The 144,179-nt window shown below is 39.4% G+C and overlaps 3 protein-coding genes across 4 annotated transcripts in view; all 3 read left to right on the top strand.

Moving 5' to 3' along the window:
• LVRN (laeverin) overlaps positions 1 to 25,045 on the top strand; it is a 34,146-nt gene extending 9,101 nt beyond the window's left edge. The window contains 19 exon segments of the mRNA XM_042829473.1: positions 1 to 150; positions 2,047 to 2,160; positions 4,277 to 4,420; positions 4,723 to 4,788; positions 4,923 to 4,988; positions 5,989 to 6,158; positions 7,584 to 7,660; positions 10,336 to 10,475; positions 11,827 to 11,882; positions 13,120 to 13,273; positions 14,038 to 14,132; positions 14,812 to 14,919; positions 19,217 to 19,387; positions 21,286 to 21,426; positions 23,484 to 23,579; positions 24,700 to 24,748; positions 24,751 to 24,798; positions 24,801 to 24,865; positions 25,018 to 25,045. The exon segment at positions 1 to 150 is cut by the window's left edge and continues 5 nt beyond it. Of these exon segments, the coding sequence (XP_042685407.1) occupies positions 1 to 150; positions 2,047 to 2,160; positions 4,277 to 4,420; positions 4,723 to 4,788; positions 4,923 to 4,988; positions 5,989 to 6,158; positions 7,584 to 7,660; positions 10,336 to 10,475; positions 11,827 to 11,882; positions 13,120 to 13,273; positions 14,038 to 14,132; positions 14,812 to 14,919; positions 19,217 to 19,387; positions 21,286 to 21,426; positions 23,484 to 23,579; positions 24,700 to 24,748; positions 24,751 to 24,798; positions 24,801 to 24,865; positions 25,018 to 25,045 (1,938 nt within the window).
• Positions 25,046 to 36,214: 11,169 nt separating this feature from the next.
• On the top strand, positions 36,215 to 38,073 carry ARL14EPL (ADP ribosylation factor like GTPase 14 effector protein like). The gene is made up of 3 exons (XM_042829396.1): positions 36,215 to 36,322; positions 37,368 to 37,507; positions 37,851 to 38,073. Exons 1-3 carry the CDS (start codon positions 36,215 to 36,217, stop codon positions 38,071 to 38,073), a joined length of 471 nt encoding a protein of 156 aa, XP_042685330.1.
• A 2,025-nt stretch (positions 38,074 to 40,098) lies between these two features.
• COMMD10 (COMM domain containing 10) lies at positions 40,099 to 138,007 on the top strand. Of its 2 annotated transcripts, XM_042829492.1 has the most exons (7): positions 40,099 to 40,157; positions 40,293 to 40,383; positions 41,916 to 42,026; positions 44,874 to 45,029; positions 56,097 to 56,207; positions 136,764 to 136,823; positions 137,457 to 138,007. In XM_042829492.1, the coding sequence occupies exons 1-7, from the start codon at positions 40,126 to 40,128 to the stop codon at positions 137,493 to 137,495; spliced, it is 600 nt and encodes a 199-aa protein (XP_042685426.1). In that variant the 5' UTR covers positions 40,099 to 40,125; the 3' UTR covers positions 137,496 to 138,007. The 2 variants fall into 2 exon arrangements, with proteins under 2 accessions (XP_042685426.1, XP_042685427.1); XM_042829493.1 differs by lacking the exons at positions 136,764 to 136,823; positions 137,457 to 138,007 and adding an exon at positions 68,956 to 69,022.
• The last annotated feature ends 6,172 nt before the right edge of the window (positions 138,008 to 144,179 follow it).

Genomic DNA, 144,179 nt, shown 5'->3' with positions numbered 1-144,179 from the left:
GTTGCACTGCCTGATTTTGGAGCAGGCGCTATGGAAAACTGGGGACTAATGACTTTTGAAGAAGCAGCATTGCTGTACCTCCCGAGTGATAAATTCACAGGCAGAAGGACGATTATTGCCTTAATTGTGTCACATGAACTTGCACACCAGGCACGTGGTAAAAAATTCTGTACATCTGTTTGCCTGTAATGTTATTTCCTTCCAGTTGGTGATGATGCAGGCGCTGATTTCTGAAGAGAAATAGTGAATAACTGTATGGGATGTGAGCACTAGAGAGCTGAAAGAGTGTTCATATGATCATATGCTAATTGATAAATTAACACTGAAAGCAGATTTTGTCTTATTCTATCATATGACAGACTGCATACCATCTGCATATGAGTTGATATAAAACTTCTAATGGACTACTTCTGTTCTGTTGTTTTTTAATGCAATAACTGAATGCTACACTAGAAAACACTGTAGGGATGTGGGGATGGCAGTACTGTCTATGTGCTGTGTACTTAGTACTGCAGTGGGAGAGTTACTGGACTTTGTGTTCATAGTGGGAGTGCACATACAGGTTGCAAAAGGGGTGTTTTTCTCTAAGAAACCTTGTGATATCATGGAACAAATGCAGTGTTAATACATTTCGTACTTTCATGCAGATTTACAGAGTTTTTCGTGTTTGGTTTGGAATTACAATGCAACTTCACAATTTTTTTGACTACATCTAATTTACTGCTGCTTGTAAAGAAGAAGACACCTAGTCAACAAAGTTAGCAGAGGATTTTAACGTTATGAAAGTACTTGGACGTCCTTCTGGCATGGTCTATAACTTTTCAGGTCTTCAGATGAGTATACTGTCTTTATTGCAGGCCAATAAATTACAAGGACTGCTTGAAAGTAATGCCTCCTGTTTTACTGTGTTGGCCCTTGACATCAGAGGCACATGTTGGTGAATGGCAGTAGAGGTTGAAACTTCTCACCAGTACCTGTTGCTGTGTGACAGATGGCAACAGAGGGGCAGTCTGACAGAATGGCATTGACAAGCAAGTGCCTATGGAGCAACTGTGTGCCATGGAATTCCTCTATGCAGTAAAGGCTGCACCCTTTCATCGATGCTTACTGAATGTTGCTGGAGGATGTGAGCACAGTGAGGTGGTGGGTGGAGTGTTTCACCCATGGTGGCAACAAAAGTGGGTCAGCCCTGATGGCGCACAGTTTTATGACTGCAGCATGAAGGCTCTTGTTTGTTGCTGGTGAAAATGCACGGCTATTGGTGTTGCAAGTTAGTGAGATGTAGCTTACAATGTGCTCTGTCAAGTAGTGTTACTGTGCTCTCTGTATCTGCTGTAGTTTCCGTGGAGATAAATGGTAGGCATTACTTTCAGAGTGACCTACCTAAATGTCAGCAGCTAATGAAGCTTTATGTTTTAAAAAAGCTGCAGTCCAAATTTTTAAGATTGAACAGATAAAGTGCAGATCCTCAAATGATCAGGTGTTGTTTTTTTTTTTTTTTTTTTTTTTTTTTAATTAAATTGCAGCTGAGTACACATCTTTTGTGCAAGTTTTATTGCTCACGATGATAGGGATTTGCTGATTTTGGAAAAGATCATTTCCCTGGTTCTGTTTATCATCCCCTTGACAATTTCCTTTTGGTAAGAACATAGAAAAACAAAATTTATTGTCTTATTTATCAGTGATTCTTTGGAAAAATGTGATTTTTTTTTTAGATTTTTTTTTTAGAAACATCCCACTTCTAATTGTAGCCTGATGTTATCTTTACTTTTTTACTAGGGAATATCTAAATAGAACAAGAAACTGGCACCATGCGCTGATGTGCACATGGTATGAAATTGTAGATCAAGCATTTAAAAAATAACTGACTTCTGACTTTCACCAAGAGGCACCTTCTTTTCCACTAAATTCTCAATATTTGCAGGAATATCCGTCGTTTTATTCAGCTGACAAACACACATCAAAGTCCTTCAGTGGGGATACGTGTGTTTAACCTACAAGAATGGAATAAGGCCATGTTGAGACTTTTTTTTCTATCTATTTAAGTGGTTTGGAAATCTGGTTACCATGACCTGGTGGAACGATCTCTGGCTTAAGGAGGGCCTGGCATCTTACCTTGAGAACCTGGGAGCTACTTTTGTCGAACCCAAGCTTTCATTGGTAAGTAGCAGTGGCTACTCAGTAAGGACTCAGTAAGACAAGGCACCGAAGTTCCAGTACTGGAGGAGGAAAAGGAAGATGCAGGAGATGTGATTTAATTTAATCGTGGTGTTAGCAACTTCATTCTCCTGGAAATGCCCAGGTCTCAGTTCTTCCCTTGAGGGTTCTCTTCTGTTGAAGGCTGTATCATGCCATTCTTTTACAGCTGAGCAGCTGTGATTCTGCATTGAGAATGAGCTGAAGAACTGGATTGATTTTTTTGCCCCAGGTTCTTTCATTTAATAAACCCATCTGTTTCTTCCTGGATGGTTTCCCTTCCTATGTTTCCAGGCTCTTTGTGTGAAGCTGGACATGTCTAATGGGCAGTGGCTAAGTTGGGACATTTTACTCCATGGGGTCCATGGATGTTTGGTTGTGGATAAGGCACATGTGGTACACATAGTGCACTAAGTTGACAATATGATGAAAGCTCCTTCCTATTGTGACCAAATGGAAATAGGGGCAAATCCCACAGTTTACTGCAAAACTCCATCCATTGTTAATCTGTGCAGCTGGGGGATAAATGCTGCTGACAGTAGCCATCATCTGAGGTGCACTTGGAGGCATAATCAGAGATGTATCTGCATGAGGCCCTCAAATTCTGAAGGAAGGAAAAGCCCTTGGGCTGGTGAGGCCTGAGACTGCAGTTTTTGAAGATGTCCAAGAAGGAAACTCCACTGAGACTATCTGAGCAGCCTGTGTCAGCTCTCCATCACCCTCAAAGTAAAGAAGTACTGCCTGGTGTTCAGATGGAGCCTCCTGTGCTCCAGGTCTTGCCCGTTTCCTCTTGCCCTGGTGCTAAGCAGACAGCTCTGTCCTCTCTGCATCCTCCCTTCAGGTAAATACATTATTGAGCCTGTTCATCTCCAGGCTGAAGAGGAACTCTAAGCATCCCTCTTAAGAGAGGTTATCCAGACCCTTTGTCATCTCCATGGCCCTTCATCACTCCCTCCAGCAGCTCCATTTCTCTCTGGTACTGGGTAACCCAGATGTGGGCCCCATGCTCCCTATGTGTGCCTCAACAGTGCTGAGCAGAGGGGAAGGATTGTCTACCTGCTGGCCAGACTTTGCCTAATACAGCCCAGGACACCACTGGCCTTCTTTTTAGCAAGGACATGTTCTGTGTCATGTTCAATTCGATATCCACCCAGGATCCTTTTCTGCAAATGTGCTTTTCAGCTGCATGGCCCCTGGTATTTGCTAGGGTTGAAGGTGAGCTCTGTTCCATCATTCAAACTGTTAATGAAGATATAAAGCAGGACTGAACCCCCGAGACATACCACTACATGCTGTCTTTCCACTGGATCTTGGGCTACCGATCACCCAGTTACAAAATGACTCTGGAACATTAAATGTACCAGCTGCAAGCAGAGAGAAAAAATGGTCAACAAATTCAGTCCCATTAATAAAAGCTTTTTGTCCTTCTTCTTGATGAGTGGATATGCCAGAAGTGACCTGCAGTATCTTAAAAATGCATTGATTTTCTTCACCTGTCCCATACGTCGAATGACATCCAGTCATAGGACAGCTGGGAGAAACTAAATCAGCTTTTGATGAAAGGAGAGCTTCACTGCTTTATGAAGAGGAGTGATTTTTCTTGCCCATATTTCTTATGGGTGAGAGCCAAAATGCTGTGCAGTTAAGCTTCTCTATACTCATCCAGATTTTAGTTTATTGTTTAGTGGTGCAGCAGGAGAAATATAGAATTTAGGAGGGAAACGTGGATTGCTAATGATGTAGAAATGCACATGACATACATGTTTTCAGTTTTCAGTGTTTGTTCATTTGGTGTTTAATGTAATTGACTTTTTCCCTGGAGTTTACAGTGCAGTTGTCTTTGTCAGGTCCAAGCCCGCTGTCAGCTCAGATTGACAATTTTCACTGCCAGAAGTAGGTAGTGACGCATGTAGAAGATGTTAGGATTTGTTGTGAGACCCTTTTACCTCAAGGGAGTGGCAGGGAGGGGGAAAAGGACAATTCCTTGTTTGTTGACAGGCTATTCCTGTTAGTGCTATCTACATAATGCATCTTCTCTAACTGATGATTTTCAGTTCAGCTGCGTTTTTTCTTCTTGCAGCATGAAATCTTTTATGATCACATCGTACAACCTGTCTTAAGTCAAGAAAATGACTTAGAAGTTCGATCACTGTCAGAAAGTGAAGACAAGGTCAACGGATCATTTTCATTAGTTTCTCTGTTTGACAGCATCACATACAACAAGGTGAAAACATATGGAATAATTCCTGTTCCATCTTATTCTGAACTAATGTGATACACATTATATTTGAGAAAGACAGAGAATATCCTGCTGAACTGCAATGCTTCATTGTTTTGTCATGCAAAATTTATTTCTGCCGCACACACAAATTTATTGGATGTTGCAAATTTCTCTATGAAAGAAACTGTGAATGTTTTTTACCTCATAGGAATAAACTGACTTTTCTGAAATGTAATTTGAAGAAATATTGCATGAATAATTGCAACTATAACTCATGTTTTCTCATAGCTTTTTTTGTACTTTAGGGGGCTTCTATTACATGGATGCTTTCTGGTTTTCTGACTGAGAAGTTGTTTACCAGAGCTTTAAATGTAAGTTTGGAAAGAGGACATCTTCATCTTGATTTATAAGCTTGAAAATGATGAGAGTACGAATCACTGTCTGCCTTGCTGATGTTTTTCATTGAACCTTTGTGAATTCTGAGGCATCTGTTTGTTTCCTGCAGTCGTATCTGAGAGAATTTGCCTTTTCAAATGCCAACCAGGATGATCTGTGGATCCACATACAGTTGGTACTCAATTTATTTCTAGTATTTAAATCTATGTCACTAAGTATTTGTAGAGTGCTGTAGTGGAATTTGGCTATCCCTTTCACAGTGTTTCCTTTGCATAAAATTTACTTTGCCAGCTTTCTTGCCTTATGTCTTCACAAGTGTTTATTTGGGTATTCAACTGTACTTGTGGTCAGTGCAGCCGAGTACAAGGAACAGAGAAATGAGATGCAAAGTAGGTTTCTGGGTGCATGGATCACCTTTGTTTAAATGAAATTGCATAGCCTGTGTTTTTCTGGAGCTTAAGTTCTGCCAGATCGAAGTGTGTGATGCTCTAGACTTGGTGATCAGCAGTGTTGATGCATCACAGATCCTGCAAGTTCTGTAGGGCGGTAGATCAGCATTTCTCCCTTTGCTGGTTTTGTCAGAAATCTGAATAAGAAGACAGGTGCTAACAAAAAAAAAATTCTCATTTCCCTGCCCATCTAAGGAAGTTTTCTGCTGTGTTACCAAAAAAAAGCCTTAGGTTAAGAACAAGAGTCTCACAACTTTAGGTATGCAAAACTGTCACATGTTCTAAACCAACAAAGACTATTAATTCACACTGGCTGGGATTCCAGCTTGGTATCTTTTTCAGAGAGTCTTTGATGTTCAATTTGCTCATCACACTGTCATTTAAAATTGTGTTGTTTGCTGGTATGTTCATTTGAGTAAAACAAACAAATTAAGTCTGTCGTAGTCATGTAGGCTTGTAAGCATATTCATGATAAAAAGAGAAATGTTGGCAGTCAAGTTATCTTATCAAGTTATCAAGCACCAGTTCCTGTGTGCTGTCATGATAATAATGTCAATAATGTTCTTTACACTTTTTTACATTGATTTTGTGCATGACTCAAAAATCAGCAAACTGCTAAGCAATTACTTTCTGTAACACACTAGATTAATTCCTAGAGTGTTGCTGAAACAGAATCAGTAAGTGACTGCTTGTTATAAATCTTTCTAATTTCCCTTTCTGTTGAAGGTAGTAGATGCGCAAGATGAAGTTCAGTTGCCAGCATCTGTAAAAAAAATAATGGATTCCTGGACATGTCAAAATGGATTTCCAGTTTTAACATTCAATATAAGCACCGGCACAATCAGTCAGGAAAAATTTCATAATAAAAACCATGAAAACAGTACAGATTTTTACAAGTATGTTTCATTTGCATTCTTATCAGATACCCATGTTTTGTTTTTCTATTTGCAGGAAACTCTTCACAATGTTTTGACTGTTTTCTAAATTTTTTGCTTTGCGGCATGAAATAAATTCTGTTTAAGATTGGAGTTTGCTGTAGTTTCTCTGAGGGTTGCCTTCCTGTGCAGTAGTGACTTTTCCAGCCACAAAACAGCTTTGTAAGGACAGGCATGGGCCGTGAATGGATTGCAAGGCAGAAGTTTTGCCTGGCATTTCTTCATTCTTCATCTTTCAATCATTCAGGCTGAGGACCGGGCTGAACCATGCAGCAACTTCTTTCCTGTCAACATTTTCAGTCTCATTGTCATAGCAAAGACAATGGGGTTGCATGAAGGTCTTATCTAGATTACTCCTTTCTCAGAAAGCCTTGAAACTGTCATGTCATACTTGCCATGAAACTGTCAGTGAGAATCACAGAGTGCCTGCAGCCGTGCTGCATATTTAGATGCCTAAAAACATGGTGGAAGGAGCTGATTCTGGTCACCCGCTTGGGAGCCTCATGGCCAGAGTCTGAACTTCGGTAAAATTCAGCTCTTTCTGTAAGCACTGGGATGTATGAACAAAGCTTGCAGGGTGTGTTCTTACCCAGGGAGATATAAGAGAAAAGTAACTCAAGGCAATCTTTCCTACCTGTGGTTCTGTTCTTGCAGACAATGAAAGGATGGGGATTTCGATAGCTTCATTTGCTTCCAAGCACCAGGGAAGGAAGAAAACTGTAGATTAAATTAGTTTCTAAATAAAGCCAGATAACACAGATAAGGAGTTCCAAGTTAGAAATGTTGCATCCATTACTCTAGTTACAGCAATACTTAATGCCACATGAAGTTAAGCAAATCCAGGACAAACATTTCAGAATTTTTCATTTTCTTGAACAACTTCAGGCTGTCAAAACTTTCATCTCCTTTCTATGGGAGATTTTGATTACCTGTGACATGAAATGGAAGTTATTAGTATTACAGTTGTTTTGTTTGCCTGGAGCCATTTTTACCAAATGCACTTTTAAAAAGGAGCTTTATAGTCTCCAGAAATCAGATGAAGTGAGGAAATTAAAAAATAACTGGGGAAAATTGAATTATCTCCCAGAGAAACAAAGCAAGAGCATAGAGATAAAGTGGTACTTCTGCAGATCTAGCAAAATCTAGCTAGATCTAGAACTGTCTGAGTGCTTATTTAAATCCAAGCTAAAACTCCATTCCAATCAATGAACCTATGTGCTGATCCAGCGTAAGTACAACCATCCGAAGACGTTTTGTGAATCAGAGAGGAGAGAGGGAAGATGAGTAAGAAACTGATTTGCAATCTAATTTAGTGTCAGCAGTGAGGGTTTCTGTAAGAGTAAGAATTAATGATATTGCTTTTTTTGTTGTGGTTTTTTCCTTAAGCAATACTTGGATTGTTCCTATTTCTTGGATGAGAAATGGATCATCACAGCCCTTAATGTGGCTTGACAACAGCAGCAGTAAGTAATGTGTTTTTTTTAAACGTGCTAAAACCAAGATGATAAAAAGCCACCGAATACATCTATGAACAAATCACTGTGTTAATTTTACATTATAATAGAGAAAAAAATCAGATTAATAATTATTTTTCTCTGTGTACAAATGCCTGTCATGAATAGATATTTCGTTTATACACAAATCCAAACTCCAAGCTGCTCATGCTTCTGTATTACTTTTGCTTCAGTAGATTCCATTGACGCTAGTGAGAGTCCATGAGTACGGGTGGGATCTCTGGGTTTGGCTGTGATACCTCAAAGTATGATCAAGCTCAACTGGTAGATATGAGGACTGAAAAAGATCAGAATGAGTTATGTGAAATGGCCCATATTTATTGAACGTGGATATCTCTAAAAAGTATTTTCTGTGTAATTTTACTTGTTGGTGCAAATCAAGTGCAAACATAGTCTTACTAACAGAGTAGAACCCCAAAAGGTTTTAAAGGCTTATAATAAAGAAGTGAGCTTATAGGCGTCTCCAATCAAATAAAAAATTCAGTTATTATTTCTCACAATTCTTCCCCATATTGCTTTCCAATAGGCAGCTGTATTTTTTGATGGAAAGTAGAGGAAATCATTAGAATAAGTTAATAATTTTTCTTTGGTAAGTCAGCCTTGAACTGCATCAGATCTTGAATCATTTAGACGTAGATGCGTAGTGATGTGTTTGTTAAATGCTTAAAAAACTACAATACATTGTGTGCATTTTTTAATCTCTCTGCCCTTTGTTTGCAATTGTCAAGAGCTACTTGCCTTATCTTTCCAGCAAAAGATAACTTGAATGACTATTTCACAGTATGTGGACAAATTAAAGAGCAATTAGTGGATGTTCCAGTGAGGTGAAAAATCAGAAAATTTGCAGGAAAGAAGTATTAAGCAGTGCTTGCTTGGAAGGACTAGTGTTACATGGTAGGCTTCTATCATTGAAATAATAGCAATTCCATTTCCTCGCACATCATCTGCATTAATTAAATAAACATCATGTTGCCATCTGCCTGAAAGAACTAAAAAAAAGTGAAAATTCAGTCATTAAAACACCTTGTACTTGTATTTGAAAGCCACGCGTGAAACTTCCCAGAGCCTAGACTAGTAGCTTGCTTCCAAGTAAAGATGAAAAAATAACAGCAATTTTGATTTCAGTCTTGACTTTTTGATGTAAAGATAAACCAAATGGTTTCTTATATGCGTAGGGGTGTTGAGGGTATTTTTCACTTCACTAACCTTTTTGCCTCAAATTTTAGAATAGCTTCTGCAGTGGCATGGAAATACATCACAATGAAGCATCTAAAAAGTGCTGTTATGTATGTGTATTTTTGCTGAAAAGAGCTCTGTGGGAGTTATGCTTCTTACTTCTGAGCAAGTGAAATTAGGCGGCAAGCCCCAAGCAGGGCTGCTAATGGTAGCCAAGCATGCTCTTGCACGTCACTGCTATGCAGTGCTAAAAGCCTGTTCTGTTGGTTTAGGACTTCTCTGGCAATCTCTAAATGCTTACCTTATGCTCATGTTAGTGTGTTGGTCACTGGCAGGAAAAGACATGATCCCTAAGTGATGCATGTCAGTGTAGAAAAGATACCAAATGCTGGCAAAACTGTGCTACTGTGGTAGAACGTGTTTTCATTTGGCCTGGTGGTGGAGGCTAGGAATGAGCTGGATCTCTCAGAGCATGGTTTTGCTATTTTAGATGCATCTGAAAATGATAGTAATGATTAGCAGAACATTGAACTAGTATATGGAAAATACTACTAGCACCATATCCTAGCTACTCAGTCTTTTTAAATGTGTTAACTAGTCTCTGACATTTGTTGTGTTTTCCTCTTGTTGAATGTGTGAAAATGACAAAATACGAATCCAGCTCGGTCAAAACATATTGGAGTTTGAACCTTCAGTTCAGAGAGTTGTCTGGACTACTCACCAGTATTGATACACTGTCTTAAGAGAGTTTGCTGTCTTCTTAAACCAGGCCAATCGTGCCCAGTTAAAGCAGCACGTTAGTCCTCTTCAGGCAGCTTAGAGCCTTCAGGAGGCCCTTATTGGAGCTTAGAGCCTCTGGTCCCCTGCAACATCCTGTGGTCTTCCAGGGGCAAATAATCAAACAAGCACCTAATGTAGGCAGTAGTGAGATGAAATGGGAATGTGAGAAGCAGCCTCTAGTAAGTAATGTAACTCAAGAGGGCTGTAGGACTTTCATTTATAGTATTTATTTTCAGTTGTTTGCCTGTTGCATGAATTTAGCTGTTTTGCTTTCCTTATACTAACGCTGGTAGACAGTCAGTTCTCCTGCTGGGAGCCGAGCGCTGAGTTTTGGAGCAACACTGGAAGTGGCAAGGCATGCTGAGCGTGGATGCCTAGGCACTCAGGGGTGCTGTTCCCCATCCAGACTGGTGGTTTCTATATAGCCTTTCTGAGCTCTCCCAGCTGCCTGCTAGTCAAAAGGTTGGAGCTGCACATGTCTTCAGCCACCCCTTTGCCATCTTCAGGGTGCTCAGCTCCTCAGGGATCAGGTGCTTGTTGAAGTCATTCTGCTACACAGATTCTGTGGGAGTCTGGGTACAACCTCAAACTTGCATCCTGGGGAGCACAAATGCAAGAGAATTTAGCAGCGTGCAGAAAATGAAATGCTTTCTCATGTCACTTTACAGAAGTGTTCCCTGAAATGCAAGTGTCAGACTCAGAATATGACTGGATCCTACTAAATGTAAATTTAAGTGGATACTACAGAGTGAACTACGATCAGTTAAACTTGAAAAGATTAGTACACTTGCTTGAAAATGATCCAAAGGTAAGATCATGTATATAATTTTTTTTTTTCAAGCTTGTAAACAGACTTCTTTCTGTGTATATCTCCCTGCATTTTTTACCAGTAATCACACTGATGAAAACCTGGAACAACAAGAACTCGTATTTGTCATGTAAGAATAAATGATCTAGTATTGCACAACTACAGTTAATGGCAGTCTTCCATAGTGGAATAGGAACAGGCCCAAATAGTTTCACACAGGCATGAAGTTGAAAAATAACATACAAGAGATGGCATTCTGTCTGCCAAATTATCTTAATAAATCTCTTAAATTTCACTCAAAGAATTGTCAGGATGGATGCGCGACCCAGATTTATCTGCTACGAGGTAACCATGGGGAGGAAAAACAGAAGAAAGTTTTTATTTCCACCAAAGAACAATATTTCTGTGAATGAAATGTTAACAAAAGCATCGATTTGAGGTGCATTTTGTGATTCTTCTAATGTTCCAGTCAGTTCTATAACACAGAGAAGATCTTATGTCACCGTGTAGGCTTGCAGTAAATGACACATGGAGCAGCCTGCTCAAATGGCCTTCTGTGCTCAAATGGCCTTCTGTGGTGCTGCATAGCATTTAATGTTTCCTAGCCCAAGCCTGGTTTCTGGTAATCACACTGATTCACTGGATTTGACAACAAAGCTGTGCGAATTTAAGCATGGTCTGTGCCTCTGAGAACACACGTGATCAGATGACTTCTCTGGAAGGTCTAAACCCAAGGCTGATGAGAGCACAAAGGGGTGACCAGACCTCTATAAGGTCCATCAGCTTTGTTTCATCTGAGTTTTTCTTCACAGCAAATCTAATCAGGACAGACTTACACTGTGCAGCTCAGGGCCATGCTTAATGGCTGGTGGGAAGGTTGGCTAGAGCAGAAGCTGAGCCACGCCAGAATGGAAACAGGGAGGAGAGGAGAAGTGACCAGGAAGAGCTGTAGGCAGAGGCTCACCCACAGTCTTTTCTTGGTCATGTAATCTGTGATTCAGATACTCTGCTGTGGACTAACCTGAAACTTCAAAAGGAAAAAAACATACCAGAATGAAATAACAAAGTGTATATTAGGAAATGTACAACTTCCAGACTTTACTTTTAATTCTAATATGTAATAAGAGGGATCCTCATGTTCTGCACTTTTTATATGTAAGTGCTCCTAAAAGCACATAAACAATCTCAGCTTAAAATACGAGATCAATTTTAGCATGTTTTGCAGAAGATTTTGGCTTATAAAAGATGTTAGTGACTTTGCCTTACACTTTTTATTACTTTGTCATACACCTTTTTATTGCTCTTAATGATGTGTCTAGGTCTATTAACACCACATTGATGCCTTCTGCAGGCTATTCCTGCTGTCAGCAGGTTCCAGCTGCTAGATGACATTTTTGCACTGACAAGGTAAGTATGTTTTGCACATGTCATGGAAAATGATTAAACTACATGATCTAATTCAACATTTGTACTTCTGCTTCATTCACCCCTAACCATACGTACCTCTTATAAACAACAGGCGTTCAACAAAATGGTGGAGGACTACCAGTGTTGGGTGATTTCTTTTGAAATTACTTTTAGTTTGTACCTTCTCTTAGCAAATACTTTAAGTAGTGGAACTGTCATGAACGCTATGAAGACTAACCGAAATTTGTTGTAAGGGAACTTCTAAATGAAGATAATTCTCCTACGTTTACTCAGGAGAGCCTCAGCTATGCTCTCCTGCATGACTCATAACACCTCTTTCATCTCCCCTGTGGATGGATTGGTTGGTCATTCACCTCTTGGCAGAAGAAGACCACAAGACACTTTTGCAGTTCAGTAGAAAATGACTTGGTTAAAAATAACCCAGCGTTCTGTTAGTTTTCCTGTCACGCTCCCTTCCTTCTGAAAGCAAGGCAGTTCTCAGAGGAGGTTCATGTGTAGAAGCTGTGGGACTGTGCTGCTGGTGAGCTCAGCAGTGCTGTGGGGTGCTAGAGATGAAATAAATAGATCTGTGTCATAGTCACAACAGAGATGTCCAAAGCATCAGGCAGCTGGGATGTGGGAGCTCAGGAAGTAGGTGGCTGAAGCACACTCCAAAGCCTGCAGAGGTGGTTCTGAGAGCAGGGGGTCAAAATGCTAGCAGTGTTTCTATTCTGGAGTTTTCTGTTCTGAAGGAGTGAGGAGTGAATTGGCTTTTCTGGGGAAGGAATGCATTCCACGCTAGCTCCATGGTGAGGCATGGAAGTGCCATGCTGAAATTGCTAATCTCTAGGGTAGCGTGCATGTGGTTTAAACCGTTTCATTTTATAGTAACGTTTATTCCATAAATATTGAAAATCTCTTCTTTGCCAATAAAAAGACAAGTGTATTATAAATGAAAACACTCTTCGAGTGAGGCTGATGCATGCTGCAGACACTGCCAGAATACGTACTGCCATGATTACCCCATTACTAGGCACTATGCTCTTCAATGTATGCATTAAAAAGTTCAGCTTTTCAATGACACACCATAGTTTGACATTTATTTCAACATAACAGTGCCTTTTCAAGGTGATTTCCCACCGTGTATCTGTATGTTTTATCATCATAAATAAATCCATGGTAGATAGTTAATGTGAATAAGCATGTTCAAATACGAGTGGTTTTTGTCTTCAAATAGGTCTGGATATATTGAGATTGAAGCTGCACTTGAACTAACAAAGTACCTTGGCGGAGAAGATAAACTCTTTGTATGGAATGTGGTATTGGTAAATCTAGTGCCTGACAATGTGGAAAGTACTCTGAAAAACTATGAAGTATACCCACTTTTGAAGGTATCAACTTCTTTTACTAGTTAGGAAAGATACTAGTCCATTTAAATAAAGTGACTAAAAGCTTTCTAGATTCTCACGAAAGAACGAATGTGATGGGTAATATTGTATGAATGCATTTGCATGATTTGCCATCATCTTTAAATAGGAGGTACTTGTTCACATGTGCTAGTCAGTGATAAATATCATTGCTTTGTGAGTTCTTACTGTAAAGCAGAAATTTGTTTGCATTCTTAGTATTAACCCTTGCTTTGGTTCTTTTTGTAAAAGTAGTTCAGAAAAAGCTATATGAAGAGAAAGAAGGAGCTGTCTTAGATACTGTATGAGATTATTTTATTCTGTATTTAAGATACTTGAGATTATATATATATATATTACTTCTATTTCATGCTACTTTTTTTTATAGTAGCAATCTCAAAGTAGTAATTCTCTTATGTTCTCAGGATAAGTATGTTCAAAATATGTGGGAAACATATTTTTTCTTTTGGGAACTTGTTTTTTTCTGTCTTTTCTCTGAGAAGGAGCATTTATTATCTTTTGCAAGCTCAGATGTGTTAGCAAAGTGAAACAAGTAATTTCCCCATTTTAATAGCACAGGTGCATCAAATCCCATGTTATTTATTTTATGTGCTTCATTTTAATGTTCTTTATTGTCAAGAAAGCAATAGAGGTGAATTTTTAGGATAAATGAGTAAGTAAAGAAAAACACAGCATAATAAAAGCATGCATTTGAATGAAAATAATTTTTCTTTCCCTTCTTTTAAAAGAAATACCTTTTAAAGAGAATGTTGCCAATATACCATTATTATGCAGGTTTTATTCGTCAAAATGTTGATGCTTTGGAAGATGACTATTTTGCTCAGTAAGTATTCTGCTCTTCTCAGAACTTTGATAACTGACACACTGTAGTAGTTTGTCTTTGCAAATTCAAATGCAAGATATAGGAAAATGGTGTACTTAATTTGGGTGTGAAAGAACTGTTGTTCTCACTGATCTATGAACGTGTTACTTATTTGTGATGATACCTGCAATGAAAATGCAGTATGTTGGGATCGTTTGGGATATTGTCAGCATATTTAGTGAGGGTAAGAGATGATCCTTTAATAACAGGAGTGGTAGCTCTTGTGTTTTGGAGAGTAGGTTTAACAAGTTGCTGCTCTTTGGGGGAAAACCTATAGCAATGGTTCAGATGAGCTTTATGCATCAATCACTAGAGCTTTAAAATGATTCATTTTGTAAAACCACAGCCTACTACAATGACTGATACTAGGTGCATCCAAAGCAACAGCACTATAAAAAATGCAGAAACCTAATAAAAATTAAGGTGTGTAGGTAGCCTCGCTGACATCCAGGAATACTGAAGTCAGGAGCCCATTTTTTGGCAACTTAATTTTTTAACTTTTATTAAAACTCAATTGCTTCTGGTAAAGGTTCTCCCCAGTTAACAGCATGATGTGCAGAAACTGGGGTCAAGCACAGTTTGAGCATTTCAAATGTGGAATACACATCTTTTACACTTGCTATTTTGGCTTTTCTTCAAGAGTGTATTTGGAAAAATTTTTTGCAACAGCATGCTGGCTGGGTCTCCAAGACTGTTTGGATCTGTCATCTGAACTGTATACTAAGTGGATGGACAACCCTGAGTACAAGTAAGAACTATAATGTGCTCTGAGAGATGTGCATGTGCAGGGGATGTGGGTGGTTGAGGGGCTTTTACAGGGGCAGGCAGGATAAGAAAGGGCTCTACACACTGCTCATTCTCCCCAGATCTACAGAATTTAAGCAAAGCAAAAACAAAATCTCAAAAGGAAAATAATAAATGCAAAGTTCCACATCCTCTGCAAATTTCAGCTTTGTGTTGATTTCATAATTACTGCTGAAGGATTTTTCCATGAATACCAAGATCTGCTTAACCACACAGCAGATGAAACTAAGTTAAGACTGATGCAACCATGTTGTCTGATCCCTTTGCCATACCTCAGCCTTGGGGGCATCACACATGCTGACTCAAGTTCTAGGCTTCCCTAAGGAGAACAGAGTGAAGCAATGCCAGTATGGCAATGACATGAACATCTGTCCATGGTGAATGTCATCCACGTTCCGCATTTGCATGAACAGGGGCTGGGAAGGGCTGTCAGTTCTCATGATGATCCTGGAGCCCAGTGGCTAGGTTTCTGGTCTGTAAGAATGAAGTTGAGCTTTACTAGAATCAGATATTCTGTGTTAGTGTATTGCATTGTTAAAAGGAATCTTACACTGTATTGAAATTCTTATTCCTTTCCTCCCTCTCTCTTCTGATGTTCTTTTTTTTTTTTTTCCCCTGTGCAATAGTCATATAATATTGGCCCTGGTGAGTGAATATTTAAAGTTTATTTATTATTTTTCTTTATTATAGTTGCAAAGAGGCTAATATTTTGTCTTACTCCTATGTTTGCTGCTATGTGATTGCCTAAGTGCTTGTGTTTGTATTCTGGTAGTAGTGATTTAGTAATCACCTCATTTTAAAGAAGATTTGAAGGGCTGTACTTTGGTGATAAAGCAAAAAACTTAGTTAGACTAAACACATCCTGGTATGTTTCAGAGAGGATTTTCCTACTATCCTACAATAAAGGAAGCAATGCTATGTGGAAATCTGAGACCAATGCAAAATACTTCCTTCATTAAGAGTATTCAAAAACTTTTTCCTTGTGGAATTCTATGCACCTTATCTGAGTTCAGGAGCTGAAGAGTCTGTGAAATATTAGCTCATCTACTTTTAAATTAAATGGAGAAGATTAATTTTGCCATCCCTCATGACACTGAGATAAATTTGAAGATGCTTCACAGTATTGAACTCTACATGTTTGTAAGTATGGAGGAAAAAAACAGCAGTAGTTTTATGAAGTGAAAGAAAAAAAACACATTTTAATGGAAAAAAAACGCATGAAGTAGACAACTTATTAGGTTTCAAATGAAAAAAAAACCAGTTCCTTTTCAGTTAAGGAGGAGGTTTTTAAGTACAGCAGGTAGGAAAACGACATAGACAGAAAGATCGCTTTAGCTGGTCTTATGTTCTCCATTTTGAAATCAGAACTCCTAACAGAATATGATAGTTGCTTCATCACAGGTGAGCACCCAATGTGTTACCATACCCACTAGGACTCTCACATATGTAGAAGGCAGTGGTGCTTCTTCCTTTCAGATAAGGTGACCATCTTTCATCTGAGCGTTTCCAGCCAGTTTCTGACTTCCCAGAACTCACTGGAGTTGTTGTGCTGCATTATTTTCACTTTTGTGAAAATTGTTTCTCAAGAACCATCCAGTCTCTCAGTTTAGCTCTCTCTTTGCTTATAGAAGTGAAATGGAGCTGTTTAAGTGGTTTGGGGTTGCTGGCTCATCTTTCTCTTTTGAAAGAAAGAAATGAGTCTGGAGGAAGGGATAGTGTTCCTGTACATTTCAGTTACATCCTAAAGCTAAATGCTGTTGCCATCAAAGGTTACAAAATCATTATGACACATCTGCACTGACTCCAGGAAAATAGTATAGGCTAATGCACCATTCTTTTCAGGAGGATTTTTTTTTTTTTTTTTTTTGCATCTTCCTGAAGGTTCACATAACAGAATCCTGGTAGAATGCTCAAACCACATGAGTACTTCCAAGTAAAAAAAAAAAACCTATGAAATTAATAAGCTCAGTATTTCAATTAACAAAACCCCAAGCTCTGTATGGACTTTCTCTCTGAACAGTACAACACAGACCACTTCAGGTCCACCATAGTTGTCACCAGCCAGTAGACCAGTATCCCATAGTATGCTGCCTGTACAGCCTGCCTTCACTGCTCAACATCAGAGCTGCAGCCAAAAGACATGTAGACTTCTACACTCAGTAACCAATGTCTTCTTGAAACTATTAAGACTATATAAAAAAGCCACATTTTTAGGCAAGGCTGTTTTCATAAGGCATCTTGAAAGGATGAGTTATACTAACTGCATACCCTACATATCACACATGTGCCTACTGAGGCTTCTTCCTTCAAGATTATGAAATAGTTCTTAAAAAATCTGCTTGCCTCTGTAACTCAAATAAGATCTGTCCTAGAAGATTTCCTTGCAGAAATATCCCTCACCTCAATGTAAACACTCAGTTTCAGCCAACATCATTGTTGGTGGGAAACTCCTTATACTTCAGAACATACCCAAATAAATAAATCCAAATTATTTCTTTGTAATTTGATATTTGTAAATTTTATATCTATACCAAGCATTCTAATGCTTTCTGTTACGGCAGTGAAATCAGGACGGAAATCGACTTTTTACGTGGGTAGATATTAATAGGACAAGGGGGAATGGTTTTGACCAAGAAGAAAGGAATTTCAGATTAAATGTTGGGGAAATGTTCACTGAGAGGTGGTGAGGCACGGCACCGCTGCCTGGAGAAATTGTGAATGCCGCATACCTGAAAGAGTTCACAGCCAGGTTGGATGAGCCTCTGGGCAGCCTGATTTAGGGGGGAGCAATCAGGCTGCCCATAGCACAGGGGTTGGAACTACATGATCTCCGAGGTCCCTTGCAACCCAAGCCATCCTGTGAGTCTGTGAAATCTTCAACACCCACCAGGACAGCTGAAGCACCTGCTGCTTACTTTTACAGTTCTTAAATGTGATGTCTGCATCAGTCTTCAGAAGGAGTGAAATTGCTTCTGATAAATTCTTTGAATACCAGACAAAGCATCATTGGGAACAGCAGTAATCATAGATAGGAAAAAGTTAACTCACCCAATTGGCAATAGAGCCTTTAGCTACAAAACAGTCATCACCAGAAAGCAGCTCTCATCCAAGAAGCATTCTCCTACCAGAGGCTTGCCCTTAAATGAGCCCATGGAGATGTGGGCCCAGTAAATTGCTTGCACCTGTGCTTCCTTTGCTAGCCACACCTTCACCAGTTCAAGCTGTGACATAAGAGTTCCCTTTCCATCTGTTATCCAAAATTCCTCCTACACTATTGTAGTCCATTCCCCTTTGGATGTTTCTGTCCTCTAGTCTTTCATCTGACTAGTATATTTACTTCAATACTGATCCCATTTCTGCAGGTATTGACCTCATTCTTTCTAGAATAGCCTAGTGAAACTAGGAATTTTTCTCATATTATTTTTAAATTTGAAGAAAGATTTCTATGGCCAGAAAGTTGACTGCTTTTCTGTCTTCTGGTGTGAGATAACTTTTACACCCTTACCATCTCATTCTTACTTAAGTAATTCTATGCAGATTAACAGCATGCTGTGGAGAAGTAAAGTGCTTTTTTTGTTGCATTCAGATCCATCCCACTGCCAGGGGGAATTTGTCCAACATACCATTAATTTGAACTATTTTCAGATAGCTTGCAGTACAGACTAGTAGGTAAATTGCTAATACTAGAAATTGCTGAGCTGTTTTAATGTTAGTGGCATGTCATTGCCACAGGAGAAGCTTTCTGTTCAGCCTTTGCACATGAAGTGTTGTATTACATGGACAGTGATTGCATTTATTTTCTGTTACAAAATGCACTGCTGTGTTAGGGAAAGTAACAGAAGGTGCTTGTTGCATGGAAAAATGTCACTTCAGCTTTTGTTTCTGTTTCCCATGTCTTTCTTACTGGATGTATTCACTGAAGAAAATCTTGTCTGGGATGATGTCTATATGCAGTTGCACCCTCTTTAATGGTGTGATTGCTATACCGTGCTGCGATGTACAAGAGTGGCATTGATTGCCTGTACACAAACTGGCTTGACCTCACTGTTTTTACAAAAAGTGGTTTTTTTGCCTGAAAGCTGCATGTTTTGTTAAAGTTTAGACTGTAATCAAAATTAGCAGTTTTATTTGGGTTGCTATTTTGTATTTTTCTTACTACGCATCCTTCAGCTGAAAATAAAAATTTTCTTGTTATCACTTTATAGCAATGCAGTACCTTCTAACTTTATTTTGCTTCACAGAATTCCATTTTTAATTAGAAGAACCGTCTGTTGCTATGGTGTTGCAGTGGGAAGTGATAAAGAATGGGATTTTGCATGGAAAATGTATAAACACAATGACTCCACAACAGAAGATAAAGACATCCTCCTCTCTGCCATGAGCTGTGCCAAAGAATCGTGGTTACTTCACAGGTGCCCTTGATTGAAGCATGTCTCTGGGGGTACTGCGCCATACAAACCTGTCAGAAGTGTGCCTCCCACAGAACCACACATCTGATATTCCAGTGGTAGAACCTTATGAATTTTCTTATGGGGAAAATATGATAACCAGTACAAACATACGTGATCCTTTTGCTGACATCACAACTTACATGCCCTTGTTGACTGAGGAAGAGAATTCTTGAGCTGGTAACTAGCATGTCGTGTCTAACACCACCAGTGGACCTGTCAATATAATTCCCTTTCTGAAGTGAAAGTGTACCTTCAGGTGTTATAGCAGACTGGTAACTAATCCCATAACTGCATGTTGTATGGAACCTTGTTCCCTTTAGGTTTGTTTCCTTTTTTTTTTTCGACTTTGAATCCACTGGCTGCCTGTACGCTCTGCATTGTAAGAAACAGCACTTATCATAATTCTCCCTGATAGTTTTCCCCACCACTTATGATTTTATGCTGTCTTCCCATATCTCTGATTGCCTTCCTAGGCTAAAATCTCATAGCCTATTTAGCCCTCTGTAGAAGTCAGATCACCCATAGGTGAAGGACAAACATGAAAATAGACTAACTAGCAAGCTGTTCACTCTGAAGTATAGACAAGGAGAAATCATATTTAAATTTCCAGTTTGGAATATCATATTCATTATCCTTCACTGACATCTTCACAAGATCTTTTCACTTTATCAGCAGAAAGATATTGAAGATGAGTTTTATATTTTGTCATGCCCACATTACCCGAAGAGTATCTCTGAGGACAAAAGTTTGCCAGTGACAGTTCTAAAGAATGATGATCCAACCACTGGCATAAATACGATGAGTCCAATGCTCTGAAAGTAGTTGAGTTTTTTCTCCTGCCAGCCACCTTGTGATGGTTGAGTAGGAAGAACAGATGTGGCTCAAAATACAGCCAGTTGGATTGAGAAGACATGTCTGAGCAGAGCTATGCTGATTTTCCACCTAACCTGTGGTCCTTTGGTGATTTTGTTATAGACACAGGCTAGAACTGGTCCTTGTAAAGCTGTAAGTTATATCAGAAGAAGACAGCAGCTCAGGAAGTTGTGACAATCTTCTTCCTCTGTATGCAGCAGTTGTTGACAAAACAATCTCTTTTTCTAAACTTCAACCTGAAAGTCTTTTAGGCTGAGGAATCTTAAATCTGTGTTGTCCTCAGTATAGTTTGTCCATTTGGTTAAGCATATTTGTGGCATGCAAATGGGAGAAACCCAGCTCATCTGCTCTACCAACAAAGTGGCTGCTTGTAATACTCTGACAAATATTTTTTTCAGCGGTGCTATAGAAAGCAGGAGACTGTAAAGTTACACAACAAAAAGAGAATTATTTATTTACTTTTTCAAGATATCCAGGCACCCACTCTCATTGATGTTAGTGTCAGGTAGTTAAATGTTTATGAAATCATGACTTAGCCTACTTGAGAGCACCTTGGGTACCTTATTGAAACAGAATCCCTCTGTGTAACAGCGTGTCTTACTTCTAGCTCATTCTCCAGAATCTGTTTGGAGTTTTCTCCAGAATCTTGGGAGCAGTTTCCCTTACCATGAGGTTATCTGATTAGAGGGGTTATTCTGAGTCTTTCTGTAAGATATACAAAAAATCAAATATCTCCTGTTTTGCTACACACTCATTTTACTGAGAAGTGGAAAGCAAGTGTGCAAGAACAGGGAATTTCACCGACAAAAGAACAAAATGCAACCAGAATACAACCATAATACCAGAATACAACTCTGAATGACCCCAACTTTGGTGTAACTGTCAACATTCCAGAATTTGGGTGGACAGAAATCCTCCTGAACTAATATGTAATTCCAGATTATGACTCTTAAACAGAAAGTAATATTAACTTTTTTTTCCAACAGATCCTTGCGGTATTGGCTCAGTGATACACAATTTTCTTCCAACTGTACAGCCAACATCCTTGAATATGTAGTGTCTAAGGACAATGGGCATCGTATAGCCTGGGAATTTGTTACAGAAAATTGGTCACTTTTAAGTGAAAGGTATGGTAACCAACCTGTTATGATTTCTCTTTACTTCTGTGTTTCTTTTGCTCCAACTGCAAATTTTCCTTCCAGACACAACATAGTTTGTCATGATTGATGCAGTTTTCTTAAGTACAGAGACCACAGTTATCATCAGAGCCTAATGTCAAAGAAGAGCTCATGTCAATTACAGAATGCTTTGAAATTAGTCTGCTCATGACTGTCCCTGTGTTAAACTTTCTGGAAAGTCTGGCCCTTATTTACCTATTTAAATGGGGAGCTTTCCCAAAAATCCCAGTTGTGAGAAAGAAAGATAAAAATCTGGCTCCTGGAGTACACTTTAAGATGTGCTTTGTGACAAGTGGTGTGGGAGACTACTAATCATGATGTAAGAGAAGGCATTACTGAAGTACCTCTATGACAACTACCATATAATATATAGTTTCCCACTTTTTGCTGTCCAGGCAGCATTTCACATCAGACAAAACAAACATCAGAACAAACTTTGGAATAGAAATAAACTCGTCCTTTTACTGATCTGGAAAAGGAGAAGAGTGCATGGCTGTGATGGTTGGCTGTCACAGCACAAGTGTTCTTTTGATATTGAATGATAGAATGGTAGCAGTCCATAGACTGCATTCAGTAGATGTTAGTGTAATTATATACACTTGCAATCAATATAATTAAGCTTGAGCAGAACATGAGCAACCTAAGCATAAGCAAAAGGAAAAGGGAAAAGCCACTTGCTGTGTAGGCAAAGTACAATAATATTAGCAATTACTCTTACCTGCACATAAGCAACAATTTCTTTTTCTCTGTCTCAACACTGAGCGTCAGGACTAGCAAGTGACAACTATCACTAGATGGTGTTGGGGCATTCTGCTTATGGGATTGAGACTCCATGCCAATTGTGTGATTAAAAGGATGATAGAAGATAAGTCTTCAACATGAGAGCCTAGGAAAAAAGGTAGAGTAGTTGGGGTAGCTGACGATCTGTAATCACTATATCCTGTCAGTGTTCTTGAGGAGAACATTGTTTAGACTATTGTGTATTCATTTACATATTCCTTTGTATAAGGTAGGCATGTGAACACTTTATGCAAGTGCTCCTAATGGCCCATCCTGTTCTGTGGTCAGCAGCATCTTGCCCTGTGCACTGGCGCTGTAGACAAATACTTTCAGGAATAGTAAGAACAGCAAAGTGATGTGGGAAAACTGGAAGTCAGAAGGGCGACCAAGAGTTTTAAAAGTGAACAGACTTGAAAGAAAGTGCTAGAACAGAACCATTACCTCCATGCCATGAGCACATCTTTGATCTTCACAGATGAAGCCATCACTGACGTGAGTTTCTTCCATGTTTTTCATCCAGGTTGCCTGTAATACAGTGTGAAGTAGTATACGCTTCCTGTGGGCAACGGGTGAATCTTTTTAGTTCTTGTTTGATGTTCAGCCAGACAGTTCCACAAACAAGAGAAAAACACATGGCTTGGAAACCCCCTGAAAATGGAAAACCCATATAGTCTTGTAGTGTTTCATAAGCACAGGTGTAAAATGCAAAATAAGGTCCTAACCTCTTTTCCAAAGAGAACTCATACTCTCTTCACAGAGATGGTGGATTGACACATACAGATTTTGAAGACCACTGATACTATTCATCTCTATTTAAAGTCCTAATCCATCCAGTTTGGATGTTAGCTTTATACATTGTCCTCAGGACACTAACAGAAACGCCAAGATTTTAGAATTGATGGTACTTATCATTTCTATATGGATTTTAACTTCATAAAAGTTATCTTTTTAAGTCAGTTATTCATTATAGCAGAGAAAAAAGTGCAGATCATATCAGGAATGAAAATGAGGGGCAATTGGTCTGTTTAATTCTGCTCAAATGTCTAAACTGAACTTTAATGGTACTCCCCTTTTAAGCGGCAGGGATTACACAATTGAAAACTTCCACCTAATTGGTACCTCCAATGTGATACATGATTAATAAATAGCTGGAGTATTATTAAATGAGATGGAATCTAGTATTTTTCTAGCATGCTGATGGAAGGACCCTTATCTCAATTTTACAGGTATGGGAAGGAATTATTACATGCCGTATTAAGAATCATGGGAAGATTTGTCAGTACAGATATACAGATCCAAGAGGTAAATGAGAGAAGAGATTAGTCCCAATTTTACTACCAGTTTCTACATACAGCTTTTAAAATATTTTGTTTTTTATTTTTTTGTTCCCCCTTAAAGAAATTCAGGTAATGTATTGCATAGTATTATTAAACTAAAAAAAAAAAAATAATATCTCCTCATCTGAGAAATAAGTGTACAAATGGGCACCCACAGCTCTGCAGTCTGTGGGTGCAGTTATTAAGCATGGCATTAAAGTGCTGCTTTGTGCAGGATGGATATTGTCCTGCTCTGTGTGGTTGCAGCATAGGAGGTTGGTTGCCTGCCTACATGCTAAACAGAAGGCCTGCACATGTGGGGTGCTCTCCTTTCTCTTTGGCCTCATGGCAGCCCAGATAATCTATGGACAATAGATTCTATGTGGGCTCCTGCTCGTCTGGAAAAACCGAGCGTATTGGTCTGGGGATTCCTGCTGAAGGGTGGAAGTCTGTGGCAGGTGGTTATAACCTCTCTTTAGTTTATTCACCACAGTAAGACTTCCAAATGTTAGTGCCTGTGACAAATGCATAACTATCACTGCTTGTTCCACAGTTTTCTTGTTTCTTCCAGTTCAAGTCTCCCTAGATTATTTCAAAAAATATTCCTTGTCTTCTCTCTGAGCTGCTGCTCAGCTTTTGTGCTGTTCCTATATCACATAAATCTCTAAGTAGTATCTGCCCAGTATCTGTCATTGTAAGAAAGAAATTGTTCCCCTTTTTTTGACAGATGCATCAGCAAATAACAGAGAATGGATGGTTAATGAAGAAAGCTATTCAGAGATCTAGCTCCTAAAATAAAATAAATCTCTCTTGGTTAGAAAGTAGAAGCTTTTCATCTTTTATTCTTCAGGAAAAAATTTTTGCTTCCTGTGATGGCAAAAGCAGTAGTCCAGTGTCAGCCTTCCAGTTGGCTTTCAGATTGTAACAGAGTCCCAATATTATCATTTCTGTTTCATTTTGCTCTTTGAAATCTATCATCTGTAGAGATGACCTTCCTCATTCTGCCCACAGGAAAGTTAATAAAAGGTTGCTGGACATCTGTCTCTTTTCTCATGTACATTCCTCCACACCATCTACGTATGTTTCTTTGCTGTTCTTCAGTCCTCTCTTGTCTTCTGCTCTTTAGATTGATGGGAGAAAACTTCTTGCTCTGTAACTGTAGAGGAGGCAGCACCCAAGAGGATTCTGCTACCCAACTAGTCCTAGACACTGTGTGGTACCACTAGTACTAATGAAGCTGGCTGCAATTTGAAGCATTTTTACAGAGATGATGGCAAAAGGGCATATTCCTGGTGTGTAAGGATCTTTCCTGTCCAGCATAAATCAATATGCTTGCTACCATCCACTTTTTTTTATGTAATTCTGTGTAAAACACCTGTCAGATATACAGCTGTTTCCTCAAAGTGAAAATGCATTGACTAACCTCATGCATTTATTTATTCAGTTGCAGGTTTTCTATAATAATACACTAGAAGAAGATGAGAGAGAAACTGCTACTCTACTACTGGAGACTGCAAAAGCTGAAAACGTGGAAAGGAAAGAACTTCTAAGTAGAGTTGCTGATTGGCTAGATAAAAATATAGACAACTGACTGGGGAAAATAATTTCCAGTATATTTTAGAGTTTGATTCAGTAGCACACTGATATTTTAAGACGTAATTAAAGATAGAACAAATCTTTATGGTGCCTGAGATTATCTTCCCAACTGGAAATTCAGGCTAAACCAATTTTAAAAAAAAAATTAAAAATTCTGATTTCATATCAGAAATAAGATATATGTAGGTTGTGCCAAAAGTAATTCCTCATATTTAGTACAATGGAAACTACAGTAAATACAAAGAGAACCTTAACACCATTTGATAGAGCAAATTCTCAGCTACCAAACATTAACTTTCAACCTTGTCACTACATTAGCTGTGCATTCTTCCCAATGACAAAGAAAAGCAAGCATTCATAAAAATCTGTACTGGCAGAGAAGACCAACTATTTCACAGCTGCTATTATGGTGTCATTGCTAGGAAAAAGTTGCCCACACAGTCTGTCTTTCATCAGCCCAAATGGATGAAGTCAGAAGTGGGTGCAGTAGGACAATCCAGTCAAGACTGGCAATGTGCTCTGTGATCTTCAAACTGGTATGGGGTTGGCATTATTGTATTGTCTTCTTCCCTGGCTTCCCTCTGTAAGTTCAAGCCTTCAGCTTAGTTGGCACTGCAGTGTAGAGGTCAAAGTTTGATGGTTTGTGTGGGTTCCAGGAAATTCAGAAGGATCACGTTTTCCTACCCCACTAGACAGTTCATATCACTTTGCCTACTGAGGACTGCATATTGAACTTTCTCTTAGATTGCAAATTCACACTTCCCCACTCCATGGACTGCTGTTTTGACTCCAGCTTGTAGCAGTCACAGTACATCTTGTAAATGGTAATGATGCGATTCAGAAAACTGTCACCTTCAGCTTCATTTTGAAGTGTTCCAACATTACCACCATGATTTCCAAAGCATTGGAGCCAATATTAAGCCTTGTTCACAGTTCCCTGGTCACAATCTGCTCATTGTGTGGATGCGCTGGCTGAAAAGCTCTTCATTTTTTGTGGTGTGACAGTTCTGCATGCCCATGTGGAACATGGCTTGTCCTTCACATCACTGTCAACACTGCTGGCATGTGCCATCCAGCACCTCTCTGTGCTGACATACACTGTTTGATCTCTGTAAGTGTTCAGCATCAATGAATGTCAGTGGGTGCAATTTTTTCCTCACGTTTTCCTGTGAATTCATTGACACACCCTTCATATACACTCTCCTGTCAGACGCCATTCTGTCAGGCTGCCCCTCTGCTGCCATCTGTCACCGGGAGCAGCATGGAATGGGATAATGAAGCAAAGGGTCAGCCTCTACTGCCATGCCACCAACATCTCTGACATTGTGGGCCAACATAATAAAACAAGAGGTGTTATTTTCAGAGCAGTCCTCATGCATTTTCATGTTACATCTAAATTTACTTCCTACTGAATAAGTGGTCCACAGGGATATGTTGCTAATAATAACCCAATGCACAGATGCAGTCAGTCCTAAATTCTTTTCTGTGTTTTTCCCTGAATCTCTGAAGAAAGGGTGTGGTTCAAGTTTTTGGCAAAAACCATGATAAAGTGGGAAAAGTTTTATCTTGTTTTGCTTATGATCTACACTGCGGCCTTGGGCAGGTCATTTAATCTGTAACTCCATTTCTACATTTGTAAAGTGGATGGGGGATAATAAATACAGTGAAACATAAGCTTGTGAATGAATTCAGATCTGTGGAGAGGGATGAACTAAAGAAATACCAAATTTTAATTACAATAAAAAATGCTTCATTATTAAAACTTTATTTTTCCTTCTGTAAAGGCTTGTACTTAGTATGTCTAGATTTACATGTATGTTTTATTAGGAATGTGCTTTTGAAGAGACCCTCTTGGCTGTCTCTATTACCATTCATTAATCCCCAGGACAGTCTTGGAGGATCTGTGAACTGGATTATTTTTAAAGGAATTAAACCAGGAGATTATGAGCTCTTGGGATTCTGCTAATAGACTCAATAATCTGGTGGTCATTTTGCCCATGCCACTATAGTGCAACTAGCCTAACTAAACTCAGAAACATCACCAAGCATTTCCATTCTTATTGCAAAAATCTGCCAGCTAATATAGACACGTTTAATCATCTTGCTTACACAGTGCTTTGGGGGGGGATGGACAGACAAAATTTAGGCCTCCAGAGAATCAGGGTCAGCAAAATATATTTGCTTTTTTTTTTTTTTTTTTTTTTTTTTTTGTTGTTGTTGTTGTTGTTGTTGTTTAATATGGGGTCCTCAGTTCATGCGATTTATTTATTTGTATGGTAATAATATCATGACAAAGCTATCTGTACTGCTGCTCGCTGCTCTGGTTAACATAGAAAACACGGTTGTGTGGGAATGTAAGAGACCCAGTATTTCAATACCATACTGAGGAGAAAGGAATGAAAAAACAGCCTTGCTATCACAAAGAGATTTCCTCTGTTTACAGGCTAACTACATGCAAGGTAAACACTGCCATATTAGCTCCAGTGAATCTTCTGTTCTCTCCGCTGGTGCAAAAAAACCCCACAACCTGTAGGTACTGTAAGGATACTTGAGGATCCCTGGGAGAATTAACTGGTACAGCCAGGTTTGTGCTGAAACCTTTTTCTCTCTTAAACAAGCTGAGTGCAGTTTTGAGGGTTTTTGTCAAGCTGATTCAGACAGCAGAGCTAGGCTATGAGGAGCTAGAGGAGTTTTACCTGTGTTTCCCTCTAGTCAATCGACAGCTTTGCATTATTAGTCAGCAAAGGGGCTATACAAAACATGAGAAAGTTGTTGCTGCAGGATTAATGGACTAAAGCTTCTATTAAAAAAAAATATTATCCTGTAAAGCTTTTATGTTCAAAGCTTTTCTTTTCAACCAGGAGTAAACTCATCCTTTCTAACCATTCTTCCATTGCCTTAATATTCTTCTCGGGTCTTTTTCTTCTTTCTACTGAACAGAAATATAAATTTAAAAAGCTGATGTGTAAAGAAGGATTAAATAATTTTAAATAATTATACACAAAGAGTGGTCAATGGCTGGACATCACTGACAAGTGGTGTCTTCCAGAGGTCAGTACTGGGACCAGTGCTCCTCAGAATCTTCATCAATGACACTGACAACAGGATTCAGTGCTGTCATGGTTTTGTCACTGTTGGTTTTCGGTATTCCACATCATAACATCATGTGGGGCACTGGGAGTCGAACTGTTAATGCTGTTAAAGTTATGGGTACCTGTCCAGAAGAGAAGGACTACATTCCCCAGGGGACTTTGTGGTCACAGAGAGGAGATAGAACTCCTGGCAAGGTCACCTCATGGGCTCTTTTTTGTCTGCTCTTCTTCGTCAGCTCTCCTCTCGTCATGAAGTTCTCTGGGGGAAAGACCTGAGAGAATACAGTGGGCTGAACTTGTACAGCTGTCATATGCCTACCTTGATACAGTCTCACTGCCTCTGCTCAATGGGACTGGGGAAGAAAACGAAGTGACAAATCTCACAGGTTGTGACAAAGGCAGGGATACAACCGATAGTTACAGTCACGAGCAAAACAGGAAGCTGAGTATAATTCACTGCCAACTAAAACCGGAGGAAAAGGTAGAGAACCTATACCATAAACTATAACTGAAGCAACCCCCTGTCCCCTCCCAGGCTGAACTCCTCCTCAGACAGGACGGGGCCCTGGGGAACAGAGGCTGAGATCAGTCTGTGCAGGTTTCCTTCCACTGCACCTTCCTCACGCTCCCACGGTGCGTCACACCAGCCTTTCACAACCTCTTCTTGATGACACATAATTGTCTCCTGGGCCTTTATATGCATCCTTTCTGTCATGTGTTCTACCTCCTCAGTGACTGTTGCTAATTTGGGCCTTCAGAAACGAGAAAAGAGACAGAAATCCCTGCCGAGGGGTGTGGGTGGTGCAGCTGGAGAGAAGAAACAACGTTTTCCAGTCATAAAAATGAGCCCACGGTGATCTTTCCCCCCCCCTTTTCCACCGAACACCATCACCTGCCTTACATTTTAACAACAGAACCACGAAGCGCCAAGGAAACTATTTATCAATGGATTAGGTCCTCACAGCCTCATTTTTAAGACAGAGAAATTTGATTTCTTCTTCTCAGCTGCCCCTTTTGTGTTAGCTGCAGGATGCAGATGTGCGCCGGTGCATGAGGAGTACTGCCCCAAGAAGGATCCAGCCTAATCTGCTGCTGCTCTCCAAAAAAACTGCCAGCAGATATGTGTTTCCAATTGGTTGCAACTCTTTTATGTACTTATTGGAATTCAGTGGCGGAGGAAATTTGCGCTAGGGGAAGCTCACTGAAATTATTAGTTCAATATGCCTGCAGAATGAACATCAGTCTGGAGATGCTTGAATAATGCTCCTGTATTTTGAGAGATGAAACAGAACTCTGGACTTATGTCAGGCATGAAGTTTATACTGCAGATCTCACTGAAGCATAGAAAGAAGCTGCGCAGGTTTTAACAGAGATAGAGACTTTTTTTTTTTTTTTTTTTTTTTTTTTTTAGATTTGTGGCCAAAACAGTGCTGGCAATATGATGATGCTTCATTTGCTGCTAAGCAGTTCTAGCTCACAGTCACAAACTTCTCTGTTTATCATGCTTCCATACCAGCAAGAAGGCTGCTAGAGCACCAGAGGCTGGGAAGGAACACAGTTGGCCCTGGATAACCAAAGAGATGTCCCCTACCATATAGGTTGTGCTCAGCAATAAAAGCCTTGGGGCAAAGGAGGAAATCGGTTGTTCAGAGCGATACCATGTAATGAGCCCTGTTTTCCTGGAAGTACCTGGCCATTTGCCTTCTGATGGGAAAAAGTGAATAAATTCCTTGTTTTACTTTGCTTGCACGCATGGCTTTTGGTTTGCCTAGTAACCTGTTTTTATCTCAACTCATGACTTTTCTCATTTTTGCCTTACAGATTCTGTCCCCCATCCTACTATGAACAGAGTGAGTGAGTGGCTGTATGGTGCTGAGCTGCCAGCCACAGCTAAAACAAAACAGTAAGCTTTGAAGTAGATGCCTGTGTATGCTGTCGCTGATATAGCCCTGACCATCTTGCACTGGTCACGGGTCCTCAGTGAAATGAGCTGAGCAAGTGACAGCATTTAGAGAAGATCTTGTAGCACATAAGATTAGTGTCATCCACTGGCTGCAGGGAACGGCTGGAGGGCCGTGCTCAGCGGGTGGTGGTCAATGGAGTGAAGTCTAGCTGGAGACCTGTTTCAAGTGGTGTCCCCCAGGAGTCGGTGCTGGGGTCCAAACTGTTTAATATCTTCATTGACGACTTAGATGAAGGGATTGAGTGCACCCTGAGTAAGTTTGCAGATTACACCAAGCTGGGAGGTGGTGTGGATCTGCCTGAGGGCAGGGACGCCCTGCAGATGGATCTGATAAGCTGGATCACTGGGCTGAGATGAATGGGATGAGGTTTAACAAGGCCAAGTGTCGGGTCCTGCACTTTGGCCACAACAACCCCATGCAGCGCTACAGGCTTGGGGATGAGTGGTTGGATGACTGTGAAGAGGAAAGGGAGCTGGGGGTGTTGGTTGATGTTTGGCTGAACATGAGCCGACAGTGTGCCCAGGTGGCCAAGAGGGCCAACAGCATCTTGGCCTGCATTAGGAATGGTGTGGCCAGCAGGAGCAGGGAGGTGAGCATCCCCTGTACTCAGCACTGGTGAGGCTGCACCTCGAGTGCTGTGTCCAGTTTTGGGATCCTCACTGCAAGAAAGACACTGGAACGTGTTAAAAGGAGGGCAACGAAATGGTGAGGGGTCTGGAGCACAAACCGTATGAGGAGCGGCTGAGGGAGCTGGGATTGTTCAGTGTGGAGAAGAGGAGGCTCAGGGGAGACCTCATTGCACTGTACAACTGCATGAAGGGAGGCTGTGGTGCAAAAGGGTCTGGTCACTTCTCCCAGGCAAATAGTAGGACCCGAGGAAACGGCCAGAAGTTGTACCAGAGGAGGTTTAGGTTGGATATTAGCAGAAACTTTTTCTCTCAGAGGGTGGTCAGGCACTGCAATGGCTGCCCAGGGAGGTGGTGGAGTCGCCGTCCCTGGCAGTGTTCAAGAGGCGCCTGGATGAGGAGCTGCGAGATGTGGGTTAGTGCTTGTGGTACTGATAGGAATGAGAGGGGGGTTGGACTAGATGATCTTGCAGATTGTTTCCAACCTTGTGATTCTGTGATACACAGAACAAATATGTTGCAAAGCAAACAACTGGATATTGGATAATGGCCAGGAAGCTTATAAGAAGTTGCATATATCCTGATGTTTCTAACATTGTCTACTTTTCTTCTCTAACTTTCTCTCCTAATATTCCTTTCCTCCAATTTCTTTCTTCCTATCTTTGTTTTTCTCCCTTTCTCTCTTTCTCTCCTTCTTCCTTTCCTTCTTTCTCTCTTTCTCTCACCATTGGGAGATTTTCCACCAGCATCAATCTTTTAAAATGTCACCAACAGTTTGAATTTATGTACATAACATCTTGGCCTGACACACAGTATAAACTACTCTGACGAGATTTCAGGCTGATAGTTAATAGTTAAAACAGGAATCATATTTAATTCATAAAGTTCAGCAAAAGTTCAGGAATTGGTACATAAGTATTAATAAAGGCAAAGAGGCCAAATTGAAGAAAAAGAGATATTAACTATCAGGTCATTTAATAATGGTTTTGTTGGTTGTTTTTTTTTGTGTGTGGTTTTGTTGTTGTTGTTGTTGTTGTTGTTGTTTTTGTTTTTTTTTTTGGTTAGGAGGTCATTAATACCTTTTTCCTGCATTATATAAGGTATAGAAAAATCTGAATACTGGAAAATGTGTAGGAAAATAAAACAAGTTAGAGTTCTTTGTTTGTTTCTTGCTGTTATAGGAATACCTTGGAGAGTTTATCTTTTCTCCCTGAGGGATTTCTATTTTATTTTTCATGATAAGGAAAACAGCATGTAAACAAAACAAATTTATGTTAGCAGACTTTAAATCACCTAGCTAAGATCTGTTGCTAGAATGTTACACAAAATTTTGGTTTTAACAGTATTTGGAGTGAAAGAAAATAAAACAGCAAATAAATAATAACTTCACTTGCCCTTAGACTGGTTTGTGAAATGATCAGAGAAAGAATGGATATAGCTAATGTAGTTAAAAAGACGTTCTGAACTATTTGCCTAAGCAGAACAGGAGAGTTTATGGGACTTGACAGCTTGTATGCTCTTCAGGGTTTCACTGTGTTATAGGAAGAGTAATGGTAATCAGCAAAGCATGTACCACGCTGAGAGTTGGCATCTGGAGGGAACAGGTGGAGCCTCAATTGTCTCCCCTGGTGAAACAAACAATACTGAAAGATAGCAAGCTGAACTGGGAGGCTGTGATGTCAGTGTAGCTATTAGGCAACATATTTATTTGCTGACTTTTGCCTGTTGGAGATGACTATCAAAACCCCAAATATTTTGTCTAAATGGTAAGTGGTACAAAAGAACACTTCCTCTTTGCTCTAGAAAAATCTTAATTTTTGTAAAATGCTATAGTAGCTACAATCTTTGTCATTCACTTATCCTTTTTTTTTTTTTTTTAAAAAAAAAAAAGCTTATTCTTTTACTCACATATAACTAATGGAAGGTAATGCATGAGGACTCTCGTCCTGATTGACTTCTAGGTTGTCCATTTCCACTTTTTTTGACAAGTACTGTTTCAAAGATAGTTACCTGGCACAGTCTTCAACCTGCTTCTCTGGGGAGAGTAATTTTGATTATTTGTCTTCTGTTTCAGTCACTGTGGGACTAACGTCATACTCTCACAATCAGAGGAACTGTACATTAAGAAACCCACGCTGTGCCAGCCTCTTTCTCTGGTAAGTACAACATAAAATTCTTAGTATCCCCATTTCTCTTTCGCTCTCTGCTCTGATCTGAACGTATCCCCTTCAGAACTCCAGATATTTGGAAGGTGATTCCAGCAGATCTGTTCTGCCTATGCAGGACAATCAGATGATCGTCTCTTAGAGTTCAGCTACAGGATTCCTCACTTCAAGGGAGGCAGAAAGACTCCTGGATCGAAAGGGAAAACTCACGAGGATTTGACTTATTTTATTGGGAAAGGGTGAGATGTGCTCTGGACTCTGCTCACAGGATGGACCATTACTCTCTCACCACACTTATGAGTTTTTCAGGAAGCTTGCTGATCTGGAAGAGATGAGGCCTATTTCTTTATCTTGTCTGTGTTTTCTTGCTCAACCAAAGGCCATCTTCTGAACATAGAACATCTTCTGAACACATATGGGGCTATAAAAGCAGGCAGGCACCAGTTAATTAATGGCATTTCCACATCTTGACAGAACAGCCCATAATTAATTCTGAGGAATATGAATCTATTCACATTCTTAATTAAGCTGTCACCAGATTTTTTACAGAGGTTTCAACATGCATGTGTGAATGCACAACATCTGTGCAGAACTATGTTGTGAGAAAGATGTGACAACTGAAATGTCTTGGTCTAATCCAGGAGTGAACATATGCAGCTTGAAAACAATGTGCAATCACTCTGGCAAACTCTGCAGGGGTATGTACAAGCTTAAGCTGTTGAGATCAAGCAGCCTGGAGTGTCTGAACGACGGTCACCACATTTTACTAGCTGAAATATTTGGACAGTGTGAGGATCATAAATAGGAATATTGAATTCTTGAAAGAGCAATACAGGAAAATATTTCTCTTATGAAAATCCTAAACAGACCCAGTTTCTTCCAAATCCCAACATCTTCTGAAACTATTCCCTGAATAAAAACATCTGTCACTTGGATAAGACCAAGTCTCTTTTAATATAATGCAGACTCTGATTTTCCTCTTCCCCTAATTTGCTTTTAAAAGCTTTGCTTTTAGCTGTGCCAAGGGTCTATGCTACAATTGCTGTGCCTTAGCCATATGCTTCAGTCACAGCAGTGCTTTGAAATATGGATGGTCACTTTCAGGAAGATTTAGCTACATTTAAAAGGTGTAGAGGAGTAGAGATTCTGTGGGAGGAAGATTGCAGCTGATGTCTGTCCTCTAAAGACATATTAATATGAAATATTAATGGTAATTACTAGTTTTTAATGCATTGCCCCTGGATTATCTTTACAGCTAGACGCAGTAGAACAAACGCTCACTTATATTAGATGGATAAACACTGTATCAGGTAAAACCATCCTTTCCTTTTGATAATTAAACTGTGCAGACTTTAAAGTGGATGTCTCATGGTTTCCCTCTTCTCCTCATCCCCTTCTGGACATGATCTGGAAGAAAAATCAGTCTACAAGTATATGAATCTTACAGAGTTTCCTAGTCCCACTCTACTTCATCTTTTAATATCTTTCCTGGAGGTTAAATTTTAAAACTTTCCATTTATAACATATACAGTGACAGAAATGTACTACACTTTCTATGCAGAACATTTTCACTGAGGAGATGCAAGAGTATTTGAAATATGTTGTTTGGCTTTTTCCTTTTCTGTCAAGATTTTAAATATGCTTCTGATATTGGACGTTTGGCTGCAGATAACTGCCAGGACTGCTTCCAAAGAGGTCGAATATTTATGACACGAAAGGACACTGTGAATTCTGTGTGCTTACATTGGTATGTGCTGATGGCTATACTTCTCCTGATCCCTGCACACTGTAATTTAACAGGCAAAGATGACGTTCATACATACTGATAAAGCATTGGATGGATGACTGGACACAAGAGGAGATGCAGGAAGCAAATCTGTATTGGGAGTCCAAGCTGAGTGCATTCGGAAAGCAGTATTAACCTCCTGTGAATATTCTTTCTTGTTTTATTCGTGGATCTCTAGCAAAAAATAATAGAGAAGCAGGTTCCCCCAGATAGAAAATGATGACCCCCCATTAATGGCTTCACTTGTCTAATCCTAAAACAATGTCTCTGTCACAGGGCTAAGCCTTGTTCCAGAGCATTCTGTTGTGAAGTGTCATTCTTCACATCACTGAAGAAGAGAAAGGGAAACCCTCTCTGGAACTAAGGGCAGGTGCTTTGCTTATTAAAAAAAATTAAAAAAACTTCCCTCCTGCAACTACAGTGTCACTTCCTTCTCAGTGCTAACCTTGCTTTTGTTGCAGAGAGGAACTAAATGCCTGAACTCTTCTCTTGCTTCTCTCAGAGATGGACTGGCCCTTCAGCAATGGTGAGATAAAGCTCTTCTCTGAGACAGAGCTTGGGCAACAATCTTAATGCAAAAGGTAACCAGGCAGAAATTACTGCAGTACTTTTCAGAGACAGTGGGAGTGACTGGTTAACATCTAAGGAAGGCTTTCAAGAACACCAAAACGAAGCTGATGCCATTTGGCATTAATGTTAAAGGCACTGGAGCTGCTTATGTTGTATTACATTTTAAATGAGAGTCTTCACAAACGGAGTAAAAAGAAGTAGTTATCATCTATCCTGAACAGCTGCCACCACCATTTCTTTGCAAGAGACAGGAGCTGGCCTGACAGGAGCTTGAAAAAAAAAAAAAAAGCTTGGAAAAAAGATTCACAGAACCCACAGTCCTCATGAGTGCTTTGATAGCAGAGCGAGGCACTTTATTTCATCTACAAACTGCACATTGTATTTCTGAGCAACATCTTCCACAAAGCTAAGGGCTGAGAATAAAGGCCAAGAAGCTTTCTTCCAGAAATTTGCTGTAAGCTGAAAACCACCTGTTTTCCTGCGCTGCAACCTGCCGGCCTGCTCGCTTTGGGAGCCTAACAGGAGGAACTGCTGCTAGCACAACAGTGTCACCTGCTGGCAAGCGAAGTGGCATGCGTCTGCTGTCTTCCCTGAACGCCACAGACTGCTCGTTTGCTTCACGTGAGATTAATGCTCTTTACATTTACGTGAATGATTAAAAACAAAGCAGCTTGGGTGCTTCAGCCTTTGTTTTTTGTATGAGGCATTTGTTATGCATTTGATATTGGCGAAGAACACACGAAAGTCTACTGTGGGTATTACTGCCCTCAAATACTTCACCTACAGGCCAGTGAATCTCACACTTCTGTGCATCTAACACACGTGTATTTCATACAGGTGACATGAATGACCACGTGGAAGAAAATGAAGAGAAAAGCAGCACTGCCCAGAAAACATCTGCAGAAGAATCTGTCTGTCCTGCTGCAGACAGAATGACAGCAGAACAACTGGTACGACTTCTCCAGTACTGTTTCAATGCCAAATTCCTTACCATTTGCCTTCAATTTGTTCAAAAATTATAAAAGCTAAAAGCTAGAGTCAATAGGAAAATACCACTAAAACAACTGTAAAATAGTTGAGTTTGCAGGGCAGTAATTTAGAGGGCTAAGCACATGCAAGCTCTAATGAAATAGAGAGGAAATAAAGAAGTATTCTTAGATCTATCTTCATAGAGTCTATCTAGTCTTAGAGGCTATCTCCACAGTGTTTTATATTTCCAACTTGAAATTGCATTACTTATGATCACAGACAGCAATGATGCTGACGTATATTTTCTGCACCAAAAGTCTACCCCAACTCCAAAGGAGAAATGGTTGAATACTACAGGAGACAGCCCAATACATTTTTATGAGAATTCAACAGAAAATACACAGCATCAGTGACACCTTTCTCTTGCTTCTCAGAAGCTGTGTGTCTCTATTAAAGATGTTTAGTTTAGCTTCTTCAATTTTATCCATGCTTTTCTCTTAGACCTCACTTGCCTAGTGCTCCCTTCCTGCACTAGCTGATCCTCCAAATATTTCCCTTGCCCTCAGCCTGCTAAGACAAAGCATGTCTAAATGAACCTCAGGGAAGAGTGAAGATAAGGGCTAATCTAGTCAATATGTTTATAATTATACATATTTTTTAATATTATGGATAAACTGAAGAAAAAAGTACAAGATTTCTGTCTCCCCAAGACAACTTTCAAACCATGCCACTGTATCAGAATAAGAATCTATACCCAGAATCCTATTAGGTTCCACATTCTATCAAGGCAATAGTCAGTTAACAGCTACACAAACAAATAGTCCTAAAACCATGATCTTAGTTTTATGTAGAGCTTTGCCTTATCTTCCTACCTGTGTTAAGTTAGCAAAGATACTAATTTTAATGCCATTTGGAAGCCAGTGAAGGCATTTGGTGGCTAATAAGTGCCCTCTCTAGTTACAAAAATTATAACCTTGCTCTTCTTTCTTTTTTTGTTTTTCTTTTTGTTTGTTTGTTTGTTTTTAGCAAAAAGTTAAGAAGGAACTAAAACACTTAATTTTTCAAAATCCAGGACCTCAGGTAGCTAACTTCAATCCTGAAACTAGAAAGCAGAGAAAAAAAGCACACAAGTCACAGATGAAACAAGACTGTTTTAATAAACCCAAGTAAGATGTATTAATTTATTACAACTTTTGCTTTTAAAAATGGTTTTCATGCTGTTTACTGAATATAAATGGAGGGAATAAGAGCATTAATATTTTTCAGAGATTTCTTATTACATATGAAAGATACATAGGGAAAATAAACTTTTTCTGTGCGACTCAGATTTTAACTTTTTCAGCACACACAATGCCTATTTCAATTAGGATCTAACACGTATTTTGACTGAGCTGCAAGTGTTGAAAAGGAAATATTTGTTCTTGGGCAGATGGTCTCCACATTTGCTGGGTTTAGGCTTTAAAAATGTCAAAGCACTTTCCAAGAATCACTGTTTCTTTGCTTTTGTAGAACTCTGAGTAAGTATGACAGTCACGGCCGGCTGCTTGGGAGTAACGCTGATTTGTGTGACTGCCTGGACGAGAACTGCCTGGGTTGCTTCTACCCTTGCCCCAAATGCAACTCAAATAAGTGTGGGCCAGAATGTCGCTGCCATAGGAAGTGGGCTTATGATACAATTGAGCTTGAAGATGGGAATGTGATCAATGCTTTCCCATTTCCTACTGATCCCTGATTTTGTTCCGATATGTTTGTACCTCAGTGAAGCTCTCCCTTCTTCATGTTTTATCATAATGGATCTCAGCTTTACAAATTATGAAATGTCTGTCACTGTTGCTTGCACTTCTTTATTGATGTCTCATCAGCACGCTTAAACATTTCATATTAAGTAAAATTGTACCAAGGCTCTTAGCTCTGACTCAGGCACATTTTGCAGTGGAGGGGTGATGTCACTGCACAGGAGGCTTCCTGTACCAGGGTAGAGCAAAGAGCAAATCCCCTCCCTGCCTACCTCCACTGCCCAAGTGCCTGTAGAAGTGTTGATGCCATAGGTGACTCCCCTCTGTGGGCAACTGAGGGCCCAATTTGACGGCCAAACCTCGCACATAAGGAAGTCCGCTCCCTCGCTGGGGCCCAGCCTAGTGAAGATATCATCTGTTAGCCTCTTGCCTAAAAACTGATTAAATTTATCTTCCTGTTTTTTTCTCCTGCCTGGTGTTTTTGCCTAAAGTTTTCATGAAGGTAAAGATGTTTTTTCCTCTACTAACTTCCTATATGGTTGGGGGTCCTTTTGATTTGAAATCCTTTTGATTCCAAAGACTCCACTGAGTATGTTCTGCTAGGTACAAACTTGAAAACTCAGATAATTAAAGATAGCTAAGTGCAAAACCTTGTTATTTGTCTTCATTTCACTCTACCAGACTTTAAGCTAGTCAGTCAGATGCTGAAGCACTACTGAACAATTTGTCTATAGTTTAAGTGAAGAAGTTTTCACTGCTAAAAAAGGATTTAAAAAATACAAAATAAATAATCCCCCTAAAATCAGCAGGTCTCCTTGCATCTATACAGCTCAAACTGGCCCCCCAAAAGCCAAGCCATTCAATGCCGAGACTTTTAGGATATGACAGTGACGTGAAAGAACGTCTAAGGCTTTACCAAATGAGTCAGGAGACGGGAGTTTTGAAGAAGGCAGACCAAGTCTATCTGAAATCAAATGTCAAAATCACCACAGCATGCTGGGACACCTGTATGTTCGGGCTGTGCAGGTGACCACCTAGACGACTGGTCCCATGTGAGCCTGTTTCTGTACTGAGAAAATGGCAAAATGATGCTGATTTTTCTTTTATCCACTGTTTGCAAATCCCTCTTTTAAATCAAAACCAACATTTGTTTATAAAACTCCTTTTATTTATGGACTCCATAAGTGTCAACCTGCAATTATATATGTATACTAATATCTCTGAAATGGACACTAGCAATACAACAGATTTTTATCACCATAGACCAACAGGCAGAAAATGAAGATTATTTGTCCCAAACATTGCAATGAAGCATTAGAAGATTCCTGCCCACATGAAAACCTGACAGTATGTTCAGCACCACTCAATCCTATTGCATCAGTTAAAGAAAAATGACTCTTGCACCAGCACTGAACTTATTTCAGTACACGCCAGCATTTGTTGAGATAAGAATGCTGCAATTTGCCAGCTTCTGAACTATGCAAGCACAGAAAACAGTTAAAATCAAAAAACAAACACCCAACCAGCTTTGAACTCTTTTCCAGATAATTTTCTCTGGGCTTTTAATATCTCCCATAAAGGCACAACAGAACTCTATATGCATCAAAAGGAGAACAGCGTACAGATTTGATTAACTTCTGTGGGAAAAGCATTAGAGCCTGGCTGAAGAAATACAGACTGATAATTCCTCACCTGATAAATATTTGTACCAGCACCATTGCAGTCCCTCCCTACAGCTCCACACTTCTTGCTTAGTACCGCCTGCTGTAGCTTCTCCTTCAACACGTTACTCATAACCCTAAGACACTTTAAGATAAATTACTCGGGAAACGTACGTTACAGTCATCAGACCAAATGCCCACAGGCGTAGGCTGCGCAACCTCGATTTCTTCCCTTCGCGTGACCAGATGCAAGCATTTAAGCATTAAAAAACCAGCATGACAAAATACAGCACATCAACCCCAGCTGCCCGTCACAAGAGGCTGCAAGCCGCCTTCCGGCACGCCCTGCCGCGCTGCTGACGTTGGGGCGGGGCGGCAGCGGCAGCCATGGCGGCGGCCGTGCTTCCGCAGACGGACAGGTAGGCGCGTGGAGGCGGCGGTGGGGACAGCGCGTCTCCCCGCTCCCAGCCCGCCCCGGCCTGAGCGCCGCTGCGGGGTGAGGGCGGCTCGGCGGGGCGTGCTGCAGCCTGACCTCTTCCTCTGCTTCCGCACAGTATTCGCAGGGCCGTTCTGCTGCTCAACGCCGTGGATTCGGGTCGGTTCCCGCGCCTGCTGTCCCGTCTGCTGCAGAGATTGCATCTGAAGGTGGGTGGCGCGGCTCGGAACCGTTCTGCCGATGTGTTTGTCACCTTTGCCGATCATTTATGTGCTTGTTTGCTTGTTTTTCATTGTGCGTTAGGCATGAAATCAGCAGTTTGGTATCGCTGCGTCGTCCCGAAACATCAAAGGGAATTTAAATGTGGAACTGTAAGAGAAATGATTAAACACAAGTGCTTTTGTTGAGGATTTCTTTCAGCTGTAGTCTTGAGATCGCGTTGCATATCCCTTTGTTCTGTGTTTGCTGAAACACGAAGTTTGCATTATGCTCACGCGCAGGCTGGCACTGGGGCAGTGCAGGGTGGGAGCAGCGTAGGTAGGAGTAAAAGCTTGTTTGTGGCTGCAGCTCAGGGACTGCGAGGGTTCTTTCTTGACTTAATTCTGTTTCTCTGTCCACAATTGCTGGCTTGGATGCTGCTGTTACTGTGGAGAGCTGGCTCAGATATTCTGAGTGGATGCTAGCTCGTTAAGAAAGCATCACTAAGTTTTTCGGTGCTCAGTACCAGATTAATAGCTTTTAACAGGAGCAAGGTTTGACACGAGTAGGCTGACTTAATGAGCCCCATCTCGTGGATCTTCCCATTGCCTTCCCAAAGTACCTGGCCTGGGGATGAAGGCCTTGGAGCCCTTCACTTAATTTACTTTCCTAACAGGGCACATGCCTGGAGCTCTGCATCTGCTTCTAAAAGCTGATCGTTCAAGTAACACTTATGTTTTGATACTGTTCCTGCAGACACTGTGATTGTTGATGTTTTGGTGTGATTGCCTTATCTTGTTTATTCTGTCAGCTCAATTGCCTTTTTTTGGTGAACTCTCCTTTTTTGGGCTATTAACTTGTCGAGATGGTGCATTCTTATGTTTGCAGCATAGTAATTGCATTTTAAAGGATGACTATATGTGCGTTTAAAGTACTGTTTAATTTATTACAGTAATCATGACTGCTGTATTTAAAAGTACAGCACATTCACAGTAATTTTCAGTAAAGTGGTGTAGAATAGGCTATATTTAAATCCAACTTTCAAAGCAACGTGCTTTGACTCAAGGCTTTATTTTCTTTACCACAGAACAGTCATTTTTCAAAAGAAGAATCTGCAGTGGAGGAAGCCTACAGAATTAACTACACAGCAGCTTTTGCTTCCTGTTTTCTTTGGAGTCTGATTCAAGCAGTGTGCTTCTTATTTATGGAAGTTTGTTGCACATGATGATCTGACGCAGTTTTTTAACATTTTGAGAAATGTTTTCTTAGCAGCTCTCAAGCATAAAGAGAAAGCTTTTTTTTTTTGTGGTGTATTTCGAGTGATCCTGATAGAAGCTGCAGTATCTCATAAGAAGTTAAACCTGAATTTCAGTGAGATAAATTAGTTTTCTTTTTTCCTGATGGAAAGGGCTTTATTTTATTTCCAATTAAGAAAACTAGAGAAATGTAGTGTTTATAAAAATGATGAGAAAGCCTTTTTTTTGGCAGATACATGGTGGCTGAACAGAATCAGCAGTCAGCAGTAACCATTCTTGTGTTTCAGGCTGAAACCAGCTTCAGTGAAGAGGAGGAAGAAAAACTCCAGATAGCTTTTTCACTGGAAAAGCAAGATCTTCATCTAGTTCTTGAAGCCATATCATTTATTTTGGAGCAAGTACGTTGTTTTTAGCACTATGAATTGATAAATGCTTTTCTTTTATCAGACTGTAGATTTAAAAATACAGATGTCAAGGTAGAAAATATTTTGTGGGAAAGTGTCTGTGGTATATTACATATGTTTTGGGGGGCATGATTTTCCACTTGTATACTGATTTATATGGAACTCATTGCATTTATGGCGTAATTTCCAGTCAAGGTAAATACAGGCAATGGAAATTAGCTCTGCGTGACTGTCGGGAGTGTTGCTGCACTTGAGGAAGTGTTGTTAATTGTGAGGTATAGCTTTTCCTCTTACTTGCAGGTGAACAGGCACACCTGCTATAGCTCTGGTATCTGAGTGAGTGGGTGACTGCATGTTGTACAGCTGAGTGCCTTGTACGAGGAGGATGTTTTCTGCTTCTGCCCTGGGTTGACACTCAACCACCACTGAGGTGGGAAATGATGGTAAACAAGGTAGCTCAGCAGCTCTGACAGTTGCAGTGTTGCTGCTGCTGCATTTCTGTGCAGGTGCGATAAGTTTTTGTGCATAGGAAGCACACTCTGGTGTTAATCAGATATGCTGTGCTGGGTGACTTGTGTCTTTCTTGCACCTGTCAATTTAATGTTAATTAACCTAGTATATTCCACAGTATCAAAAAGAACACATAGTCCTGCCTGCATTTCCTATCCACCGAACAGTTAAAAACTGTGGCCAGATCCAAACTGGAATTTTGAATTTTCATCTCACCTGGAAACAACCTCTCTGTTTTAATTCACTTGACTGCTTAATTTGTGTAGCAGTTACTGGAGATGAGTAGAAAAATTAGAAAAGCATGTCTTAGGACTTACTTTCTAAATAAAAATATAACCTCAAAACAAATTAATTAGTCCAAAGAAGTTTTCTATATGGAATGCATATTGTTTAAAGGCTCTTCTGCGTTTCCACTGATAGCTACTCTTTTTAGAATTGCTGCTTGTTCTTTCAAAGCATGGCCTTGATAATAGACTTGTGATCTACTGGTGTGTTATAAAAATAAGATTACTGTGTGGTCTTTGCTGTATGTGGTTTAGTTTTTTTTTTTTTAAGGCGTGGAAGAATGATGGAGTCGTGGTGTTTGTTTGTTTTTTTTTTTTTGAGTGGTGGGCACCATATGATAGAGAGTGTTTATCAATGAAATCAGTGCTGTGGCCGCAGTAGCAAACTCACCTTTTCTGCAAAGTACTGTCCCTTCAGAATATTATGTGATTCAGAATATGTGATAGCTTAGCTTTGCTAATAATTTGACAGTATCAAGTGGGAGAAGTTGTTCTTTTTTCATGGTCACAACAGACTTTAAAATGCTTGGGCGCTACCCACAGTGGAAGCATAAGGAGGTATGCTGACTATATGAGGTGCAGTTTGGCCTGGTTCCATGACTAAATGGGTTTGGAGGGCCCATGTCCTGGGAGATGGGGAAGGGTGAAAAGGTAAAAGGTGGTGAGATGGGCCTAAAAAGCCATTGGCAGTTAACTAAGGGAGAAAACTAATTTACAAATCTGATAGTGTAATGCAAGATAACACAATATAATATGGTTGAAATTGAGGTTAAGGAGTCAAATAAAATGAAAGCGTGTGTCCAAAACAAAAGGCCTTACTCTAATGCTGTAGGTGAGATGGTTAGGGAGCACGCTGCAGTGAGAAGCAAGAAGGGCACAGTCTCATGACTCTGGAGCAGTTGTAGCTCTCCCTCTGAATGGAAAACAGAAATGGAACAGTGAAAGTCTGCTGGGGGTTGGACCAGATGACCTCTGGAGGCCTCTTCCAGCCCCTACAATTCTGTGATTCTGTGAGATGTAGTTCTCTTCTCTGAGAGGTACCCTGGAGCTATTGACAGTCTACAGAACTGGACCATTAACTTGTTAACTCCCAGTGCACTGCATGATGTTATGATGTGAAACATCAGTAACAGAAATCGTACAGCCATGATATTCCATACCCTATTCCATATCACCGTGTCATGCTTAATATGTATACAAACAGTAACTGAACTGCACTGAACACACATGCACACACACACATAAATATATGGAATTACTGATTGCACTCCCCAGTATCAAATTCCCTTATGGTGAACATTGAACATCCCCATTTTTCTCCATCACCCACCAAGTGGACCCAGGTCTCTGAACAAAACAGTTCCATGGAGAAGTTTGCCCTTTCCAGAAGCTGGAAGGATCCAAACTGTTTTTCCCAACATGCTTTTTACATGTACCACAGAGACCTTATCTCCCTCTGCAGTATGTAGGGGGCTGGCTTGGGCAGGACTGTGTCCATTGATTGGTCCTCCAGTGTTGACCGAACAGGTGGCTTCTGCTAAATGCTTTTCCCAGTGCTTAAAAGTTCTGCCACTCATTGCTTTCAGCATGGTTTTTAACAATCCATTGTGCATTTACCAGAAGCTGGTACATAATAGGGGATGTGATAAATCCACTCAGTGCTGTGATCTTTGGCCCAAGTCTTTACAGGGGGATTTTTGAAATGAGTCCTATTATGTGACTCAGTTCCTTCTGGAGTGCCATGTCACCACAGGATCTATTTCTTGGTACCTAGTATGGTGTTGAGTTTGGTTTGCATGTGTAACTTTTCATGGTTTATCTTGAATCATCTGTATTATTGCATTTTGAGTTGTGATTGGGAAGGTTACACTCTTCCATTTCCTCTGTGAAATGGTTAGGATGAACATAGTGCTTGCAGTCCCGTTGTAGAGCTGCTAGTAAAAAAATCTTGTGTGCACGTGGAGGCCATCTGTAGTATTGTAGAATTGGTTTGGCACAACTTGTGAAACAGTGCTTTGATGACAGTGGTTATTTTTCCTTTAAACAGGCTGTTTATCACAATTTGAAGCCTGCTTCACTGCAACAACAGCTGCAGAGCATCCACCTGGACCAAGACAAAGCTGAGGCATTCGCTAGTGCATGGGCAGCTGCGGGTCAAGAGACAATTGAGAAGTTCAGACAGAGGATTTTGACCCCTCAGAAGGTAATTCTTACTGTTTAAGAGATTAAAGCTATATAGTTGTGTTTTAATGCAAGGTGTCTAACATAAAGAATCTATGACAGCACAGGGTACTGAAAACAAAAAGGGTACATGTCATCAGTGTAATGATGTTGTGTTGCCTCAAAGAGGTGTTTATGTGTTAGTTTAGCTGCTATAACTGCTTGAACTATGCAGTGTAATGTGCCGTACGTGTCATTTGTGATATGCTTTACACTATATGAACATGCTTTACACTTGGTCATAGGTGTCCAGCTTCTTGGCTTGCCTGTGCCACGTGGGGTGAATACGTATTGTCTTGGGCCACAAGTGAAATATGTGGATAATGTGTTTATAACTACCAAAACTTATTTTTAATATACTTGAATTAAAATACAAAAAGCAGAGAGCAAGAAAACCATAAAACTTGTGGAGTATTAGGATTTGTGAAACTTGTGCATCAGTTCAGTGGAAGTGGTTGCCATTCCTAGTGAGTTCTCAAGGAGGTCAACTGAGATTCTTGATGAAATATGTCTCTTGCCATGCTGCATCATGGAAAATAGTTGTTCACAAGTGTGTGTACTGACAAAAAAAGAGTGATGACATGAGCAAGGTGTGACTGTTGAGTGATGGATGTTTTCCTCAGCTAAGAAAGCGTAGTAAAAATACATGATCAAATTTTAATTTGAGATGAATGTTTGATTGCAACTCTGTACATTCCATTTGAAAATTTGCAGGTAACGTGGTTGTGTTGTCTGAAAGTAGAGTTGCAAATATACCAAAAAATTCTTGATTTTTTTGGGGGGGAATCTTGATTGCTTTTCTCAAATTCCTGTATCAAAACTGCTGATTTTGAAAAAACAAAGCTGCATACTATATGCCAATACATCAAAGTGTGTGAAATTATAACTATAACTTGAGTTTGCCCTAATTTGTTTCATTTTGAGTGCAGTTACTTTTTGAAATGTAGTACAGATAAGGTGATTTTCACCTTGAGGACACATTAAACTCATTTGAAGGAGAGATAAAATCCACCAAAAATGCTAAATCTGTGAGCCATTTTTAATCTTCATGTTCTGGCACAATTTTTCTCTTTGATTCCATAAAGGACTTGATTTTGCTTCACGAATCCAAAAAAGTCTATTTGGCATTTCACTCTGACTTTAGCCCCCTTCCTTCAGAAAAGCAAATGATGTCTTCGTAATCAGCATCCAGACTTTTAAGTACTTTATGCTTTATTCATGGGCTAGCTGATGATTTGCATGACATTATCTGTTTTTAAAGCTTTTGCACCTGATTTTCCTGGATGTACGATGCTGAGGTATTTTATCAAATGTGAGTTGTCAGTGGCAATTGCATAATTTTCTACTAATCTTACAGGTCCATCTTTTTTTTACAGACCATCACCAGGGTGTCTTCAATAGCTGTATAGCTGATGAAGGTTAAAGAAAATTGTTTAAATTTATCTTTCGCTGTTCTAAGTGCATCAGGATATCTAGTTGTCTTTAAATGGCACAGTAGAAGCCATTTGTTCAGTGACATTATACTAACAGTACCTGTAATGAAAGTGGCAGGTTGAGCTGTATTTGTAGCATCAGTGTTTTCATTTATTGCCAAAGCCTTACTTTCCAGATTTCTTGCATTGTGTTTTCCTGTTTCTTTGATTTGCCTGGTTCCAGTCTGGCGAGGCAAACTGATTTTAGAAAAATCCATTATTTTATCAGGACAAATTACATGTGCCATGCTTTCCAAACACTGCTTAGTAAACTAGTGTTCATGAAATTATTTTGATTATTATTAATAATTTTTTTTTCCAATTAGATTTACTACCTCTTAAGTAGTTTTTATAATGGAGTCTGATTTTTAACATTTTTTTTTTTAAATACACAGCCAACAAGCTGCACACGCTCATGCCATGAGTAATTCGCACGGGTTTTGGTGCAGCTGAGTGCATGTAGTGGGTGCAAGAAAGAGAATCAGCACTGCAGTGGGCCCTCCCTGTGTCCTGGTTTCAGCCCAGGCAGTGTTGATCACCCAGTACTGTTTGTACTGAGTGATGGGTGCGTGTCTGGGGCTGGGCCAGGCCTCTTGATGGAGAGTTGTCCATGGCATGAGGCCGGGTATGAGCTGTATTGTGAGTTGTGCCAGGCCATGTGCAGGCTGTGCTTTGGACGTGTGGACCTGCTGTAAAGGTAAAGTGGGCTCGTGAGCACTGGTAGTGGCCTGGCTTGTCTCATTTCTCTGTCATTAGTGTGTTTCAGAGCATCTGCTGCTTTCGATTTTTCTAATCTGGATAATTAAGGAAAGCTTTCATACTTCAGGTGTGTCTGTTGCCAGTTAAAACTAGGGCACGTGCTGTTGAAGTCTGATCCACTGTATCTTTAGACATAAATGAGCAGGTATAAAATCCTGTTGTTTGCTTGTGATGAGCCTTCAGGGAGTGTAAATGGAACCTGTGTCAGTGTCAGACATGATCAAATGATTCAACAGAACTGTTGAACATTGACTTAGTTGTTTTTCATTTTTATCTTTTTTTATCTTACTGGGCTAAGATTTGCTTTTTGTTAATCCTTTCTGTTACCCAATTGGTTAGTGAAATGTACATCGAAAATAAATCTGGTAAGGAATATATGGTACTGACAAATAAGAGCATAGTACAAGCAGCTTTTGTTTTTTTAGAAGTATAGGCACATTTTAAGAAGACAAAATCTGTCAGTTGCAGAGGCTAAAGATATTTGTAATTAGGTTACAGCTGATTTTTTCCAAAGTGTTTGAACTTGATCATGTGGAAAGCTGGGTAATTTTAGGCACGTGTAGAATCAGAAACCGTGGATTCTTGATGTGCAAAGTTCTATTCATTCAGGAAACATAGCAAGTAAATGGCGTACAATGTAAGTATGCAAAAAAAAATTACCTGCACATATTTTTGCCTTGTTTTTTTGAAATAATACTTGTCGATGTCAAGCACATAAGTCCCAGAGTTTGAACTGTCTGAGGTGCAGTGTGACAAGCATAACTTTCTGTTGAGAGAGGTGAGCAATTTGAAAACCAAGTGAAATCATGGAAGATTATAAGGTGAACTTTTCAGAACACAACATGTGTGGGCAGATCAGGAGGTGATTCTGAAGATGCTCTGCCAAGCAAATGTCTCAACAGACTTCTCAGACATACTGTTAGGTGATCTTTTTTTTGCTGTTGAGTTTTCTACTTATAAGAAACCAGTACAAAAACCCTTGATAATCATTTATTTGTAATTCTAGCTGTGTTACAACTTTGTGCCTTTTTTACGTTCTGTGACCTTATTGGGAAAAAATCGCTGTTTCTCTACTATGTCATATAATGGAATGACATTTTGGTAGCATGTTACAATTCATACTAAGTTTAAAACTGTCATTTGTAATTATTTGCATACTATAAAAGTAACTGCAAAATTCTGTCAATTCCTTTTTTAAAATGTTTGTACTTTTAAAATGAAATTTAAGTATGGGCATCTGCCTCTAGAAATGCTTCAAAGAAAAGTTGAAAATCTTTTTTTTTTTTTTTTTTTTTGCTATTCTGGATGGCAAATTGAGTTGCAGCTTGAGGGTGAATGTAGGACTTAAAGTATTGTTTGAGGTTTCAACAGCTTGAATTTACTTCCTCAGTCGGTTTTATAAAACCTTTTAAAATCATAATCCTTTGGACTTCAGTTTAGTGAAAAACTCTGAAGTTCATGAAAGCTTTTCCTTAGGCGAAGGATTAAATCAGTTATTTTTTTCTACTAATAAGGCATATATAGAAAAATATTTAAAAATGGCATGGGAAAGTGAAGGAACTCATGATCTCACTACATGGAATTCATAAGATTACGAGTGTAATAGATGGCTGCACGATCCCCTCATTTATTTCAATCTGTCTTCTATAAGTAATAGTGAATTAACACGTATTTGCTGTGTTGTCTTTAAGAAATTGGGGAAAATATTGTATTAAGATACATTGTTCTAGTAGCTAACTTTCTCTAAATTGTCATAATTAGCACTTGACTTTTTAAAAGAAGTTGATACACTGAAAAACACCTGGTAAGAGATAGGTTTTAGATGAAATTTGTAACTTGGACTTCAAAATTGATTTTTAGAAATTATATTAGATATAATTCTCCTTAAGGAACCTAATTATTCATACTCTGCAGTGTGTTTATGGTTAAAACATTATTTTTAGGAGTTGATCCCATAAATGTGCCCCCCATATACGTACTTCGAGTGTGCTTGTTTACATGGCCCTGTGCAAGTTCCTGGTTTGCTCACTTGTCTCACAAAAGGAATATTTTACATGTGAAAATAAGGTGGTTCATTTGTCCTAACAGTTAGCAATGTGATTGCAAGATAGCTGAGGTTTGAAGGGATGTCTGTAGATCATCTGGTCCATTCCTCATGCTCAGGCATGGCTGCCTGGGGTGGATTGCCTAGGATAGTGTCCAGGCAGCCTTTGAAAATCTGCAAGGAGGGATGCAGGTAGGTTCACTACCTATCTGGGGGAAATGATGCCTTACAGACAATTTCCTTGTGTTTGTATTTTGTTTTTCTTAAACCAGATAGCATTCAGATTCTGTCCTCGTGCAGCATGTGTAGGTGGTAATGCACTGGCTGATAGCTTCATTAAGATTACAGGCCAAATTCAGTTTATTATTAAAACAGAATAAATATTTCTCAGGTGTGGAATATTAATCTCCTCTGTGACATACTGAAAACTGCTCTTAATTGTTAGAAAAAAATGTTCCTTTTTGGGCTGAGGTCTTTGAGTGTTTTTTTTAGTGCAGTCTGCTTGGTTGATAGGAGCCTATTGTCCTGAAAGGTGAATAAAAAGCGTACAGTTAAAGCTTTATCACCTAATATTATTTATTCTTTTACTTCATCCTTTCATTTTCTTTCACTAATCTGTTTATAGTCAGCCTTCAGCTGCCCAGTATTATTAATTATGTATAGTCTACTGTTGCATTAATTAGTTCTTTGAGTCTTTCCTACTATAGTAGTCCCTTTACTACATTCTTTCTGCTGGGTGATACATTCCTTATCAGTTGGAATGATGATATTTGTATCAGGGTTTGTGTTTTTTTTGTTGGTTAAAGGTATTCTTACTTTGACCTTTAAAATGATAGGAAAGCGATAAGTCTGATCCAGTTTTTAAGGTAACATGTCAGTTCAGACATTAGGACACATTGTTTGGATTAAAATGTATTTATTTGTTTCTCCAAGGAGAAGCAAGCTTTTTGGTGAAGTTCATTCTGAATTCTCATGGCAGTTTTTCATTGATTTCTTTACTTTTCTCTGCTGTTACCCCTCCAAAAAAACAAAGCCAGCCAAAATAAAAACCCCATCCTTACTATGTTCTGTATACATTTGTTTTTTGTTGGGTTTTTTTTTTTTTTTTTTTTTTCTGCTATGTAAGTCTGTCTATTCTAACAAGCATGTTGAGCTGTATTCCTCATAGGCTTCTTGTTTTGGAGAACTGTTTGCAGTATCTCTAAAATATACATAATAAAAAAGGAGTCTTGTGTTTCCAAGCGAGGGGAAGTTTTTTAAGGCATTGAGATAGCCTTACTTAATATAATGGTGTGTGGGAATGCAACTGGTGTAATTACATACCTATAACTCTTCACAGAGCTGTCAGTTCTGTATGTTGATGTCTGTTCGAGGCCTTACGGGAAATATTCTGAAAGGAATTTTCTCTAAAACTGGTCTTCTTAAGGGGTTTATTTGTAGCATGAATGTACTCAGCTCCCTCTGTTAGATGCTGGCTGGTCTGTAGAAATAACATTCTGAATGACGTGCATCCTAGGGCGGTTATGACAGAGCAGAAATTTGGGGCTGTGTGTATTTTGGGGGAAAAAAACTCATTCTGATATTGGTAAAAAAGCAAAATAAACAGGAATACAGTTTAAGCAGAAATAAGGCATCTATCAGGTTCTGGTTAGTTTTTGCTCCTCTAATTCTTACAGTGACAAGCAGAGGTCACAAGACAGTTTAGTCCCTATGGGTATTGTCACAGTGAATTGTGAGGCAACTTGCATGATACAATGCCATCATAGATAGTGGCAGAAAGAAATCAACTGATGAAAGATGAAATAAAGGCTTGGTTTTATGCCTTCTGAGATTTATTTTGAAAGCCTGCTACTGCACGGCTGAGTTCCTTTAATCTTGTGCTCATTGTTACTGTTACTGTGTACTTTAATAATGTACAGTTTCTTAGCTGCTGTTACTTGAGGATTTTTTTAATGAGATTTTTTCCTATCTTTCTTACCCTCTTCTTTTTCTCTACAAAGTCGGTGCAAATGATAAGGGACAGGAGATAACATTTTGAGAACATTTAGAAACATCTGAAACAATTGCTCTATTTCTGTGCACAATATAGCCATTTTAAGTTGGAATGAAATGCTGTGCTGATCGCATTTAGCATCTTGTGTAATGCAGGCTATAATTTTTTCCATTAGTATGTAAAAATTCTTGAAAAAGATGGTCTGGTTATGATTTCCGGGCATGAAATGACAGGTAATTTCTGGTGTATCTTTGTCGCTAATAAAAATGGGCCTTATAACTGTTTAAAAGCTGCCTGACTTCATTTTACCACCAGAAGTTTTTGCTATATATTCTTCTGCTAGGCAGAAGAGTCAGTCAGCTATTTTTTTCCATTTGGATACTTCTGGTGTGTACTTTTACTGCTCCTCTGAACTTGGAGGGGGGGTTTTCTCTTTAGATTGCTTATGTCTGAGCTATAAATCACCCACTTTCAAATAGTATTGGTTACTTATTCCTAACAATATAGCAGTTGAAGGTTGGAGTTTGCAATCTTAAATTATCTGTATTTACTTTAGACTTTATTACAATAGACTTTAAATTAATAGAGTTCCAGCATTGATGTAGTGAAGCTGCTGTGTGTAAACTGATGTAATGCTGTTATGGATGTACTACATTTGGTAGAAATAGATGAGTAGAGTGTAACTCTGAAAAATACTAATATTACCTGTGTATAAATTTGACTTTGAATGGAAAAAGCTGTATAAAAACAAGCAAGAGCACCTTCTCTTTCAGGATACAAAAGGCATAATCTCCTGTTCAGTAATACCTAAGGTGTCAAATATTATTATATCACTTGGAACAGACAGACTTCTCAAAGTAAGGATTATGGTATTTGAAAATCAGACAGGTGGAGCTATCTACCAGCAGAGCATGAAACTAATTTCTGTATTACTTCAGCCATCCTATTTTTTTTTTTTTACAGTAGCTTGTGTTCCATAGAAGATTGGCATTTTCTGTGATACCTGTGAGGAATGAGTCAATAAGATGTTTTTATGGCATTCTGTGATGTGGTTTAAAGCAAAGCAAAACAAAAAGCACCACCTCCCTCATCCCCAGACAAGTCAAACAAACCATCAAAAACTCGTGGAAACGAAGCCAATTGCACTGCTTTAGGCTGTCCTCAAATTAATCAGCTTGTCTGTGGGGAAAAAAATAATGATAGGTGCGTGTGAACTACGATGAATGGGCTGAGTGTTGACTCAGTGTAAGGAGACATGAATGTTTTCATCTGTGCAATTTGAAAGCTGTATTCTGTGCCACGTGAAGCTGCATGTAACCACAGATCTCCTTCTTAATCAAATCCTTTAGCATTGCTAAGGCTACAGAAGAAACAGTACTGTTGGAAGTGCTCAGATCTCTGCCAAGACTTGGGTTTTCAGAAAGAAAGTCAAGATTTGTTTTTGTAACCTGAGCAAGATTTGTGCTCAGGTTAGAAGCCAATTGGACTGTAGTGGTTGGTGCCTTATGAACTGGATGAACAATAATAGCATCACACCACAGTTTTGTTAGTAAACCTTTCTTCTCAATCTCAGCAGTGTGATCAGTTACTTTCAAGATTGCTCTTACTGGCTCTTGATGCTGCAGACAGCAAGAACAGTTTGTTTTAAAATTCTCGTCAATACAAATCACTCAGGTTTTGAGAGGCCCTTGACAGCTCTAGGCTAATGAAAATTGTTTGCTGTCTTGAAAAGGCACATGTTACTGGGACTTTTGGTTGTTCTTTTAAAAAAAAATCAAACAGAAAAACTAAAAGCCAACAGACAATTAAAATCTTCCTTTCGTATAGCAGTGGAGAGCAGTGTTCAGTATGATTCTTCAAATATCACAGCACCAAAATTACTGAACAATCACGTAGTTGATTAGTAAACCTCACCAGGAGTAATGTGAGGAACCTTTGGGCAGTAGTGCCAAGAAGTGAAATGTTTGTGCCACATCAGTGAGTTCTGATGGTAGCATTGCTGATTTTTTTTTTTTTTTTTTGTCATTTCCATAATTATTTGTTGTGCTATTGTGTGGCCTTCTGAAAGCTTCACCCTCTAGAAGCAAGTAATTTATATAAAAATTTAGGTTTCCCATTTAAAATTAGAAGTCTCTGTGGGTGCAGGGAAAGGCAGGAGAAGTTATTTCAGGATATCTCAAAAGCTCAAAATTGAAAAGTATCCTCTTCCTGAAATACGGGTATTCAAACAGCTTTACACACTCTGTCCTTAAAGATACTGGCTCTACTCCACAAGTTTAAAATGGCAGAAATTGGAAGTACAGGGATGATCTTCAGATCATTGTGTTCTCTGTAATTCTGCTTCCACTTAAAGTTCTCCCTTCTTTTTCCCTCATTACTTCCACTTACCTTCCTTTCCCCAATTAAAGTCCTTAACAATGTTCTACTTTCATAGTGAGGTTGTTTCTCAGTCTCCTTTTTTTCAGTTCTGAAGTTGTTGCCCTACAGTGTGCCTGTTTTGAATATTGCTTTCTCACTCTAAAGGCATTGATTCTCATAGACTATTTTTTTGCAAAGTGGTTTGTTTTCTCCTTGATATCCTTAGCCTGAAATCTTTTGCCAGTGAACATCCATTTGATTTATCATTAAATAGTTGAAGATACGTATCCATATATAATAGAGAAAGGAGAAGTATTTTCATTTTAAACAGCCAATGTAGAAACTCGTTATGCTGATCAGATCGCTTGAATTTCTTCTTTGTTTCAGTTTTCATTCGTAGTGATGTGTGTGGGCAGTCAGCAATGAAAGATGAAGGGTCAGATGCTCTCACATTCAGTAGCTGTCAGCTAGCTGTTGTGGATCAGTCCCTGGCACAGGCGTAGGTGGCCATAGAGAAGCAGTGTGTTTGTGAGGAGTGCACTGCTTGTTGAGCTTTTTCTGTGGCTCATACTAACCACTGGAGGGGAGGGTGTTGTTGCTAAGTTCTTCTGTACCCATTAGTCTTGTCTGTTATGATATCTTCAGAAGCCCAGACGGAAAAGAAATACAAGTGGGAAGCGTTGTCCTATCTTTGTTGCTCTGAATCTTTTGCGGTGGTGTTCATGGGGCAGATCTGGAGGATTTTCATTTGTGCTTGCTCATCTTTTTATTTACTATCTAGCTTTTTTTCCCTTCCTTTCTTTCCAGCCTGCACCTGTTATTTTTTGTTTCCTGAATACAACCTTCTTATTAAATAATTGTCAGAGATACCAAATGAGAGCTTATAGAGCAAAAAAGTGCATTTTCAACAGTGTTTAATGTTGCAGTGACAAGGTAGCTTGCATATTTCTAAACTGCTGCTTAGAAATTATGAAAAGAAAAAGCTAAAAACATGGTTTTAATTCCCTGCTAGTTCTGAAGAAATTCTTCTCCCCTAGCACATACTTTTTGCATAATATAAGTGTCAGTGTTATCTAAGATGCTGGCACTTCATTGTCTCTCCCGATATTTGTTTTATGTAGTTTTCTATTAGAAGTGAAAATAAATTTAAGTTCCTTTCATCTTTTGATAAAATTGCCCTTAAAATATGTACTTTGTGGCATCCAAATACTGTGCCTTGACATAAATATCATGCAGCAACATGTCCCTGCTCTCAGAAGATTAATTGACATTTCAGAATGCTGAATGTCTGCGTAAACGTGACCACAGTCAAATACACATTACATTCATATTTCAAGAAAGCATATAGGCAGGCCATTTTGAATTTTAGGCACCATATTATCTGTTAATCAAAACCTGTTCTCCTGCAACTGTTTTTAAAACAGAAATAAAAATGGCTGTGGGAAGCAAAGTGATGGTAAAGTAAGCAGTAACAGAAAGGGAGTTACGGCTGCTGTTCAGCTGTGAACTCAGACCACTGTGCTGCCTTTCATTTTCTGTCCTGTCTTTCGTCTAGAGATTACTGTCACTGCAGGAGAACAGGGCACGTACTGAATATTGAGCTGGAAAGGGGTTAACAAAAGTGGCTGTCTTAGGAACAATAAAAGTGAGCTGCAGTATTTACGAGCAGAAAGGAGAGAGTAGACTAAAAAACTTGTATGTCGATTAACTTGCCAGGTGGTAAGACTTTGTATTTCTACTTTTGAGGATTCAAGAAGGCTAGGTAGATTATTTCCTGTTAGGCTTGTAGTTCTGTTCATATATGCTTTGTGTGTGCTGTAACTCAGTAATTTGTGAGTGTCACTTTCATTTAAAGATTAAATAGTATTTTGGAATGTGTTTTTGAGGAGCTTTCTATTCCAGTGCTAATGTGTACTTACTCAACTTAGCTTTTTGGTAGAAACATATTAAGAAGCAGCCCAGAAATAATTTTTTTGTTGTAAACTTCCATATGTGGTAGGACATGCAGTAGATCTGTTGGTTAAAAGATTACCATTTTTAGATGGCTTACAAGTTACTGGGAATTTATTAATTTTCTGTAAGATAAAAGAAAATATGAAACTGAATGTTCTACTTAGATCAACTTTGCAAGGAAGAAGAATGCATCTTAGTTTGGGTACTTCATTTTGTTTTATGGATTTTTTTAGTTCCAGCACATCTGAGGTATTTGAAGTTACTTTTATTTGTGAAGGCCACAGGCAGTTTTAACTGTAAGTTTGGACTCCACTGCTTGGAGTCCTGGAGAATTTGTAGGATGTGTATTCTGCAAGAGTGCTTAATACTTGTCGAGCATGACTTTCACTGACAAACCATTGAATAATGCTGTAAGTTGACCTCCCAGTGCTTCTGTACTGTATGATTCTAATCTACGTTTGTGTTTTATAGCTTGAAACAGTTGGTTGGCAGCTTAATCTTCAAATGTCTGCATCCACGCAAGCGAAGCTGAAATCTCCTCGAGCTGTGCTGGAGCTGGGTGTGAGCAATGAAGACTCAAAGGTAGGACAAATGCGTTTGACAAAGTTGGAATGAACTGTGATGACGACTTTATGTTAGAAGTTTTGAGGCATCAGTTGGCTCTCTTGTTAATAATTAGTCTCTCTTCAGTGTTCTCATATTTTGTGAAATAACACTCTTTAATGATTAAGCATTTGGAATTGTGAAGTGCTGATGTAACAGCATATAGATTAAGTAGATTGTGGGGCTTACAGCTGTGTTAGCAACTGTGGGCTGTGGCATCATGGAAAAATGCTATTAAATATGGCTATACGGGATCTGTAAAATATATTATTAGATACCTAGATTCAACTTGTGATTGATACTCCTTGAAATTACTGCTCAGCTTCTTGCTGTACTGTACCATGACTAGTCAGTTAAGATTCCAGTTGTCACTCCTAGCCTTTTTTTGCTAATAATGTATTTATATGAATGATGACGGAGGTAAAAGCCACAGAAAGCCATGTTTGGAGATTGTAAAGTAAAGCCTTATATTCAGAATTTTTAGTGATTGATGGTGTTTCAGTGTCAAAAACAACTAGTGAAGTTTTATTTATAAAGCTGTGTCATATATTACTTAGCACATAAACATTTATTTATCTTATCTTGCTAAGATTGGAGCCTTCTGTGGTGTCTCTCAGACTGTTAAGCAATGGAACAGTCAGTACAAAAGAGAAGAATCAGAAATTCAGCTTTTGTGTTGCATTTAAATTGAGGTAATTTTACTAATGCCAGTGGAATTCCTGATGTGTAGTAGAATACAAGAGAATACACTGCTTGTAGTTGTGCTTTTTGTCAGGGCTTTCAGTAGAGTTCACTGCAGTCAATTTGTTTGAGAAGTACATCCAGGAACCAAACAATATTTTATGCCCAGGCTGCTCTGAGGAGCGCTGCATAGAGGTTCCAGTCTGTGACTGTAATTATAACAACATGAGAAAGATGTGGCTTCCATTCCAAGATGTGGCAGAGATAGTTCACTTATTTCCTTTATGAACAGAATTTGGCAAGTGGATTTTTTAATTTGATTTTGTGAGTGTAGCTATTTACTTATGTCAGAATTAATTTTCAATGATTACAAGCCTAAAGTAGTCTTGTACCTGGCTTCTAGACAGAACAGTGCAACATGAAGAGCATCTTGTTGATGAAGTATGTTTCAACACTGAAATTCTAGTGTATCTGTTACGAAGGTAACTGTTGATTTGTTTTGGGTGATTGATGACATTCAGGAAGAGAGCAAGTTTAAAATTGGATAATATGTACCCATAAGCAGAAGAGTTGAAGGTGATTGATTTTTGTGCAGTGTTTGGTATCACTGTGATGCTTTTGTGCATGGAGCATTAAATTATCTGGAAATCTAGGTACTTATTTTCATTTTTCTCCCTAAACTTATGTATGTGCCTTTTGAACAAAAAATTTGCATGAGCTTAGTGTACAGGTTCATAATGATTGTCTTCATTTTGCACAAACCTTTTGCATAAAATTACTCATGGTTAGAATAATGTCATTTTTTTTTTTTTTTTTTTTTTTCAAATGTAAAGGAAAACGATGTTGTAGAAGTGCTTTTGTGGGGTTGGCTCATTAGGGGGCAGTACTGCTCTTTGTCACAGATTTCCAGCTCTGAATGTTTTCGGATAATACTCACAATCAGTTCTGAAGGTAGTGGCTGTGGAAGGCACTAAGGGTTGACGTTTCTGATCTATGTATAATAGTAGAAGTTTGTCCTGTCAACTTACGTAATTAGAACCTGTTTAAAAAAAAACTGAGCAAAGTAAATGAAATTTGCCACTATTTCTACTAATTGAAAGTAATTTATACTAATGTGTTAATGTTTACTGCAAGTAACTACAGTTAAAGACCATTTAAACTATTTTTTCTCAGAACCTGACATTTGAAATAGGTGTTAAATTATTTTTCCAGTAGTGTTGATCAGAAAATGTGTGGATATACTGATGATATTTGAGCTTCATGTAACGAGTCAGAGGATCCAGTACATGAGATGGGTATCTCATGTATACAGAAATACAGAAGAGTTACAGGTATTATAATTTCGGAATTCATAATAAAATTGGGCTTTGTTTCTTTCAGGTGATTTAAGCTGCTGGTTACATTTGCATTGCCCAGTAAATACTCTTGCTTGTGGTTAGTGGTAATTGCCATAGATCATGTGATCTTTTCTGAAGACATTCTTGATTGTAAAAATTTGCTGTTTGTTTGTGCTTGGATGTTGAATTCCTTTTCTTCTGGATCTAATGTACATTTTACATAGGTGATGCAGAGCTTGCCATCGTAAGGGTCTTTAAGCAGTGGAATGAGAGGCTGCATAGCTGGAGTTGCGGGATGATGACAGTCTGATCCAGGCGTGCATCCAGCCCTGCTGCAGGGGGAGTTGGATCAGGGGAGCTGCCAAACCCTGCGTCCCAAACCAAGTTGTTCTGTGATTATAAACTGCTGCACAGCTTGGTTGTTGATGAAATCATAGAATGGCCTGGGTTGAAAAGTGCCACAGTGCTCATCCAGTTTCAACCCCCTTTTATGTGCAGGGTCACCAACCACCAGAGACCAGGCTGCCCAGAAATTTGGCATGAGAGGAGAAAAAAAGCAAGCTGTGATTAAAAATGCAATTAACATCGCTTAACTGCAATGATTCAGAATTTATAATGTTTAATAGCATTTCTAAATCTGACAGAATGGAAACAGGCTAGTATGATAGGGAAGTTGCTTTTGTTTCCATTCTTATATTTAAGCAAATGAAGAGAACGTTTAGAAAATAGCCAGTTGCAAACTGATGTATTTGCTTTTGGATGTGTATGATGGTTCTCTTTGACTGTGTAATTAGGTTTCAAGTTTGCTGTTGAGCTGCAGCACTAGCGGGATCATTTTTTGGCTGTAAGATGAAGTAGCCAGTAGAGGGCGTAGAAATTAATCTTGGTAACGTGTACCAATTATGATGTAGATTTGCAAACAAAGACTGATCCAGAAAAGTAAGTGCTGTGTAGATTAGCATCTCTGTTTGTCCGAAGGGTTTAATAATGATCTGTGTAGGCACACAGTTGTATGTTCTTTCCCACTGTTCATACAGCAGTTCCCTTGGCCATCTAGGAAAAGAGTTTGCTGAGCAGCTAGAGCAATTCCCCACAGCCACAGAAGCCGTATGCAAAAACTGTGCTAGAGCTTGTACGAAAGGTCTGTGGGCTTCAGAAAAGTCACGTTATCTGTGCAGAATAACTTCCCAGAGAAATGTGACAAGTAAGAGAGTGTTCTGCTGTACTTGTTCATTAGGAATATGAAGTAAGATACTTTATCATGTAAGATATTCACTATTGTGCATTTTTACAAATGATGTATAGCTTGCATTTATGCTTGAAAGTTGCTAGGATAAATTAACTATTGTTGCCTAATGTTGTCTCTCAGGTCTTTTTTGTAAACTGGCTTCATTAAATACTCAAATTTAATCACAGTTTTTCCTATGGAAAGGTATTGCTCTTCTTTTTTCCCTCTTCTTTATTTTTGTGTACAGTTTCCTTTTTAACCATTAAGGACTTCCTGGTAGCCTGTCTTTGAGGGAGTTATTTTTCCTTTGAGTGGGAATGCTATGAATAGATTCCTTCTGAGAGTTCATTACTGTTTATTGTATTTCTTCTTTATTCTGACATCTGAAGAATGTTGTGATGTTTTGTGTGCCAGTGCAAGACAAAAATTATAAAAGTGCTGCTTTATTAAATCTGCCAATGCAATACTACTGACACAAGGCACATGATATTAAAATATTACTGGAATCATTTGAATTTATTTCATTTTAATTTCTCTTGAATCTCTGGATGCTCTAAAAGGAGAGAATGACTGTAGAAATCTTTGAAACTGTTTCTTTTTCCTTTGCAACTGTTTATTGAAAATCAAAATGAGGTTTGCAGTTGAAACTGAAATTATAACAGATATTTGTTCAACAGAGGATATGGAAGTCTGGACATCTTAAATTATTTTTTTACTTTCTGAAGTGAGGGGCCCCGACTTTCTCTTCTTCTATCCCCTTGTAATTTTAACAGACTTTCTGTGTGGTCAGGACTGTGAACAACTCTGGGCCTTAGATGTATAGCTCTGTTGACTTCAGTAAGTGTGCTGCTTATCTTTCTAAGCTTGTCATTGTGAGTGTTTTCCTCATCTTTAACAGCAGAGCAGAGTCAATGAGAAGCGAAGCTTTTCTTCCAGTTGAGCTGGGTCTATCCATCAGCCCAGGCAGCAGATTCAGTGCAGCCTGTATAGCATACAGGCAGGACCTGCACTTTTGATGGATGCTTAAGGAAGCACGATGGTGCTTCCACTTCCCCCTCAATTTAACCCTCATCATTCTGACAGGGAGCAGTGTTGGTAGAGTGGCACATTCCCACTCGACAGGCAGGAGGAGCAGCACTGGGCATCTGTACATTGATGCATTCCCAGCATTTGTCCTTCTCAGGCCTCTGCTTTCAGTATGAATGCATTTAGATAATCATTTTTTTTCTGCGAAATAGAGAAGTAATTTGTCAAGTCTTGGGGGGGAAAAAAAAGGGCACGGTGCAATTAAAAGACTCGGTGGTGTTGGAGGCACTATGATGAATTGCAAACACTAAGTTGTAACTTGCTTCTTGTGTTCATCAGCCGTTTTCTGTTCTGATTAAGGTATTACCCCTTTCTTTCTCAGCAAACAAGGAAGCTTGCATGTACATACTTGACTTGAATTCAGTGTTCACGTAATGCAGATTTGCAAGTCTCTAGCAATTGCCAAAAAAATAAGTAGGACAGGTTACTGTCTGAATGCAAAAACGTTTGAGAGTGAGATTCGAGAGTTTTTTTTTTCATTCCAGTTGAGATAAGTGAAGGCCTAGATGGCTTCAGATAGCATGGTCCTGGTCACAGTCTTTCTGAACTTCCATATACAAGTGAGATTGCTGCTTTTGGCAAGGAAGATTATGAAACCAATTTCATTCTGAGAACTAAAATCTAATGAATGCTCCTGCTGATAAGAAAGCAGAAGCTTCCTTAAGACAAGGTTTCAGAATACTGGGAGGCTGTTCATATTTCTAGGAGCTGTGGTGATAACGGTTGTAAAATCCTGGGCATGTGGAACAGCTCAGAAAAATGAGCTTGAAATTTATAATTTCCTTCCAGGCTGTCAAGTCACTACGGAAAGCTGTCAGAAGTGTCTTTGCTCAATCTTTAAAGCCTGAAATTCCAAACTTGCAATGCACAGCGATTCTTGCAGTGGACCGTTTCTCATTTATCTGTTATCCTTGATCAAATTCTCTTAATTAGAGGAAAAACTGAAAACTTCTGAATTTTCAAGCTGCTGAAAGAGCTTTTGTTTTCTTACCAGCACAAAATGGAAGGCTGAATAACCTGTATCCTGTAAGCTGTGGGTAGTATGGCATTTTACCTAGAAGCCATCTATGAGGTGGTGTGACTCCTGGAATACGTGCTTACCTCTGGCAATTGTAGTGCAGCATGTAGTTAATTATTGAGCTCCATTTTCGATCTTAAATGGTTGAATTATGCAGCTTATAGTGAAGATTCTTTCACAGGCATTTCTACAGTGTCCTTATGTTTTGCCTGGCCATAGAAAAATTTTATGAATAAAATCCATAACACGTGAATTTACAAACCCTGTAGTTGATAACAGCCTCCGCAAATGCTCCGTTTCCACTAAAATACTCTTACAACTCTGTCCATACATGTTTTTTATCACGGGGTTGAAGAAAAACTTGGTCACTGTTGACAGTGTCATGAAACAACGTCCGTTCATAGTTAATAGTGGTACTCTAATTCTTTTGTACAGGAGTATACTAAATTGTGTATAAATGGGTAGCTTTACCGTTGTCAGTCCAACTGGGGAGCTGAGAAGTAGCATAAATATCGACCCACTGCATTGTCAGACAGAGTTTAAATTTAAGGTGGAAAATAACCATATTTTGCCCGTAGTTCTGCAGTGCTTTTGCAGTACCTTCAGTACTGATCCCTCGCTCCCTCAGAATGCCCATAGGCTGTGTCTTCACTTTCTCAAATCTGCTAAAATGTGGCACCTGCCCTTGCCTGGTTCTTCTGACAATAAGGTAGGAAGATAAGGTAATGTAAAAGTTGACCTTTCTCTAACAGCACGGCTCTCTTTTATGAAAATAGCTGTTCTGCTTATGTCCTCTGTGACAGCGGTGTTTACTGTTGCCTACTTCAAATGGAGGTGAGGCGGGGAAGAAAACATGTAATCTCCATGTCACCAGCTTTCTAATGCAGATATTTACAGAGAATTCATCTGTTTTCAGATGTAGAAGAATCAACGTTTTGCTGAAGTTTAAAAAGGCAGTAATTTCAGGGGTCATAAAGCATTTAAATATTAGTAAATCAAATGAGCAAAATTTTGTGCCATTAAAGTAAGTTGGATAGTAGTTGTCTTTTACACTACTTAGCAATTAGTCAAGCTGAGGAGAAGTGGAATAGGTTCTTTCTAAAAGTTGGAGTTTTTTGTGTTTTGTTTGTTTTTTAAGTATAATGCAGCATTGGGAAGCTCTGCAGACCTCTAAATGTGATGGTGTCTTTTCTGGGTGAGACTGAAAATGCAGTTCTCTGTATTCAGTTTCTCAGTTCTTCCATATTTAAAATGATGAACTTTTTACTGTTCAGCAGTGGCAACTTGGACAGACTTGTATAAAGTATTACTGTTTGTTAATCCTTTATTTTTCCTTTGAGGGGTTCTAAAGAAGATAAGTCGTGAGAGACATGGGAGTATTTTTATTTAATCAAAAAAAAAAAAAGAAAGAGGAAAAAAAGGATTGTCATGCGTGTTTTCTCAGCGCACTTATGCTTCAAAATACTTCAAATCATCTAGAGCCAGCAGTGTTTTATTTCCTTGTATCTGGCTCCCCTGTGAGGTGGATGCCTTCAGAGCTTGTTGGAAGTATTGTTTTCTGCAATTGCCATTATCTCTTGTTTTTGTCGGGGTTTTTTGTGGTGTTTTTTTTTTTTTTTTTTACTGCACAAGTACTCAGTATACAACCAGTTTCTTTGCTTGGTGTTAATGTAGTGGGAGTTTGGAAGTAGTCCTTCCCAGATGGAAACAGAGGAGGCACTCTCATATTGACTCCTCTTCTGGTAGGTCTTCCGTGTTTGCGGTACCCTCAGGAATTAGAAGGCCTTTACTTAAAGAAGAGCAACACATAAAATGAAGGTGTTAAAAGTAATTTCTGTGTTTATGCAGATTGTTTTATTTGGAGTTGTGTACTGTAACTTGACTACACCTCCAACTTCTGTAGCTGTGACACAGAAGTGTGTTTCTGGGGGAATGCTCCAACAAAATGTAAGTTAGTGACTTTAGTAAATTAGACATGAACTGCTAAACAAAACTGACAAGAGTTTATTTTCTTGTTTTCTGGAGTATTTCATCTGCCTCTTTGACTGGCGCACCAAAAAAGCATACCTGCATGAGCTTCTTTGTTGTCTTACAGCATCCCATGTGTAACGTCTTGACTTTTGTGAGATCTTTTTTGTTATACTTCACAGTTGTGTTCTGAGTTGTATATATATTTTTTTCCACTCCTGAGCATTAAACACATGGATTAGATTTGAAATTGTGAGAATTTTGTTTTTATGTGATAGATTTTTTTTCAGCCTATCAAGCAGTGAAGGGTGATAATGTACAGGAAGGCACAACAGGCATGAAGCAGTCACTCAGCCTGTGAGTGTCTATCTGATGTTGTTTGTGCAGCTTCTGAAAAGCCTAGCTGCAGTCTGACGTTTTAACTAATATCTTAAACAAATAAACATTTATTTAAGTTCCTTAGTACTTCGGGCACTTGTTTTCTTGCTGAGTGTCATGCCAACTAGGGATTAACTTTTGCTTTGGAAAAAAAAAAAAAAAAGCCAGCAACCCTAACTCACATCAAATGGGTCATTTTAATCAGTCACCAGTTGTTTTCTTTTAATTCCTCCTGACAATATCAGATAAATTCCTTGATCTTTTGTAGTAGTTGTCCTAGTTGCTCTGTTTGTTTCATTTTGTAAAGCTTTTTCTTTTGCCTGTTGAGTCTGAGTATTAATTGATTTTCCTAGAAAGCGCTTGACTGTGTGTCCTGACAAAATAGCCAGTTTCAACATCAAATGCAGTTAAGGAAGTCCTCGCGCTGACGTTACGTGTGATGTCAGCTTTGTACAGGCCAGAGTTGACATTTGGAATTATAGATCTCCATTGCATATTTTCTGGCAGTCCTCTGTAGGACTGACTAATGACATGCCTTTGAAATCTTTCTGACTGTTCTTAGCTGCTATAGGATGTCTGTTGTAACTGACAGAAGTCATAAATAAGTGAAGTTATGAAATAAACGATGTTACACATCTTGCTTTTACAGTTTCAAAAGCATAAAAGTAAAGTTGGGCTGAAAGGATTAAAACTTGGTGAATAATTCAGTTTTAAGTAAGTTGTGAAATCTGAGAATGCTTAGCAAAGTTGATTTCACTTGCTCCTCAACTTTCTTACATGTTAAACGTAGGAGGTTTTGGTATTTTTTTTCCAATTTGCTTTCTGTCTTCTCCAGCAAACTCTTAACTCCCAGTCAGAGAATGAGCACTGGAACAGAGCTTCATTTTAATTAACAATTTTGCATGCAGAAAAACCACTATCAGCTTGAGGGTCTGCAGTGTGTTGCTGGAGTGTGGACTATCAGGTGAGCCGTGTGCTGCACCTGGGACTTGTGTGACCTGTGGTAGAGACAGTGGGGAACTCCTTGTCTGGGGGCCAGTGACTTCAACTGGGAGCAGCTTCTGCACTTCAAGTGCAGAATTGGTGTTGCTGAATTAACAGGCTTGGACTTTAATTGTGCAGAGCCTTGAGTGCTTTTGTCAGTATGAAACTAAATAATTGAGATTCTGCTTCAAAATGAGTACTTGGCCATATTTTCCTTTTTGGAATTTTTCTTCCATCCTTTCCAATCACAGTGCTAGCTACAGAAACCAAAAGTCTGCTGTTTGAAGCATTTCAACAAAGTGTCTGTACATTATGATGAAGTGAGGACATTGTGCATGAAACTTCAATTCAGGTTGGGAAATTATGAATTACATTCAAGTATTTTTACAATGCAGCTCCAAGAAGATAGCAGATTCGTGCCAGAACATTTTGCCAGGTTCGCACACACACTTCTGCACACTGCAAAGCTGTGCAGATCCTGCATCTGGTTGCTTTTCCTTTATCTTTGCTGTCCCTCTCGTGTTCTTGGATAACACACATGCATGTATTTTCTTCTTAACTGTATTAACATCAGGATTTGAAAGGACTTTTGGGAGTGAAAGCATGGCACGGGTAGCTACCAGGCAAATGCACATCATTTCTTTTCTTGGCTCAGTTGCTTTCCCGTTATTTTAGCTAGTTTTTTGTCAGTGTGCAAACTTCTCAAATTGCCAGATTGGGTTTCCTAGAGAAGTAACGTGCATATTCTTGAAAGATTACAGAATGAGCATCTCCTGTGTTGCTAACATCTGTCCTGCTTAAGGGAATAAACACACAGTATATGCTGTCAAACAGGATCAACACTATGAATTTGACATTACACAGGTGTCTGTAACAAGGCTGTGACTCCCTTTCCAGTCATGCTTTGGGTGGGAGAGGGCAGGTCATCACCTCTATCATACACAAGGGCAGCAATTTTCACTCTCCTTTTTTTTTTTTCCTGTTGTTTGTAAATGAGCAGAGTCTGGTATCTGGAATGATGTGGCATCTAAACTTCTGTCTTTTGGCTTTATGCAAGCGTTTAGCTAATTTCAAAAGCTGCTATGACAAGTGACCTTTTTCTCTAGATAATATACATGAAATATGACCGCTTTTACAGGAAAACCACAGCCCACAGTGTGGCCTACAGCTCCTGAGAAAATCTTGTTCACTGTGATTTTTATGAAATCACTACTAATGAAATAACATATTTCTAGGAATGCACACTTGCTAGCAAAGCAGTAATAGAAAGAGATTTCAAGGGGAAAAGGGAAATAATTTTTTTCCATAAGGAGACAGATATACTAAGAATACATTTTGAAGCCTTGTAGTAATGTAATTACAATAAAAAAATATACAAAAAAAAATAATAAACATGCTTGTCTAGCTTGAAATTTATGTATGAGATGAAACTGCTGTTTTTTCCTAAACCACTAAAAGCCACGTTTCTGAACTAGTAAATAGGTAGTCAGAGTAACTAAGCTGTTCAGTCACCTCATGAAACAGAACCGTAGTGGTTGGTCAAATGGGAAAGTAAATTGTATTCTGATGCTTTCTAAGTTACAGAGTTCTCAGTATAAGGGCATGAATCTTTCAGCTCTCTACGTAATGAAAATTTTTTGAGAATTGCTTTATAGACGTGTTTCTAAATGCTTTCTTTCCTTAAGAGTATCAGGATTAGTCACTGAGTTTTTCAGTAACAGCTGATTGAAGGCTTTTTGGATAACTACTTGTGCATAAATACAGGGAGAAGAGTTTTAAAGAAGGTTGAAGAAAGTGAATTATTTTTGTGTCCTCTTTCCCAGCATCAACAGAAAGAGAGTTGGGAAATGCTTGTACTTGAGGGTAAGTCATGAGATTCAGAGTCTGGCAGCAAAGCAAGTTTGCAGAGACCGGATCTGTAGGCAGCTCTGGTCTGTGAATCTATTTTTTATTAGGCAGGTACTTTGCTAAGGGACATGGTTTAGTGGGAGAATATTGGTGGTAGGTGGATGATCTTAGAGGTCTTTTCTGACCTTGGTAATTCTGCGATGCATGATTCAGCACTTATGGGTGCACTTGCTTCCTTCATGAGATGCAGAAAGATATTGCTCTCTGTGTTGGCATAAGAAGATCCCAAGCTCAGGCTTTCTGGAGGAGCACTGATGCATATGATAGGGGTCTGCCCGCTGGTGAGTTAGGTATGCCTTCATACCTAGCAGTCTTACACCTTTTCAGTGTGGCACTGAGTACAGAATACATTAGCTGCACAGAGGAGTTCACCTGCATGTTGTCTTCCTCTTCCCAATGAGTCTTAAATAAAGGAGTTTCAAAATCTGACTGCATGCCCTTCAAAATAAATACCTATCTTTGTCCACAAACAAGGGCATAAACCTAAAAATATTTAATGCAGACATCTGAAATGGCTGCTGGAAAGAAAAAAGTTCACTGGAAGATTTAGAGCATGTAAGAGAAAGCTGATTTGATGTTTACATTTTAAGACTGAAAGAAATGTATCTGTAGACCAAGAGAAATGCCTATTACAGCAGGCAAAAAAAATCCTGAGCTGTTTTCCCTTATTTCTAGATCATTCTGCCTCTTTACTTTTCCTTTTCCCTTCCTCTTTTCTATTGTACCATCTTCACAGAAACAAACACTTAATGTTCCTGTCAAAGACTTCTTATAGATTCCAGAGGCTCTAATACATTTTCAAATACACTTTTCATATAACTGGTGTCACTTTTTCATTATCTCTTATTTTTTGAATCATGATTGAATAATATATTGTTACAATTATTTATTTTCCTTTGTTTTTCAGACCTTCTTGTACTATAGCTTATCTTCTTCTGCTAAAGATAAAAATAGTGTGCTATGGTATTACTGCAAGGCAGATGTTTAGACAATGTTTTGACAGCTTCATAGCTCCTGGATGGCAGCATATTCCTATCAGTTGTACTTTTGGAGGCTAACATCCAGCATGTTTCTTACTGAGCCTTTCAGCTTACTGTTTCTAAACACGTTTCAGGTTCAGAAAAAAAGACTGTTGGATGAAAACTAAGCTGGCTTGCAGATAGTGTGATAAATCTTGGAATCATAGAGTGGTTCAGATCCCATCATGATGGGATCCCCTGCTTCCAGCCTGCTGCCATGGGCAGCGTGGCCACCCACCAGATCAAGCTGCATAGGGCTCTGCCCAACCTGGCCTTGAACGCCTCCAGGAATGGGGCATGCAGAATGTCTTTAAGCAGCCTGTTCCAGCACCTCACCACCCTCAGAATACAGTTTTCCTCTAACATTTAACCCAGATCTCTCCTCTATAAGTTCATTTCCCCCGTGCTATCGCTATTAGACTGTCACTCTCATGGTTGTAGACTTTCTTTAAGTATGGGAGAGTGCTGTGAGGTCACCCTGAATGAAAACTTCTTTTCTCCAAGCTAAGCAATCCCAAGTCCCTCACTGTTTTTTCATAGAAGTACTCCAGCCCTGTGAGCATCTCTGCAGCCCTGCAGGAATAGCCAGTTCTTGGTACTGAAGTTGGTACTATTTATTTCCAAATACACTTGTGTTTCAGACACTGTACAGACAAACATTTAATGCTAAACATTTTCAGAACTGCTTTGCTGCCACGGCTGTGGCCAGGGGAGATTTCCTGCTAAAATGCACTGACTTTGTAAAAGTCCTGTAGCCAGGCAAACTGATTTAGTCTGGTACAGATATGTCTGATGGAGAGTGGTATAACAAAGAACCAAAGTGCGTGGAACAAATATGGGGTGGCTGAAGCAGCAAGGGAAATTAACACCAAGAGAGGAGCAGTAAACTGTTATGAACTGAAGTTAAGCCAGTAGTCTTTCTGGTGCAGCTGAGGATGGTTGGCATGCTGGCAGCAGTGCTCTACGAGAAGTATTACGATGCATGACCAAGTGTTTTCTTCTCAACCTACTATCAGAGAAGTCATTTTGAAGAGCTCTTAAATTCCCATATAGTGTAATTTGATTTGATTATTATTACTTTTTTTTTATTTTAAAATTCATGTTACTGTTTCAACTGCAGTTATGCTCTCCTGTGGCCTGGAGCGAATCAGGACGATCTTGGAGCCACCCTTGACTTTAAGACTGAGGTGTGTCATGTTTATCTAGTACACTTATTTTTACTGCTTCTTGGAGAGAAAACCCAGACACATTTAACTGAGGGAATGTCATTTAGCATATCTGTGCTGTAATAAGGCATTGGGTTGTAAATGAAGGTGCATCCTCATTCATTCTAAGCCTAAACGCTTGTTTCCCTCCCTTGAAAAACAAACAAACAAAAAAAACCAAGCAAGTAAACAAACTTGAGTGTTTTTGTTAATGTGACTATCTTTAAGATCGTCAGAATTCTTGCGGGCTACAGGGGCTGCTGGCTCTCTATGCCATCATATTTTCAGATAATTGAAAAAAAAAAAAAAATCAATGTTCAGTTTTTCCTGCGGTTCTGAAGCACTTTGATAATATGCTTTCAGCAAATAGCTTTTTTAACTGATGTAAAAAATAAAAATTGTAGGCTAGACAAAAGTTAGTCTGCGAAAATACAAAAACACACAAAAACTGCAAAACTTTGCAGCACGGAAACAAAATACTGTTACTGTAGTATATGCCTTTAAATAAAAAAATAAGCGTTTCACATTTATGTGGGAAGGAAATGCGTTAAATTTATAGAACCATAGAATGGCCAGGGTTGGAAGGGACCTCAAGGATCACGAAGCTCCAACCCCCTGCCACATGCAGGGCCACCAACCTCCACATTTAATGTTAGACCAGGCTGCCCAGGGCCCCATCCAACCTGGCCTTGAACACCTCCAGGGATGGACGGGGCATCACAGCCTCTCTGAGCAGTTGTTTCACCACTCTCATAGTAAAGAACTTGCTCCTAACATCCAACCTCAATCTTCCCTCCTTCAACTTGAAACCGTTTCCCCTTGTCCTGCCTGTGTAAAGAGTTGAGTATATGAATTCTGTCCCAAAAGGGAGGGGAAAGGAGAGTTTGAATGCTATGGAATCTGCAGGCTGGTATTGCTAATGGAAGCAATACACAGTACTGTGCTGATCTACCAACAGGTCTAATGCAGGTGCAGGAATAATCTTTTGCCTTTGTATGTGTACAAACAATTTTAATACATTTGTATTTCCTCACAGCCTGAGAAAATTAAGTTATTTTTTGGCTTTTTGGAAATAAAAGTTTATAAAAGGTTTGTAATTGTATGGTCTCCCTCTTTCTCTGTGATAGGCATTTAATTCTTATTCTTGCATTAAAATACTCTTTGTAAGTTTTCTTAAAATATTTCTGACATCTTTACTGAGTGTCAAGTACTGGGTTTGGAATTTGTCAAGGGGAAAGTCGTTGCCTAGAGAAATGTGATGCACTTTGTTCCACAAAATTGCTTTCATGTTTAATTGACTTAAAGTATTTTAGAAATTACTGATTGATTTTTGCTGATTGTTACTAACAGAAGTGCTGCATTTTTGCACAAACACTGCTTATGAACATTATTATTTAAGGTCAGGCCCTTGCTGTCATTAAACAATGAAGCAAGGAGGAAATGGTGCTTTTGGGAGCTGTGGGGAGCTGATCTAACTGCTGAAATAATGCATCTGAGAGGTGGAAAGCGGTTGGGTTTCTGTGTACCCCTGAGTCTGGTATGAGGAGCCAGCTGTGTAGTGCTCTGAAGGTGGGATATCAAATAATGGAGAAAGTGGTGGCTGATTCTCATCCCATCTGTCTTCACCTCTCCCACTCCACCCAGGAAGAGGTATTGTGTACAGAAAACCATTAGCAGAGCGTATAAGCTAGAATATAGTAACCTACTAGCAGAAAGGTGAGATGGCCAAAAGGATTTTTTTTTCCCTGATTGTAACAAAATCCCTGTCTATTCATTTAACTTACAAGTTGTGTGATGTGTGAGCAATAATAAAATGTTTTGCTTGTTTGTTTGTTTGTTTGTTTGTTTTGCTTTGTTACTCTGGCTGCTGTCTGTGTGGACCATAGGAATGAGTTTGGAAAGGAACAGGAAAAACTTAACCAGAAAAGTGAGCATGAGAAGGGTGAAAACTGGCATTTGGAACAGGCTCCGCTGATACAGAGCACAGCACAGCATGGGGTTGAATTTCTTTGGCTTTTCTTGTTATAATTCTTATCAGAATGTTTGAGATTACTTTATCCTGAAGTTACTGATACAGGCTCTATACCTTAATACTGTGTAACTGTGATATATTTAGATGAAAAAAGTCCAGAACATTTATGTCACTTGTCGGGTGTCCTTTGAAGCCAGCACAAAAGCATTAAACTGATTGTATAGATAAGCAGATATGATAAAAACATTAAAAAGAAAACAAAACACCTCCAACCACCCAAAAAAAAAAAAAAAAAAAAAAGAAAATCACTCTCAAATCCTTTTTTCTTCTAGCTGTTAAGAAATGTATTTATTCTTCATTTAGATCCATAGAAACCCCAAACATTTAATTTTCATCTGATTTAGGTCGCTTGAGCAAGGAGGATGGACCTTTAGGAGATGGCCTTTAGGGGTGCCTTCTAACCTTAACCATTTTGTCATTCTGCAGTAGGTGGCAGAAAGACTGCAGAATAGAATTCCCTGCTCCTTCAATTCTGCCAGTATAATGTTCATGAAGTGACAGAGCAAACCAGAGTAAGAAAATGAAGTAAATCCATTGTACATGAAGATTTACCAGAAATTGTGATTGCTTCAGTTTCGAGTGGAGGGAACCCAATAAAAAATGCACTTACCTGCATACCGCAGTGCACTTCCTTCTGTACTTGCAAATTGGAATGCTGTGATGCACTAAAGAAAGTACAGCTTTAAACTCTGTCCTTTTCTTAACTGTTGTTAACTTCTTGACTTCCCTTTCATAATCACCGGACTCGTGCTTTCCAAAAGGAATGTCCTGTCCCAGATCTTGCAGTCAATTTAAGGCTAGCATTTTGGTTCACAGCTGTGCATGAATGCACTCCCTCATTTAAGAAGGGCTTGTGGTTGTCATGCAAAGACCAGGAAGACTGTTGGTGAGGTCTAAAACATACACTGTTTGTTGGAAGGAACGATTAATATGGAATTTATCTAGGTTGATAAATTTGCGTTTCTCATTATTAAACCAGTGAGATGAGGGGAATTATGTATTTCAAGAATTTGTAATTTAAAAACCAGGAAATTGCTGAACTTTTTTTTTAATCAGTCTTGTTTGTACATGTTTGTCTGAAGTGAATTTGATTAGATTCTTCTTGTGTTATTAGTTGTGTCGCTCATATACTCAGTCTTTAAATAATATAATCTCTACCCCAAACAGTTCAGAGTCAGGAAGAGTTTTTGTATAAAGTATGCTTTTAAAGCTGGTGAGCTTATCTCTTGGTTCTGTAGCTGTTTTTAAAATCTTTTTAGTTGTTGTCTGGTCATGAGGTGAAGAATACAGTACAAAGAGTTTGATTCGTAAGTGATGTATATAAAAGTAAAATTTACCAGGTATAACAAAAGGGTAAAAAATTGAGAGGGGGAAAAATAGGATAAGGAGGAGAAATTGTAAACATTGCAGAAATATCAATATGGAACAAATTTAGAGTAGATATTATACATATTAGTAATGAATAAGATAAAATTGTCAAAATAGTTTTGATTAAAGGATCAAGAGTGACAGGGAATGCATGGAACTGACTGAGACAGGAAATGAAAGGCTGAGGAGCATAACCTGACTTGAGCTGCAGGAATTAGCTTACCACTTTGTTTTCTCAACTAATAATTTATGGGAATCAAGCTAAGGAAATGATAACAATGAAAGATGTTGCTTATGATGTATAGGAAGAGGATACGAGAAAGTTGCAAAAAGGTAAAAAGTAATACAACCACAGCTGAAACACAGAGATTCTGGTGGGAGATGGGACTTACTGTTATCAAAAGGGCTTCGGCACATGCAACTAACATTTTAAATTAGGTTTTCAAGTTGCAGGGAAGAAAACCAAAAACATCACTGAAAATGGTTAAGTTAAATTTGGAAGGAACAGCTTTTGTGGTTCTGTGGTTGGAATGTTTAAAAAAAAGATGTGAGTTTTCATAGGGAGCTGCTGTTAAATAAGATATTAGAAGCAGATGCGTTCTGGGAAGCTGTTAGGGCTTGAACGAGGGTTGGAGATGGTTGGGCCAGATAACCTGGGTCCCATTTTAGCCCTTTCTGGAAAACAGAATTCTGAGGCGGTTTGTTAAATTTTCCATTTTGGTTAATGTGTTAAATTGTTCGACTGAACTTTCATTAGGAATGCTACTTACCTGGAGTTGTACAGAAGTGCTGTAGGATTGCAGATCGGACTTTGAGTGAAATTGATTTCCGTTAAAATTATTCAGTCCCTACTGGGAAGTGGAAAAAATAATGAGTTGTTCATAGCCTGACAGACTTGGGCCCTGTGTCAGGCATTAATTAGTACTGCTGTAGTTAGTGTAACCTGGCATAATCTTAATTACGTGAAACATGAACAATGAGGAGCTATTTGATGAGATTGAAAGTAATAAAATAGAATAAAAGCAGTGAATGAAATAAAGAATGAAAAGTAGCACTGTGTCTGGAGTCTAAGTTTTGTGGTGTTCTTTGTTTAATACTACATAAAAATGGCACATGTGCAAATATTTGTGATTGCAGTTGCTCTGCATAGAACTTCTAGGGCAGAAAATGTTTTTGGTCTTGCATTCACACCTCTTGTCATTTTTATGATTATTGTCTTGGTTTATTTTAAGAGCAATAATACAGTTCTTACTCCCATTTACAAGAAAGGGAGCAAGGAGGACCCTGGGAATTGCAGGCTGGTGAGTCTGACTTCTGTGCCTGGGAAGATCATGGAACAGATCATGCTTGATCACATGAGGAATGGGTGTGTGATCCTTATCTCCAAATTGTAGGGATGTGGATTTGATGGGTGGGCCACTTGATGGATAAGGAATTGGTTGAAAGGCCCGCAGACAGAGGGTGGTCATCAATGGCTCTGTGTCCAGTAACGAGCGGTGTCCCCAGGGGTCTGTCTTGGAACCGGTGCTTCTTAACATCGATGACATCAATCGAATGCACCCTCAGCAATTTGCTGATGACACCAAGCTGAGTGGTGCAGTTGACACGGTGGAAAGAAGGGATGCCATTCAGAGGGACCTCGACAGGCTGGAAAGGTGGGCCTGGGTGAACCTGATGAGATTCAATGCAGCACAGTGCAGAGTTTTGCACTTGGGCTGGAGGAATCCCAGGCATCCGTACAGACTGGAAGGAGTGGTGCTTGAGAGCAGCCCTGCAGAGAAGGACCTGGGGGTCCTGATGGATGAAAAACTTAATACGAGCCAGCAGCGTGCTCTTGCAGCTTGGAAAGCAAGTGGTGTCCTGGGCTCATCAGCAGAGGGGTGGCCAGCAGGGACAGGGAGGTGATTGTCCCCTACTCTGCTTTTGTGAGGCCCCATCTGGAGTGCTGTGTCTGGGTCTGGAGCCCGGAGAGGGTTCAGAGGAGAGCCAGGAAGATGATCAGGGGGCTGGAGCACCTCCCCTACGAAGACATGCTGAGGGAGCTGGGCTTGTTCAGCCTGGGGAAAAGAAGGCTGCGGGCTGACCTCATTGCAGCCTAAAGGGAGCCTACAAACAAAAGGGGAATCAACTCTTTCAAAGGGTTGATAACTGCAGGGAAAGGGGAAATGGTTTGAATTTGAAGGAGGGAAGATTGAGGTTGGATGTCAAGGGGAAGTTCTTGAGAGAGAGTGGTGAGGTGCTGGAACAGCTGCCCAGAGAGGCTGTGATGCCCCGTCCATCCCTGGAGGTGTTCAAGGCCAGGTTGGATGGGGCCCTGGGCAGCCTGGGCTGGTATTAAACATGGAGGATGTTGGCCCTGCGTGTGGCAGGGGGGTAGGAGCTTCAAGATCCTTGAGGTCCCTTCTGACTCAGGCCGTTCTGTGATTCTGTGATTCATTTTCTTTTGTAAGCAGAGCGCTATTTCAAAGCAAATGTTTTTTTCTTTGAATCTATAATCTGTCTTCACATTCTGCAATTTAATATGTCATCAGTCAGACATGGAGATTATATCTTAAAATCAATTAGCAGCGCAAAAATGATTAAGAGTAACATTTTACATGTTGTCTTCAACTTCCTGCAAACTTGTTTCTAAAATCTGCGTTGCTCTGCATTCAGAAAATATATTACCATGATAGGTAACTTACACGAGTAATTTTCCTGAGAAGGTGTGAAAGCCACGATTTTTTAAAAACTTGTTGCTTTGTGTCAAATGGTGACTGAGAACAAAGAGGCTGGGCTGCCTGCTAGAAGAGGTTTGACAGTGTACAGGCTGCAGTCTTGTGCATGGTTGTTTTTGATACCAACAGCAGTATGAAGATTTGTAAAACCAGACTGCACAAGCCAACTGCTAAACAGAATTCACATCTAGATTTCATAAGGTGGAAGGAACAAAAAGAAGATTATAAAATGTTGTGCTGATAAATGTAGTAAGTTTAAAAGGCTTGTAAAAAGCTTGTTTTAAAATACAGCTTTGGTATTAATTATTTTTAGGCTAAGTCTGGAAACAGGGTTTTGCTGGGATGCTTTTTCTTATTTTACTAGTGGTGCTCTCCCAGTGCAAATTGCTGCTTGGTTTCACATAAAACTGTGTCCTAGCTTGCAGTGTGCACTCCTGGTAAAATATCTTGTGGTTATTGTAGAACATAGCAGGAATAATAGCACAGTTGATTTCCCTAATTTCATATAAGAATTATGATTTATTTAAAAGAAAATATCATGCTGTGGAACATCTTACCAGTTGCTTCTAATATGTGCCCCTGACCCTCTGAGATCCTGTCTATTTTATTGATCCACTTCTTAAATTAGACTTCTGAAAGGTATTCGAAATACAAAATTAACCCTTTGTTTGTTGAAATGCAGTCTTTGCAGTGAAGCAGGGATCTGGACATCCTTTTTATCTCTAACAGTGCTCTCAAAGGCAAGACAGGTTTTCTAGGTCTAACCTATTCAGTAGCAGGCAACTGTGAGTTAGTGGTAGAATTATGTTTTTAATAGAATGCTTTTTTGAATAAAGCGTGGAATTCTCATGTTCTGTTTTTAGTATGAAATTTCTACTACTAAATTGCTTTACAACAAAAGAGAAATATTTGAATTCTTTAACCTGAACCAGACTCGTGTGTGTGGAGGTAGAACATTAGCCTAAGGTTCTGCAGCAGTTTGATGGTGAATTCAGGAAGACAGTCCAAGCACTGTCTACCAGGCTGCAGCAGTTCTTAATTCTGGCTCTTCTCAGCAGAGGGGAGCAAGGGTATTTATATGTGTTATATACATTGAAATCTGAACTATTTAATGCTATCAGATACTCACTCTGAAATAGAAAAGAAGTATGTCTGAGACACTGTCAAGAGCTCAAAGGAAGAGACCCAGGCATTCTTTTATTCTCCTCTAGTTTTGTGCTGTAACCACTCTGCACGTCTGGACTGCATTATTGCAGCTTACATCTTTGTGTTTTATTTGGCAAAACAAACGTAGTGCTCACAGCACACTGGTAGGTGAGTGTGTTTTGACAATTACGGTAGTAACGGCACAGTTAGAAAGAGAAACTTCAGATTTGCATCTCAGTGCGGCTGTATTATGTAAAAACAGGTTGTATAGAAAAGTGAAGGAAGAGGTCGATAAAGGATTGAACTGTCCTAGTCTTGAAATTACCACGATGCATTCCTTTCCCAGTTTCGTACTACCCATTGGTGGCTACAGCAGCACAACAAACATACGGGCTTTGTTTGAGCTTCGTGTGGTGTAGAGGTTCTGGTACCTTCTGACATAAATGAGCAAATGGGCATAATTTTTAGTCTGGAGTCAACCTAATGTGTAATCCTGTCTTTGTATTCCAGGCATGGTTCACTTCAGTCATTTATTTATGCTCTCATAGGGTTATCAAAGCAATAGAAAATATTTCACAAGGTCGAGGATTCCCTACATGATGGGAATCTTTGTGCATTACTGTTCATCTTACAGTTGATTTGTTTCCATGTTTGCTAAGGCCTTGTTGCCAGATCCCGTACTTACCCGTACTCTAGGTACTCTATTACCACTGTGATCAGTTTTCTCTGTTTCTGCTGCCAATTTCTTTCAACACGGTCATCTGAAAACATCTTACTTGCTGAAAGCAAAAGGCTTGTGTATTTTATTTACGTATGTATTTTTTTAATGATCAAGGGATTAATTAATTCCTTGTGTTCCATTGTCCCAGCACTGGCCTGATTTATTTCATCATGTCTGTGACACCCATGGCTTTGGAAAAGCCATAAAAATTTCACGTGCCCTCTGCTCTTCACCCATGTCATTTTGAAGGACTGTCCTGATCAGGCAAATGACAGGGAGCAGAAAGAAATACGCTTCATGGATAATTAAAACTGTGTTGGTTTGGTGGTTTTTTTGTTTGTTTGTTTTGTTTTTTCCTTCTTGGTGTTATGTTTAGTTCAGAGTAATTCATTTGCATTTTGGGAAGCTAGGTTTTGTAATTCAGATTACCTGAGTAACCTGAAGTCTGTGTTTGGAACATTGGTTTTAATAATTGACATTTATATTCATTCCCAGAATACATTTTGGCCCTTTTGCAGAAATGAAACAGGGAAATAAAGCTTCTTCAGTGCAGCAGTTATTATGAGCACAGTATGAAATCCACATGTGTTTGTGGAGGCGATGTAATGGCTGTCTGTAGGAATACTGTTTCACTACCAGGAGGTAGTATTAATTGGAATAGGGGAGGTAAACCCCTGTGTTTCATGAAGTATTAGTGTTCAAAAAAAGAATACGTGCTTAAGGGAAGTTTCAAATGATGTGCAGAATGTTAGGTTGAAATTAACCATTTTTCTGAGTGAACAGCTACTTTTTAATACGCTTTCACTATCAGGGAGCCAAACACCAGAAGGAAGTCGCAGCAACAGTTGCGTGTGCAGTGGAGATACCCAAATACAACTTTACTTCCCTGCAAAATCATATGCATGGTGCATCGAGTGGAATAATTGCATGCAGTACCGCCTCAAGAAAAGCAGTTCTCTCTTGTTTACCCCCTTTTTGTGTCCTCCTCAGCTTCGGTTACGTAACTTGTTAAGATCTCCTGAAGTGCATTGCTGGAGGACGCCTGCAGAGACTTTCTTTCCGTAATGAAGTACTACAGCTGAACAACAGAAGCTGCACAAAAGATTTTAGCGTGACATTGTTTCAGATGTAATATTTTAGTTTTTTTCCTGGTGTTCAAGCATCTATCTTCGCACACCGTGTGTTTTTTTAAAGAGTGGTAATGTGAAAGGTTAAGGAACAATTTCACCTAGAACTGTGTGTTTCTGATGAACTCCCATTTTCCCATAGCAATTTCAGAAACCACACGCTGTTTTACAGGAAGAGTGACTTGAGGATATTGCCTGATCTCTCTACCTCCCATGGTAAACCTTCTGTTTGTTTTGTGAATTTAGTAGTCAGAGGTGCATGATAAAACTTGCTGTCTCTTACTTAATGACACTTCACAGCCAGTAAGGCTGCCAGACTGCTGTACAACTTTCCTTTCTACCACAGTAAGCAATGTGGGGGAACAGATCACAAGTTATTTTCTTTCCTAATCCCTTATATTGACTGTAACACTTAAGTCTATAAATAGATAAGCACAATAAAATAAAAGGAGTAAATGGAAGATCTTCACAGCTCCAAATGGTCTAAAGAGAAGAAGCAGCTGTGGGAAAAGTGCAGGAAGAACCAAGTCAAGAAAATGGAGTTTTCAGATGAGTGAAGCATGAATTACAGAGTTGGGAGAACATGTTGAGCTGCATTTATCATAGTAAGTTTTATTGGGAATATCCTCCAGAAAATAATATATATTATATATATAAATATATATGTATAATTTATATATGTATAAAATCACACCAGAGGAGCAAACTGAAACCAAATGTTTCAGCTTTCTCTGGTGGCACTAGTGAACAGAGTATTTAGAATAATGTGTGCTGTTCTGTAGAGAACAGTACTGAATCAAAGTCCTTTAATAAGTCCTTTAATAAGCACAAGTAGTTTTGCTCACAAACCGAAATGACCTACAGTATCAGTTGTTTTCTTCTGATTATGGAGTTTTTTATTTCCCCTATGTGTTTTTAGTTTTTGAGTATAGAAATTCTCTTTCAAATATGAAATATCCTGCTCCCTGAAGAATAGCCAAACATTGAGGACTATTGTAATACTTACTTCTGTCACCTCTTACTTCCGAAAACTTTTACAAGAAAACCCTATCATTGTTATCAGAGAATCCAGGAATGTGCCCTAATTTGAGGTTTGTGCACAGATGCTATATACCTCACCACGAGAGCAGTATATGACTCAGTGTTGGAGGAGCAAAAGCAGATGTACTCTTGGAGGAGATAATTGCAACAGATGTGTAAAGTGCTCATAGTGCTGCAGGCTTCAGTATTTTTAATGTGAAATTTTCAATTTGATTTTTTCTCCCAGGGTTTCTGGTGAGAATCTGAGTTTTCATTTCTTTCAAAGAGGAGTGAGCTCTCTGTGAACTGGGACCTGAGTCCCTCTTCCCGTTGTCCAGAAGGACAACCTTCACCATGGTTACCAGATGGAAATAGAACCTGCACGCTTGTTTGCAGTGCGTCTTTTGAGGGCAGATAAACCCGCGTTGCTCTTCTTAGATTACTCATAGAAATCCAGCAGGATTAATTCTCTGCTGGAAAAGAGTGAACCTTTTCTTGAATGTAGAAAATGGTTGGTAAAATAAAAATATGGAATTTCAGTCATTCTGACTTCTAAAAATTGAGATTTCAGTTTTGAGATTCTAGCTGCATGTTATTGCTGATTTGCTTCAAATAAGAAAAAAAGAGCATTAGAATGCATTTATAAAGTATATTAAAAAATATATGAAGATTTGAGCATCGTGACATCCTGAAGAAGACTACTTAAACCTAGCTGGATGGTATTTACATGTTGTCCAGTCCAGTGTTGTTTTATGTAGCTGTCTGTTTTACTTTCATTTCCAATCCAAAATGGTCATAAGACTTTTAAGTGTAAGCAATCAGTGCATGAATATCTATTCCACTGGCAAATATCTTCATTGTAATGTGTCAAAATGATATTGGAAAAATAACTCCCTGGCCCTCTTACACCATGACTGAAAAATACAGTATTAGTACTTCTAGACGAGTGAGAGTAAGCTATGTGTTAGATGTAAGGGACTAAGATACTACAAGTTTGAGCTGCTCACTGAAAGTAACAAGAGGGCTGCTCTGAAAGCATTGCTTCCTATTTTATTATGTTGGCTGATGACATCAGGGGCAGATGTTGGTGATATGGCAGCAGAGGCTGAACTTTCACATCAGTATTCTGTTCCCCATTGTTGCTGTGTGACAGATGGCAGCAAAGGGGCAGTCTGACAGAATGGTGTCTGACATGGATGTGCAGATGAAGCAGTGGTGTGTCATGGAATTGCTCCGTGTGGAAAAAAATGACACCCATGGACTTTCGTTGATGCTTGCTGAGCATTTATGGAGACCAGCTAGTGGATGTGTGAGCACAGCGTGGTGATGGGTGCTGTGTTCCAGCAGTGGTGACTGCGATGTGAAAGACAAGACACGCACTGGATGGCTGTGCAGATTTTTATGACTTTCACATGCAAGCTCTTGTTCATCCCTGACAAAAGTGAACAGCTAATGGTGATGACTGTGTTGAAAAATAGTGTTTCGTAGCTGAGAATTTGCCCTATCAAGTGGTGTTATTGTGCTCTTTTTGTAGTTTCCATGGAAACAAGTAGGAGGTATTACTTTTGGAGTGACCCACGTACATGTAAAGAAAACTGCATTTAAAATCCGTTCATCTCAGTGCAGCTTCTTTGCAGTTTTGGGAGCAGTTTTGTTCTGAAGAACTCGTATTCATGCTTGCACGTTTGGGAAGCAGATAATGCTTTTCCATATTCTGAATGCCTGCTTCAGACGTTTCTTCCTTGTTTGAGCCACTGCTTTCCCTGTCCTACAGGTGGTAAAGTGTTAGAAAATTAACTTTATCATCCAGCACCACTAGAAACATGAAAGAGACAATAGTGCATTTAAAATGCTCCTGTTCAAAATATTTTCAGCACAATTAAAAGTCAGTTTCTAATCAAAGTATAACAGAAAGTTAAACTGACTCCTGAAAAAAGCAATGCATGAAGCAGAGCTGCCTTCAGTCAGGTTTATCAACACACCTAATCTTCTTATCTCGGTGTGCACCTTTTGCGAATGCATACATTTGTTTCATACTTACTTCTTCCAATTACTTTAGCAATTTTCTAAATGCCCCTAAGCATTGGTTTCTGTATGAAAAAAATTACTCTTCTACAGTGCGCGCAGCTCAAGTACAGTTACAGGTTCATTAACTGTTTTCTAGTTTAGCATGTTCTACAGTATTTCAACTTAATTAGTTTCAGAACTCTGTTTAAAAGAATGCAGCTATATTTTGTATCCATTGAAGTTTTCTTGCTTTAAAGTTTTCAGAGTATGTAAGAAAGAAAACTTCATAAAGTTTTGCACCAAGAGTAATATGATAAAAACATTTACATGAGCTCAGTAATGGAAGAAGAAAGTGCAGTTTTGCAGGCTGTTCCTTGTGTATTTCTTAAGATCGCATCTTTGACTTCCACGGTACTCTTGACAGCAATGAATAAAATATTTCTCTCAAATATAGCAAGAAAATACAGTGTTCAGCGCAACGCTGATTGTATCTTTGGTTTTCTAATATTGTTATTCTGGATTTTATTCTAGGCTAGCTTCCTGTCAGTTCTCTTTTTGTTGGAATTTAACGTTACACACAACGTCTTTTTAGATAGGAAACGTCACTGAATATAACTGTTCAGTATTTGTATCGCGCTCTTGTACTGAGCTACTTGTTAGCAACCAGCTGTCATCTCTATCAAGACTTGTGTAGGATTACTGGAGTCTGGGTGGTGTTTGCAACGCGCCATTGCATTGTTCTGTTCACCATTGTTCTTTGCATCTCCATATATAATATAGCAATATAAATATATACATATATATTCTATATTGTTCTATTGTTCTGTTCACCATTGCACCACAGCATTGTTCCACGCTATCTTGGAAGCACTGTCTAAGTCTTTACACCAGAGGGCTAATCCTTGGCTGATGTTTTAGGATGTACCATGCTGTCCAGCCCACTGCCTCACACAATGAGGTCACTTTTTTGATGCTTCCTTTGGTTTGGATGATGCTCTGGAGGGTTCTTCTGTGCTGTCATTGTGTGTGCTTTTAGACTGTGCTCTTTGCTGCAGCATTCCTGCTCCTGGGATGAGTTTTCTTCTTATTTTTTTCCATCCCAAGAAGGAGGAGTGCGAAGAAGAGTAGTGTTAATAAATGTTTTGGTTCAAGCTAAATACTGAACTGTGACCTTTGCAGTACTTGAGACTTGTGCTTAATCATGGATAGCCATGTTTGAGTCACAGAGAACCGAGCGTGTGGTATGCTAGGGTTATTAAAAAGCAAGATAGAATACTGGGAGAACATGGCACGCTGCTGTGCACTCCTTCTCCTTGTAGCAGACTGTCATTTTACTTCCACTTTAGCCTTTTCTGAGAGTAATTTCTTAAGCTGAGTACTGAAATAGTGTATGTATGAGGTGCTGCAGGATCAGGGACTGTGAAAAGGCAGGAACCTTGCAGCGGAGATGCATGCTGCAGACAATTTATCACAGCTTCTTGATGGCCTGCTTCAAATCTGGTTTCAGGGCATGACAAATGACTTAAGAAAAGAAAACCTGTGATTGACAGTCTGTCAGAGTGGTGTTGGTTGTAGTGGTCATCTCAGGGAGTGGGTCTAAGACTGTGCGTTACATCCCTGCTAATCGCTGTTGGGTATTAGTGACTTCAGACAATGTTAATGCTTACTGTGATCAGATAAAGCTGTCCTGTAATTGTGTTACTGAAGCCTCAAGTTATTGAGAAATTGAGGCAAATGGAGCATGCTATCAGATGGTAGAGCTCACTCCTGGTGCTCTGCAGATCCGTGCTTTGATTTAACTGACTGTAAGTGCCAACTTTGGTTTCTACAGCATAGGACGCCCAGATAACATGAGTTTTTAACCTTCTGGTTGTTCTTCTGTAAATTCTAATTAAAGGAAAATGTGTTTTCCTGTAGCAATGCCTTTATGATTTCTGTCGTTGGACACAAGTGCTTCATATTTTCTTAGAATTTAAGAGTTGGACAAAGGACTATGACACTTTCAATGTCACTTTTGGTTTAGAAGTTTGCTGTATTATCTATTTTCCTCAATTTTCTTCTTTTTTTAAAGACTGTGCCATTAAAATAAAAACTCCTTTCCTCATCTGTTTCAGAACTAATGAGAATGCCCTACTGGGAAAATTATACATGGTCTCTACATCAACAAGAATGTCTTTCCCAGGTCAACAGCAGGAAAAATTGCAGTGAAAAAGAAAATTGGTAGTTATTTTTTAGAGGTTATTTTTAGAGGTAATTTTGGAGTGACAATTTTTTAGAGAAACACGCTTATTCAAATTGTCATTATTTCTTATGCGTTATCACAGAATCCTTAATAGTGCTAATTAGTGAACTGAGTAAATGAAATAATCATATAATTTTTTAAATGAGTGATTTTTAGGAAAGCAGTCAAAACATTGTTACGTGCTGAGGCTCTTGTGTCCTTTAAAAAAAGACTAAAATACATTTAAACAAAGAATGCTGTTGGGCCTCGAAAGACAAATTGCAGATTGAAAGAGAGAGGTCAATGCTCAGGACACCTAATACACCAGCTCTATGTGAAGGGCTGTGTGCCCACAGAATTGAGAAAGAATCCAGCACGTATGCTGCTCGGTCTAATTATAACGTTACAGATGGCCATTACGTAAGGAATGCCTCTAAATCAATATTGTCCATGCAGAGAGGCTTCTAAGTATACCTGATGCTGAAAGAGCAGCGGCTCTCTCTGTTTATCTCCAGGAGCACGGTGCTTGAAGTAGAGAGATGCATATTCCCTTCGCAGTCACTGTACACAGCTTAGTCTCTCTACATGTGCAGTTGATTTTCTCTAACTGATCACTGGTTTCCCTTCTACTTATTTTTGTTTTTACTATAAGCATACATCAGGACTGGACTGTGTATTGGAAGGATTTTACTGAAAATGAATTATGTGCCCTATGCATGGTCTTTCTGTTAGAAGTGAGAGTACAGTGATGCAGAGACCACAGTGTGACTGACTTTTGTTGAAGGGAGGTGAACGTAGTTGGAAGAGGAGTAACATGCAGAAACGTTATCTGCCTAAATGAAATTTGTCTCTGAGTGGTTATGAAAGTTATCACCGAGTGATAACTGAGTGAGTGGTTGAAATTGGGACAATTTAAATTTAGGGGTAAAGCAGGATTAGACATGGAGTGTGTCTACACTGTTACAATACTGACTGGAAAGCAGCCCCCCACATCCCCTGGCCATTCTTGTATGGCATGGTTAGTAGCTATGGAAGAGGCTTATGGTTTTATTAGTGGGCCACGCTGTCCATGTTTTAAGCTACGGCTGGACTTCAGCATCTAATCTCCACCACAGTCCACATATAAAATACAAAATCACATGTTAATTTGCCTTCTAAACCAGCATGCCATGTTTGGCTTCCACCAGGTTTGTCTGTGTGTTCCTACAGATGCTGTGTAAGAAGTGCATGAGATCTGAACACAGGGTGCTTGGGCATGCCTATTAGCTGATGCACATTCATAGTCTAAATGGAGTCATGTGAGTATCATGCCTGATACTGCCTGGTTATTGCTGAGCAAGGCCATTGCTAGGGTGTTGTGGAATTTTGGCTGTGGATCTTTCATAGCATATGGCGTTTCGCAGTGTTGTACTCTTCCTTAAGAAACATGCAACTTTTGGGCAGGACTGGCAGTATTTGGGATTTCACTGTTGCTGTGTTTGGAAATCGCAGTGGTGCTGCTAGATTAGTGTCTGTAGGTCCGTTTGAATGTTGCACATATAGTATTTAGATTAGATTGGTAGGATTTGGCTATGAAATGGATAGCAGTAGAGCTACGCTACTGTTTGGTGATTAATGGTGAAAAAACAATGAGCTGAAGGAAGCTTGCTCTCTTTGGGCGTTTCTTTCAAGCAACCCTTTTAATTCAGATGGGAGCCTTATTTTTAACATGCATTAACTTTTTGGCATTTAAAGATCAACATTGATAGAACAGTTTTTGTGTTTGTGATTAATGCCATGTTACGTTACAAAGTTATGTGTTCCAGTATGGTTGAAACAATGATGTAGGTTGATCGGGATACTGGGACCTTACTTATATTAAATAGCATGGTTAGAGTGGTTGTCTAGTTGATTTAGTTAGCTCTACAGCACAGTGTGGAACAGATGTTACTTTATTATCAGCTTGCTGTGGAGATAACAATGTAAGGATGGAGGAAACAAAGAACTGGCATACTGGTAAATTACGTAGCACAGTGTGAGCTATAAAGTTGCTGTTTGGTGTTGCTGTATTGCGATGTATTGCAGATGTTAAAAATATTCTAGCTTTTTGCTTAAGGCTGACAAAAACTGCTTTTACACCTTTAAGTACAGTGGTGGTGCTTATGTCAGAACACATCAATGCTTTGGGGAGAGTCCCTGAGCTGGAAGTACACCAAAGTGAAGAGGTTTTGTAGGAAAGTGCCTGCACATAGACTTCTGCTTCCACATAAGAGAAGAGAAAATGTCAAAGGAATGGCAGTCATAAAGGTGGTATCTCAGCTGGAATATTGATAAGGAAAAGTCTGTAGAAAGGGGGATGCTAGGATCTTCTGTCCTGCAGCAACAGTGCCCATTTTCTATAGGCAGTAATACTATGAAATACCATACAGAAATGTGTCTTGCTCCTGTGTTGTTTCTTAACCGTATCGCTTCTGGTGAAAACGCTTCCAGGGTTTTGTTAATCTGGTGATGTGTAGCTCCAGTTTCTAACCGTGCTTCTGAACATCCATTTTGTGTGTCAGTGATATCTGTAGCTTTAGTTTTTTCCTTCCTCTATCCTATATCCTTGATTTATTTATAGAGAGCACTCTCATTACCTCCCAGCCTACTTTTTACCAAGCTAATTTAAGCAGTCTCTGTTAGCATTCTCTTTGTACTAACTCCTCTTTGCTTCCCTGCTCATTCTAGTATTATCCCTGCATCTGCTTCAATCTGAATTCTTTTTTTTTTTTTTATTTGAAGACAGATAACCAGTAAAGTTCACAGAATTCCAGTTTAGATTTTACCTGTTCCTTGTAAAATGGCTTTAATGTGTTTTTCATTTCATTTCTGCTGAAAATGCCTCCCTTGGTACAGCCACAGATTGCAGCATCCTTTTTCACACTGCATTTATCTGATTCTTTGTATTCATTGATTAATATTCCTCCTTTGTTATTTCCAGCTGATGGAAATTCTTGCTGTTTCTTGCTGTTTCCAGAGTGCCTGACCTTGACTTTGTGCGATTGCATTTCGTCGCTGCTATCACTTTAGTCTTTCAAGGCAATTCAGTGCTTGCAACATGGTTTTCTGTTCTTCTGTATCGATAGAGGTACCAATTTTGCTTTTAGCCAGTATCCAGTTTCATTACTGTGATCCAGTCTTGTGTTCTGTTATGGGATTAGTTCTCAGAATGGTTTGTGAGTATGCCTTTTCTTAATCTCACTCTAGCCTGATAATTTCATTCCACACTGCAAACTCACCTAATAAGGCTCTCTCTGTATTTTTGCAGTAGACTTGCTCCTTTCTGTCTTAATTACTTGTGTCCATGCAGTTTGGTGTAGTAGGACTTACGGAAGTCCCTATTTTTAAGGTGTTCATTTCCATGATGTAAAACTTCAGCTTACCTCTACAGTATAAATTAGCCTGGGCTAACTAAATCCAGCCTGTTTTGGTATGTGGGATCTGCCCGTTAGAACAACAGATGACTTGATGTGAATGTCTAATGCAGAAAATGAAGTTCTTCACTCTCAAAGGAACTGTTCACAGCTGTTTCTCTGTGTTTCTCTTAAACTTGTCTGAATGTAAACTGTGTGTGCTTGTAAGTGCAGGCTTACTGTCTAGGCCTGCTTTTAAAAAATTCATTGGGCAAGTAATTGGGAACCCCGGTGATACTTCATTTATGGATTCTAAAAATAAACTAAGAGCTACGCTGAGTTCTGTTTGGTGCTTGCTGCACGCTGTGAGAAAAAGGTAAAGGATTTTGCAAAGTTTTTGTGAGATGCTAAGTTTTCCTCTGTACGATGAGAAAGAATTTCAAAGAGAGTAGAAAAAATCCCAGTTCTGCTTTCCTAATAGGCCAGTCTTGGAATTACAGAGTATCTTAATGAGGTGTACTCAAGCCTGCTTTTCTTGTGCAGAAACATATCCTACAGAGCTGCTAGAAAAAGTCTACAGTGACGTGCAGTGACTTCCTTACCAAACATGATTGTTAGTCATAGATCCTGTCTGCGTCAATCTCACTGGCCTTCATCTTGATAGAACCTGACTGCCTCCTTTGTATTTAAAAATAGAAGCGACAGCCTCTCTCCCTCAGTGTTTTTAGCTCACTTAGTTGGGAGCCGCAAGTGTGTGGCACTCTGGGGAGCAGCTAAATGCAGGGGTTGCAGCTCCGCTTCTCAGCGTAGAGAGGGTCTGTTGTTCTTCGCCCAGGAGCCAGTGCTGCTGGGTGAAGGCCTGGTTGCAGAGCCCTGCTGGCACAGAGCAGCTTCCCACCACGACTTGGTGCAAGCAGCCCCAGGGCAGGGACAGCATGCCGGTAGCAGCCTGGAGCTCAGAATGCAGCATCCCCCAGAACAGTGCTGGGGAGCTTCCACCAGTTCTGTCTAGGTGGCAGGCTCAATTGTGTGCCAGCTAGGTTTCTGTAAATGTTTTTGTTAACGTTGGCTTTTCGCCATAATGATTTCAGTAAGTTGTGGTGCAGGTCAGAAATATGTTACGGGGTATCTTTTTTCCCAGTCGCAGTTAAGGATGTGAGTGAAAGCGTGCTGATTACAGATAGCTGTAAATTATTTTCTTCTGTTTCTTAGTGTTCAGTGACACCGCTGAAAATGAGTGATGCTATGCAGCAGAGAAGAATAAATACTTTATTTGCTCTGAAGTATGTAGGTGCATCTATGAAACGCTCATTGCAGTGATTACTTGACAGAAACTAGTGGAATAGAAGTTGTGCCAAGTAAGAAGACTTCACCTTTGTTAGAACTGAATTTTATGCATAGGGAAAAGATGTACGAACTCTTAGGACCATGCAGATGTCTCTTCCCTTTATAGGCTATGTTGATCCTATCCAAAGTAAGCAAAGAAGGTGCTCTGTTCTTTCTCAGTATTCCTAATTCTTATTTTTTAGCACTGGAAATAATGCTCATTGTTACTCTGTCTGTCTGCTCAAATTTACTGCTTCTTCACTTGATGCAATTAATTTTTTAACGATATATTTTAATTGGGGAAGATTGCTGTGATTCAGCATAAGAATGCTAGTGACTTATAATCTGAGAGAAGAAACAAACTGCTGATAAAGTTGCACATAACTCTCATTAAAATTCTGAAATGAAAGGTAATGCTAGGTTATGTATTTTTTAATAACAAAAGCTATTTTAAATGTTATATTTTAATCTTGATACCATCAGGGGATGCAAATGCAATACGCAGAGCATAAAGACTTTGAGGAACTTTGCTTTTAGGGGGAAGCGTTTAACAGCAAGACAATTCTGATAGAGAAACTGAAAGAATGTTCATAGTGTGTATGCACACACACGGTTATATGCTTACGTGTATGTATGCAGTCCATTTCTGTTCCCCATACTAAACCGATTATGCATTTTTCTTGTAGCATCAGAAGGTCTTTAAGTAGCTGTGTATCACTGCACCTCTGTTTTGAGAATTCTTCTACCCAGGGCAGAGTGTGATGCTTCAGTGCAGCATTAGCAATTATGAAATGCAGTCCAAAGAGAGAGATGAAAGAAACGAACTTGTAAATTTTCTCATGGGAGATATGGCCCAGAGCACAATGGGGAAGGCATTACAGTGATGCCAAATAAACTTCTGGGATGTTCAAGCTCAATTTAACCTTCAATTGTAATGCTGCTTTTGTGAAAGCACTCCCAGGAGTAGCAGGGAGTGAGCCAGGCCAACCATATCTTCAGATAAGTTTGTTTTAGCCATTGCAATTGAATGTCACTAGATGAATTTGGAAATCTGCTCAACGTGAAATTTCATTTAATAAAAAAAACCAGAGAACTATAATATGGCTTAGGCTGAAAGTACTGGTTTTTATAAACTTGTATGATGCTGCAATTTAATAACCCCCTCCAAGTGGATTTGTGTATCTAAGCCTTTGTGTATGTAGGTTTCGTATTGTGAAAGGCATGTGAGTAATAGGGTGGTCCTGCATTGCAGAGACACTCCTGTGCTGAACAGAACTCAAGCTAAAAAATGGAATTCCTATTAATGAGTTGTCCCTGTATTTTATAGGTGCAGTCAAATATTTTTTGAGTGTTTCCAGTGTGCCAGGAATTGGTGCACATGTATGTACATGTGAGGTGGCTTTTTTTTCCTTTCCCTTATGGGTGTGAATTTTGATATGTCTTGGCTTTGCCTTTTTCAAGACAGTAGTGACACTAGACTTAAGCACCCCAAGATCTCTTAAATTAATTGCAAAAGATCAATTTCCTCTTCTTTGTGATGTGCTTGACGGTGATTATTTTTTATTGTTATTTATTTATGCTTGGACTAGGAAAGCTTAATTCATCTCGTTTGCCAGTTACCATTATTTACAGTAAAAAGCAGAGCTAACTCATTATCTCTTTTTAATACAGTAACATCTGGCAAATGTCATCTAGATCATAAGATGAAACTCAAAAGAATCACTAGAGGTTTGGGGTACTATGATCTTGGCTGCACCTTTGAGGGACCATGTTGGCATCAGATGGTCATAACTGACCAGGAGGGGAAAGAATATACAAAGCTGCAGGCTGTTCATTATCAGAGCTTTAAACTAGATTTGATGGGGGAAGGAGGTGTACCACTGAGTGACAGAGAGGAGCCAGAGAGTCACTTCAGGAAGCAGCAGGGGAAAACCTCGTATTTTTCCCAAAGAATTTTGGGAGGGCTCCTCTTGGAAGGTAGTGCAATGGACAGACCAAGCTGAAGTGCCTCTGCACCAATGCACACAGCATGAGAAATAAGCAGGAGGAGAAACCGTAATGTAATTATGAATTACATTAATAATTTATGTCATGGAAGCTTGACTGGATGAATCACACATCTGGAATACTTTGGTTGAGGGCTGCAAGCTTTTTGGAAGGGACAGGCAATGTAGGAGAGGTAAGAGCTGCCTTTGAGAAACAGTCATGAGTAGTTTGGGGTCTCCAAAACAAGAAGGATGTGGAGCTCTTGCATCAGGTCCTGACAAGACCATGAAAATGATCAAAGGGCTGGCAAGACCTTTCGTGAAGGAAGGTTGAGGGAGATGAGCTTTTTACTGTGGAGAAGGAAAGGTTTTGGGGAGATTGCTTTGCAGCCTTCCAGTACTTGAAGGGAGCTTGTAAGCACGAGGAGACTCACCTTGTACGCAGAGAGATAAAAGAGTTAAAAAGGTGAGCGCATAAAGGAAAGGCTGTGTTAGTAAGAGGGAAATGGATGTGACACTGCTACAAGACCTTTTATTTCTACTCAAAACCCGTACTCTTAGGAAGAACTCAAGTCAGTAGGTAGCTTGCAACATTTGGAAGCTTATTTTGGAGTTTTAAGAAATGTGAAAACTATTTTTATTCGTCTGAGAACTTGGGATTATGGAACACAGATAACTTCTTAGACTTACTGTTACTGGAAAGTTATACTGTTGAAACTCAGAAGAGGAGGCCAACTGTGTTTTTACGTGAGCTAAATTACTGTTAGAAAGTGTATGTAAGTGCTGTCACCATGTAGCTGGGAGAGCTTATGTTTCTGTCTTGTGCTACACAGACTTAAGAACCTAAGGTTTAAAATATTGACCATCACAATTGTGTTAATAAAAATCCACAAAAAAAGCATGTAATTAAATTTTTAACGGATCTGTTAATCCATAACAGCCTTGTTCTTACTTTCCAGCCATCAGGCTTAACTGATATTTCATACATTGTTTCCGTAACAAGACAAATGCATTTCAGTGTAAATTGCTGAAATATCCTGCTAGAAGTTTGATCCTTACAGATAGGTTACTGTTGTAGTTTTGTAGGTTTTAAATTCATCTAAGTTCCATATACAATAAGTTCAATATGCAGATGGAAAGTACTTACATAAAAAGAGTTAATGAAAGTCAGTCTAGCAGCAGTGTATTCATTTTTTAGATGTATTATAGGTATATTTTGTGTATATTTATGCATTCTGGGTTGACCATATGGTTCAAGTATTCATTAGTACTTTGGGTATTTAAACACTTGGCACTTGTAGACACTGTTAAACATTCCTGTATAAACATCCTGCTTGTAAAGGCTGACAGAAGAAAAGACAGTTTTCCAAGTTGCTCACAAAATTATTGAAATTCCTCTAGTTATGTGTTTCTTACTGGTTATGAAATGCACTGTAACATTAGCATCATGATTACTGTCTTACATTCAATCGCTGCCACTAGCAGTGATGTAATCTCATCTTTCTGCCACGGAATTAGATGCAACTACTTATTTTAATTGACTTCACCGCTTGGTGTTGCTGGAAAGAACTCCAAGTCTGATTACAGGGAAGTAACCACTTTTTAAGGTTTTATTTTAATTCACTGATGTTAAAGTTTGTATGTTATTTGAGGATGAATTACACGGTGTCAGATTGCACCCTCAGCGAGTTTGCAGGTAATGCCAAACTGTATGGTGTGGTTGACGTTCCTGAAGGACAGGCTGCTGTCTAGAGAGATGGCAACTGGCTTGAGCAGTGGGCCCAGGTGAACCTCATGAGAACTCAAGAACCAAGGTCTTGCACCTCGGTCATGGCAGTCTCTGCTATCAGTGCATGCTGGGGGATGTAATGTTGGATCACACCACTGCCAAAAAAGACTTTGAGGTACTGGTGGATGGCCAGCAGTGTACCCTCACAGCCCAAATAGCCAACCGTCTCCTGAGCTGGATCAAAAACAGTATCCAGCGGGTCAGAGCTGTGGGAGGATGTCCAGAGGAGGGCCACAGAAATGGTCTCAGGGATGGAACACTTCTCCTATGAGGACGGGCTGACAGCTGGGGCTGTGCAGCGTGGAGAAGAGAAGGCTCTGGGGAGGCTTTTCAGTATCTAAAGAGGGACTGTAAGAAGAAAGTGAACAGACTCTTTAATGGCATCTGTTACGATAAGACAAAAGGAAGAGGTTTCAAACTAAAAGAGGGATGATTTAGATTGGACATAACGAAGAAGTTCTCCGCAATAAAGGTGGTGGGGTACTGGAGCAGGTTGCCCAGAGAGCTGGTAAATGCCCTGTCCTTGGAGATGCTCAAGGCAACAAAGATGTTTATTCCAGGGGAATTGAACCTTTAAAAGTTCCTTCCAACTCAAAAAAATTCTGTGATTCTATGAAATTGCATTGATGTGGTGTGATGTTTCACAGAGCAACTAGAAGCTTTTGTCTTAGCCATGATTTGTAGTTGGAAGAACTACTCCAGTGTTGTTGTTTCTTTACAATTGTCTTTTAATGAAAGATTTCTTTAAAAATAATCAACTTCAGAATTTGCTTTAGTCTTACAAGATGTTAAAATCTGCGTTCAATTTTTAAAAATCTTCTCTTTGTAAATCATGAATAAGACATCTTTATGAACTGCCTATAGGTGACACTGAATGAAGAGAGAATTTTTTTCTGGGCGTCATTTTATTTTGTTTTTTAATTGTGATTTACAAAAATAATGGCAAATTTTCTTTGGGAGAACACCAGAAGCATTTCTTGTTAATTGCAAGACTGAGCATGTCACTGTAGAGTCAGAACACCTTTAGAGTGTCTAGTTTTGAGGATAATAGACTGGTTATCAACAAAAGATGTGACTGACCTCAAGGTGAAAGAGATTTGTCACTGTAAATGGATGGCTGCAAACAGGTTTGTCTTGTGTTTTCTGGTTTCATCTGTGACGTTTGTTGCAGCATTAAGGCAGATGTTTCAGTAGGCTGATAGTGATGTTTTCTGTGCTTTCCTCCTGCCATCAGTTTTTTAGTTCATACAAGCAGGCATTTTGTTTTGCTGTATCAGATATTTTTCTTTCCCTCTCCTCACCCACTACAATAACAACAAAGGAAAAAAAACAACAAACCAACCTCAACACCAAAACCAGAAAAAATAGCTCTTTCTAATGCACATTCATCAGTATGTGAAAACTTGACATTCTACTGGGACAGAATTACATTTGAAATACTTATTTTCCATGGTAATTTGATCCAAATCTTGTCCTTTATGGATTTTAGTAAGAGACAGGCAAAAGTAAAATGCTACTTGCAGGATGCGTGTTTGGGAAACTGCTACGAGTAGTGGCTGGGGGTTGTTTCTCAAATAGGTGCTCAACTGTGAGAGAGTGAGCACTTCCAAGCACTGCCTTCTAAGAAAGAAGATTCAGTGGTCGTTTGGTAAATATCTAATTAGGGATTGGTGGGGGAGTAGATTGTAGAATTGATGCTCGTTTAATAAATTATCCTGAATTAATTATTCATATAGCATTTTAGACTTCCAGGCTACAAATTGAAGCACACAAATTAGAGAGTAGGTTAGTTCCATATTTCGTGCAGAACACTGGGAGTGGCTGAACTTCTTGAACACTGAAAGCAGTCCATTTCCAGTGGATGGAAGGGAGAAGCTTTGCACTGGAAAGTGGGACTGTGTGATCTCCTGTGGTGCTGCATTCCCTGCTTTGATAAGGAAGCATAAGGATGTACTAAATGGGATAGCACTCAACATTGCCAGATTTGCATTTTGCTCCTCGTCGCTGCAGAAATTCTTCTGGTGATCATTTCTCTAGGTACAAGTGTAGGTGGATGTGGCTGTTTTGGATGCAGTGTGTAACAATCAGGCCTTGAGCGTTGCAAACATTGTACAGATGGCAGGATAGAGATGGTGGGCTGGATATAAAAATACCTGTGCTGGCTGTCCTTAGCGTGCTGGAGGCTGGCTGAGTTACCCTACTTTCTTGCAGTGTTCTCAGTAAATGAAGAAGATGGCATGTGGAAGGGAGTCTCTGTTTTCACTACCTGTGTTTGTCCTTTTTAACTTTGAGCGTAAACGACAGATTGCAGAACAAATTCAAATTGATTCTGAGATGAATTGTGCTTGAGCCTTACCCAGGAGATACTTCTTAACTGTTCTTCTGCATTTCCTGATGGCAGAGATTCTGTAAGTTTCTGTCACAGTCTCTACTGGAGCAAATAATCTGGATAGCTGGAAAGATTTCCTTTCTTTCTAGGTACAAATATTGACTCTTACATCCCCCTTACACCAAATTAGTCTGTTTGCTATCTTTCACCATATGAACTGACCATGGAATACTGATCTCTTTTCTACCAGTTTCCTGCGTATGTCAGGATATGAAGTGTATGCCCTTGATCATCTCCTTCATTCTAAGCAAATTCATTTTTTCGGTTTTTTGAATGTCGTGTTCTCTTCGCTTTTCTGTGGCGTCATGCAGCTGCCTGGACTCTCTTTGTTTGTCTGCATTAAAAGTAAAGTAGATGAAACTGGACACAGCACGCTATCTGATGCCTCACTTCTACAACAGGAGAAAAAAAAGAACAGTGCCTACTTGTGCAGTTAGAGCACTAAGGAGGGCAGCAGCACCCCATTGTTGATGCAGCTTGTGATCTGCAGTGAGTTCAGAATCCTTTTTCACAGATCCAGAGCTGTTGGACAGGATCATCGTAACTGAGCATTAGGTTTCTTTCAGTGCTGCAGAAGAAGGCATGGTGGCATGGTTCCTTTCGTGGTAGTGATGGTTTTTGTCTGTTTCTGTCCACGAAATCTTGAAACCATTTTTCATTCTGTAGCAAAGGAAAGAGGGGCATGGGGTGGAACTGATGACATTTTCGATGCTCAATATGAGAATTCTGAGAGGCTGATGTTTTTGTTCTTTCTTTTCATGATTTTTTTTCACTCTTTTCCGTGCCCTTCTCCCAACCCCCATATCTGTGACACTGAATAAGAGGAGATTAAAGTCCAGCATAGAGTCTCTGCAGAGACTGACTGCAGAGGTCGCTCTTCTATAGAGAAAAAAGATTCTAAAACACAAGTTTCAGAAAAGAGAGTCTTAATACAAATCTTTCCATTATAAATTCTAAGAGAAGTGTAAAGAAATAGCTTTGAAAGAGGGGACAATTCTCAATTAATTTAATGGGAGCAAGGATAGATCTTTATTCTTAAACTTAGGGAGGAGAAACCAGTATTTTTGGTTTTTTAGGAGCATATGTTTCAGATCACATTTTCCAAATACGTATATGAAAAGAAATGAGTGCTTTAATATGCGAACATACCATGTCTGTATGAAACTGTCATTAAAAATAGCAAGTGGAACCACCTTAGGATTTTTCAGAGCAACTGCTATTTTCTGTATCTTGTACAGATTTCATAAAATCATAAAATAACTTGGGTTAGAAGGGACCTTTAAAGCTCATCTAGTCCAGCTTTCGTCTGCTATGAGTAAATGATTTTCAATGGCAGCAATCTTAGTAAAACAAAACGATAAAATGTTTGGGTGTTATATGGATACTGCACCACAGAGGGGAAAAAATGGGGGAGGATAGAAATTGTGTCAGTATCGTGCCTGGATTATACTTCATATGTCACTTAACTCTAATGTCAATGTGGTGATTTGTTAGCCCACTATAAGCAGCGTGCAATTAGCTTCACTTGTCTGCATCCATGTATGTAGGTCACTCCAAAAGTAATGCCTCCTATTTTCTTCCATGGAGAACTATTACAGATACAAAGAGCACAACAACCTCTTGATAGAGCAGAGTCTCAGCTGCAAAACACTGTTTTTCAAGATGGTTGCCAACATTAGCTATGCATTTTTGCCAGTGATGCAAAAGAGCTTGCAGGCCATGCTCAAAAATCTGCTTGGCTGTCTGGAGCATGGCTTGTCTTTCACATCAGTGTCACCACTGCTGAAACACATCAACCACCAACTCACTGTGCTTACATCTGCTGTTTGGTCTCTGTAAGAAATCAGCAAGCATCAGTGAATGGGTGCCGTTTTTTCCACTCGGAGGAATTCTGAGGAAAATTGACATCATCTACCTGGACTTGTGCAAAGTGTTTGACTCTGTCCTGCATGACATCATGACAGCCTGGTCATCAAATTGGAAAATAAAATAAAATAAAATAAATGGATTGGTTGGATGGTTGCAACTCAGAGAGCTGTGGTCTGTGGCTCAGTGTCCATGTGGAGACCGGTGATGAGTGGTGTTCCTTGGGGATAAATGTTGGAAACGGTGCTATTTAACATCTTTGTAGGTGACATGGACAGTGGGATCATAGAATGACCTGGGCTGAAAAGGACCTCAAAGAACATCTAGTCTCATTCGCCCTGCTGTGGGCAGAGTTGCCAACCACCAGACCAGGCTGCCCAGAGCCGTCCAGCCTTGCCTTGAATGGCTCCAAGGCTGGGCATCCACAGCCTCTCTGGGATTGAGTTTGCAGATTACAGCAAGCTGAGTGGTGCAATTCACACGCTGGAAGGAATGGATGCCATCCAGAGGGATGCAGGCAGGCTTCAGACATGCCATGCCAACCTCAAGAAGATCAGCCAAGCAAAGTGCAAGGTCCTACAACTAGGTCAGGGCATTCTCAAGCACAGATACGGGCTGTATGGAGAATGACTTGAGAGCAGCCCTGAGGAGAAGGGCTTGGGAGTGTTGGTTGATGAAAGACTCAATATGAGCTGACAGAGTGTGCTTGCAGCCCAGGCCAACCATATCCTGGGTTGCATCAAGAGAGTCATGACCAGCAGGTCGAGGGAGGGGATTCTGCTCCTCTGCTCTGCTCTTGTGAGGCCCCACCTGGAGTACTGCATCCAGTTGTGGGGTCTCAACACAAGAAAGACATGGAGCTATCGGAGCAGGTCCAGAGGAGGGCCATGAAGATGATCAGAGGGCTGGAAGAACTTCCCTGTGGGGACAGGCTGAGAGAGCTCAGGCTCTTCGGCCTGGATAAGAGAAGGCTCCTGGAGAACCTTCCATGAACTCATGCTTGCTGGGCCTGATCTTGTAGCTGTCCTGCACATGCTGTGTGGTTGCACTCAGGATGACTTCTTTCATTGCCTTCCCTGGCTCTGAGATGTGGCTGACAGGTCTGTAAGCTCCCCAGATCCTCCTTGCAACCCTTCGTATAGACTTGCATCACTTTAGCAAGTCTCTGATCTTCTGAGATCTCTCTGTTTGACTAGGACTGATGGTAGATGGTGGAAACCACCTTGGAAATGATGTCTGCCAGCACGCTCCGGTAGATCCCATCCAGCTCCATGGACTTCTGACAGTCTAGATAAAATAGCAGGTCTCTGAGTATTTCTGTCTGAATTGTGGGGTGTTTATTCTGCTCCCCACCCCAAAATTCCAGGTGAGGAGGCTGAGTACTCTGAGGATAACTCATCTAATAGTGACAGGTGTAAAGAAGGCTTTCTTATCCTCAGTGGTCGTGTTCCCTGCTGATTGAGTAAATAAAGATTCCCCTTACTCCCTTCTTACTGTTAATATATTTGTAAAACACTGCCTTCTCTTTCTTTTTTTTTGTATGAAAATGGTTTCTATTTCAATCCAGGCCATCCAGGTAGCCTTATTTTTGGTTTTCTCTTTGGAACTTTTTGAGTTTCCTATCCTTTAAGGCTTGTTATCTAGCCATAATCACTGTAGAGACTGGTGTTTAGGGAAGGATAAGAAAACAAAAGCATTGTTACTAGTGTAGAATTGTGTTAAGAATCAGCACAGTATTTATTACAAAAATAGACTTTGTTACAGGAAATTCCACCTCTCCTCCCACCTGAGATTTTGCCCATATGCAAAACAGATTTAAAATAAATAAATTAATTAAAATACGAAGCAAATAAACAAACTGGCATATGCTTCTGGCACACTTTTAGTTTCAGAGCAGTTCCGAAATTGCAGGTTGAAGGTGAAGAAAATCTCAATTTATCCTGGTTTATAACTCATATCATTAAAAAAAAAAACTTGCCAAGATTTGAATTTTCATGAATCCTGAATAGGTGCATTTTAGGTTTTTGGATGTTAATGAAAGGTGTACTTCTCTTCATTTTTTCTTGTTCATTCATTGAATGCTTTGAGAACATTATCCTGGAAAACCATATGGAGCGAACTTAAAACAATAGTGAACAGACTCTTGCTCGTGCTACGGTTCTGCATTTTTAAGTTGCAAATTGAAGTCTCACGAGTCTGTCTCTCTGAGAACACTCTCTTTTTTAAAAAGCAGATCTTTGTCTTAGTCCTTTGCTTTCTTTGGTGGTACAATGCTGTTGAATATTCCATCAGGATACAGTAAAATGCTTTCTCTGCAAATTGGAGGATACCAAGACGCCATCTTTCCTTACCAAAGAATATTTAATATGGACAACATATAATTCTATCTTGTTCTGCATGGAAGGCTAATTCCAAGCTAGACTTAAATCGTATATTTTGAACTAGGTGATTCTTTTCTCCATTTTTTTGTTTTTTGTTTTCCATGATTCCTTTTATTCCACTTAATTGTCATCAAAATCGTTTGATGCTGAAGAATGCATTCTTGTTAATTCCTCTCTCCCATCGTGGGTTCGTTGTCTGATCTCAACCTGCTATTCCTTTATCGCAGTAGCTTCTGTTACTGTTTCTGAACTAGTTCCGAACGTACTGAATCAGTAACGCACAGCTTCACACCTGATGTGGAGCTGTCTCACCCCGTGCAGTCACTGATTGCTGTGGGCAATCAAGTCACCATGACCTTGCTGTGCACTTTGCCAATGCACGTGTAACTGTACGTGGCTGCTGCCTGATGAGTTGGCTTCTGCTGGCAGAAGAGTTGGTGGGAACTTTGCTCTCATCTGCAGCAGCTGCTGTTGCAGTCTCACGTAGCACTTCCCGTGATAGAACATGATTTGAATTATCTACCTAAGCCACAGAAGATAAAGAAGCTGCACGTGTTTCATGAGTTCACAAGTAATTGTGCTGTAGAGATTTCCCATCTTTTTCGAAAGCAAGTTCAAATAAGCTCTTTTTGGGAAATCATTGAACAGTAGAAGTTCAGAACATACACGATGGTCCTAGTAATGCAGTGGTTCAGATGGTAACTCAAACTCTTGTTGTATAGAAATTATTTCTCTTACCAGTTACTGTGTGCACAAGCGTGAGAAAAAGAATAATACCTTTGTTGTAATGCAGGGTGATACACATGAATTTGAGAGAAGGGAATGCCTAAGAGGTTCCGTGAGGTTATTATCCAAATGTTGGCCTGGAATGTTTGTATTTCTTCGCAGAAACAGGCAGCAAAGAGATTTCATATGGGTTTCTGTTATGACAGCTGTTATGCTTGTGGTTTCATTTTGTGAAGCTTTGCTATTTTGAACAATACCTTATTTTTTTAGTTCCCAAAGTTTTACTCAATTGTGGATTTCTAAAGAGTTGTTCAGCTTTTTCTATGAACTGTGCTATTCCCAGATGAGAAGAGTGGGCTGGTATATCAATACCATATATTTTATTCATGCTGATTCAGATCTAAAATAGTTCAGATGTTAGAGTAACACTTTCCGTTGTTAATGAGTATATGTTTGGGAATCTATCTTGAAAGAGAATCATGGAAGCATTGGTATATATATCTGGGGATGGCTTAGTAGCATCCTCTACTCCTTTACCATGTTCTGCTTTTAAAGAGCAAGCCACACCAAAGTCAGTTTTCTTACACCTCCCTCCCCTAGTTATTTAATTCCTGTTATTTTTGTTAATGTAATGCTGATTTAGCAATCAGATTGAAGAGTTGCTAAATCATGTTCTGAAATTGAAAGTAAATTACTTTCTGTTCATCCTGTGGGTTAGTGGCATGGCATTTAATTGTTTTCATAGCAGAGTAATAGCAGAGTTATAAACTGTGGAAAATAAGGCCATGGCACTTAAGTGTATTTACCACTGCAGCTTTCAGTACTATATATTTGAATGTTTATGCTGATTATGTGGTGCACTTTGGCATGAGGAAATAGCATGTCTCTCAAGGCAAAAGTGAGTATGTGCAGAATGAAACCGAAAGACATCTCCTAGCTGTGTGATGCAGTTATATCCATAGCTACCAAACCGTGCCTTTACTCCGGGTGGTTCACCTCTGCGCGTGCTGTTAGTTCTCCAGAACCTGTAGTATGAACCTTTAAACATTTGGTCTGTTTTCATAATCTACTGACATTTTTTGTGTGCAGGAGTTCTCTCTCATCCTGAGTTTTCTTGTGATTCTTCCTCTGACATATGAAGATCAATCTTATTCCCCACTTGTTGCTGTGTTACAGTCCTTACATAAGCCAAGCTGCTGTAGCTGGTAATATAAATAATCTTTCAATTCCCTGAAATTCGTAGAGTTCTTTTCCTGCTCTTGTAGTGACTTGAGTAATATTTCTCGCAAGTGGCTTGCATGCACTCTGCATGCAAAGCACTCTGATGAGGTCTTAACGGAAATCTGATGTTATTACTTGTGAAATGTTCAAGGAATTTAAGACCTGGGCTTCTACTCTTGTGCAGATGAGTCTTTTATGTAAAGTAGGAAAACTTGCATCAGTTCTTTAGGAGTCAGTGTTAATCATCTCATCACTGGCAGTTCGAACATCTTATTTGTTTTCTTCTAACGTGAAAAAAATGAGTAAAGATACTGAGGGTAATTTCATTCCTGCTTATTTCAAGTGCGGGATGTACTGCTCCCTGAAGATCCATGGCTAAATAAAAAGCTGAAGATTGAGCTTGCATAGTATCTGATCGAATGCTGTTTGTGCAGGGAAGTTACAAATGCCCTAGGCTGATACACACAGCAGTTGTGCATCCTGGCATACACGCATGTAATCCATAGATAATGACACTTCATTAGTATCAATTGATTATTTTTGCAAGTTTTTGTTTTTCATCTTCATTAAGGAAATTAATTATTCACTCAATAGTATAAAAGGACTGCGGATCTATTTACCCCTGTTAGCTGCAATACAAGTCCTCTAATTTATTTATTGTTGCCCTCATGTGTCTTAGAGAAGTATCAGGCTCCTTGCCATTCAAGTCCTGATCTCTTCAATAAGGTTTCGTTGTTTTCTCATCTGTACTCATGTGGGAACATTAGTTCAGTGCTGGTCTAACACTAGCCCAGTCCTTTCACTTAACAATACACCTGTGATACTTCTGCTGTCTTCCGTGGGACTAGTGACATATTTAAATTGATTGAAGTTGTATTCTCCATTGGAGTGAAGTAACCAGGATTGGAAAATAAAAAATGCTGTGTTTGCCTTAGAATTTCACGGAAACTTTAGTAATTATTGTACTAGAATGGTGGTGTTAAAAACTGTAACTAATACACAATAGTATTGCTGCAACAGAAGTAGCATCTGGCGAGTCCTTGCACCTTCCTGCACTTTCAAGGTGATCGTTTCAAATTACACTAGGCATTTACTGTATCTCCAAAAATCTGTCTCAGAGCTGTTTTCAGTAGACAAATTGCGTTCTCTTTGTGTGAGGCTGCATTGCATCACCAGCCCCACATTCAGGCTTTCCCCACAGAAACTTCTGAATGAAGTAACAAAACGAATGACTTCTTTTTCATTTCCTCATGTAAAACAAATCCTAACATGAAGTCCACTTTAAATATATCACAGCCTAATTAAAGAAGTCAGCGTATTTACTAAGATATAATTGAAGCCATTTCCGTGAAGGACAGAGAGAAGATGTTATATTTGATCTTAGGAAAACAAACAGTGCATGAAGCTGGCAGTTGTACAGAAGCGAGGTTTGTGAACAGTGGTACTACAAGAACTCCTCTTAGGAAATAAGCATTAAGACATGTTAGCATGTCTTACACCCATGTTTTCCATGGGTATTGCAGTGCAAAGGGGATGTTCAAGCACAAATGTCCTCTAAATGATTTTATTATTTTATTTTTTTATTCTCAGCATTCTTAATTTATTTGGCTTTCTTTATTCTTAGCGTTTTGTATGCTTAAAGGATGTTGATGATGTTAAAAGGTGGGTTGTAAGTTTATCTTGATTTCATGAAGCCTTTATGTTAAAAAATACAGCTTTTCTTTAATAAGTGTATTTCCCCTAATTTCTAGCAATCAGCTTTTACTCTGCTCTTCAGCATGCTGTAGGTCCCTTAGTTGTCAAAGCAAAGCTGTAACTTTATTACATAGAGTTACAAGAAGCTGAAGCAGCATGAGGAGTGCATGAAGTGCCGTTATTACTTGTTGCTGAAGAACATACCTCTTTGATTCTGAAGAGAAAGATGCAAGTGGTTGCAAATCTAAAGAAATTCTTCACTTGTGTTGAATGGATGGCATTGAATGACTGGTGTCAAGTGTCATCTACATTTCTTCAGGACACCAGCTGCCTTTCCAAGGATGTCTTGTGAGCGGGGCCTTGAGTGCTATGATGTATGAAATGAAAGTGGAAGAGAACCAAGGGCTCCCCCTGGAAAGTGTGCTCTGCCCAAGCTTGCTGCTGTTCAGCCAGAGTCCTGTGGAATCCCCCTGTGATTCTCTGGAGCAGCTGGTGGGGTGCGTGGCTGATGGCAGCAGGCTTTGGAAGCAATCTCGCTGTCTAGGGCTATGTCCAATCTTTATGACCTTTTTTGACAAGAGGAGCATATTTTGTAAAAGTGGTGCTGTTCCCACTGCAGTAAGTCTCAGCGGTCCCTCGTGTAAGGAGCTGTAATTCCTCGGTCTTCCTTGTGTGCTCTGCAACTCCCAAAGCTCCACTAACTAGGCTGACCCAAGGGGATTTCATCTTAAAATTGTTGAGCCACGTGGTACTGTGTGTTAGTGCAACCGATTGATAAAAAGCCAATCAAATTATGTTGCATGCAGGTTTTTCAGTGGAGATGAATTTTATATCATGGTTGTCAGGCAGGAGTGAAATTACTTGGTCTCCTGAGGGTCGCAGGACAGGACTACAGGGGTGACTACAGATAAATAAAAGAAATGCATTCAGTTTTACCTGAAGAAAATGGTGTCATGCAAGTAAAAAGTAAAGGAGAAGTACTGTGGGAGTGGAAAGTGTTCCCCAAAGCCAACGACAGAGCAAGTGAATGAGGAAAATAATTATTGTTTCCTTAATTAATTTTATTTTCTTGAGAAATTTTGCGTTTTCATCGTTGTGACTTGTGTGACCTATTCAATGGCAGTGACCTTGGTGAAAGATATGATTCACCATGATGTGTAATTGTTTTTTCTACAGTTGTGCCCCTTGTGTTTACCATGTGTTTAATGCCATTTGGTGATGGTAATTATAGAACATTGCTGGAAACTTTGTAAGTTATAGTTTGGATGAAAGTGCTGTAATTTTACAGGAATTATTATTTCCTATAAATCTCATTTGAAAATTCAAGGATGCTGCATCCTGCTGGGCTTTTGGGTGTTTCTATTTTCAGTACTTTTGTGCTTCTTGAGTCATATTGATTTCCAAATGCTATAAATCTGCACAAAACAGGAAGAGTGTAATAGCCTTGTACAGTAGCTGAGCCGTTTCTATTTCTAATTAGAATATTTATTAAAATTGAACAAGAACAGGCTTAATGTAGTAAGAAGCTGCAGTTTCCCTTTGTGATCTAAACTAATAATTGGAACTGATTCCAATTGTTTCTGTACGTTCTTAAGTCTAAGATTCATTCACCTTGAAGGAAAAGTAGCAGAGGAACTTTCTTGTAATGCCCTGTCAAAGCCAGAGCTCTCTCTATGCAAGTGAGAAGAGATGAAGTCTGGCAGTAGCAAATTGCTGAAGAAGAAATTGTTTTTTGTGTTGTCTGTGTTACCTGTATTTCATTACGATAAGTAATATTCTGGAATGCCAGCTACCTGTAATTAAGCTGCTTTTTTGTTTCAGTTACCCTCTTATTCTAAAATACAGGTCTTGGATAGATTTGTGGTTGAGGAGTACTGCTGGCAGTTCAGATTCATGTGTTGAGTGAATGAGGATGCATGCAATATTTTGATTTATGTTGTTGTTATTTGTTTTTTTTTTGTTTTTAAGAACTATATCAGCAGTATATCTTCTAATATGTATGGGTCTTCCTTTTTCTTCGGCAAATTCTGAGCGGACCCTGCTTTGTTTGCCTCTAGAGGTTTTAGGTTCTGCGACCTGATGTTTCCAAGTAGCTGTGCATTTCCTAACAGTGATCAACAGTCTGCCAGATTTCCTGCACAGACATTAACTATTCTGGTGGAAATGGTCCAGTATGGTTTATTTTTGTGCCGTTACGAGGTTTTACTCACTTCTTCCTCTCAAACACGTCTGTGGCTTCCTATGCATGACAGCAACAAACGTCAGAGAATTGGTGCCACTGGAGGCTGCAGCCAGCACTGTCCCTCACACCCGGCTCCAGCATGCCAGGAAAGCTTTCAGGAAGCCAAGGTAGTATGGTCTAGTATTAAATGTGGAGGTTAGTGGGCCTGCCTATGGCGGGAGGGTTGGAAATTCATGATCCTTGAGCTCTTTTCCAACCTGGGCCATTTGTGATTCTGTGATTCTGCTGGCTGTGAAGCTCCCATGCTGGGGGGTAACTGGGCCCATGCTGAGGGTTCTGTGCTCTAGCTGACAGCATCTTACAAATGGCCAGTGCTCTTGAGTGTACTGAGTCACATGGCATTAGGTTTGCTGTACTGATGGAATTCTTGGTTTAAAGAAGGAGATCAGCTAGAAGGTTACACATGTAAATGTAAAGGGTTTATTAATCGGGGTGATGGAGGATGGTTTGAGCTTTGGCCAGGCTGTGGTCAGGCACCTGAGTTATTTCTGTAGCAGCTTGTGAACTTCAGTTGCTCGCATACAGGCACATCTCAGTTCAGGCATAGGTAAATGTTGAACAGTTTGTCCAAAAACACATCATACACTTACAACAGCAGAATATGAAATCTGAATCTCTCGAGGCACAAGTCCTGCCTGTGTCAGCCTCCATCTGTCACAGCTGGTCCCTGCTCTGGTACTGCCTTGCAATGCAGCTGTGTTCCCAGTGGGTCCCTTGCTGTCTTTGCCCTCTGCTCTGCTGTTCCCTCGCTGTGCTGAGGGCTGCCCCTCTGGGAAGAAGCATGGATGGGGCAGTACCAAACAGTGGGGAAATGGGAGAATGATGTAAGGGCACTGGAAGGAGAATGAAGTAATTAATGCATTCTGTATTCAGCAGTGTCTCCTCAAGGAGTCCGAATAAGTGGATAGAAGGATTAGGCCTGTGAATTAAGGGCCTGCCAGGAAATTTGTTGCTTTGAAGACCAAGGAAATAAATGAATAAAGGCTTCACTAACTTGGGGTTAAGATTATTCACTGATGCTCTGTACCTTTTGAGAATGTATAGAATAGCTAATTCAAAGCCCCTAGAAACCAGAAAGCGCATGATTTAATGTATTAAGCTCCCACTGTAGAATTTCTGCTCTGCATTTCTGGAAATGCCTCACTGCATCTCCATAGCCTCTGCAGATGCCCCAGCAGCTCTGGACACAGAGCTCCTAGCTCTGTGGAGCAGAGTCCTGACACGTCCCTGGCAAGCCTTGAGCCTTAAATACGTATGACAAGTAGGGGCTTTTCCCAGCACCAGGCTTGCTCTTCACAAATTACACCAGGCTTGCCTGGGGTTTCATTCTGAGATGCTCCTTTCACTTGCCCCTTGCTATACTTTTAGAATTCATTGTCATATATGCCAGTAGGCTATTAGTAATTCCATGACACGAAGGCATTTTTGTTCATCTCTAGGGAACCTTTGTAGCTGAATCATTCCCACACAATCAATTCAGTTCAGCCCTGAAAGGAGGCATTCTTGATTCCTTGGGATAAATATATACTCTTTTCAAATCACAAGATGCAGCTCTTCCAGGCTGCTCTCGCTAATAACTCCACTAGTCACCACACTGAGAGTTAACAGAGTGAATGCAGCTGGAGTGTTTGCAAATATGTGCCGGAATGTAAATGTGTGAATACAGCATAAACAATAACACATTGTTCTAGTTCATTCACATCTCTATTCATGTATCTTATAGCAATTTTCAGGCCCCTGAGAACCATCATCTCGCCCAGCCTCCTCCCTATCACTCCTGTTTAGTTCAGTCAGACTGTGGCTTTCTTCAGGAGTTCATCTCCAAGCTCCAAAGAACTCAAAAGATGGACAACCTCTACTAATTGCAGAGATTCTCCTATTTGTGAGCCCTTGTTGCTGACCTTTTCCCAGGGACTGCTGACAGTTCTCTGATTTCATAACCCAAGGCTATGATATGGGGGTGACGAGCACGTTATTTTTCATTGCCTGGCTGTCAGAGGCACAGTCTCTATCAGAGACACCACTGACATACTTGAACCATAGTCTAAGCTCTGGAACTTATGAGACTTGAAGTCTGTTTTTGGCTTCTTTGCTTCTCATAGGTAAACCTGAAAGAAGACACTAGGATTCTCTGCATAAAGCTTTCAGTTCCTGGTGTAAAACTGCTGAAATTCCCTTCATTCGTGTGTGTGTGGCTCAGCAAGTCCTAACAAGCTGCAGTCCAGATTGAGGAGCATCCAGGAAGGAATTAGCAATGGAGGTTCCTTAAGGGGAAATCTTAAGGGCAGCCAATTCGGGAAGAATGCTTTCGTTGAACTTGACTTTTTACTACTTGGTGATGCCAAAGCATATCAAGGGTTTGAATATCAACTTCTGGATTGCTTTTTTCCAGAGTGTTAGATATGCTCTTCCTCTGCTCGTTTTCTGTTCTTGATTGAGTTATGTTTTGGAAGAGCTGTAGTCTCAAAATCTTTAGTGTTTTGTGTTACTTTACCCATGGTGTTTTGCTGGCTTATTGTGAGAACTATGCTTGCCAATGCTTTCTATTAACTTCTGTGGTTTTACTTACAGTGATGGAGCTTTTGGTGAATTTAAAAACCTTTTTACAAAGGCATGCTGAGATGTACTCTTTTCTGTATTGGAGTGATAATCTTTGTTATATTTCCTACTTTTAAAAAGCTCTGTCTTCTCAGATAATTAAATTGTATAGGTTTTCTTTCCTTTTTATTTTTTACTTTTTTTGTTTAATAGAAATATTTTCATCTTCAGTGCTTTTTAACTTTGAGATGTTTTCAAAATTGAAATGAAAAATTCAAAAGAAATATGTCATCCAGTCTTGGATTACATGTTCAAAAAGAGTTCCTGAGCCTTAGTAGGGGAATCCGTCGGCAGAAGTTTAATTCATTTAAGCAGAACAACAAAGGAAGTTTATTTGGCGTTATACTTCATTCTGACACAATTCTATTCACATTTTAATTGAGTTACCTCATGATCTGTGTACTCTTGAGTTAAGATCATATTAATTCCCATTCCTTGATTCAATTTGCTGCATTTCAAATAAGACATTTTACGAGCATCTGTTGAGGGGTGCTACATCATGCCCTTGGTCTGTTATCTGCTGATTGCTGGAGCTCTAGCATGGGGATTGCATTAATAGAACATACTTTGTTTAAAATAGTGTCTGAATGTATTATTTTTAGTATTTTTATGTGTTGTTTATATTTATTATTATGTGTTTCGGAAGTTTAAATTTGAACGTTCTTCTAAGTCACTGCAATAATCTGTACTGTCAGTGCAGGGTGAGTCATCAGAAGTTGCTTCAGATTTGTTCAAGGATCCTTAAAGAATAAAACACGCTGTATTTCCTGTTTGCACAGATGGGTATTTTTGCATCTTTATTTAAAAAAAATAATAAGATGTTTAGGAAACACTTTTTCTCAGTGCAGACTTGAGTTCTGTCTCACTAACTTCAATGTTATGGTCAGTTCTACATGGATTCACTAATCTGAAGGCTTTTTTCAACAAAATGAGCCAAGGCATTTTAATTAATGAGCTGGAGGTTTTCAGTCCTCAGAGTTGTAAAGTGGAAGAGTTTTGCTATGCTATTTTTAATTAGAAAAATTAATTTCTTCATAATCTTAGAAAACATTTCTCGTGAGATAGGATGCACACTGTTTTGTTCTGTTGACAAATGAAATAGCGTAGAAATTCATTAGAATTACTTTTGTCAAGCTAAGTGCTTCGAACATGTCATTATGCTTCCTCACTGTCCTTGGAATTCAGTGCTTGAGGAGGGTTGAGGCAGCAAAGGTCACCACGAGCTTCACCAGACAGTTTTTTGGTGGACTTCCCACTTCAGGAGGAGCGTGAGTTCTTTTGGGATTAGTTAGAATTTCATTTTTCTTCTTCAAAGGTTCTTCTCTCCAGTGGATCTGGGATTGGAAACCTTCAAGAGCCAAACCAAAAAGAGATGTCTCAATGAAGGTGGAATGAGCAGTGCATTGACTCCTGTGTGCCTGTGTCCCATTGATCATACGGCATAAAGCGTGTAGAAATCCAGCAATTCAGAGCATGCTGTTTCAGTGCGACTTTGCACAATGCTTTACCACTTTATTTTTTCCCTTTTTATTTCCCACCTGCAGACGGGGATGTTCTCTTCCATTTTATGCATTTAAAAGAGAAGGAATGGAAAATGGGGGAGACATTTTTAATGCAGCAAAGATATTCAGCAGTTTATAGCCAGTTTGGGCTGTTGAGCTGCTTAATTCAATTTCATAAATATTCACAATTGAGTGCAAATTCTAGCCAAATTGCTTATTTAAATGCTTCCTTACTGGACACCTCACCACCCTCAGCACAGTGTACTTTTGCTTCATTTCAAGGCTGACTTAAGAAAACTTTATTTTTCCTGGTTACTGACTGTGCTCAGATTATAACTCGCCTGCTCTTTTAAAGCTGGTCATATGTTGTTCACACTGCAACAGATTAATTGTTTACGTAGCTTTTTTCCTGCTGTCTAGTCTATTTTATATAATACTTAACATGGTGTGCTGTTTTGTGAAGAGCTGTTTATTCATTGATTCTTAGATTTTACCCTACAAATGTACTGGTTACTGGATATTTCAAACAATAGGGCTCAAGATTTCTGGATGCAGTATATCAAGTGAAGCCTTTTGGTTTTAACTGTAGTGGAAGCATTTTAACTGTAGTGGAAGTAAAAATAGTTTGGATTTTGTGTTTACAGCCAAATTTTAATTGGCACATTGGTCCCACTGGGAATACTGCTGCTGTGATTCAACCCACAGCATTGGAGAGTAGGACATCAAGTCCCAGTAGGGGAATGAAAACAACAACAAAAGATTTTATAGCAGCTTTCATATTCATGTTATATACTTGCAGAACTCGCCAGTGCCCTTTGCAACAAAATGCAGTTGTCTTGATTTTCCTGTTTGTCTTCATCAGGGAGGCTGAGGACTGTAACAACAACAAAGCCTTGCTCAGGTCTAATGCTAGGTATGGGAAAATCACATACAGATTGGGATTTTGGTTTCTTGCCAAGGTGCATATCAGACTCTGAGGTAACCTGGATGACTTTGTACCTTGCCCTGTGTGACAGAGGAGCAGATGTTTGGCAAGCTGCCACTTGGAAGGGCTGGTAGCCATGAAGGTCTGGCTGGCCACCAGGCTGCAGGCTGGTACGTGAAGCCAAAGCTCCCAGGAGGCCCTGATGGTGCTGTGTTACACCTGGAGTGTAGGAACCCTGTTGTCTTCATGGCCAAGGATGGCGTTGGTTGGGTAGCACACAAAATGTTGGTGTCTTGATTCTGCAGCAGCTGTCTGGACAGATTGTTGGAAAACTTCTGCTGGAAAACCTCAGTAGTCTTTTGTGGTGTTCGAACCCAGGGAAGCAAGCAGAGGAGCTGCCAGAAAAGCAGACAGGTTTTTAGCTAAGCTTTTTTCAGAATTAGGTTTTTCTGTAGTAAATATCAAATTCAGCATTTTCTAACAGTGTTGCTGCACTGGAACAGTATTAGCCAGCTTTAAAAATTTAAAAATTTAAAGCCTTTCAGCCTGAAAAAGAAAAAAAAATTAAGGAGGCCTTCTGGTGAAGTCTAGACTATATCTTGAAGCTGAAACAACCATGATGTCCACGAGAAATTCAGGTTTTGGATTTTTGATCCATTAGAAGGAACTTTAAGTAGTGTGAACAGTCTTGAGACTGGTGCTCTTTAGCATCTTCATCACTGACCTAAGCATTGTGTTTGAATCACCCTCAGTAAGTCTGCTGATGACACCACGGTGAGTGGTGCAATTGATAAAGTAAAGGAAAGAGTGCTGTCCATTACTATTTCATGTTTAGAACTTAGTATGAATTAATTATTTGTATTTTAATTACTAGCATACCAGAGAAAGGCAGTTGGTGCTGCATCTGTGTATGCTGTAAAGCTAGATGAGTCCTATTTTCAATCTAAACAAGATCCCTATGCATCCTTGGCTGATTCTTCACAATGATTACCTTGAGCACAACTGTTATCTTTGTGTAATGTGAATTAAATGGTGTATCCCAAAGTGCACCGACAGTCAACAAATGAAAAACAATCAGATTGCCACTCGTGGGATTATCTCCCTCTTTCTCCTCCCGTCTGTTCAAGGCTGATATTTCTGTTTGGAAATGTCAGATCCCAAAGTGAATGTTTTGCAAAGCGAATGCTGTAAAGTTATAAAGCAGATTTATCTTGAAAGAAGGAAAGATAACCTAGTAGGAGGAAGAGGTGGCAGGGAGCCAGAGAGCAGGGGCCCACTTCCTGCCCTGCGTCATTCTTTTTGTCCGTCTCTATGCAAGTCCCTTAACCTTTAGTGCTGAGAAAATGCTGGGCTCTAATAACAGTGTCATTCATTGTCCTGTGAGTTGCAGTTGAGGTGACTGTATAAACACCCACATCAGCTGATTAACAGTGCAGTAGACTTGGATTTAGAATGAATAATGGTATTGAAAATTTAACTAGATAAAAGTGAAAACGAATTATTGTGTTGTGAAACGTTCGCCAGCAACTGCAAGTAGCGCACAGGACAGAATAAGTATTTCAGGATGCATTTCAGGATGCAAAGAGACTTTGTTGGACTTCTGGGTTGTTGTCACATGCTGGCACAGCTTTTACCTTCTGTATCAGATCTGCAATGTACATTTTATACGTTCTGCTTTTTTGTTTTTCTTGATCTCAGTATAAATGCCCGTGTCTGTTGTATATAATCTGTGTATTGCTCTTAATGGTTCCACAGTGTGTTAGCTTGTCTTGGCCCGAGGAACACTGCTTCTATCAAAATATTTCTAAAGGCACACCTTGCTATTAAAAATAATTTGATAGGCTTGAACCTAAGTTGTCTTTTCCATAAACTTAGCATGAATTTGCAGTGTACCTTTTACTTCATTTTTCCTAGTGCTTGCCCTCCTTCATGTGTGACTTTACTACATACACTCCATGGTTCTTTGTGCAAATGTGCATCCAGCAAGAAATGAGAAGCAGGCTTTGTCATATGGTTTGCTGTATAGCTCTTCTTTCTTCTAAACCAAAGAAGAAATTACAACATGTCAGGTTGTTGTTGGTTTTTTTTTGTAAGTTTGCTTGTTGAAATCAGAACGTGCTACATACAAGTCCTCAGTTTGTGAAGTGATTTTTGAGCAATGGCAAACTTCTCTTACTATTCAAGCAAATTTTTGTTAAAAAGAGTCAAACTTGTTTTCAATCAAATGCAGATTGTTTAGTTTACATACAGTCACTGAAGTGTGAAAGGACATTTCTTTTACAAGATCTCCTAAATTAGGCAGTACAGTTTAAATATTCTTAAGATATCTGTTTCAGAATGAAGATACAAGAAGTAAACCAAAATTAGAATCTGTCGTTTATCTGAAACAAACATCAGAAGAGTGCATTTAAAGAAAAGGCTGGATAAAGAAAGCTTTTGTTCTTTTTGATAAATAAGCAGTATGTGGTAAGAGATGAAATATTACAGAAACAGATATGAAGCCTGCAGATTTCTCGTTTGGGCAAAAATTGACTGAAGATATTTTTATTCTCTTGTATGGAAATCAGTCCTATGATGGCAGCAGAATTAAATATTCTCCCTGTGCTCATTTAGCTGCAGATCTGCCCTTTTGGGACTTTGTTCAAGTACAGGAATAAAATCAAACTCCTTCTCGGAGTTTTGAATGCTTGTTTTCCTTTGTGTCTAAAAGAATGAGAAAGTATAGCGTGGATCAACGAACACATATTCCAAGTATTTTACAGAACAATACGGACTGTAGGGAACGAATCATCTGAAGATATTTTGCTTCTTAAAAATTTAAAGAGGTAGCAACCTCTGTGTCTGTTCACAGAGCATTCCCTGAAGATATTAGTTACATCACTGTGTGTCAACATGGTGTGGGAAGTTTGGTGGAAAATGAGGTCTAGAAGAGTTCTACCCAGTAGTCCAGGAGATACTGCACTAAACTCAGGGTCTGGGCAGAGTTAATTTTTACCTCACAAACTATCAAACATAGGAATGCAAAGTTAGCAAGTAGAGTCACAATCTGATGTACTACTCACAATAGTGCAAAGCTGCTCCTAAGATTCTGACGACCGGATGAAGTTAAGGAGCGTATTGCTGATAATGATAAACTGGGTTTAGAGCTGAAAGCTTTCTGAAGTGTTGGAACACATTGCCAACAACACTGCCAACAGCAGGCAGAGACCAAGACATGTAGGATGTCGTTTGCTTCTTGAGCCTTGAAAGTCACAGTTAGGACTCGTGGGAGGTTTTTGGTATAAGCTGGGCTTAATTGCCAATGTATACTAGATTTATGTCCTATTTTTAATATGTATTGTATTTAGCATGCATTAAAAAACTAGGACTCTCTTAGGCTTGTGAAACTTGCTCTGTTCTAATATTACCAGTGATAACACACTCAAAAGTGGCTTCTGATTTTGGGTGCATCATTCTTCAGATAACAAGAATGTAGAACTAAGTGATTTGTTAGGCCACTGATTAATTTATTTTTGTTACATCGCTAAGTCATACAGTTCCTTCATAACTCCTGTGATCTTCATTATGAAATTGGTTGTGATTTTTCGCCCATTACTTTGATTAGAAGCATCTTCCAGGCTTCACTGTCATAATATTTAGGACCTTTACTTGAATCTGAGCTGAATATTTGGCTAATTCATGTCCATTTGGTTTAGTTCCAGTGTTCTTTTAGCCTAACAGCTTTATGTCTTTCTGGTGCCTAAACTGCTGGTGTATTTATGCTTTAAGTAACTTGAGTGTGAAAGAATGTGGAGCTGATAAAAACCATCTGCAAACACCTAAATCATTAATTGGGTTTGATTTCTCCCTGTTTTTGTGTCTGTAACTCTTCTGTACACTTGTGTACAGAATGCAAGGTTTGGTGGGACTGCACGAGAGATGTGGTGAAGGGGTGTTCAGTGCCCCTTAGGATTTGTATTCCCTTTCATTTTCTAGATGCACTGCACAGCTTCATGCCTGAGGATATGGAAGAGTAAATATAGTATTTCTCAGCTCTGTGGGCATGAGATTTACAAAGATTTTGAGCATTGGACTTTCTAAACGCTTGAAGCAGTAGAATTCTGAACAGATACTCCACACAGTGGTAAAATTACTTCACTTTTCAGAGAATACTACATTTTCCAACTCAGACAATGTCCATGTCATCAACAGAGATTGCTGTTTGTTCAGTTCCTTTTATTTGGATAAATCTCTGAACAAATGTGTTATGCATGAGCTCTGCAGACACGCTATGAAATCATAAAGCGTCCAAATGTTGAACTGTTCTTCCTAGCACAAGTGCCAGTAAATGTGCAGAGCTGCCAAGTAGTAAACCACTACTGTACACAAGGACTAAAGCAATGTGTGCAGTCAGCAGGTTTCTTTCTTTCTCACTGCAGAGACAAATGAAACAAACACACAAAAAGAAACAACAGGAAAACACCCAAAGCTGCCGGCAGTGAAGAAAAGTTTAAGAGCAGAGATGGTTTCTGCAATCTGTGTTTCGGACTGTGACACAGACAGCTGAGTTGTGACAAGATCTTCAGCTGGAGCCCTGTTGAATGTTGTAAGCCTAAGATGCATGAGCCAGTGTAAATTTAGGGAGCTGTTATTGCTCACACAAACGTGTGTAAGTATACATACTGGTTCTGAAAATGCTGTAGAAGTTGCTGGGGGAGGAAAAATCACTTTCAGCATCTTAACTGTTCCCCTGTATGCAGTGTATGTGTGACCTTTATTTCTCTTTCTGGTCTTTTTTCGCTCTTGCCATACACAGTATGCTCTCCTGCAGAGCACCAGACTTAAATATTGGATGTTAATTCATGACTTAAGATTGTCATATGACAGTAAAGCCAATAAAAGCTGTCAGAAGAGCAAATTATGTTTTTATAGTGTTCCTGTCATTCACATCTTTGTTTTCTCATACCAGGTGAATAATGACCATGACTATTCTTTATTAACATAAAAAAAGCACTGGACATGTGTCATATACATGCCTGTATTTCAAGGATTTGTTGTTACTCGGAGTGATGTCAGTTGGAGTGACGTTCATAAAACTGCAGACTGAAATTAGGGAATTCCATTAAATGAACATGAAAATGTCTTTTTTCCTAATTAATTGGATATTTTCACGTAACTTTAATACTGCACGTAATCTTGCTTGTGATAGAGAAAAAGGTAAAACCCTCAAAATAACAAAATGAATCTGTATTTAAACAGTTAACACATTTGGATGATTAAAAGCTATTCTTTGCTGTGGCTCATTCAGTTCTGGGGTAGCTAGTTGACAATGCTTCCTACCCTTTGTAATGATTAGGCAAAACTAAGCAATGATGAGAAGGTAACATCTGCATTTTACCAACACTTCGGCGTTCTTCATGCACCACAGAAGTTGACTTCTGTTCTTAATCCTGCTCTGAATGATAGTGAATAATACTGATCGGTTAGTCAGCTGAACCACGTGGAGTTGTGCAGGTCTAACCAGTAGCATGTACATAGAAGTCAGCTGTTTGTTTAACATATTCTCTCCCACAGTTGACAACTATTGCATTGGAGGTTATTATCAGATTTGACTGGATTGGAATTGCTTTTTGATTACTCTCATGTGATGTCACCTCAAGACTTACAGACCTTTCAAGTGTGTATAGACATGTTGAGGTGGAATCTTCCTCTGGGGCAGGGTTCTGGGAGGTTTCTATAGTAGAGTACATTTGTATGAAAGAAAAATTTTTATGAAATAAGAGATGAAACATACATTGAAGTGATAACCTTGCACAAGGTTTTGGCACAAGGAAGGGAGAATGTCTTACTGTATAAAAAAGGAGAAGGCATTTTGCAGAGAAGAGAAAAAATAGAAAACATCGTTTTGCCATCTGTGATTTGTGGTAGTTACTCCTGCTGCTATTTAAATGTAATATTTTTTACATAGTAGTAGTACTTCTGTTAACAGTTAATGATTGATACATTGTTGTTTATTACTAGGTAGAAAAATGGGTTGTTTTCATTATTTCTTTCATTTGGAATGCAATGTGACAGTATGTACATACTCTGAAGAAAATAATTGAATCATATTTCTGCATTGTGTAGATATGTTTAATTCAGTCAGCGTTCTGAAATCTCAGTGGAGACAACAACTTTTTATTAAAAAAGAGTTCCTGAGATTTTGGAATTAAAATGCAAAAATGAATGTGTTGGAAAAAAAAAATGAAGAAAATTATGGATGATTGCAGGATGGCAAGCAGGAGGTCTGTTCCTTTCATACCGATCACTATAAATACTACAAGGAACGCATAAATATGGCTCACTATTTTTTTCAGAATCAAGATTTGATTCTTAACTGTATGTTGTTGACAACTGAAAGGCAGAACTCATACTTTAAAAAAATTTGCTTCCATTCCGTAATGTATTTGAAGCTGTTGTTTGAGTTTAGCATCTTCTTTCTAGAATAAAGTAAGAGTCTCAGATCGTGGTGCGTACACACAGAGCAAATGTATTTCTTCACTGGTAAAAAGAAGCTGGACCAAGAATGGAGAAAAACTGAACTAATGAACAAGATGATTTGGTAGTTCAAGCAAATGCTTTATTACTGCATGATAAAGCATATGTTTTTCCAATGTGGAGTGGATAAAAGGTGGTATAACCAAGCTTATTATGTTCCCTTCAATTAGACAGCAGTATGACAGTGACAGTTAATGGATGGAAGGAAGACATAGATAGGAATACAACCATCGTTGGGTCACACTAACTTTTTAAAGGAGGCTGATCTGTGAGGATGTATTCTTTCCGTCAGAAGTGTTGATACATTCATGTAAGATGTAACAGTCCTTTGGAAAGAACTGCCAAACAATACGAATGCAAAAATTTTGGGTGAATTTAAGGAAAGATGGGGAAACGTATGGAAAGAAGCCTGTTGATTGTTACTAAGTAGATAAACACACATGAGGCTCAGGAAACCCAATCAGAGTATAACAAAGCGTTTGGTGGAAATTAACATAAAGAAGAAACCTGGAAAATAAATTTTTCTGAAGAGTAATAATTTCAGTATATGGTGGTCTGCAAGTTAATTTTACTTCTTTACTTTTATTCAAGTTAGAGGAACACCATCTACACTGGACATATTCTGCCACAGCCCTTCATTTTGTACCTCTATAACACACATCTGAATGGATGTGGATATGAAATGGGAACATTGGGATCCAGAAAGCTAGTAATATTTTAAAGAAAACTTTAAAATACATTCATTTCCACTTTCTTGTTCCATATCTTTGTTCCATACTTAGTGGTGTTTCACCCATTGCATGAATTGCTTTGAATTAGTCAGGTTTTGTGGTAGACATAAGCTGGGCCAGTTGAGTCTATTACTTTAATTCTAAACAAAAATTATCATGACAAGTTAGTATTTCCTACAAGTTTGTTCTGTCAGTAATACAGACATGCATGCACAGATTCTTTCTGTAATGCATTTAGATAAATTGATAATTTCTAAAAACCTGCGAAGTTTTCTAGAGCATTTAGATACTTTCAAGTTTGATGAAAAAATTTTAAGGGGAATTTCATTAGGAGTGGAGTCTAGGAAATACGCCTATGTTTTCTGTTTTCCAGAAGCTTTGATTTTGTGGTATGGCTTCCTTCTCCAAGGTTGTATCTCTGAGTTCCTTGGCAATATTAGAGATGCCAGGGGGATGCTCTAGTTCTCTGAAGTCTTGCAAAGTCCTCTGTAACACAGGAAGTTGCATTCTATGTCTCAAGTTTCCTCAATCACCTTTTCCCATTTAATCTATTTTTCTTGCTTCTGTCACTTCTCTTTGAATAAAAACACAAGTTTTTACTCAATAGTACATAGCAAGTACTTCTTTTTAAAATAACAGCACTTATTTGCATTCTCATGCCTTCATAAAATATGTGCATCACCGTTGTCATAAAAGTAGTTTGGGACAAAAGGTTTGCCTGCTGAGAAGATGCATATTGTCAGTTATCTAGCTTTACAGACACGTGACCTCTTCGTGTTAAGACTAGTGTTCTGATTCCATGCTAATAACCTAATTGTTATTAATATATGCTGCTTGTTTCCGACCTGCTTTGTTTAGAATGCACATTGGTTTTGGTGTGCGTGACATTTAAGGGTTATGGATTAAAAAAATAATTTTTCTAAAATAAAAAAATACGTCATACATTTTTAATAGGGGTTGTGAAAGAGCTACTCTGTATTTTCCCTCTAGCAAGATGGTACACTATTGAATAAAGTGTCAGTACTTCTGTGCCAGTGTAAGATTTAATATTCTGGGCAAAGATATTAATAATCTTTTGAAATGGACAGCTAGGTTTCCTTAAACTTATCTGTAAATTAATTGGGCTTTTTGAAAAATGAGTAATATTTTAAAATGAGGTTTCAAAATTCTAATTCTTTGATACAAATATTTTTATATTGTACATTGCTTTTTTCACAGATGTATGTGAATGGACAGAGGAAAACATCACTTTGTGATCTGTATATTTTCTTTTGGAATGAGAGTCTTGGTAGTGTTTTAACAGAAACAATTCAAATTTCTGTTAAGTAAAAAGTATCACAGCTGGACTCAAAAATAAATAAAAATATCACAGCAGTCAAGCTGCTTGTCCTATATTTGGAGTGTCATTTAAATGATACTGACAGTGGGGTTGAGTGCACCCCTGGAAATTTGAGACAGTACCAAGCTGAATGGTGCAGCTGACACAAGAGAAGGAAGGGATGCCATCCATGACTAGAACTAGCTCATGAGAACCTCGTGAGATACAACAAGACCAAGTGCAAGGTGTTGCATTTGGGTTGCACCATTCCCAGACTTTTGGATGGGTGGATGGATGGATGGATGGATGGATGGATGGATGGATGGATGGATGGATGGAGAGCAGCCTTGTAGAAAAGGGCAAAAGCCTGAATATGAGCTGGTGATGTCTTCTTATAGTCTGAAAGGCCAGCAGCAGATCAAGATCAAGGGAGGTAATTCTCACCTGTCTGTTCTGTCCTTGTGACACCCTACTTCGAGTACTGCATCCCAGCCTGGAACCACCAACACATGAAGGATGCAGAACTGTTAGAGTGGTGTGAGCAGGGGGCTTGAGCCCCTCTCCTGTGAGGAAGGGTTGAAGGAGTTGGCTGTAGATGACAGGGTTCTCGGGAGACCTCATTAAAGTCTTTCAGCACAGGGCTGACAGGAAAGATGGACTCGTCATCAGAGAGCGTAGTGACAGGGCAGGGGCAGTTTTTATGATTGTGACAGTTTTTATGATTGTGAAGGGAGGTTTAGATTACATTCTAAATTCTTTTGTTGGTCAGTAGTGAAACAGTGGAACAGATTGCCCAGAGCAGCTGCGGGTGCATGGAAAGTTGGAAATTAGGTGGAAATTTGAGCAACCTGGTCTAGACAAAGGTGTCCCTACTTACAGCAGTGGGGCTGAAGGGTAATTGGAACTAGATGGTATTTAATGTCTCTTCCAAGCCAAGCCATTCTATAGTTCTAATTAAAAAGAACATAGTTTGTGGTTATGAAATTAGGTACAAGGCAAATTATAACCCTTACACTCTTCTGAGCTTTTTCAGAAATGCCATTTTTAAAACTTCAGCTTTTGATATTGAGAATCAAGACGGAAATGATCAGCAGAATGCAAGGCTGATTTCATCTTTCAGGGGAAGCACTGAACGCGGGAATCACAGTTGGGTGACAGCAGACTTTATAGCCAACCAAATGTCATGCCATGCTGTTGGTGGTGCACGAACCTGTGGACAACGTTAGTACATAATAGGTAAATTCTCAAAGATTTGGGGAAATTTGAGTATGTATATTTTTCATATCCTCTTTTTTTCATCTACCTTTGTAGCTCTTTTAATCCACATTCTTTGCTACGCCCACAGTGTTTGAGATCATGAACTCAACCAGTGCATGGTCGCTACAGCTCAGACTGCCTCCCAGCTTAACTGCTTTGATAATCTCCTCTGCATTTATAAGCATCAGGTCCAGTAATGTTTCTGGCTGGTCTGTCCAGTACCTGCACCAGGAAGTTATTCTTGATGGACACCAGAAGTCTCCTGGATTGCTTGTAGTAATTTTAACAGCAGGTGTCCAGGTAGTTGAAATCCCCCATCAAGGTGAGACCTTGCAAGCACAACACCTCTTGATGCATTCCATCTGAAGTCAAAGTTCTCGTTTTATCGAAGGTATATCCTATAAAATCCTAGATCATGGAATGCAAAACCCTGGGCATGCCACCATCCACACATCCATTCATTGTACTGGTCCTTTCTCCTCCTGCCCAGATCCCAGTCTCCAACCAGGAGGATCAAAGAGAGCACTACCTGCACTCCTAATCCCTTCAACAAATCCCTAACAGACATAATGATTTTTTAATGATTTTTTATATTATTCTTTAATTTTCTAGTTGCAGTCTCATGTGACCCAACTTGAAAGACCAGCAGTAGAAAGTAATCATTTGGCTTTATCATAGCTGTTATTCTCCTCCTTATACTGTGGATGCAGGTCCCTGACTGATGAATTATTCATTTTTTTGTTGTTTTTTCCCTCCTAAATTCTGTGGGTTTTGGCTTACAGCTGCCAGTATAACACTTTAGAAACATTTGGACAGGCCTTTATTGAAACTCAGGTACCACCAACTTGAGAATTACAGGGCTTGTGGCCAGACTGTCTTTTCGTCTTGTCTCCTAGATCATAGAGTGACAGCAGGGCTGATCAGCAGCCATTTCTGCACTCTCCTGATCCTGACGTATTTCTTTTTCAAGGTCTATATTGACATTTGGATAGATTTGTGTTAAAAAATTGCTTTCTTTGTAATCCTCAAGTCACAGTTGATCCCCATGCATTTTGTAGTCTGTAAGACCATGGCATGTTTAAACCACTGTGGTCAGTAAGGAATTGAGAGTGCTTATGGCAAAGCAATATTTTGTTCCAAAATTACTGCTATATATTGTATTGTCAACTGCAGTCAGTCAGCTGGAAGGAGTTTAAGAGCTGTTTGTAGTCAGTAACCAAGAAGCACTTAAAAAAAAATTCAGGATTCTGAGATTTTATAAAGCAATCAGTGTAAATTGTCTTTCATTAATTTCCTTAGGTGATATGAATGATCATAATCTTAATTGCAGTTTAAGCATAATTTCGTTTTTCATTCCATGAGTTTTGAATATGCACCTCTATCAGTGTTTAATTTGCCTTGTTTTGTGAAAACATACTGCTTGTAAAATGCACTCAAATTACACAGGATGGTACAAATACTAAGGAGATGATTCCACGCTGCCATTTAGCAGAAGTGTAGAAAATGCAGTACTTTCTAATAATGTTTATGATTGCCATCAGAATAATGGCCTGTGAGACTCCTTCTGGTAGGGCTTCAGAATGTTGAAGGATTTTTCAGAGAGCTTTTGGGTAAGAGTTTTCAGCATGATGATTTATAGATTCATTTTGATGCTGAGCTTCACCTCTCCAGCTTCTTGTTTTGTCGCAGCCTCTTTGTATCACCAAATACCTGTTTGCAGATTGTATTTTTAATTCATCTATAAAGAATTCATGCTCAGTCGGGTATCTGAAAAAGAAATTAGATCTGATAGCATGGTTTTACTGTTTAGATTATGCCATGGCATCCAGGCAAGATTTCACAGAAAAAAGTGATAATTTTGGCTAAGCACTTGCAATTCCTTCACATTATATGTAACTAATACAGTAGCAATCTTTTTACATATATACTGGCTTTCTTCTGAGAGAATGGACCATACAACTATGGTGCAAAGTGAGCCTACCAACTGTATTTTACACAGTTTTTATCAGTTGATGGGAATCTAGCACTTCCTGTTTATGTGACTATTGCATTTTGATCCTACAGCACGAGTCCAAGAGCTAGGTGATGCTCTGAATGGTGCCTGGAGGCATAACTGACTAATAGCAGCAATCTTTTTTTCTCCAGCAGCTCTTGACTCTCTCTCTATTCAGTCCTATCTTGCCATTTATGGATCTTTTGTGCTCTTTGAAATACCTCTTGCACTGTTTAAAAATCGTTAATCAGAACTCCAGCTGCAGCACTTTTAAGCTGTTCATGGTAGGCAATCAAACTGTCAGTGAAGTCTTTGGATCTCTAGATTGGCAGTTGATTCAGCAGCCTTGTCACGTGTGAATTTCACTGTCCTTCTAGCAAGTCATATAGGTAATCTTGTTGGCTGCTGTTTCTACACTTGCCTGTGCATCCAATTCCACGTCTTTTATCAGTGAAAAAAGTGGATTCCTAAAATATGTCATCACCATCTTCCAGAGGTTTTAGATCTTTGGATCCAGTCCCTGCAAAAAATATGCAAAGAAACACAGTCCTCATGGATGGGCTGAAATTTTATTCCTCACCAAGTCTTCGGCTAAAGGATTGTGATTACTTATTACCCAGAGTCACTCTTTGTGTGAGGTAAGCTCTATAAGGAGGTAAGATCCACAATGTTTGACAAGGTAAAACCAAAATCACCTGTTGTAGCTAGTGGATAGCACTGTGCATAGCTAGTGGAAGTAATTATGTTGATAAATGGTGTCCTGTAGCTGAGAATTTATCAAACGATGTTCATTTGATGCTCTCTGTATCTACTGTAGTTTCCATGGAAATAGATGGGAGGCATTACTTTTGAAGCGTCTTACATCCTTTGTTCATATGATGAGATGTTTTAAGATAAAAAATCTTTTCTTGCATGTAGAACCATTGAAGGGTAGATCTCAGAAGTTCAGAAGAAAAGATATCCCCAGGAAAAAAAGGCATGTACGTGCATTCCAGTTGTGCAGGATCCTGAAGTTTCATTCATGCCTGCACCAAATGTAGCAGTGGTTGAAAGGCTTGCAGGTCTTGCACTGTAATTAGTTTGCTTCAGCATTTCAAGCTGTCAATACAGAAGGTTTGAACAATTCCTGGAGAAGCACTGAAACATAAAATGCTTCATATTTTTACTCAAGTTCTTACTGATACAGAGATGCAACTTGTTCAGTTGTTGCCCCATCTTGAAGTATCAGGCTGTGTTCTGGCACTTTGTATTTTAAATCTCTGTAGATTTCTGCTTTTGCAAAACCAGTAACACCAAAACTGAAGTACAGCATTCACCAGCTTGAGAGCTGGATTACCAGCTGTTGATTTAACTGTTGGAACTGCGCTTTCCTTAAAGACCCAGTGATCCCACCCTGCTTTTGCCTCACAAACAGATTTCTAGCTGGTTTATCTGCTTATTTGTAAGATAAACAAACGAGTCCAAATAGAAGTGATTTCCCTGTGCAGTGATGCGTTAATCCTTTAAAATTAATGATTCCAAGCATATTAGACTATTTGTTCTCATTAAAGCAAGTGGAGAGCAAATTAGCTAATTCATTCCTCTGCATAGGGCTATAGAACTCTTCAGTGTTCAGCACTCACTCTTCCCATTCTTGAAAACTCATGGCATCTCCCTTTGAGTATGTATTTAACTGTTAATTCTTTTATTCACAAGTAGGACAATAGAGTTCCTCTTAATTTGCTTTTTCTGAAGCAATCTGTCACATTAGATTTCAGCCAAGGTACCTGGCCAGCTTAAACAGTATGTGACTGGTTTGTCAATCTCTATATAATTACTCAAAGGAGAAGGTAAGTTTTTCTCTTTTAGGATAAATTTTGCTTGTAGGTGAAGGGCAAGCCACGTGATCCAATGTTTGTGTGAAGTCCCAATACCTGCAACTGGCAGAGCAGCAAAGAGAGGTGGTGTGAATGTTTCAAGGCTTTGCAGCCTCAGCTCAGCGCTGTCACTCAAGCAGACACTGTAGTTGTAAAGAGTCTATTCATCCATACCTGTGACGTTGCAGACCAGCAAAGGAAGAGGAAGGTACACAACTAAAAGAGGTGTAAATGCCCTATGTGAGATGCATCATTTTGAAGTATTTGAGGGTATAGATGTTTTAATAAATTATGAAACAATTATCTCCCTCTTGCCCTCTCTTCCCTAGTAGATAATGTGTCAGTTTTGACTGCTCATCTGAATTTTCGGTGTGCAGCCCATGTGATAAGGTATGGTTGCTTTTACGTGATAAGCTGCTGATACCTGATTGACAAAATAAAGGATCACTTACCTTGAAAATGACTTTTTAGTGCACTGCACTAAGTGAAGAGGAAGAATTTTAGCTTTTCAATATCTGTTTTGTCTCCTGATGTATGCCTAAAGTGAACTTGAGCTAGTTCAGTCTCCCTTACTTTCTCACTTTCCTTAGGAAAAAGAGTGCAAAAGAACAGACAGTCGCTTTAGAGAAAAGAGCTTATGAATCACAAAGAAGAAAGACAAAGCAATTTACTGTACATACATACACATACAATGATTTGAATGACTATAACATCCCAGAGTAATGGAAGACTTACTGTGGGGCTGAGATAGAAGATTTTCCCTGGCACTGTTGGAGATTTTCTTCTGTTGTATAAATAAAGGCTGGACTTGATGCCTGCCATTTAGCCAGTGGGGAAGAAGCCGTTCCCTTCACCATCGTATTCTTTTTTGTTCATTTAAGGTAAACTTCCTACTGCATATAAAAACTGTCCTTATACATATAAAACTGTGTACTTATAAAACTGTGTTGTGTCACAGTTGAAATTAATTTTCTGTTTTCCTGCCGTATCTGCATAGAATTCTTGTTCCTTTTCCCCTTTACTAGCACCTTACTTATGCCCTAAAAAGAAAGAAGTGCAGCTTTTTTAGACTTAAAATTGAAAGTCAGTATTAGAAACAAGCTATTTCAGTATTGATTCACATCAGTTTAATCTGATCAGAGTATTTTAGCACAAGCACTGCAGTTTTCTCTGTTAAATCCTATGTAAAGAAGAATATGTTTATATTAAAAACCACCTCTTCACAAAAAGGAGGAGAAAAGTCATGTTAAATTTCATAGTAGCTTGTATTTCAAGGACATTTATTTCCCTTGTTTTTATATTTTTCTTTTAAATTCAAAACCTCTTGCAGTCAGCAGACACAGTCTTAGCATTTTCCCCATTTTAAAGGGGCAGATAAGAAAAATATGAAAACGTTGTTTAAAATGTTTCTTAACTTCTTAAATTACAAGTGTAGCTATTAAAGACTAGCCCATATGTTATACTTTTAAACCATGCTATAATATATATACAAGTCTTTAACCAAGACGTAAGCTTTCATTGTTCTTGAGTGACATATTATCTTACACACAACTTTAAACATCATTTTATTAAGTCCTTCTTAAAGGCAAAATAGCATTTGCAAGCTGCCCTGTAGCACGTTTCCGTCTTAGAAAGTCGTGTTAAAAAAAGTGAAAGTCTTGTTTAAGTATTAATCTCACTTCTGTGTTTGTGAGGAGGTTGCACTGTATAACATCGGTTTTTATTCCTTGCTTTATCTTTCCAGTTGTGTGTCATGCAGCGTTGCCTGCAAAGGGACAGGTCTAATTAGTTTGGAGTTAAATAGGTTTGTTTTAAGAGAAAAATATGAAAAATATCTTGGCTTTATATTCACCAAGACCTTTGCAGCCAGCCTGAGTTTTGTGCTCCAGCCATCTATAGAATAATCCAGACCTTGTGCAGTATTTCTCATACTGCTCGACACAGTTTAAGGTAATCTGTATGAGCTGTAATTCAATAGCACAGAGACATGATGAAAATAAAAAAGAATTTAATACCCTCTTTCAAATTGCTTATGTTAGCCAAAACTTTTTTCTTCCTTTCCAGAGAGGGTAATCCCTCTGTATTTATATTAATATTCTGGCTTTGAAAGAAACATTGGTTACTGGTTTGATTTAATCTTCAGTGTATGTGGAAACACTTACAAAGCACTTGGACTACTTTCTATCCATAGTAGCCTGTCCAGTTTTCTGGACAGTAAGTAAGCAGTAAGAATTCACACCACACCACTGTATCAAGCTACTAATAATTTTTCGGAAAAGTGATGAAGTAATGAAATTTGATTGCATGAAATCCAAACTGCAAATTTTTGCTGCTTAAGCCACCTGTAAATCTTAGTGACAAACTGGAAAAGAGATTTTTTTTTGGTGGATTGTTTTATGACGAAGTGTTTGTTTCCTTGTTGTCCAGTGGAACAATCACAGCATCTTCCATTGTGGTCTGTTATGCTGCAGAGAAAAGAAAGCAAAACATCAATGTTTATTATTTCTAAGCTGCCATTAATAAAAAGTGAGTCTTGATTTTAGAGCCATAATCAGAGAAGACCGTTCTGTCATTATACTTAGGTTGTTCTGAAAATAAAGCCTCCTGTTTATTTCCATGTAATTTACATTGCAAAGAGCAGAATAAAAGCTATTTGATGGATCAAATTCTCAGCTACAAAACACTGTTTATCAACATAGTCACCACCACTAACCATGCATTTTTGCCGCTGATCAACAGGAGCCTGCATAGCCATCCGGAACATTGCTTGTCCTTCACATCGCTGTCACTTCTGAACATAGCATTCACCACTGTCCTGTGCTCACATCCACCTTTTGGTCTCCATGGACGTCCAGCAAGCATTGATGAATGTCAGTGGGTGCCGTTTTTTCTGCATGGAGGAAAACCTCCACACCTTTGCTTCATCTGCATCTTCCATGTCGGATGCCATTCTGTGAGGCTGCCCCTCTGCTGCCATCTGCCACTTGGCAACAAAATGTAAAGCAATACTGGCAGGAAAGTTCAACTACTACTGCCATACCACCAACATCTGCCTCTGATGTCATGGGCCAACATAAAACGGGAGGCATGACATTTGGAGCAGCCCTCATATTGTTTCATATCATGTATCATATCATGTATAATATCATCTTCTGTGGAAAAGAGAAACTTTTGTATCTAAGTTGTTTGTTACAGGCTAAAGATCTCTTCCAGTTTCTAAGTTTCTTGTGGCTTAAGAAATGCTGGTGTTAGCTTGTGTCACCTGCTGCAGACGGCCATGTCTGACCCCACTCTGATGTCAGCACACAGCCCACATTCAAGGCACTGCTTGGCTGATTGCGGCGAGGAAGAGATATTGATGAGGAGTCATGTATTTACTTCTTAATTTTGACTACAACTGCAAAATGCGACATCACTTGAGGTAGTTTCACAGCAAAGGGCACCTCCACCACAGTGCTCTTTCTGTTCTTGTCATTGAAAAAGAGGGAGAAAATGCAATGCAAAGGACTTCTCCAGCCTGCATCCAGTGCTGCACCATGGGGATCTGCTCTGCTCAGTGCCCATGAGCTGCACAGGACAGCCTGCCCCTGCATGAGCCTGTCCTGGGCTGCAGGGCTGCTCCGTGCCTGCAGCACCTCCTGCCCTCCTGCTCTGCCCTTGGTGCCTGCAGGGCTTCTCCCTCTCACGTTCCTCGCTGCACTTTCCCAGCTGCTGTAGTGCAGAGGTTTTCCCTTCCCTCAGTTTGCTCTCCCAGCACCCAGCATCACTCACAGCTCAGTGCTGATGGTGGTGGGTCCCTTTTGGAGCCTCTGGACCTGGTCTGTCCTGAGACAGGGCAGTGCTGGGCTCTGCTCACAGAGACTTCCCCTGCAGCCCCCTGCTCATGTACCTTGTTTCATAAAATTAACTACACTGCTTTATTTCTCAGAGTGCAGTGAAAATACTGTCTGACTTCATAACACAAAAAATGCATCACTTTTCAAGCAGTGCCATTCTCTGAGAGGTCAGTTTGTGATCCTCTGGAGGATGAGGCTGGTAGTTAGCATCCCTGCCCTGAATGGCTTTTCTCCCCAGTCAGCAGCTGAGGTTTCGGTGCTTCTCCCAGCATAAATGGCTGGGAGATCAGAGATCTGCTTGCTGACAGCCACAAATGTGCTTTTAGCAGAACAGCAACAGCAGAAAGTGTTTTGTCTTTATTTCACTACCTAACAAGATCCATATTAGTGACAGTCTAAGTGACCCATTCCATACAAAAGAATTAATGTACAAATTGTCTAATCTTGACGTTTTGAAGGTATTTAAGCAGGCTTTTTGGGAAGGGTATTTTCACATCCATTGCACTGATTTCACATGAGTCTGTGTTTTCTTAGATCTTTCTTCTGGCTGCCAGTTTCTTTTATCTGGCCTCTTTTCATGTTCCTCAATACAAACAATAGATACTTTTAGATTTTCTGGTGGTGAAGAAAGGCTTTTGTGGTAAAACAATGCAACGCTGCAGTATCTTGTTGAACCAGGTAGGCTTAGGAGCTGACACTACTGAAAGATAGCAGCTTCCTCCATTCATCTAAAGCCTTCTTAGATGATCCTCATCTGAATGGTTATACCATATAAAATCTCCCTCAGAGAGGTTGCTGTAGAAGTGGATACAGAGCACAGTAATGTAAGCTTCCTCTCACGGACACAAGCTCGTGGGCAGGTCACTGAGCAGTTTGGATCAGAGTATGAGCTTTCACTAAGTCCAGCTTTTTTCATGCCCATCATTAGAAGCGTGTCCATTATGAACGTGAGAGTTCAGAACCTCGTTGTTAATCATGCCAGCTACTAGCAAACAATGCAGTCTGCAATGCTGAGCTGCTCTCCTTGATGTAGAAGTTTTGGCTGTCATATATCTATGCACCATCAAATCTATCTCGATCTGCAGTTGATGCTCTGAGGCTGGGCTTCATTGTCCTCAAATACTTCTCCAGGTTGCAGCTGTCGTTTTTTGAGTCTCTCATCTAAGTCTTCAGGTGGTAATGTTAGACTAGCACTGCACTTAATTTACAGTTTTCCTTGCAGTGCTCGCGAACATATGTTTGTATGCCTTTATTTCTGTGGTAAGTTATGCAGCGGAATAACAGAGCAAATAATTTCTTCTCAGGAATAAAAAGAGATACTGGTGAAAGCAGAGTTCTGAATAAATAAGAGAATTCTATTCTGGTTGTTCCAAACTTGACACTGTCTAAGCAATATGCAGCAGTGAGGGCGTGTCTTTCCAAAGGCTGTTTTTTCCATTAGTGGAAGAAAACAACAGTTTTTAAATACATCTTTTCTCGGACATAATATTTGGCAAATATACCTTCTTATGTTTCTCTTGAATCCTGAAATTACAGCCATACGTTTGTGCAAACAGATGCTTTATGCTGCGCAGTGATTAATCCTAGGCGAAGACTACTATACAATATAGACATACATATGATCTCCAAAAAAGGGAAAAACATCTGAGGGTATATATATAAAATACAGAGCAGACAGAAGGAAGTCAAACTTTCCACACATCTTCCATGAGCCATTTTTCATTCCTAGAGCAGAAAGGAACGTACCAGGAAAAAGACTTTTGTGATGAGATTGCACTGATACGCATAACACCTGTTATCCCCAAAATATGTTTGAGTTTACTGTGGTGTTTTTGTAGAAGAATTTCTTTCATATAATCTCTGCGTAGAAATGACAAGTCTACAAGCCTAAGTTTTTGGTCTGAAGAGATTTTCCACAAAGAAGCATTTTAAAAGAGCAGCCAACATAACTGGATGTTATTAATAGGAATGTGAATTCCTATAGATTCCAGACAGAGCAGCACTTTGCCTGGATACAGCTGTTTGGAACAAGGAAGAAAGCTTCCTATCTCTCTGTTCTCTAACAGTCTGATATTTTTTCTGACTGACTGTGTTGAGGTGAGCACTGTAGTTATTTTTTCCCACAGGATTTTACCTCGAGGACTGTGCAGCAGTGCAGCCAGTCATCAGGAGATGTTTGTGTGTGGTGGGAGGGAGAATGGAAGTGCAAACGTGTGGCATTTCTTGTTGCTGTTTAGGTGTATGAAAGGTCTTCTGCAGGTCTCCACATTCCTGCAGTTTGTTACTGGTCTGTGCGATGCATTTTTTCTAGGTGCTCTCCATGAATGCGTGCTTAGATGCACTCGTGTCTGCTGGAGTGAGGTTATCTGTATGTTTCTCCAAACCACTCATTTCCTGTAACACTTGATGAGATGTCAAGAATCAGCACAGAACTTCATGTAGGGAGCTTAAAAAGACATTGAGAGGGGAGGGAAGGGCATCCTGAGGATGCTGCTGATTTTGACCTTCATAAACGCCACGAGGAATCTGATTTATTTGTGCTTATTTGAAAAAGAAATACTGCTTTCAAGGGGAGACTGCTGTATGTGCACAGACTACATGTTCAAGAAAAGAGATGGTTAGTATGAAAGATGCTCTGTTTTGTAATAGTTACACACTGAGACTTGAAAATGCATGTAATTCAGTAAGGCATGCTTTTCTTTTGCTACAATTGACATTGCAGATGGAAATAACCTTGGAAGAAGAATAAAGTTTGAAGTTCACATTTTTTGTGATTGTGAAGGAGTGCAATTTTGAAAACATGTTGGAATTTAACTTCCAGTGTTCTGCTATATCCTTTATCTAAATTACATTTATCAATTGCAATAGGAGTGTAAAGTAGTTTTAATTTCTGTTTGTTTTGTGCAGAGAGTTAAGGAATAGGTGTGCTTTCAGGTCTGTTTTAACGCATCTGTTTTTCTTACCTTGCTACAATTCATCTTTCTGACTGAGCAGCTTAATCTGGCTGATAAATTCTGTGAGATACAACTTATGACCCTCTTTCCATCTGTATGTGCCTAAGCAAATGCATCATTCTCCAGGGTACAAGAAAATTTAAAGGAATTCTGAACTAATGCAGTGCAGATGCTGATACGTCCACAGGGAAACACGGACTACTAAGAATCAACAGGGGTGCTTATGCATATGAATTCGGCTGTAAAAAGCTTAGTTGAATTATCTATCTTCATCTTTTGCATCTGGGACATTAAGGATGTCTACTGAAAATAAATTGGACAATGAAAAGCAAATATGAAAATATTAATCTGTTGAACATAGATTCTAAGTGGCCCAAGATAGTATTGAAGGTTGTATTAAATATGGAGATGGAGATATGTTTTGCTTCAGCTTGCTACTATTAACAAAGTTGAATGTACCGTGATTTTTTTTACATGTGCTCAGTGAGAGAGCATTATCATTGTCAGTAGACATTTAGATGTGCACCAGCCTGTCCCTCCATCTGTTTGCTTCAGAATACTTGGCATTTATTTTTCAATGTAGTAAAGCTTTGCAGTTGAGAATTATGATAGCAATATCAGTTTTTCACATTCCAGTTAGCTTCCAAACCAGAAGTTTGCCTTTTTTTTTATAACTCCTAATGCCTTGCTGCATGTATTGCATGAGGTGGGAGAATTAAGTGTGTAGGATATGGCTGGGCAATAAAAAAGATTGCAAAACACTGTCATTAGTAATAAGACCTTTTGGAGTATTACATTAAAATAGAAGTACGTAGAGCATTAGATTAAAAAGCAAGCAAATGAACAAAGCAAAAAACCCACACTTTCATTTTAACCAGGCATTTGCCTCTTTTTTCTGAGAATTGCTTGTGCAAGGTTTCCACTGAAACATTTTCTGTCAAGAAACTATTCTTTTTTAACATGAATTGTTAGCCAAGGCAATGTGGAGTGTCTTTTGGACTTCTTAGGTACTTTGTCATTTTGTCCTGGTGATTTTGTTCAGCAAAGAATTTACCAAATGGTCTGGTGGTGGTTGTAGAATTATCTCTACATTCACAACGACTGCTTTGGATAGAGCAGTATATGAATGTTGAGAGGGAGCAGGAAGTTTTCATCTTCCTTTTCTTTCTGTCTCCACTGATGCCTCTCACCTCTTTCTCCTCACTATTCCTGACAAGGAAACTTGGTTTTGGACAGCTGTTTTAGAGACAGGTGAAAATGTTGTGCATTTTGAAATTATATCAGAAAATAAATGAGAAGATCGATGAGAGGAGAAAACAATCCTATCAGTTAAGCTTATTAGTTTCATGGGTAGTCTCAGGGGGCTGTAAATTGGTACATCCCTGGGATGAGATAAGAGGTAGAAAGAAATTATATTCCATCTAGATGTCAAAAGGCAAAGTGGCACTAGAATTTAATTTTAACACTAAGAAGTAGTCAGTAGTGATATGTGGCCAAATGTATTAGGTCATACATTTCAGAAAACGATACTACCATGTTCCCTGCAATGGGCTCAGACTGAAGCAAAGATGTGTCACGGATGATGTCCGCCATTCACGCAGCAGTAGTCAATGCAGTGCTCTGTGAACATAACAGCAACTTTATTTAGTTGAAGCTGCAGATCAGCTAACTCGGTAGCTGTGCTACTTGAGCATATTGCTCCAGTGCTGTCCCTGCACCACTGTTCTTGGTTATTGAATCAGACAAAAAGCTTATCTCCGCAATTAACATTCAGCATTTAAGTTCGTGAAAGAAGAATCTCTCCTCAAGTATGTTTCTTTGATGCTATGAAGCTGACATCTTCAGAAGTAAAACGCAGAACTAGGAGATGAGACTTTTACTGCCACAAAGTTTGGGATGTAATGTATTGCAGTCACTGAGAGTGACAGTAGGAATAAAGTCTGCTTCTTTCACAGTTAGATAATAGCAAAAATAAAATGAGATGGCAGAAATGAGCGGAAAAATAGAGTGAAACTGATGAGTAGAGGTGTGGGGGAATACAGAAATTCATCAGGAAAAAATAAAAGTGAATGATACACGTGATAGAAAAATAAGTTAGACATCCAGGAAATTACAGTTTTCTTATGTATATTCTGAGAAACACATAACAGGTCATACGCAGAATCTGAAAACCTGCATATTTAGATAGAAGAAGGCAGTTTAGCTACACTTAGCTAAACTTTTAGCTTTTTACACTTTAGCTACACTTTTCATAAATAGGCTGAGACTCATCTGCACACAGACATTTAATTAAGTCAGTACACTGAAAGTGATGTTTTCATCTTGCATTTTAGTTACGGATGAAAAAAAATAGCATTTGGTAGTTTTTATATCTTTATCTGAGCAAAATTTCTTGAGGTAGATTAGGAATTTACCTATGCTAAGTTCCTTAGTAATAACCTAGATATGTAATCATTCTAAGCACATATTTCTGAAGAAGTACAGAACTGCATTGTAACCTAGTCCTCAAGCACAGGCGCAGGCGGAATTAAGCTTAGTAAGGAATGTGGAAAACAACAAGAAGAACTTCTTTAGATACAGAAGGCAAAGAGCCAGGCAGAGGAGAGGGTAACCCCCACATCAGTAAGTTAAAAGGGAGAGCTGGCCTGCTCAGATGTGGAAAAGGCTGAGGTACGTAATGAATTCTTTGCCTTGATCGTCAGTCAGTCAGTCTTCCCACACTTGTCATGTCCCTGAACTTCCAAATGGTGAAGCAGAATTCTTCATGAGTATGAACATGAAGAACAAATCTGAGACCACCTCATAGGGCTGAATGTATACAACTCTATTGGGCTGGATGGCATGCATCTCAGGGTCCCGAAGGAGCTGGCTGATGTGGTTGCCAAGGCACTCTCCGTAATATTTGAAAAGTTGTGGCTGGAGAAAGGGAAACATTACTCCCATTTTCAAAAAAGGGAGAAAGGAAGACCTGGGGATCTACAGGCTGGTGAGCCTCGTGTCTAAGCCTGGAAAGATCCCGGAGTGTGTCCTCCTGGAAGGCAAATGCAAGATGAGGAGGTGATCTGAGACAGCCAGCACAGCTTCACCAAGGGCAGATCATGTCTGACCAATCTGGTGGTGTGCTGTGATGGAGCGGTGGCATTGGTCAAAGGAAGGGCCACTGATGCTGTATACTTGGACTTATGCAAGGTCCTGCTCCACACCCTTGTGTCTAAATTGCCAGAGTTGTTGTCAGTGAATATATGTTCAAGTAGAAGCCAGTCACAAGTGGTGCCTGCCAGGGGTCTGTCGTGGGAACAGTGCTCTTCTACGTTTTTATCAGTGACATCGACAGCGGAACTGAGTGTATCCTTCACAACTCTACTGATGACACCTTGCTGAGTGATGCTTTTGACACAACAGAAGGAAGGGATGCCATCTAGAGGAACCTGGACAGGCCCAGAGTGTGGGCCATGAGAATCTAAAGAGGTTCAACGAGGCCAAGATGTTGTGTTTGGGTCATGGCAATCACAGGTGTGTAATGTACAGACGGGGAGAAGAACTCCTTGAGAGCAGGAGATAAGGACTTCTGGGTCTCGATGGACGAAAAGCTGGATGTGAGCCAGCAGTGTGCTCTTGCAGCCCAGAGGGCCAAATGTGTTCTGGGCTGTATCAAAAAGGGGGGTGGCCAGCAGGGAAAGGGAGGGGAATGCCCTTCTTTACTCTGCCTTCGTGAGGCCCCAGCTGGAGTACTCCATCTGGGCATGGGCCCTCCAGCACAGAAAGGATGCAGAGCTGCTGTAGCAGGTCCAGAGGAGGGACATAGGGATGATCAGAGGGCTGGAGTTCCTCTCCTCTGAAGAAAGGTTGAGGGAGTTGAGGTTGTTCAGCTTGGAGAAGAAGAGGCTCCAGAGAGACCTCATTGCAGCCTTCCCTTACTTGAAGAGAGCGTATAAACAGAGGGGGACTCTCTTTCTACACGATCTGCTAGTGATAGGACAGAGAGGAATGGCTTTACTCTAAGAGATAGGAAATTTAAGTCAGATGTTAGGAAGAAATTTTTACTCAGAGAGACTGTGGATGTCCCATCTCTGGAGGCATTCAAGGACAGGATGGATGGGATCCAGTCTGATCTACTGGTTGTTAACCCTGCCCATGATGGCATCAACAAGATGATGTTTAAGATCTCCTCCAACCTAAGCCACTCTGTGTTTTAATTATAGTTGTTTATGCTCCCAGAGAGGTAAAGGAAATAAGTGATTATAGTGATACGAGATTTATTGTAAAATAAAATAAAATAAATGATAAGTGGGCATCTGGGCAAAAATATGGGACCACCAACCTGCTCAGACGTAGGTTTTTCTTGTAAGGACCTATCTGTGCATGCTGGTTTTATAGTCTGCGTGGAGGCTGTAGTGAAGTAACAGTGATGTAGTGAAGTAACAGTGATCTTTTGACACTTCTTCAAGGGATTAATGCTAGCAAGAAATACATATTATGAATAGAGCATTTGCAGCTGTTGCCACACTTCAGCTCTGTGCTTTGTGACACTGGTCTTTGTTGAAATTTTTACGTACAGAAACAGTCCTATTTGAGCGGAGAAGTGGGTGCATATGCATAATATGTGCCATACAATATTGCCATACCCTCTCTCGCATTGACCCACTCCAAACTCTGAAACAGACTAGCAAAAAATTACGGACTGCATGTTTTCATTTAGATCTCCTCAGACGTTCGCCTGGCACAGCCAAATGTGAGTTTTGTTTTATTCATCAGACCGCGACTGTTAAATAATAAGGAGAGAGATCATAGTCTGCTCCTATGCCTATTGATTGTTTTTGCAGTTTCAAAGTAACCTGAATTAAAGATACACTTCTTTTGTTTGCCTGCTCTAACGGGTAGCTAATACCAGTTCAGTGTGCTTAGAAAAAAATACGAAAGACAAGCTTTTCAGTGTATTTTATTATGCATGAGAAGTTGATCTTGCTTGCTGATGTAAGGTAGAACCAGAAGATGTCAGTCTTGGTGGATACATGGAGCTCGGGGAAACAAGATCTGGTGGGTCATGCTGTGCTTGGGTGAAGTGTCACACACACATCCTGCCTGTGCAGGAGTCATTGTACTGAAATCTCACTGCTGAAATTCTAGCAGCAATCTGCCAGAAACCATGGAGGAGAAACTGTGGCTTTATGGATTAGAACTGATAAACTTTAATACATTTCTTTTATCAGGAACCTTCTCTTTTCAGTTTTATGTCCGTTCAAATACCAAAATCTTTCAGGAGTTTCAAATGCCTAAAACTCAGACGAATCTATTTGCTATTCATGTGCTTTCTCTTCTTTCCTCTCCCCCCTTTCCCTTCTGAAGAAACCACTTGTTTGCTTTCCCTTTGTTTCTTAGCTGGTAGAATGAGTTTAAAAATGCTTTTACTTCCCTGTCACTGCATTATGCTGCTTGGAGGGAGAATCAGCTGGAATCATGGCAAAGGGAACTGCTGTTCTAGTAGTTTTATTTTGTATTCACCATACAATTCCCAGAATTGCATTGTTCTTTCCCAGAGGGTGAAGACTGGTCTCTCATGCAAATCACTGGTCCTTTTCTAGGCTTTTGTAGCCTTCCTGAAATTATTGGAAAGGATCCTTCTTTCTGCAGAGCGAGGAGAAGGGATTGCACCAGACAGGCTGGCCCCAGTCATTTTATCCCTTTCCTGTGTCCTATAGTTTGTTTTTGGAATGGGCACCAGACAGTACCTATCCTGCGTTCCCAGGACTTCTGCTGCTTTTGTGAGCTCGAGGAGCCAAATTCATCAGCTTTATTTGACTTGAGACTTGCATCAGTGTTAGAGTGCACAGAATCTGGCCCACAGCCTTGCCCGTATGTGAAAGTGTCTTCGCTAATTTAAGCAGGGTTGTTGAATAAGCATTTTTTTAATCATTTAAGTGGTACATTAGGTTGATACAAGTTCAACTAAATTAGCGGGCGTACATTTTTCCAACTAATGATGCATTGAGACTAGACAGGTCCACAAATTCAGTTTTTCACAAGTCCTTGTTAGTATTAATAGAAGCGCAACTGTGATCCTTAGAAATGCCTCCAAGCACTGGAAAGTCTAGCAGCAACACAGACAGTGTGCAGTAGTGCTTACACATTTATTTTAAAAGAAGGGAAGTGACAAAGCAAACTAGCAGGAATTAGGCTAGAAACAGCCTGGATGGATTGGTACTATGATTGAAAGTAGCAGGCATTAAACTACCTATTTCACGCAAGCAAGTTAAGCAGGATAGAGGCTTTAATTTAACCCCCACTTCTGCAGACATCAGCACACGCATGCTTATTATTACCGCCATCTGTTTTATTCACAGTCGTTTCCATCAGCTGTGATATTTTGCTTTTTGTAGTGTTTCAGGCCTGCTTTGAAGCTATTGTGCTGTTAACTTTGGCTGAATCTGTGTGTAGCAATGTCAGCATACTGAAATTGTAACTGTTAGATTAATGAATGTAAGTTATTATTAACTCTGTGCCTAATGCACAGTATGTTAGTAGCTGTGCAAGTTCAATCAAATACATCACAGATTTTTCATGATGTTGTTTACCAGATCTTAGATGGACTGCTGAGCAAGATGAATGTAATCCTTCGTTTTTATCTGTGACTTACAAATTAGGTAACAAAATCATTTTAAACAGAAATTTTATTATTATTCTTTGCAGCAGGAGAACAGATGTATCCATGGACTCAAATTCATCACTAAAACGGAATATGCATCTTTAAGGGATGCTGTAGTGAGTGGAAGGAAAATTAACTGTTGCAAACATTATCTCATACAGCTTAAACCCACACTGGGGCTTAATGAATTTCAAAAGAAAAAAAAAATGCTTATTCTTTCCTTTGTTTTCTTTTTCCTTCACAGAACCTGAAGAAATTGTTTGTGGAGTTTAGTCATCAGGAGCTGTTCGAGTTCTATAACAAGGTCTGTAGATTTTACGATACCATAGTTCCTTTGTAAACACCTTATGCTGCTCAGCAGGAAGTACTGCCTAAATGAATTAAATCTAATGAAACTGGAGGGAAAGTGGATCCAATTTTAATTAAAGCCGCTGGATTTGTTTGATCACAGAAAGCATTTTCAAGAAGACTGCATTCAAATTTGGAGTAGGCAGGCATTGGAGTCATTGTAATCGTACCTGGTGGCTAGGTCTAGAGGAGCAGCTGATGATTAATAACAGAGAGTTCTCTGGAAGGAGCATCTCTATCTTATGTTGAAATGCCAGGCTCGTAATCTAGTCAAAATAAACCCTTATTATTTTTTTACCTTATTATTATGCATTTGAAATTTGCAGCAAAACATCTGTCCATGTAAAAAAGGCAGTATTTAGACAACTGTTTCTTTAAAATTTGAATATTTAAGCTGCGGCAATGCATTCTAATAGCTTTGTGTAAAAACAACCATTCATGAGTACAAGTTTTTTTGTTGCATTATGATTAGATTTAGTATGCGTAGTTGAAGACATTGGAAAGTATTTTTTTTTTCTGTTTGCATGTTTCTAAATAATATCTTATGAATAGAGGTTCTTTTTTTTTTCCTTTTTGTTCCTTTAAATAGCTGGAAACCATACAAGCACAGCTGGATTCCCTTACATGATGTTTTTGAAGACTTATTTCTCAGCCACACTCATGCCACCTCATTATTTTGAATTGAAGATAGATTGCCAAGCTGTGTTTACTGAAGGATTCAGTGGGTTGCTTCCTGTAAAATTATATGGCTTATCTCCTCTTAAAGCAGTAACATTAGCCAAGATAAATCATTGTTAAGAGCCTGAAGATTGTAATGGACATTCTCTTATTTTCTGAGCAATTATTAGAAGTGGATTTATTTACAGAGAAAAGAAGAGAATGCTACCCTATCTCAGATTTTTGCTGTTGTTCGTTATTTGGTTAGTTATTCTTTTTCTCTCTTAGGTGTGATACTTGATAATGAATAAAATCTATTTTTTACACATAAAAACAATATAAGACTTTGGTAATAATGTTAGTAAGAAAATATAGTAAGAAAATGCACAGCTGATGAAACCTCTGTCCTTTTGAATTGTTATTCTCACGATAAGTAATGCTTGCTGCAAATTTGTCAAAATAAATTCTAAATTTACGAATGGATTATGCTTGTCCTGCTTTAATTTTATTATCTCTGCTATTTTAAATTTTAAATGAAAATTGCTAAATAATTAGTGTCCCTGATTTGAGAGTTTACTTCTGATGCTGAGAATAAATACAGCTTCTTAGCACTGCATGTATGACAATGAGTGAGTAAGTGAAGTGTAAGTGGGGAGAGAAAGCTTGGAATATATAGTGAAGAACACTGAAATAGTCTTACAGCAGTATTTCTCAGCAGTTTGTTCATCCTTCCTAACGTTGTCCACCGCTGATTTTACAGGTAACAGGAGGAAATAAAGTACGTTGACTTAAATGTTAGTCATATTTTTTACCCATTAGTTTCAGATGAACGGAAGTTCACAAATAGGATGAGAAGTAAAAATCATCTTAGTTCTTGTTTGTTGCCAGCCATTGACAGACAGCTCCACTGTCTCACCTTGGTAATGGGCACAGTGTGACTCTTCAGGCTCACAAAAGGTGAAAGAAGAGAAAGTCTTCAGTATTAGTATGTCTCTCTTTCTTCTTGAGGAATTCTCCTTTGCTCTTGGAGAGCTGTTTGGAGCACTTTGTGTTGCTTTGTTGGAGATTGTGCTGCCTCTTTAAAACACAGGAGGAGTTTGGACTGCTTGCCTAAGCTGTGAGATATTAGAAAAGACTTACAAGGTAAAGACAGTAACAGCCTGTGTGTGAGTGAAAGGCACCAAAGAGACAAAAAGAGGTTTAACATGGTTCTTAATGCAAATACCCTATGAAACTGTACCATTCTTGTCAGGCAGTGGTGTTACTCTATTGGAAACAAGAAATGAGTCGCCATTGCACAGTGACCTGTACATTTGTTGGCTGCCAAAATGCCTGACCTTCTAGAGATATAACACTCCCACTCACAGACAGCTCGTCCTTAGTCTTGCATTCAGCATGACTTGCTCTGCTCATCTCATGTGGCGCCAGCTGTTACCAATGTGCAGGTGGGGACGTCCCCCCTGCACCTTCCTCAGAACTCACTGCCCTGCTGGCATTAACTCACTACTAGCACAGGTCGGAATGTCCTGCTCTTGATGTCTAAGTCTTGGCTTCTCTGTTGGTCCTGTGGGGCAATCTGTTGTGTGCTGGGATGCTGCTTGCGAGCGCTTTGCCTATGTTCCCTGTGAGCCAGGACTTAAATTCTGAAAGTGGGTGGCACTTCCCTGTAGCAGGTGTTTGGATCTTGGTGGTCTTCAATGTCCTTTCCAACCAAAGCTGTTCTGTGGTTCTGTTATCCTATGAATAATATCTGAGGTAGCTTAAGGATGTCTCTGTGTGGATGCAGGACGTTGTCTATGTGAGGTTAGGTGGTCAGCCATGAATCCTAGAGAAGGAAGTGAAGGCAGGATCTGAAAGGAGTGTGAGAATCATTGGACAAACCAGCAGGAACATCTGTGTGAAAACAGGAGACAAGAAACCACAGACAAAGAAGGAAGAAAATGAGTATTGGGCATGAGAGGAAGGAAGAGTAATGGGTATGACCATGGCGAAATTTGGGAGTTAGAAAGCTACAAGGAAGGCAGGAAGAATGCTGGGAAAGGGAAAAAAATATATATTGATTGAAAATAATAGAGAAAAACAAAACAGCAGGTTAGAGAGAACTTTAGCTAGTAGGGGAAGGTGAAAGTGGAGAAACAAATTAAAGCAGAGTTAACTCTGACATCTGTGGCCAAATGTTTAACTGCATCTAGTATTTTGGACTAATCCATAAATGTTAGACTCCTCAAAATTAGGCAAAGCTAATTAAAAGCCTGAGATAGAAGAAAAGAGAATTTTTAATCTAGAGTTAGTAGAAAATATTTTAAAGAAACATCAAAGGGAAAAATAGAAAGAAACAAATTGTAAGATTGTAATATTTGTAAAATGAATGTCGTTTTCATCCATTCTTGCAGGTGGATAAAGAGATTTGTGAAATCTTAAGCAGTGGTTAGCAGTGTTTGTTTTTTTTTTATCATCAGAAGCCATAGTAAAAGCCAAGGCAAATATAATGGTAAGAAGTATGCTTGTTACTGATCTTTCGTGAAGGAGCACTCAAAAATAAATGCTTAGCTTGGGAAGACTTTTCTGTGCATAATGTGAAGCTTTAAGGTTGTATGCTAATAGGTAGTGGTGGTACAACTGGTATCATCTTCAGGACTAGCACTGTCACTTATTTAAGTGCTCCTGAATTAAAGAGAAGATTGCCAACTGTGAGAAAGCCAGACGGGTTGTGTGAGTTGGACCTGTCCTGCAGTACGGAGTAAATCCAAAGCTGTACCTCAGAGGAGATGGAAAGAAAACGTAGAGCTTTAGCCTAGTCAGAACTGAATGTATGAGGTTGGGGTTGTACCACCTGCCCCAGTGTTCATGCAGGAAATTCTCAAACTTTTGTTTATTCCATTTTCCATACTGAAAAAATAGCTTTGAAGAGTGTTTTGAGGAGGAGGCTTTGAGTTCTTTTGCCGAAGGAGAGAAGTTACATCTCAGACCTTGCTGAGTTCGGTGTCGTCGCAAAGCACTGGTCTGCAGTATCTCTTGGGTGTGATGGAGAATTTACATTATCAAGGTAATGCTGAGATGGGAAAGCTGAGGAGATTTATTGAGCTCTGAATTGGAAATCTGAATAGTTAAAAATTACTAAACCTGCTTTGGTATATTCAGGTGCATTTTAAAAACATTTGGCCCGTCTTTGCTCAGACATTATAATATTTCCCTGACTGTGCTTTTTCAGAACTGTAATATCAAAATGTGCTTTAACTGAACCATTGGCAAAATAAAGAAATATTTGTTTTTTGGTTTGGGTATAAATAATCATCATTATTGCTTGGACATGAAGGCTGGGAATTCCAGGTCATAAATGCAAAAGTGTGAGATCTGCACAGAAAATTCTACCATACTAGGACAGAGCAACCATTTGTACATTGCTTAGCAGAAACAATACTAATAATGTACTAAGGGTTACAGGGTACAAATGTGTTAGATTATCTTTGCCCAGTCCTGCTTCAGGCATAAATTTCTTTTTCCTCAACAAGACAGGAATTGTCTGGAAACTTTTGCATTGTGATGGTTCAAGTAAGTTTTTTAGGAAGACAGAGAAATGCAACTTTACTATCTCAAGTTTTGACTAAGCTCTAAACCTGCTTTGGTTCAGTAGAGCAGGCTTTTAAATTCCACTTTATTTCCTGGGTTTATTGACACATCAGGTTCGAGTTCTAGCTTGCGGACTCATTTCCCTTGCCTTAAAGTGTGTGATTTTTAAAGGCTCTGAAGTCATGTTCTTTCAGAGCATAAGTAATTTACTAAACCACTACATCCTAAGTTGGTCAAGGGAGAAGAAATGTTGTGATCAAAAGGTAGGCTCTGTTACTCCATCGTGGAGCACTTGTTCCATTTCATATTCACTGATTTCCAACTGCAGCAGTGACATTTCATTGTTTGGCTGTATTGACATATCATAATTTTTCAATTATGAATCCACTCGTATTTCAGTGAAGAAATGACAGACGCCTTTTGCCCACTGAATAAATATCAGATCACTTGGTAACCATTCTGCAGCCCTTGTTTGACAAACGAAGGTGAACGCTTGAAGGCATTGTGAGAAAGTTCCTTTTCTATGGATCAGTCACATTGATCTTCTGAGTAACAATGACTTCATTTAGGTGGATGAACTAAGGTGCTTCTGTCTGATACGCTGTTGATGGTGTCTCATAAAAATAAACTATTAAGGCGCCTTTACCTGCAACTCTCTATGTATAAAGTGATTTCTCATTTCCACAGTATAATCAGTTCTCTTGGATTTTCATGTGGCCTTCCTGCCGGTGTTGATGAGACGTTATATGCTATCTTTGAAGTGAATTAAAGCATTTAGATCCCTTTGTTCCTTCAGTGTTTGTTTTCTCATGCAGTTGGAGACTTCATCAGTCTGTTACCGGTCAGACGTGTCCATGCGTATGAAGCCATGCGTTCAGGAAACTTTTGTCCTTGACACTGACAAGATTAGTTAAATACCTTCCGTGATGTTTTTGTATATTTATTGAAGGCTTAGGAAGCCAATATGGAGCTCTACATACACTGATGTATGTATTGGATGTGTAACTGAGTGGCTGTTCGCAGGATGATCTCCCTTTTCTCTTCAAGTGGGTCGTCTTTTCATTTACCTTCTTGTCATCACCGTTGCCTTGACTGTCCCTGTATGGTGATACACAACACTGACTCAAGGAAATCTGAAAGAATTAATATCTGTCTCTAAAATGGAGTTCAGAGATTTACACTTCCAAGCAGCTGGCCTCCGTCACAGAGAACTACTGATGGGGTTGGACATGCTGGAGCACCAGACCCTGCCATTTGAAATTCTTTCTAGTCATTGAGAACAAATGAAGGGAGTAGAAGCAGCACTCCCTGGTCATTGCTAACAAGACTCCTCTCGTCTATGCTGTATCAGAAGGTTTATCATTGAAGGCTGCTGTGAAGAGCTTGGTTTGTAATTTCTTTCCTATCCACAAGTGTAGTAATATAGCAACTTAAAATTGCATTTCATCGGCAGAGCAGAGTAGCTGCAGTTAGAATGCCCTGTTTTTTCCATCATCCACTTTTTTGTTTTTCTGCCTCCAAAGTAAGCAGTGCAGATTTGGGGGAGGGTGGGGGAAGCAGGTTGACTTACAGCTGCACAATTAATATTTTCAGTAAGCATTTTGAAGAGGCTTGCTCTTGCAGATTTGTTTCTGTATCAGAAGTGTTTGAAGTGTCCTTTCAGGCAGCAGAGAATGGATCTGAGCAAAGCAGGGAAAGGACCATGTTAGCTGCTCCCCAGCACTCACTGCTGAGCACTGGAGTACAGCTTAGCAGGAAGTCTTAGTTTTGTCCTCAGACTGCCACTGTTGCCTTTTTCCTCAATAACAGTGAATGAGGAAAGGATTAGAGAAGCTGACTGTGCTGGGCCAGTCTAAGAATGTAGTCCAGAATGAAAGTTACTAGCTTAGCTCTTCAGCCCAAAAAGATTCAAAATTCTTCATGACAGGCAGTGTGTTTACCCTATCTCTGCATGAGGAATGAAATCTCTGTCATCTCCACTTCTGTCTGAATAAAAGCAACCCTGTTTCCCCACATGATCGTTGTAACTTACTACAAACAATAAATAATAATATAAATTTATAATAAATAAATATATATAAACTTATAATAAATAAATTCTAAATAATCTTTAGAATCCAAGTTAGGACAGCAGGAGTGAAATTCATCAGATCAATGCAGAAAAAAGACCATAAGCATGAGCTTATCCCTATGGTGCGGTGTGCACTGCCTTTCTCCTACAGGATGAATGGCAGTCATCCAAGTTTCATTGAAAATCAGGATAATGTAAAAATAAGTAAGGAGTGAAAAAGGAAAACTAATCAGAGCAGACAATTTTTTTACGCAAAAGAGTTGAGTATATCTGTCAGGGTAATTGTGCTTGCAATGAAACATTCTCAGTTCTGATTTGGGCAGCATATACTGCCCAAACTCTCTTCACTTCAAACACTCTTCACTGCAACACCCAATAAGAACATGTTTTCCTTTTGATCTCCTTCTACAACTGGACTGCAAGTTCCCATGCCCTTTTGGCTGTCACCCCTACATCTGCATGTCAGAAGTTTTCTTGGTAGCTGACTGATTTCTTTATCTCTGCAGTGAGCAACAGAAGTACTTTGAAGACCTTTATGTCAGGACTGAGAATACAGTGTTCTCAGTGAACTTACGCTCAGCTGGGCAGTGGATCTCTTACCCATTGCCATGAACAACACCAAACTGGGAATGCAGAGCACCTTAGGTAAGTGTTTAAAAAGGCCAGAAAAACACGGTTTTGGATTGCTAAATATCTTATCACTGAAATGCATAAGTTTTGGCCACTGTCAAATTTTCATTTTTAAATTAAAATTTAGTTCAGGAACAGGTTGCCCAAGGAGGCTGTGGATGCCCCATCTCTGCAGGCATTCAAGGCCAGGCTGGATGTGGCTCTGGGCAGCCTGGGCTGCTGGTTGGCGACCTGCACACAGCAGGGGGTTGAAACTAGGTGATCATTGTGGTCCTTTTCAACCCAGGCCATTCTATGCTCCTATGATTCTGTGACCCATGGGCATACAAACTTTTGTTGTTATTGAATACAAGTTGTCTTGGGCCACACTTGCTCCAAAAGTGA

This window comes from Centrocercus urophasianus, unplaced genomic scaffold, assembly GCF_019232065.1.
Source record: "Centrocercus urophasianus isolate 14NV4802_14NV808 unplaced genomic scaffold, USGS_Curo_1.0 seq_31, whole genome shotgun sequence".
NCBI classification, from domain to species: Eukaryota; Metazoa; Chordata; class Aves; order Galliformes; family Phasianidae; genus Centrocercus; species Centrocercus urophasianus.
This window is presented reverse-complemented; position numbering and strand designations above follow the sequence as displayed.

What these genes read in the sequence shown, in the direction of transcription:
- ARL14EPL (XM_042829396.1), top strand. Translation starts at nt 36,215, where the DNA reads ATGAATGACCACGTGGAAGAAAATGAAGAGAAAAGCAGCACTGCCCAG. An exon ending in GAATGACAGCAGAACAACTG is followed by an intron (nt 36,323 to 37,367) that starts GTACGACTTCTC and finishes GTTTGTTTTTAG; the next exon opens with CAAAAAGTTAAGAAGGAACT. An exon ending in GACTGTTTTAATAAACCCAA is followed by an intron (nt 37,508 to 37,850) that starts GTAAGATGTATT and finishes TTGCTTTTGTAG; the next exon opens with AACTCTGAGTAAGTATGACA.
- COMMD10 (XM_042829492.1), top strand. Translation starts at nt 40,126, where the DNA reads ATGGCGGCGGCCGTGCTTCCGCAGACGGACAG. An exon ending in TGCAGAGATTGCATCTGAAG is followed by an intron (nt 40,384 to 41,915) that starts GTGGGTGGCGCG and finishes CTTGTGTTTCAG; the next exon opens with GCTGAAACCAGCTTCAGTGA. An exon ending in TGTTCGAGTTCTATAACAAG is followed by an intron (nt 136,824 to 137,456) that starts GTCTGTAGATTT and finishes TCCTTTAAATAG; the next exon opens with CTGGAAACCATACAAGCACA.